The sequence below is a fragment of the Balaenoptera acutorostrata genome, chromosome 4 (assembly GCF_949987535.1).
Source record: "Balaenoptera acutorostrata chromosome 4, mBalAcu1.1, whole genome shotgun sequence".
Lineage (NCBI taxonomy): Eukaryota > Metazoa > Chordata > Mammalia > Artiodactyla > Balaenopteridae > Balaenoptera > Balaenoptera acutorostrata.
Genome location: NC_080067.1, coordinates 20,172,722 through 20,294,617, shown reverse-complemented (window position 1 = coordinate 20,294,617; position 121,896 = coordinate 20,172,722). Strand labels below are relative to the sequence as shown.

The 121,896-nt window shown below is 49.9% G+C and overlaps 1 protein-coding gene across 1 annotated transcript; it reads left to right on the top strand.

Annotated features, from left to right (window-relative positions):
* The first annotated feature begins 17,395 nt into the window (after positions 1-17,395).
* Positions 17,396-95,297, top strand: SLCO2A1 (solute carrier organic anion transporter family member 2A1). Its single transcript, XM_057545935.1, has 14 exons — positions 17,396-17,826; positions 53,345-53,482; positions 60,293-60,455; positions 75,611-75,838; positions 76,620-76,718; positions 78,659-78,795; positions 80,625-80,703; positions 81,214-81,378; positions 82,412-82,601; positions 84,224-84,389; positions 86,699-86,862; positions 90,165-90,229; positions 92,725-92,848; positions 93,682-95,297. Exons 1-14 carry the CDS (start codon positions 17,731-17,733, stop codon positions 93,800-93,802), a joined length of 1,935 nt encoding a protein of 644 aa, XP_057401918.1. The 5' UTR covers positions 17,396-17,730; the 3' UTR covers positions 93,803-95,297.
* The last annotated feature ends 26,599 nt before the right edge of the window (positions 95,298-121,896 follow it).

Sequence of the window (121,896 nt, the reverse complement as noted above, 5' to 3'; positions counted from 1 at the left end):
TGTTGAAACCTAAACCCCAAGGTGATGGTATTTGGAGGTAGGGCCTTTAGGAGGCGATGAGGTCATGAGGGTGGAGTCCTCAAGAATGGGATTAGTGCCCTTATAAAAAGGATCCCAGAGAGCTCCCTTGCCCCTTCCACCTGTGAGGACACAGCGAGAAGATGCTGTCCATGAACCAGGAATCTGCTGATGCCTTGATCTTGGATTTCCAGACTCCAGAAGTATGAGAAGTAAATTTCTGTTGCTTATAAGCCACCTAGGCTATGGTGTTTTGTTACAGCAGCTTGAACACATTTTTAGAAAGGAAGAAGGCAGCATAACAAGAGCCCTCAGCTCAACATTGCACTCAGGCGCGAAAGACACCATGAGCATCCCCGTGACTGATTCCCACGTGAGCTCAGAGCTGGATGTTATCCAGGTTAGTGATACCACTGTATGCATCTGTAAGTTAAATAGTAAATAAGGTTTCTCTATTCTTCATCTTCAATAATACATCTTCTTAATAATACTTGTGGATTGGAGATATGCAAATGGAATCAACATTTACTGAAAAATATCCAATATTTGAAAACTTAGCTAAGCGTATTAATTTTTCCTGTAAGGTATCACACTTTAGGCTGATGTGTTTACTCATATGCTTGTGAAACACTTTGGGATGATTGCTCTAAAAGACGATGTTTGCAACACACTCTGCCCCGCATCACAGCACAGGGTTCTGGGGAGGTGCCCATGCCCCGGTCAGCCCTGGGAGGGGTCAAGGACTGGGTTCCTGTCCGCTCCCCAGCTTCGAGGGGGTGGTAGCCACATTTCCCTCGACATCAGTCTGGGCTGAAATCGCTGGCAGGTTGACTCCTATTTCTTCTCGTCATGGTTTCCCTGAAGATGCCAGGTCACGAACTGCATCAGATGTTGACAGAAGGAGTGGGAGAGAGAGGAGCTGCATTGCCTTTTGTTTGTGGAGGCAAAGGGCCAGGATGGGAGGGCGGCAGACCCCGGCCTCGGCTGACTGATGAACGGACTTCCTGCTCCCTCTTCTCCAGGGGCTCTGCTCCAACAAGTCAGGCATCCAAGCCCAGAGAGGGAAACCTGGGTCTCTGACTTTGGGCCACATGGCCCAGCTGGGCAGTGCTGCCCAACCCCATCCAGCATGAGCCCTGCCTACCTGGCTGGCCTCGGGGGACAACAGTCAACTGCTGGAGCAGTACACGGGGAGTCTTCTGAGGCTGGGGGCCTGGGGCAACACTGCCCAAAGAAAGGACCACTTTCAGTGGGGGGTACTTGACATGAGTTTAGCTACACAACTTTAGCATTTTTGTAAATGGTTATGAATTTTTTTCTAATTCGTTCAGAACTAGAAAAATATGACACCAAATTCACCAATAACCATTTATGATACCATGACATGCTGTAGAGTGATTTCTTTAACCTCTGCCACATGGTCACATTGCATGGCCATTTTGATTAGGATGGCTTTGTCTGCCCAGTAAGACTCTGACTTCTTTACAGGGGAGGGCTATGCCTGCATTGGTGAGGTTCTGTCATTGAGAGCCCGATCAACAAGAGAAACTGGGCATGAAAAGAAGCAGAGCTGGGTGCAATCTTCCCAACTCTTGTCTCCAAAAAGCAAGTTTATTTTACAAGTTGGCGACAAAATCAATTCTTTAAAAACATCTTTCATTTGCCTTTCATTGACCCCTGGCTCACATCCCTGGCTCTTCTTTGTTCTTTAGTCCTCTTTTGAGGCCCCAGATCTCCTGAGGCCTGGGAACAAGGGGCATCATGTCACGAGGAATCTACAAGGGGAGGGATGCCAGCACAGTCACCAGGGGATACCTGCCTTTAAAAAGGGAAGGATTAAAAGAAATAGGAAATGCAAGAGATTTCTGTGCATTAATTTTGTATCCTGCTACTCTTACCAAATTCATTGATTAGCTCTAGTAGTTTTCTGGTAGCATCTTTAGGATTATCTATGTACAGTATCATGTCATCTGCAAACAGTGACAGTTTTACTTCTTCTTTTCTGATTTGGATTCCTTTTATTTCTTTTTCTTCTCTGATTGCTGTGGCTAAAACTTCCAAAACTATGTTGAATAATAGTGGTGAGAGTGGACAACGTTGTCTTGTTCCTGATCTTAGAGGAAATGTTTTCAGTTTTTCACCATTGAGAATGATGTTGGCTGTGGGTTTGTCATATATGGCCTTTATTATGTTGAGGTAAGTTCCCTCTATGCCTTCTTCCTGGAGGGTTTTTATCATAAATCGGTGTTGAATTTTTTGAAAGCTTTTTCTGCATCTATTGAGATGATCAAAATTAATGCACAGAAATCTCTTGCATTCCTATACACTAGTGATGAAAAATCTGAAAGAGAAATTAAGGAAACACTCCCATTTACCACTGCAACAAAAAGAATAAAATACCTAGGAATAAACCTACCTAAGGAGACAAAAGACCTGTATGTAGAAAACTATAAGACACTGATGAAAGAAATTAAAGATGATACAAACAGATGGACAGATATACCATGTTCTTGGATTGGAAGAATCAACATTGTGAAAATGACTATACAACCCAAAGCAATCTACAGATTCAATGTAATCCCTATCAAACTACCAATGGCATTTTTCACAGAACTAGAACAAAAATTTCACAATTTGTATGGAAACACAAAAGACCCCCAATAACCAAAGCAATCTTGAGAAAGAAAAACGGAGCTGGAGGAATCAGGCTCCTGGACTTCAGACTATACTACAAAGCTACAGTAATCAAGACAGTATGGTACTGGCACAAAAACAGAAATATAGATCAATGGAACAGTCTAGAAAGCCCAGAGATAAACCCATGCACATATGGTCACTTTAATTTTGATAAAGAAGGGAAGAATATACAATGGAGAAAAGACAGGCTCTTCAATAAGTGGTGCTGGGAAAACTAGACAGCTACATGTAAAAGTATGAAATTAGAACACTCCCTAACACCATACACAAAAATAAACTCAAAATGGATTAAAGAGCTAAATCTAAGGCCAAACACTATAAAACTCTTAGAGGAAAACATAGACAGAACACTCTATGACACAAAACACAGCAAGATCCTTTTTGACTCACCTCCTAGAGAAACGGAAATAAAAACAAAAATAAACAAGTGGGAACTAATGAAATTTAAAAGCTTTTGCACAGCAAAGGAAAACATAAACAAGACGAAAAGACCACCCTCAGAATGGGAGGAAATATTTGCAGACAAAGCAACTGACAAAAGATTAATCTCCAAAAGTTACAAGCAGCTCATGCAGCTCAATATCAAAAGAAGAAATAACCCAATCCAAAAATGGGCAGAAGACCTAAATAGACATTTCTCCACAGAAGATATACGGATTGCCAACAAGCACATGAAAAGATGCTCAACCTCAATAATCATTAGAGAAATGCAAATCAAAACTACAATGAGGTATTACCTCACAGCAGTCAAAATGGCCTTCATCAAAAAATCTACAAACAATAAGTGCTGGAGAGGGTGTGGAGAAAAGGGAACCCTCTTGCACTGTTGGTGGGAACGTAAATTGATACAGCCACTAAGCAGAACAGTATGGAGGTTCCTTAAAAAACTAAAAATAGAACTACCATATGACCCAGCAATCCCACTACTGGGCATATATCCTGAGAAAACCATAATTCAAAAAGAGTCATGTACCACAATGTTCATTGCAGCTCTATTTACAATAGCCAGGACATGGAAGCAACCTAAGTGTCCATCGACAGATGAATGGATAAAGAAGATGTGGCACATATACACAATGGAATATTACTCAGCCATAAAAAGAAACGAAATGGAGTTATTTGTAGTGAGGTGGATGGACCCAGAGTCTGTCATACAGAGTGAAGTAAGTCAGAAAGAGAAAAACAAATACCGTATGCTAACACATATATATGGAATCTAAAAAAAGAAAAGGTTCTGAAGGACCTAGGGGCAGCAACCTGAATAAAGATGCAGACGTAGAGAATGGACTTGAGGACACAGGGAGGGGGAAGGGTAAGCTGGGAAGAAGTGAGAGAGTGGCATGGACATATATACACCACCAAATGTAAAATGGATAGCTAGTGGGAAGCAGCCGCATGGCTAGTGGGAAATTAGATCGGTGCTTTGTGAGCACCTAGAGGGGTGGGATAGGGAGAGTGGGAGGGAGATGCAAGAGGGAGGAAATATGGGGATATATGTATATGTATAACTGATTCAATTTGTTATAAAGCAGAAACTAACACACCATTGTAAAGTAATTACACTCCAATAAAGATGTTAAAAAAAAAAAAAGAAACAGGAAAAACTCAGTTTAGTTGAGAGTAGCCGGGATCACGTCAGATCTCTTGGAATGGACAGATTATACTGGAGTGAACGCATTCATTCACTCAACAAATATTTATCGAGCATCTCTTGAGTGCCAGGCAAGGATCCAGGCACTACTCCACGGGCTGTATTCAAGTGTGGCTGTTTTGAATGACTGAGTCAGATCTGGGTCATGGTAAGGAAGTGAGTACCATGTTATTACAGTGTTTACCAAAGAAAGCGTCACTCTTAGGCTTCATGCAAAGAAACTCAACCCCTGCCTCAGCGGCTTCGTGCATTCATGAGCACGAGCATGCCAGCCCTCCTTGCTGTGCAGATACCATCAGCCCGCCAGTCCACGCCGGCTGTGGGAAACAGGGCAGACCCTTGGCAGGGGCTCACAGTGAAGGCTGCTGGGGCAGAGAGGAAGGAGCCGGGCAGCTCTGAGGCTCAGCCCCTGGGGAGCGAGCTCCAACAGCAGGAATAAGTTCACTCTGTTTCCTCTTCAGGGGGGCATCTGCCCTGCGTGGAGGGTCCTCTGACCCTCAGCCCAGAAGCGGGTGCTGGGGAGGGAGCTCATGGCCTTAGAGGAAACTGAGTAATAGTTCTGAATGCAATTATTAGATACCTTTTTTCAGGTCTTTGAGGAAGCATAGCTTTGTGTGCCTTTAAACCACAAAGAATGTGGCATAGAGAAAATGCAGCGGTAAGAAAGGAAGGTCTGAGTCTAACCCGGGAGCAGGCAGAGCACCCTCGGATGGCCATCACTGCCCCTTACCTCCACCTTTAGCACCATTAATGACCATTAATACCTATTTCCTGCTCTCCAGCCACAGCGACGATGACCAAGAATAAGTTGGAAAATGAGCCAAGAGAAGAGTCAGTCCAGCCCAAGGTCAAGGGCCTCACTGTTGTAAGCCGAGCCCAAGTGGAGCCAGAACCTTCTCCCAGTCTGGGTGGCAGGGCCCCACTTTGCAATGAGCCTGCTTTATTCACCGAGGGGCTCAGGACAAGGCACTTTCCTCCAAAGTGGTGCTTCTCAAAGCGTGGTCTGTGGACCAGCCACAGCAGCAGCACCCAGGAACTTGTAAGAAATGCAAATTCTTGGCCTCTCAGAAGCTCCCATGGGTGTTTGAGGGCTACGTACCATGAGGGTGCTGGGAGGGAACCTGAGGAGCAGCCGGAGTCGGGGCAGGGGAAGCAGGAGGGGGCGGTGTACAGACTAAGCCGGGAGAAAGCTTCCATGAGCACGTGTTCACGGCTGCGGAGAGCCTGCCAGGAGAAGAACCCAGGCGTCCAGGGAATAAGTTAACAAGATCCCTGGTGATCCTGTCATGAGCAGTCCACTGTGATGGTGAAATCCCCAGGCCAGTGTGCAGTGAGTTGAGCCATCAGTGGTAGGTGAGAAAAACAGAGACAATCTCAGGAAGCTGGACCGTAAAAGAGGACAAAAAAACAGGACAGTGGCAAGTGGAAGCCAAGGGGTGAGTGGTTCCTCTGTTATTAATGTGGGGAAACATGGAAACAGAAGCAAGTCTGCTGAAAGAAGGGGTTCAGAAATGAGAGAGAGTTGAAGCTGCAGTGGGGAGGGAGGAAATCTGAGGGAGCAAATTACTGCCTAGGAAAGCAGAAGGGGATGGACCCAGGGCACAGCCTGAGGGTTGGCCACTCTTGGTCAAGAAGAGGGACAGCCCTTGCCGGAAATTCTCTGGCTTCTGGACTGGAAGGAAGTGGAAGTAGGTGGGAACAGATAAATGGGAGGATTGAAGGCATTAAAGCACCGTGTGACTGGACTCTGAAATGCGAGCCGGGTGCAGAGTGATGAGCCGGAGTAGAATGTGGGTGTTCCGGGGGTGGAGCAGCTCCCAGGGGAGCGAGGCCCCCCGCGTGTGGCTGCAGGTGACCCCTGTGCTGGGAGGAGGTCAAGGACTGAGGGTGTGGGGTGGGGTGGCGGGCTGGGGGTCAGTTCATGTGGATATCCATGCTGCCCAGGGGGCAGTGATGTGGAGGCCGAGAGGAAAAGCTCTGAGTCAGAGTCACGGCCTTGGAAAATGAGGAGAGGGGCCTGGGGAAGGTTGGGAGACAGAAATGAGGAGGGGCTGAGGGGGCCTGGGCTGGAAGTCCAAGCCTCGCAAGAGGCAGGGCTCACAGAGCAGAGGCTTGGAAGTGGCCTCTGGGGCCCAGGGGAAAGCCTCCAGCCAGCCCCACAGCCACTGCCTGGGCCTGGGTGTTGGAGGGTGAGCAGCTCTGCCCAGGAGGGCACAGGGAGGTGGCAGCCAGTTCCTCGAGATGCAGGTGGAGGGAGCAGAGAGGCAGAGGCTGAGGAGGTGGAGGATGGGGACCACAGACCCAGGGTTCAAGGTGGGTTGGGCTGGAAGGGGCAGGACGGTGGGAGCAGTTGGGTCTGGTAGGAAGCATGGAGGGTCTAGGGGTGGAGGAGGCAGAGGATCTGCCTCCAAAGACCTTGAGTTCAGGGCCATGTCCCAGGCCAGGGGAGGAGCCTAGCTGCTGGACTGGGTGAACACAAACTGAAACACAGAGGCCCAGAGGCGGGCAGGGCCAGCCGATGCTCTGTAGGCTCCGAGCCAAAGTCCCACTCCCTGAGTTAGGCCGGACACATCCCCATGGGGCTGTGGCTGGTCATGTTCTCGTGTTGCCTTTGATGCCCTCTTGTCTCACTCTGCCTGGGTACAGCCCATCCCAATGCAGCTCCCACCTTCTCCACAAGCCTTTCCTGATCATCCCAATGTACAGTTTCATGTATATAAACATATAAACAAGATTATATGCCAATCAAAGATGTGTCACGTATGTTTTATAGGGATGTCACTATATCAGTATATCATGTATATTATAAATGCTTAAAAATAGAAATGAAAAATTATTAGACAGAAAGCAGCTATAATAGAAGTTGTGGTGTATTCAGACCGCTGCCCAAAGGATGATCCTGTAACCCCACCAGGCTGCACACGCTCTCCTTTGGGGCGGCTGGGCTGCATTATGAGCTGCTGGGGTATGCAGTTGTCTCAGATTTCCTACGAGTCTCCTTTGTGAATAAAAATTGTGTCATGGGCATAGTGGATGCTCAGCAAATATTTGTGAAAGGGACAAATAAACAAGTGACCCAGGAAGCTTTTAGAATAGAGGCCACGTCACAGCACGGCCAGTGGTGTGGACTTTGGAATCAGACGGGTTGCAGTTCAAGTTCCAGCTCTGCCCCTCACCAGCCCTGGGGCTGAGGGCAAAGTTTTAGGCTCCCTGAACTTCGGTTTACCCCCCCCCACCCCCCCCAGTGAAAGGGGGACAATGCCCGGAGCTCCCCGCAGGCTGCTGTGGGCTGGAGTGCACCATGAAGGGGGCCCCCGCCTAGCAGCGGTGTGACATGAGCCCTCCGAGTAGCCAAGCTCTCAAAGGAGGGAAGAGGAAGCATGTGAATTTCGGCCGTGTTCAGTGACTGGAACTTGAGCACCAGGGGAGAGTGGTCAAGGCAGGGCTGGACCAGGAGTATCTTCCCCGACGCCCTTCCAGACAAGGGATCGGTTTGGTTTCAATTCTGAAAATGGTACGTATGGAAAATTGCTGTGTGACCAAGTGATTCCTTCTTTCTTTTGTTTTTTATAAAGCTTATATTTGCTTCACTGTAAAGTAAATTTATCATAGAAATGAGAGAGATGTAGAAAAAATGAGTTAAAAACTCACATTTCCACCATGGAAAGATCATCTTTATTTACATTTTGCTGTATTTTCTTTTAGCCTTAAAAAAATTCTATGCACCAGCTTTTTGAAAAACATAATTGCAAGTATTATATATGTGTGTGTGTGTGTGTGTGTGTGTGTGTATAATCTACAAATGTTTGTCCTATTTTTAATTTGATATCATGACATAGCGTTTTCCTCATTACTGCAGATTCTTCATGAGCATGATTTTAGTGACCGTGTACACCCACGGAGCTGTTTCTCCACATGTTTTCGGAGCCTCTGCAGCTCGGCCATCTCCCCAGGTGCTGGGCAGTCCGGCTTCCACCCTTGTGTCTTCAACCTCCAGGGCCCGACTCCAGCACGGCATTAGGGCTCCTTGACACATGAGACCCAGCAGAAGGACGAGGTCCGTGTTCAGAAGACCCAGGTACCAGGCCACGCTCACCTCTTGCCTTCATTCTCGTTCTTTGAAAGCAGGGTAGTAACAACCAGACCTGCCTCGCAAGGCAGCTTCCAGGATAAGTGAGATCCTAGCTCTGAGGCTGCTCTGTGAATTGCCTGGTGTTGTCCAAACCTTGGTTTATCGGATTCATTAGCACTTTTTACATGCCAGCAACCGGAAATCCAGCTCCACACAACTTAAATTGGCTCACAGAATCGCAACGTCCAGATGCTGAGGTCCAGCAGGACCCAGAGCCTGAAGGACACAGTCCCAAGCCTCAGTGACCTCTGTCCCACATTTCTGCTCCTTCAATGGTCGCATCCTGGGACAGATTCTCCCAGAATGCCCCAGACCCCTCCCTGAGGGAGGCACCCCCCCTGCTGGCAGCCCCAGGAGAGAGCATGCGGTCCTGACTGCTCCAGTAGAGGGCCAGGCCCCATGCCCTCTGCCCCAGCGGGGTCCGCCCACCGAACCTCATAACCTGAGAGTGGGGAGGGGGTACCCCAAAGGAAGGTCGGGTGCTTCCACCAGAAGTGGCACAGATCTGGGGAGGGGCCAGCCGGAGAGGCCCACTTCTCTGGCCATCATTCCTACTACTGTGGCCAGAGGGAGGTTCTCAGAGCAGGAGTCCCCACCACACCCCAGTGTGAGGGAGCTGTGGACTCCCCAGCCTTGGGTTCGAATCCTGCCCCGTCACCCGCCTCCACCTCCTCCCCAGCTGGCTGCGCACGGAAGCAGTCAACATTCTCTTCCCGAATTCCCAGCAAAGGGGCCACACCCCCAGGCGATCCCTCCTGGTGACCCATGAACAGGGAGGAGGCCTGACTCCCAGTGACCTCATCAGGTGACTCAGCGCACGGGGAACAGGGCCCAGGGTGTGTTAGGGACCCCAGCCCAGGTGAAGGGCCCCACGGAGCTTTAGAGGCCCCAAGGGTACCGCTGAGAACGCAGAGCTGATGCGTCCTGGAAGAGCGGGGGCGGGCAGAGGGCAGAGCAGCAGAGTGGGTAACCGTCAGAGGAAGCACTGGTGCCGTCAGGTCAGGTCCGGGAGCTGGGAAGGCCAAGCTCTGCCCAGCTGGGAAGTGAGGCCTGTGTGATAAGCATGTCCCCACGAGCTGCCCCGCCCGCATGGGGAGGAGCGGGCGCTACTGACAGCTGGGCTCCTGCTCTGTCTGCCGGGGGGCATCCCGCCGTCTGCGCTCATGTTTGTACTCGGTCCCTGCCCCAAAGCCTCACAATCCACCTGATATGGGGTCAGTCCAAACAGCGCCGGAGGGTGTGTGCACAGCCAGGCGGGGCCCGCTCCCTCTCCTCGAGGGGGACAGAAGCAGGCCTCAGAATACCCTTGGGAGCTGTGGGGGGTGGGAGGGAAGGAAACAGGGAGCTGGAGGCCTTGCCGGTGAGGAGGCCCCAGACCCGGACAAACACAGGAGGAGGAGATATGGGTGAAGAAGCAAGACTGACAAAAAAGCAAATTCCTTCCAGAAGCGAGGTGGGACCAGTGGGAGCGCGAGGCCAGACCTCGACCCAGAGCCCGACAGACAGGGAGCAGAGCGGGATCCAGGTGCCCCAGAGGGACGTCATCCAGGCCAAATGGGAACTTTAGGAAATGGAAAAGGTGCGCAGCACGTGCCCTTGTCGGGGCTTCCGTGGGGTGACCCTGCTGTGGACAGGTGTGAAGATTCAAGGGGAGGGCAGGGTGAGGAAAGGAGGGGCACCTCTGAGCAGGAAACACGTGTGTGTGTGTGTGTGTGTGTGTGCGCGCGCGCGTGCACTGCAGCCACGACAGAGCCCAGGCCTTGGGCTCCCAGGCGAGGGTGTGGAATTCCAGGGCTGGGACTGGGACGCCTGGCCTCTTCCAGTGCACACAGAGGGGACACCTCGGGGAGGAGAGAGGAGAGGGGTCCTGGGAGGAGGCCTAATCCTGCAGTTCCCCTCCTGGACCCCCAACTCCATCCCCAACATTAGGGGAGGAAGGGCCTCCAGTTAAGCTTCCTTAGGGATGGGCAGGCTTGGGCCCCCCATGCCTTCAAGCACCTCTGGCCTGGGGTGACAGGTGACAGCCCTCCCCAGGCTCAGCTTCCACAGAGGGGGCTGGATTAAGTGTCTCCCGCGCTCCATTGAGCAGAAGCCTCTGGGGAGACGTTTCTGGAGAAAGGAGGCCTCCGAAGGAGAAAGCAGGCAACAACTGAGGAGGGATCAGGGCCTAGGAGGGAGCACTGCTGGCTTAGGAGAAAACAACAACGGTAACAATGGTGACCACCACGGAGCCGCTCACTCCCCACGCAGCTCGGAGAGGCGAGCGCTGCACAGACAGGCTGAGCAACTTGTCTTAGGTGATACAGCCAGTAAGCTGACAGGGCTGGGAGAACAAGAGGTCCCTCTTTGGACCATGGAGCCCAATGCCTTGACTATACAGGTGAGGAGTCAGCTCTCTCCGGGAAGAAGCCCACACAAGGTGCCTACAGTTCCTTCTCCAGAGCTGGGGACGGGGGACAGAGGGTCGGATCAAGGCAGCCATACTGCCTGGCATCTGTGGATCAGCCCTGAGTTGGCTCTCTGAGTTCCAAGGCTTTGTCTGGGCTACTGGAGACAAGAAAGACCCCAGGAGGTTCCCAGGGCCTGGGTGGACTTTACAGTAGCAAGTCAGGCCATTCCCCTGGGGTGCTGGCTTTCCTCTACAGGGGCCAGGAGGGGTGTCCCTGGTGAGGAGACAAGACCTAAGCGGTAGAAATGCAGCAGGAGGAATGATTTTTAATATCACAGAGGAAAATATCTAGAGGTGTTTGAACTACACTGCTGGCCAGCAGTCCAAAGGCAAAGAGCTTTCTGCAAAAAGTTATCCATCAAGTCCCTGTGTGTAAAAGACAAAAGTTAGAGACACCCCCAACATTCAACAGCAGCGGAGGGCTTAAATAGCTCCTGGTTGCCCACTCAGCCATTCAAAGAGATGGTGACAAGCCCCTCTCAACATGGAAAAATGCTTATTGTAAAAAGTAAGAGCTAAATGCTATACTGTGATTTTTCTAAGTACAAACATGCTTATTGGAAAGAAACGGGAAAAATAGAAACCTGAGTAAAGTTTTAACAGTGGTGTGGGATGATGGGTGGAGTAGAGTTCAAACACAGTTAAATTATTTTTGAAAGACTATAATATAAAGATTAACAAACAGTTCAAAAACAAGCGTCATGGCAAAGAGACAAAGCATTGGTTTTCTGGTTACTTGGTAACATCCAAACGACAGGATCCACGGGCCCCAGGCCCTCAAAGGGCCAAGGACACCGTAGATGCTCGCGGCTGACAGTGTGTGGCATGACCCCAGCAGGATCAGGAAGTCGAGGTGCAGTCCAAGCCCTGCAGGGAGGCAGGCTGGTGATCACGCAGGAGGACGGGCTATGATAACACTGCTTGGGGACAACCTGAACCCGGGTGGATGGAGCACAGAGGATGGGGCCCGGCTGGACTCCTCGCTCACAGGGAGGGGTGCAGGGCCAGCCCTGTTGTGGTCTCTCTTTTTTCTGCGCCTGCTGCGTCTCCTGCCATAGCAGTGAGCGACCTGCACTGGGTGAGACCTAGAGCTGGAACAGGACACCAAGGCTTTGAGAAGCCCTTCCTGGAAGAAAGCAAACATCCCATCTGTGTGCCCCACCCCGAGCGAGCACTGGTGTACCCCAGGTAACATGCGACGCAGCTGGGGTCCCAGGAGCGGGACCCTGCCCCCTCCTCTCTTTGCTGCATTTTCTCATGGGGAGGGGGGAGCTAAGTCAACCCCAGGAGGGGCCCGGTGGCCGAGAGAATGGCGTGCAGCAGGTGCTGCAGGAGGGAAGGTGCCAGGTAGAGGGGAGAGGAATGGAGGGCCCTCAGAGCTGGATCTAGAAGGGTCCCGGAGGCCCCGGGCTGTGCTCAGACCCCCACTCAGGGAGAGCACTCTGGGCTGGGTGTGCTGCTGGCAGCGGAGGTTCTGAGGGGGCAGGGATGGGTGAGGCCCAAGGTGGCTTCAGACCCCTGAAGGTCCATCCGGTGGGGGGCTACACTTGTCCTGCCCGAACGCTGCGAGCGGGGGCCCCTAGGAGCTGGGACTCTACACCGAGAGGCCGGGGTTTGAATCCTGGCTCTGCCACCTCCTAGCTCTGTGGCCTTGAGCAAGTTATTTTAACCTCTCTGTGCCTCAGTTTCTCCAAATATAAAATGGCACTAATAAAAGTAATCCCTCTTATTGGGCTGTTTTGAGGATTAAATGAATCAGCATTGCACCAGCATGGGGCAAGGACTGTCAACACTGCATGTTTGTCCAATAAAAATATAAACTAGTGGCCAGGGCGGCTCACAGGGGACCGGGCCTCCCCACCAGTGACACTGACAAAGTGGTGGAGCACTCGGCTGCAGAGGTGCCCTCCACCTTGGTGGCGGGGTAGTCGTTGGGCCCCCCTCACCCCCCCAACTTGGCGCACAAGGAGCTAGGTGGGCAGAGTTAATGAAAGATCGTAGTTGAGTCCAAATTGTCAACAGACCTCCATTAGTGGCTACAGGAGTATTGGGTGTGGCTCGAGGACTGATAAACACACCAAGGGGCCCCTGGCCAGCCTCCAGTGATGACAAGGCTGACGAGGGAGGCCTCCAGGGGACAGAAGGGAGGGGCCTGGAATGCAGGCAGTAGGGGGTTGACAGAGACAGCGAGGGCTTGGAGGCCTCAGGAGCAATGAGGGCTTTCCCAGTCACTAGGTCTTTTTGGACTTTATTTCAGCTCAATTCCATTAAATAAACATTTTAAAGCAACGGGATATGCTCAGCCAAATGGGGGATGCAAAGAGAATGAACACAGAACCTTTGTCTCAAGGACCTCACAGCTGACTTGGAGGAAGAGAACACCATCAATCCCACCACCCACCAGGCACCGGCAGCTCCCACACCAGCACCAGGAACTCTCGGCACCACCTCACACACTTATAACAGCCCCAGGGTGGGCACAGAGAAGCTGAGAGGTTAAGCAGGTCAACTAAGGTAGCGCAGCTTGTGAAGGGTAGTGGTATCTATGTCTGACTTTGGGGTCTGTGCCCTCAGCAACACATGTATTGTCTCCACTGGAACCTGTGAAAATAAAGGCAGGAACACATGGTATGTGTTAGGGAAGAGCCCCGAGCCTCAGTTTATTCATCTGTGAAATGGGCATAATGACCTCTAGTTTCCTGAGTGACAGGGGATACTGTATGTGACAGGTTCTACTGTTTTTATGGGGGCCCAGAATAGGCAGGAACAGGTGCTGCCCTTGAAGGGTAGAAACCAAGTGCTATGAGGCAGGCAGCAGGGCAGGAGGAACAGCATGAGCAAAAGCCTGGAGGAGGGACATGTAACTGTTCCAGTTTCAAGCGGAGAGGAAGCAGGAGGTTTCAGGGCTGAGATGAGAAGCTGCTCAGCTCCTTTATCTTTCTTCTTCCCTCTGCACCCCTGGGGCAAGTTCTGCTGGCCTCCGTTTGCACTTTCTCCCTTCCAGCTCCTCCTCAGCCCACGTAGTCTGGCTTCTGCTCATATCACGCACCGGAAACACTCTTGCCAAGGTCCTCGGTGCCAGCCTATAGCCAGCCCGATGGCCATCCTTGGGTCTTATCTTCCCTCCTCACCGTCCTAGGCATGCTCCTGACCTCCTCCTCGAAACACTACCCCGGGGCTATATCAACATGTAGACATGCACTCTTGGGTTTACTTCCCTCCATGCTGGACTCTTCCCCTCTGTCTCCTTTGCTGGCTCCATCCCCTGCGCGACCTGGATGTTGCTGTGGCTGGTCCTGGACCTATTTCTCCAACACATTCTCACCAGGAGACTCATCCTTTCTTGAGGCTTACCCACTGCCTCCATGCGGATGTCCAGGCCACAATCTCTAGCTCAGCGTCCGCCCTGAGCACTGGACCCCTGTACCAATCTGCCTGCTGGACACCTTGCCTGCGTGTGCTCCAGGCAGTCTGAACTCAAAATGAACCTAGAAGGACTCATCGCATTCCCCCAATTGCTGCTGCCCCTTCTGGTCCCCTCTGCCAGTAGTTGGTGTCACTGATGCAGGTTGCCCAAGTCAGACCCTGGGAGTCATCCCCGCAGAGCTCCTGAGATGCCTTCTAGACTGCCCCACTGCACTCTGACCCCACTGCCAGAGAGGCCCATGTAAAATGCCAAACAGCCCACGTCATCCCCTGTTCAGAAAGCCTTTAAAGGCTCTCCATTATGTTGGGGATAAGACCTACACTTCACTGCATGCCACTCTTGTCCCAACCTCTTCACTGCACACCTTCCCACTGTCCCCAGGTCTCATGCTCCAGCCAGACTCAAATCATGGAGCAGATTTACCTTCCTTCACCTTAATCCTCCCAATCCTGACAGTCCCTAGGGCTCAGCTTGAAAGTCATCTCCTCCAGGAAACCTTCCTGCTGCCCCAGGATGAGTTAGGACCCCTCTTCTGTGTTCCCATAGCAGATGTGCACAACTACTCTTTTCCTATGTCACACTGATGCTTTCTCTTCTCACTCCCACCCTGAGTTCATAGAGTTCGCAAGGAACTGTCCTTGTGCTTTGTTTTTCTAGTGCTGAGAAGTATTTGCTGAAATCAAAGGATCTGGGAAGAGTCTTAGAAACAGACCTTGGGGGTGTTCTTTGAGGGAAATGGGTTACCCTATGTGTAGACACTGAAAGGAAGCAGCTAGAGTATTAACTACAATTCTTAGCCGCCTTCTAATGGGTGACCACGTGACCCAGTTTGGGCCAACAAGGCTTAAGGAAATGTAGCTGAGTGTGCACAGGAGAGATTTGCTTCCCTGATGTGCTCACGGCCCCTTCCTGTTTTCTGTCTTCCACTTCCTCCCTGGAATTAGGAGAGGAGGCTGGCGGTGTAGCAGCCATCTTGTGACGATGAGCCAGCCATAAGTACGGGAGTCACACACTAAGGAATCTTGAAGGGACCTAGGTCATGACCCCTGGACTACCTACTAGTGGCTTCTTATTATGAAAGACAAATAAATCTCATTGAGGCCCCAACTTCAGCTGGGTCTCCATTACATTTAGCTGCACTCCCCCATAGAAAAGGCAGTTGATGGCAGATAACCATCTGTGGGCATTTCTGAATAGACCTTTCCTTTAAAGATGATGCTAGTCGTGACAGTGGGCAGAGGCGAGATTAATGGATCAGGACAAGGTGAGGGTTGGAGAGGCTGACCCTGCCTAGGATTCTGTCAGAGGACCACGGCAAGGACTCACTCAAGGTTTGAGGAAGAGGCTCCAGTCATGGCGGCCCTAATGTGACCATGACCTTGGCCTGGGACTCTCTGGTCTCTGCTTGGTTTCACTGTTGAAATGAGGCTGCTGGAATAGATAGCTTTTCAAAGGGCATAGTGCTGCAAGTCTGGGCTTTGGAGTCAGGAAAGCAGGGTTCAGGTTCCAGCTTCATCGCTTACTAGGTGTATGACTTCCAGTCACTCTTTTTGGTTGACCTCATCATCATCTGTAAAATCCAGATTGTGACAGTGCTGATAACTGTTGGGCTAATGCTGGGGTTCTGGGGCATCGTGCCTGGGGGTACCAGCAGAATGCCTGGCGCAATCCACCATGGCTGCTACAGCCCAGCGCCCAGCACACATTGAATGCTCTGTGGGGAAGGCCATTCTTGTGTTGCAAGTTCTCTAGGACGGCTTACTGGTGACCAGAGTTTCATGCCTACTCTGGATCTGGGGCTGCTGCAGGGCTCTGGAAAGCCTCTCTGATGCCCCTCGATCTGTGGGTGAGTAAAGTGGCCCAAGGCCACCCACTGTCCAATGGCTTTTCCTCTCCAGCACTGTGTGTTGTTGTGTCCAGGGTCCTAGGCCACAGGTAGAAAGGAGAAGCCCCTGGACATCGGACAGCCCAGACCAGGCCCAGAAAGGCATCAGGCCTTGGGTAGAAGTAAGAAACCTACATGGTCCGTCTGTCCTGTGGCCCCTGTCTTAGCCGAATCTTCCTGGGAGTTGAGGGGCATCTTTTCCTGGGAATAGCTGGGAGTGGGGATGTGAGGGTGGGGGCTTGAAGAGGTTGGTTCTGCAGAGGACTACAGGAATTAGGGAGTTAGTTAGAAAAATACCCCTAGAACTGGATTCCTTACTGCAGCTGCTTTGGGCAGACCCTTCTTACCCTTCTCGTGAAAGTGTCACCTTCTTTCTCTTTTCTGCACTACCTCTCCTGGTGGAAAAGATCTTGGGGAAAAAAAAGTAAGCGTCTGTTCTATTCCAGCCCTGAAAAGGAGATCAGTGGGTGCATCCCATTTGTCCACGACCCGCCCCCCCTCCCCTCAACACTCCAGGCCAGGCGCAGCCATGCTGACACTCGACAGCACCTCCAGTTTACCTTGGCTCCCGTCCAGAGAGTCCAGCCCCAGCCCGGGGCGGCCCCCACCTCTCCACCTTTGTTACCAGGCCCCTCTGCAGCGCAAAGAGCAGTTTAAATATAAATCAGTCCTGGACGCAAACAGAGCCTCGGCAAGTTTCAGAGCCATCACCGGAACTGAGAGCCCAGGTTTTCGGCGAGTGCAAACAAGCAGAGACCGACTCCGTAAACCTCCCTGAGCGCGTCGGGAGGGGCGCGGAGGCTCCGCTTCCCTTCACAAGCGTCGGCGCCTCTCCGACCCCCCTGGCTCCCGCTGGCCCCCCGGCGACCCTCGCTCCTCCGCCAGTCTCCTCCGGCCCCCGCAGCCCTGCCGATCCCTTCTCGGGGCCCCTGCAGCCTGCGGGCCCGCGGCATTCACCCCGCTCCGTCAGCGCCCCGGGCGCCCCCCCACGCCGCAGCCTCCCGCCCCCTCCCTCAGACCTCCCCCTCCCGGGGCCCGCCACCTCCCGCCCCCTCCCGCCCCCTCCCGCCCCCACCCTCCAGCGGGCGGGACCTTCTCCCGGGGCGATCGAGCCTCGCGGGTTCCTGCAGGGCTGCGGGCGCGGAGACAACACCGGCCGGAACGAGGTCAAGCGCAGCCGGCCACCGCGTCACACCTGTCTGAGGGGGCGGCGGCGGGGCGGGGGCTCGCAGCGCCTTTGACACCCGAGGGAAAGAGGGAGGAGGGAGCGCGCGTTTCATCATCGGCGGCGGCGGCGGCCACTTATAAAACTTCTGGGCGCGCACCCTCGCGCTCAGTCTCCTCCGGCCGCGCCGCGTGCCTCCTCCGGCCACCAACGCCGCACCCGCCACCCGCCGGCCGCCCGCCGCAGCCCAGGCTTCCCGGCCCCGCTCGCCCGGCCTCCCACCCCGGGCCCCGCGCTGCAGCCACCATGGGGCTCCTACCCGAGCCCGGCGCGCGCCAGGGCAGCGGCGCCTCTGCGGGCCGAGCCGGCCGCTGTCCCCGCTCTATCTTCAGCAACGTTAAGGTGAGCGGAGAACCCGGGACGTCCTGGCCTGAGCCGCGCCGGGCGCACCTTCGGCGGGGTCCCGGCGTCGGTGCTGCGGGCGCTCGGGAGGCGCTGGGGGGGCGGGCTCCCTCCCTCGCCGTCTATCCGTCGGTGTCGCGCTCCGGGACGCATCCCCGCGGGCCCCGCGCCGCCGGCGAGGGGGCACCTGGCCAGGGAAACGCGTGCTGGGCGTGTGTGCGTGTGTGCATGTGTTTGCGCGAGTATGTGCTCGCGCGCGTGCTCACACGTCCTCGTCAGGGTAGGAAACAGGGCGATGAGAGTACTTGCTATTGGGCCAACTCTATTCAGATAGTCCTGGCACTAGCCGAGGGAATTGTTCTGTTCTTTGAAAAAGAACATCTCCGGGGCACCTTTTTGGGCTCCTGTGGGCAGTTACTTCGTTAAGGAAGTGGGCTTGGAGTTGCCCGTGTCTTGCGCCTGGTAGGGGACAGTCTGGGGTCCCTCTGAGATGAAGATCAGAGCCCATCTCATCCTGGGTGGCTGGCAGAAGGGCTGTTCTCTGCTAGGCTTTCGTCTTCCCCAAGGGCGGCAGCGCGTGAGCTCTGCTACCTGAACGGGCTGCTGCCTGCAATGCTGAGAATTCCCCCGAGGCTGGCAACCAACACTGCAGCTCTTGGACCAGCTTTCCTGGTCCGGAACTGGCCCCAGGAAAGCAGAGGCTTTTGCAGTCTATTCCGTAAAGTCTAGGCAGGTGCCTGGCAAGTTATGGGGAGTAGGTGAAGGGGTGTAGGCAGTAGTGTGGTGAGGACGCTTTCCCCCCCAGGGGGTCAGGAATGCTTTCCACCCCCTCACAGGTCCAAGAGGACTGGAATGGTTGAATCCACACTCGGGCTTTTTTGCCTCTTCTGGCACGGCAGAAGCAACTGAGGAATGCATCTCCTGTGGTGAGGATGTGGGAGGTTGTAAAGCCCAGGTCTCGGCTCCTTGGGGTCAGGGTGGGAATTATGGTGCAGAGAGGTTGTTTCCGGCAATCACACAATCAGATGGGGCTAGGTAATGCCTCCAGTGGCGCAATTAAGGGGAACCCAGAACATACAAATGGAGGATGGGGGTCTCTGTGGGCCAGTTATGTGTGTCCAATAGAAAAGGATCTGGAGGTCACAGTGGAGCCCATCTATGTACTTACTCATATTGTTAGCAGTAGAGCTGGGCTCCCCACTCCAGCTTCTGCTCTTTCCCCACACCACACTAAATAAAGGTTGAATTGATTCCATGGTTGGACATAAATAAGACATAGAATTATTTTGAGATAGTTTAAAATAATCCTCAAATCTCCTCACCTTTGGCCAGACCCTGATGAGAACACTGTGTGTGGTTTTGATTCCATCATTTAAAAGAATTTAGAGAAGTTTCAGCAGAGAATTGTGGAAAATTTGGGGTTGATAAATTAGGAATTGGGAGGAAAGGGCAGGGGCAACGGTTGGGTGGTCTGAAAAGAGAGGGGCCCAGGAGGGAGCCAGGGTGGGGGCAACTCTCTCTGTTTTCACCATTCTTAGGGTTGGGAGCAGGAGGGACAGCTGACAGCGAGGGTAACCCCAAACGAGATTGATCCATTTAGACCCGCCATGAGTCCCTAAAATAAATGAGTTTATGGCAGCAGTTTCTTTGAAGATCTATAAAAATAAGATAATTTATCACATGCTGATGATTTAGCCACACGTGCCTGAGGCCTGGACCCAGGCCAACTGGCCTCTGGAAGGCTCATACCAGTTAAGAGTCTTTCTGAACTCTAAAAACCAGATTCCTTTAATCATTGCCTCCGTTGATCCACAGTAATTCTAAGACCAGAGTTAGGAGCAACTTCCACTTAGCCTCACTTACCCGCCTGAAACCAGGTAGGAGATTGGATATCTCAAGGCAAATCTGGGGGCTGGAATTCCATTAGTTAAACTCCCTGAATTCGTTTCTTCCAGCGGGTAGGGCTGGCTTCTGGGGGCTTTGCTATTTGATGAGAGATTTCCTTCTCCCAATGAGAGGTTTGGTGGCTGCCATGCACCCTCCCAGGGGGGTATGGACTGCACATGTCGTGACATGGGAGGAACACAGGACACCCAACCTGAGGACCCATCATTTTTCTAGGTTCCTCATTGTTGGGACAGACTAACCAATAGGCTTTATGACATTCCTGCAAAACGCCACATACCATATGGTTTAGGGAAAGGGGATGAAGCCAGGGGACTCAGATCCAAGCCCCATGCCATCCCCTTACTAACTAGGTAACACAGGGAAGCACTCCTGAGCCTCGGAGTCCTCATGTGAAAAAAAACTGGGTAATATGTACAATTCCCTCCTCCCGGAGGCAGGGTGGAGGAGGCCTTCGTAAGGATTACGTGGAATGAGGCAGAGGAAATGGCTTTGTAAACCATACTGGGCTTTCTGGGATTGGCATCACTGTGAGCTCAGTTCTCGCCTCAACAAACAAGACTGTGAATTCAAACGTCATTTAAGGATCGATTATTCCACCAGTTACGACTCATTCTATGAGACATAGTTAATAGTTAAGAAAAACTACAGTTAATAATAATATCCAAAAATAGCAATAGTAGCAAACAACAACAGATCTGTCTGAATTTACTGGGAACTATGGAAATATCTTACCCATATGCAGTCCTCATTACAGCTCTGGCAACGGGATGCTGTTACTGTCCCCATTAATGATGAGGAAAACAAGGCTTAGTGAGGCTGGTCCTTTGGGCTTGGATACATAGCCAGAAAGGGTGGAGTGTAGAGGAACCAGGAACGTGAGCCTCCAAGTCAGAACCCCTAACCCCTGAGCGCCCGGCCCTCTCTGTCGCACGGCACTGGTCAGCTCAGCGTTAGCGCGTGGAGATTCCTCAGATGTGCTTGTTCCGAGCGGTCAGGGCTTTCTCCAGGCCCTGGTGACACACACATCCCAGCCGTGACCAGGGGCCACTGCCATGGCTGCAGCACAGATCCGCGTAAGCGCTAACAGGCTCAGACCCTTTCATTCCTCCTGATCTCGTCGCAAGAGCCTGGTGACTCTCAGGCTCAGGGTGAGTTTTTGGTACTTCCTTCTGCAGGAGTCAATACAATCGTATTTAATCTAGAGACAGTCTCAATTGCCTCTGGGTTACAGCATTCTTAAGAACTAGAGGACCTGCTCGCCAGTCGTTGTCAGAGGGAGCAGTTCGGCATCCAGAACTCCAAAGCTCTAAATTAAAAACAGGTTCATTCAACAATTACGGGGCAGGGGTGGGGGAGTTAGTGGGGAGCCTTTTGGCTAACTTATCCTGGCAGCCTCAAAGAGATCTGTTTCTTCTGAAAATGAAACTTTTGGGGCCAAACTGAGGTTGTCTTATAGAAGGAGTGGTCAATTGGTAATTGCTGCCCAAATTTTGGGAACTTAAACGCACCCAGGGCCCCAGTGTAGGGAAATAATGGATATCCAGTCAGTGGGGACGGAAGGCTGGGGAAGAACAGTGGGAAGAAAGGGATAGACAAATCCCACAGCTTGGCCTGGGTGGCTCTGGTGGCCTGTGACCTGTGACCTGGGAAGGAGGCCCCCAGATGAGGGAGAGGTGCTTTGTCCTGGACTGTGTCCATAACGTCCTGAGGCCTCTGACCCCCAATCATGGGGCAGCAGCTTGGGCTTAACTTCTCAGTTTCCAGAGGAAAGTGCTATAGCCCAGCAACCTGCAATCCATGCTTGGGGAGACACTCTGAAGAGAATCCCCTGGGCCAAAGAATTCCTTCATCAACCTGGTGGATTAAGATATGCTCCTCCTTCCCCAGGGTGTATTTCTCTGACATTGGGGACAGCATATATTATGATCTCCAGGGTGTCTGTCCCCTGAGAGGCCCACCTTGCCCTGCTTGTGTGTGTGTGTGTGTTGGGGAGGCAGTTTTGGGGGATGGTTTGGGGGGTGGGGAGGGAGAACTATGGGAATGGGTGGGGTGGGGGTCAAAGGTCACTTAGACCCTTTCCTCCTGTAACTACGCTCAAAGCCCTTCCTAGCTTTCCTCGTGTCTCCTGGTGATGAATTCGTGACCTGTGCTGCCACAGAACAAGTGGAAGAGGGATTTATTTTGAAATAATTATAGATTCATAGGAAAAACAGTGCTGAGAGGTCCTGTGTTTACCCAGTTCCTCCCAAGGATTTCACCTTACATAATTACAGTGTAATACCAAAAGCAGGAAATTGACATTGCCATGATGTGTGAGTATAGTTCCAGGCCATTCGATCGTGTGTACAGATTCAGGGAGCCACCACCCCACTGCTTCAAGACAGAACTATCCCATCTCCACAAAGGTCTCCTTCCGACTCCTATCCCTGATATGTTCTCTAGCGCTGTAATTTTGTCATTTTGAGAACATTATATAAATGGAGTCATGCAATATGTGGGTGACCTTTTGAGACTGGCTTTTTTCATTAAGCATAATGCTCTTGAGATTGACCCAAGCTGTTCCATGTATCAATAGTTTGTTCCTTTTTATTGCTGAGTACTATTCCATGGCATGGATGTATCGTGATTTGTCCAGCCATTCACCTATTGAAGGACCTTTGGGTTGTTTCCTGTTTGGGGCTATTACAAATAAAACTACTATGAACAATCATGTATAGGTTTTTGTGTGGACATAAACTCTCATTTCTCTGGGGTAAATGCCCAGGAGTGCATTTGCTAGGTCATATGGTAGTTGCACGTTGATTTTTAAAAGAAACTGCCAAACTGTTTTCCAGAGTGGCCATAACATTTTACATTTGCCCCAGCAAGGTATGAGAAATTCAGTTTCTCTACATCCTGGCCAGCATTTGGTGTTGTTACTGCTTTTTATTTTAGCTATCCTTTTTTTTTTTTTTTAAAAGAATTCCACCCCTACAGAAAGGCACTGCCCCTGGTGAAAATAAACCAGAGGACCCCATTTTTATGCAACAATAGAATGTAAACACCGGCAGGAACCTCCTCCAGATGAAGAAATGGGCCCAGGAGGGGAGGTGACCTATGCAAGGTCAGAGGGAACTGGAAGTAGAGTATTTTAACTATTCGAATTGGTGTGTAGTGAGATCTCATCATGGTCTTAATTTGCATTTCCCTAATGGCTGGTGATGTTGAACATCTTTTCATGTGCTCATTTGCCATGTGTATATGCTCTTCACTGAAATATCTGTTCATATATTTTGTCCATTTTTCTTTTCCTTTCTTTCTTTCTTTCTCTCTCTCTCTCTCTCTCTCTTTCTTTCTTCCTTCCTTTCTTTATTATTTTTGGCTGCGTTGGGTCTTTGTTGCTACGCTCAGGCTTTCTCTAGTTGCGGTGAGCTGGGGCTATTCTTTGTTGCGGTGCTCAGGCTTCTCCTTGCGATGGCTTCTCGTTGTGGAGTATGGGCTTTAGGCGCACAGGCTTCAGTAGTTGTGGCATGTGGGCTCAGTTGTTGTGGCTCACGAGCTTAGTTGCTCCATGGCATGTGGGTTCTTCCCGGACCAGGGATCGAACCCATGTCCCCTGCACTGGCAGGCGGATTCTTAACCACTGCGCCACCAGGGAAGTCCCTCCATTTTCTAATTGGATTTTTAAATTGTTGTTTTGAGAGTTCTTTATATAGGTGAGATGCAAGTCCTTTGTTGGGCATGTGGTTTGCAAATATTTTCTCCCAGTCTATAGCTTATGTTTTCATCCTCTTAACAGAATCTTTCACAGAGAAAAAGGTCTTGATTGTGATAAAGTCCAATTTATCAATTTTTAATTTTCTCTATCCTGTTTTTAGTGTCATGTCTAAAAACTCTTCACCAAATCCTAACTCCTGAAGGAGAAATCCTCTGTTTTCTTCTAAAAGTATTATAATTTTACATTTAAATCTATGATCCATTTTGAGTTAATTTTTGTAGAGATGTGAGGTTTAGGTCAAGGTTCACTGCTTTGCCTGTGGTTATGCAATTGTTCCTGCACCATTTGTTGACAAGACTCTCCTTTCTCTATTGAATTGCCTTTGTATCTTTGTTGAAGATCAGTTGGCCATACTTGTGTGGGTCCATTCTGGGTTTTCTATCATGCTTCATTGATGTATGTGTATATCTCTCTGCCAATACCACAATGTCTTGATTACTGCAGCTAAACAGCAAGTCTTGATATCAGGTAAAACTTGATTTTCATTCTGCAATGGAATGATTACCAAACCTTATAACCCATTCGGTTTCTCTTCTACTTTGCCTTTTAGGAAGATTTAAGGACAGATTTAAAGCTTGCTTTTAGTAGGTGGATGGGATCTTACATATTTACATGTTTCCAGCTTTTCTTCTGGCCTTAGCTGAATGGTTGTCTTTTCCCTTGAATTTGATTTTTCAGTCTATGCTCTTAAGCTTTTTCTATTCGTAATGACAGCCCTGCTGGGAGGTATCAGCATCTCCATTTCATACTTGAAATCGAGGCACATCCAAGACCACGTATCCAGTCAATGGCAAAGCAGGAATTCCCACCAGGGTCATCTCACTCCCAGCCCCTTTCTTCCCACGGCCCCAGAATGCCTCTCACTTCTGGATTCTTTCATCCGTGAACCTTGGGGCCTGAGCTCAGTGATCTCTGAGGTCCTTTCAGGTTCTCAGATTCCCATCTCATGCTAAGTTGCTGATTGAGATGAGACCAGGAGCAGGGCCAGCTGGGTCTGAGCTTTGCCAGGAGACCTGCTCTGAAACCTGGCAGAAGAGGAGGGTGCGGCTGGCCGGGTTGTCTGCGATCAATCCCTGCTCTCTTGGTTTCGTGGACCTTGATTCCCTGGGATGGATTAAGTGTGATCGGGGTGAAGGATGAACCCAAGGCCAGGAGTCTCAGACTACACTGTGCACTGGATGGAGGGGATGATCCTATCCAGTGAGCAGCCCTCTCCCAGAGCTGTCTTCCCAGCCTCGTTGCCTTGTTGGGTGGAGACGCCGTGGAGGCTGTGGCTTGGGGAGAGGGCACCAGCCAGCCCAGTAACTTGTCCCAGGACTTGTGACCTGTGGGACACTCAGTCCGGTCAGCATTGGCACTGACCCCTACAGGGCTGACCGCTGCCTCTATAAATATGGGCAAACGAACCCTTTCCTTATCATTTAGTGTGCACCAAGTCCTGTAGGAACCTGAGAGTCCTGATGACAAGTTTTATTTTGTTTACCCAAACATCAGCCATACCCATTTATGTTCTGAAGGGTGCTCCATCCAACACCCTTGAGAGATGCTGGCCTAGAGCACAGAAGGCCTCAGTTAAAATGCAGAGGGCACCAGGGAGGGTATAGCAAGCTAGTGGTTGTCAATCTGCCCACCAAGATGCCCTGAGTTCTAGAAGGGAGTGACCGGTCTCCACAATGGAGCAGGACAAGGGGATGAAGGGTGGTGTCTGGAAATGTGGTTTAACTAATCATGAATATTACATTTCTGTAGTATTTTATGTTTCATCCTAGAATCAAGTGTATTTTATATTTTCCTCCGCAATATATCTACATGCTTCCAAATAATATGTTGTATTTCCCCCCAAATCCTGGAGTAAGACTGATGCTCCAGGAAGCTATGCCATGTCTAGCTCACGTCTCCCAGCTGTGACCCCAGCTGGAGTTTGGGAAACAGCACAGCAGGCCTCAAGTCAGAATTAGTTTTTCTAACCCAGCCAGCTTGTTGGGCACAGAGGGAACCTAGGAAATGTAAGTGGGACAGGTGTGGGGTGTGAGTAGCAGACAGTTCCTGGGCTGAGCCCATGGGACACCCCAGGAGAGGAGCCGGCTAGAGAACGCGGTGAGGCCCCTGCTGGCCTGGGGAAAGGGGACAGTGGCAGAGGGGAGGGGGAGGACGGCAGGCTGCCAGAGCCACACTTGTCCTGCCCGACTGGCTGCCAGAGAGATTTCAGGATGGAATTAAACCGACCACATTCTCAGTCTGTTTTACATGTCCTTCCTGCCTGTGCTCCAGGCCCTTCTGAAATTGTGCTGCTTTGCCTTTAATTCACAGTGCATTTGAGGGAAGTGGTGGGGAGCTGAGTGTGGATGCCGGAGCCTGGGCCTCACTCACTCATGAGCCTTTACTGCGTGTTTACAGTGGGAGGCTCTTCCCCAGGCTTCGCTGTTTGCACTCAGCTCACGAAGAGACCCCCACGTTTCCAAGAAACAATGGCCTGTAAGGCCCTGCTTCTCAATGTGACCCACTGCCTCCATCTGCCCAGGACCGAGGGGGTTCCTGGGACACAGGACTTTCAGTTTTAAAACTGAAACTGTCTGGGCAGATTGGGATAAGTTGGTCACCCCACTGCCATTTTACAAGAATGGACTTCCACCCACTGACTGTGGGGCAGGGGAGGTGCCCATGGAGAGCCAGGGATGGTGCCCAGCAATGGAAATAAGCCTCAAGGACTCATGACAGGAAGGAACTGGAGGCTTCCAAGGAGAAACCAAGCGGCAGGGCCCACTTATGACTCTTGTTTGTACATGGAAGTCCTCCCGCCTGGCCCTGTTGTGATTTGTGCAGCATTTTTAACCTCTTACTGTATAGAATCCATACAAGTAATGATAAAACTGAGCTATAGAAACATGGTGCCCCTCACTTACAGAATTACTGAATTTCAGAATTGTGTATCCCCCAGAGTGAAGCTAGCAGAGCCCCCTCTTCCTGGCCACTCTCCTCATTGTTTCTGGTAGAAAGCAGTCTCCCCTCTCCCACAAGTCCCTCTAACTAGGTTGAAACAGAAAGCCACGTGTCCTGGGCTACCCTCCTCTAGAAGCCGGGCCAGGCTCTGAAGGTGGGTGTTGCTGAGGGGCACGTGCGGCCCTCCGACTCTTGTTGTCCCAGATCACAAAGGTTTCCTCGCTGGTTCTGGTTATCGCTCACGAGGGGACCTCAGGCTTTAGGGAGGCTGGTGGGCCCGGGGTTTCCTGGAACCAGCAGAGACCTTCCCACGATGGGGACCCTCCCAGTTTGTTATGCTCTCAGGAGCCCAAGGCCTGCTCCCGCCCCAGCTCTCACACTGTACCTTCTTACCCCCGTCTTTCTCTCTTCTCACCCCAGCTCTCGCTTCTCCCTGACTTGGGAGCTTTCATGGAGAGTCCAGCAAGAGCCCTGGACAGGTCACTGGGTCCACCCTCCGCCCTCCAGCTGGGCGACATCTCTCTGGAGCAAGTAGACAAGGGGTTCACTGGGACCAGAGTCCCTGACTTGATCATCAGGGGGCCTGACAGAGACCCTTACGGAGGGCATCCGGCCTAATGCAGTGGGAACGTTCCTGTGGACCCCCGCCTGTGCCCCAGGCTGTAACACCCACATCCCACCCACGCAGACTGGCCAAGCCCAAGCGAGGTAGGACCGGCCTTGTCTAGCAGACTGTCTCCAGCCCTGGACCTTGTCACTGACTTGGAAAGTGAGCCTCAGGGCCTTGTGGCTTCCGCTTCATTTCTACACTGCCCTAGCTGTCAGGAGGCTGCCCTCCTGGGCTCGCTGCCGCGCCAGACTCCTCCGTCTGTGTCCCGGGAAAGCGCAGGCCCACTGAGTCATCATGTGAATTTAATACATAAACACGTACAGTTAACAAGGAGTGGGGACAGGCGTTAGTCAAGCCTGTATTGGCTCACCTTAAAGTCACAAATATTTAGAATTCCCACCCTCAGCACCAACACATTTTTAGCCGCAATTATGATTTTCTGAGCTATCATCACAAAGACGGACACGTTTTATTAGGCCACATCTGTGTGATAAAGCATAAGGGGACGTGTGGATATTTAGTTGTGAACGCAAATGCTTTGTTGGGGGGCACCCATGTGTGCCACAGTTAGTGAAATAACAAGGGCAGGTCCTTTCAGAAACGCTCTCTGTGCCGCGAGGTGCATGTTGTCCACATTGTGTAGTGGAGGAAGGTGGCAGGCAGCCTGTGGAAACTGCCACCTCACACAGTGACAGAGCTGCAATTCGGGCACTCTGTCTTAAGACCCTGTCCTCTGTGGCTGCTCTCCATTTCCCACCACAAACCCCAACCAGCCGAGCCACGACTCTGCTACTTCCGTCCCCATACTGACAGACACAGCAGGGCTGCTTATTCCTATTTATTGTTTTATTTTCCTGAACCAAATCTGACACTGGTGGCCCGGAACGTCCTTCTTCCTCAGTCTTCCTCTCTTGTGGCACGTTGTCTCACCCACAGCACACAAGCGTTGAGACCAGGGACCCGGCGTGGGGTGGGGACAGAGACCAAGTGGCTTAGAAACCCTTCCTGAACAAATAAATGGAAACCCAGTCTGCTGAACAACGTCATGTAACTCATCTGTTCCGAAACTTGTAATGAGGAAAACGACTCGCATAGCTAGTTATTGGCAAGGCAATAAATAAATCATGGGACATCCATCTATGAGATATTTACAAGACACGTTTTAAAGTTTTATCGCGAACAGTTTCAACTTGAGGGAAGGGTTCGTTCTATAATGTTAAGTAGAGGCGGCAGGATGGACAACTGTATGAAGAGATGATCCAGATTTTTAAAAGTCACGAGACTTAAAGAGGGTATACCTAAACAGAGATAGTGCTCTGAATGGGATCCTATAAATCGCTTTTTCTTCTTTGTGACGTTCTATGTTTTCCATATTTCTACAATAAACATGTCCTGCATTTATAATTAGAAAAAACTACCAATTAAAAGCCCTGAAGTCTGCGGTGACCCCCCGGACACCCACCTTTGCCTGGTGCCGCGAGATCTGTCGTCGTGGTCTATGAAATGAGACGTAAGGTGGGAGGAGACTGGTCTCCAGGTCCCTGAGGATGCACCAGAGATGCGGCCAGGAGGGCAGCCAGGGGACGGGGTTGTCTGTAAGGACCATTCCTGTGCCCATCACTGTTGTCACTGCGTTTTTACATCTATTGTTTCATTTGAGTCTTATGGCTCCTCAGTGATGGAGGTGAAGTCAGATAACAATGCTTTAACGCTTAAAGAGAGGCAAAACTATGGAGCATTTTCTTTTCTGGGAAGATTGAGAAGTGTTTCTGTCCAGGAAGGCCACTCTGCTCTTCTGTTGCCCCACTCCCAAGGACTGGCTCAGAGCTTGGGAATCCAGCCCTAAGGGTTGGCCAGACATCTTAGGGGAGTGAGTGTACCTGATCAGCTCCGTGCCATGTAGGAAGAATGGGCCTCAGGGGGAGGTGGTGAGGGCAGAGTCTGGGACAGGATCTGCTAAGGGCTGTCTGGGGTCTGGTCCTGAGCCTGGAGTTTTATACTTGGGAGGATGTGGTGACATGCCTGGGTTGGCTTTCACACAGTCATTTTGGTGAGCCTTGAGTCAGTTGGTGACCCACTGTTTGCAAGGCAGGACTCTGCTGATGTCATGAACAGCAGGGGTTTCAGAACTCGGAGGCTAGGAATGGTGTAAGGACAGCTTCCTGAGATGCATTCATTTGTTCATTTATTCATGCAACACGTAATTATTGATCACCTACCATCAACCATTGGAGGTACAGTGATGAACAAAACAGAGTGGGCCATGCCCTCATGAGAGATGTAAACAGTGGGCAGATGCACAAATAGATGCAAAATGATAAGATGTGTCAAATAAGAGGGGAAAGAACTGGGTTTTGTGAGGGAGGAGAAGGTAGAAACAGAACTGCGTTCTGCTCAATACATCTGGGACCACAGACTCTGAACTCTAACATGCCACCTTCTTGCTTCTGCTATTTAGCCTCTGCATGGGGAATGCAACCATGAATCAGGCAAGGTCCCTGTCTTCCAAAGGCTCTGGTTAGTTGGGATAAGATGGGTCGTAAAGAACTATAGTGAATTGTGGTTTTCATCCATATGACAGGTTTACAAAACATGGGACCCTCCCACTACAAATACCTAGAGTTGCTGCATAAAATAGAACACCATCAAATATTTAAATGCGGAGCTGAACTTGGAAGAAAGAAAGTGAAATCTTCAGGGGCAAGAAATGATGAATGAGTTGGACACCCAAACAATGACTGTACCAGCAGGGGTTGAGGGGAAGCTGTGTGTAAAGAAACCCTCAAGAAACTCCTGTTGCAGATTGGGTATTAGTAATCATACAGGCACTGAAGATGACATGGGGAGCCGGCACGAAGACTCATTCCTGAAACTGGGTCCCTTGCTGAGAAAGGAACCCATAAAACTTTGCCCACCACCCTGTTAGAGGTAAGAGGTATATCTCTAACAGGACCTCTGGGTAAAATAATTCTGCTGAGAAATCAAAACACCAAGTCCATGCCACATGGACTTGGAAGCAGAATGTATACTAACCACACGGTATGGGAATCTCTAAGCAAATATATTAGGATAAGAAATTCATTCTGGGCTGGTGACAATTCTTTGCCATCTGGTAGACACAAGAGCAAAACCACTCTGGAGGGATACTTCTACAGTCCAGACCAACTGGAATCCCCAAGAGAAGACAATGGCCGTGGAAGAGGAGCTTACGATAAACAGTTATACAGGAAATGACCCATCATAAGCCACAGGCAGTACATATATTCAGTGAGGAAGATTAGCACCTCAAGATTTTAAGATAATGGAACATTTTGAAAGAGACTATAAAAATACATTGAAATGTTTAAAGAAGTGTAAGAAGAAATTGAAAACACCAGGAAAGAACAAACGCTGTGAAAAAGGAACAGGCAGATTTGAGAAACAAATGGGAATTCTATACATACAGAAAGTAAAAATTCAGCTAATGGTTAAATAGCAGATTAGGTACAATGATTGGTTAATTAACAGATTAGATAATTTCCCAATTTGGAGTCCTTAACTTAATGACATCTGCACTAAATAATAATTAGTAAGTGGAAGATAGGGTTGAAGAAGTCACCTGAATGCAGCACAGAGGAATAAAGAAGTAGAAACTGTGACACTTCACAGAGGAGAAACCTGGCAAGCACTGCCTTGGCCAAGTGACCAAGGTTAGCATTATCAGTGATAAGTCATCTTGAAAATATGTACCCTTTAACTAATGTGGTGAGAAGGGCGGTTTACCTCTGTGGCCTTCCTCCCCCAAAAAACATAACCCAAGTCTAACCATGAGAAAATCATGGACGAACCCAAACTGGGGAGCATTCTACAAAATACCTGACCAGTACTTCTCCAAACAAGGAATGTCTGAATGTCTGAGAACTGTCACAGCTAAGAGGAGCCTAAGGAGACCTGATAACCAAATGCGGTATGGTGTCCTGGATGGAATCCTGGGACAGAAAAAGAGAAAAGCTAATGAGATTTGAATAAAGTATAGTTTCGTGAGTAAAAAAACAAAACAAAAACAAAAGAAGTGGAAACTGTAAAAGGCAAGTTAAAAGACATGAAAACAGTAAAAATAAAGTCCAATATAAGTCTGAAATGAGTCCACAAGAAGAGAAAAGAATGAATAGGTGATAGTCAATACTGAAAAAATGACAGAGAATTTCCAGAATTAATAAGACATATGGTACCTCAAAATAAAAAAGCACAGTAAGTTCTGCCAGGAATTTACAAAAAAGTACACCTATACATATCATACTGGAACTGCAGAATAGTAAAGACAGAAAAACTTTAAGAGCTACTAGAGCAACATTATAGATTATGCATAAGACTCAATAATTAGACCAATAACAGTCTTCTCAAAATAAATAGATCTACTAGAAAATAATGGAATATGTTTCAATATGCTGAAAGAAAATTACCACCAAATTCAAATGTTATAACTAAATGATAATTCAAGAGGACAAATAGAGATTTTCAAACAGAGGCAGAGAACTTACTAATCGTGAGTCCTACTAAAATAAACTACGAAAGGATGAAATTCATAAAGCAAGAAATCAAACACAGAAAAAGATGATACAGAATGGTAGTAATTATTGATTGTGAATAGACAAAAATAATAATGATTTATGGAGGGCAGAAATGATGGAAGTAGAATAAGACATACCAATAATATGAAGAATTGGCAGGGAAATTTGGAGTTAAAATCTTAAGTCCTTGGCTTGCTTGGGAGGAGAGTGGAATAATTAATTAACTTTAGTCTTTCTTAAGTCAAACATTAAGTTAAAATGTATGGGTAATTATTCAGTGTAAAGACATTGAATGCATACCTTCCAAAGCAGAAGACTGTAAAAAGTAGAAACCTAATCAACCAAAAGAGGGCTGGAAAAGAGGAGAATAAAAGGCAAACAAAAACCAACAAACAAAAAACATTATGGTAAATAGGAGCACAATAAAATGAGGTGGACATAAATCTAGGTTTATCAGAAAATGGAGTACTTTCACCATTTCAAAGCTAGAGACAGACTGCCTAAAAGAGAGAGAGAGAGAGAGAGAATCTAGTTTCATGCTCTTTAAAAGAAAATGTTGAAAATCAAAGGACAAAAGGAGATATATCAGGAGAATACCAACTAAAGAAGGAAGATTTATCTACTTTAATAACAGAAAATAGTGTTTCAGGCAAAAAGAATGATGGATTGTGAGATGTCTGCAATGTCTAAAACTGACTAGGATATGTGGAACCTAGAAAAATGGTACAGATGAACCAGTTTTCAGGGCAGAAATAGAGACACAGCGGTAGAGAACAAATGTATGGACACCAAGGGGGGAAAGTGGCGGGGCGGGGGTGTGGTGGGATGAACTGGGAGATTGGGATTGACATATATACACTAATATGTATAAAATAGATAACTAATAAGAACCTGCTGTATAAAAAATAGATAAAATAAAATTCAAAAAAAATAAAATTAAATTAAACTGACTAGGGACTAATATCTAGACTATACAAAGATCTCCTGCTAACCAAGAAAAAGACACGAAACACAATAGAAAAATGTGTGAAGGATTTGGGCAGGTGGCCTGGAGTGCCAGCTGACTCCATCTCCTCTCTCCTCTTCTCTTAATTCCCCTCGTCATTGTCTTCCATTGTAAACCTCTATCCTCTTCATGGCTGAGTCATGGTCAGCAACCAGCTTACCTGCTGCCCTTCATTTAGTTCCAACCTGAAAAACTACTGGGGCAGGACTCTCATTGGTTCAGCTGGGTCACGTGCCCTGAGGCAAGGTGGGGTCTCTGGGGGCTTCTCATAGTTGAATAGGTACCCTTTTCTAAATAAGGGGGAGCGCTGTTCTCAGGAGGGGGCCTGAACAGACAAGACTGTTGAGACTTCCTGTGGAAAGTTGGAGAACAGACCCCAGGAGACGTCAAAAAAGGGGAGGTGTGGTTCTGCCGAGGGAAAAGAAGCGGCCTGAGTGAGGGCATTGAAGCGGGGGAAGATGGGGAAGGTTGATATGAACCAGGGATTGTATTAGTGTACTACTGCTGTTGTAACAAATCACCATAAGCCTAGTGGCTTAAAACAACATGGATTTACTCTCCTACAGTTCGGGCAGACAGAAGACCTAAAATCAAGGTGTTGGTAGGGCTGTGTTCCTTCTGAAGGTTTTGGTGAAGAATCTGTTTCCTTGCCTTTCCTAGTTTCTAGAGGCCACCAACATTCCTCGCCTTTTGGCCCCTTCCTGCATCCTCAAAGTCGGGAGTTCAGCATCTTGAAATCTCTCCTTTTCATCTTTTTTTCTGACTCTGACCCTCCTGCCTCCCTCTTATAAGGACCCCTGTGATTACACTGGACTCTTTCAGATAATCCAGGATAACCTCCCTATGCTAAGAATCTTAGTTCAATCATATCAGCCAAGTTCTTCTTGCCATGTAAGGCAACGTATTCACAGGTTCTGATATCAGTACACAGGCATTGGGGAGGCCATTATTTTCTCTACTGTAGGGTTTAATCAAACCAGAGCCAATAGAAGATACAAACACACACACATGTATGTGTGTGTGTGTGTGTGTGTGTGTATGTGTGTATATATATATATATATATATATATATATATATGCATTAAGAGATTAATTTCAAGGAATTGGCTTATACAGTTGTGGGGGCTGAATAAGCAAATACAAAATTCACAGGGCAGGCAGTCAGGAAAGGATGATCACAGGCATTGGGCCAAAGCTCTTATTCAGGGGAATCAATCCCTCTCTCTCTCTCTCTTTCTCTCTCTCTCTCTCTTTTTCTCTCCACCCTGCTTTTAAGGCCTTCTGATTAATTGAATCAGGCCTACCCAGATTATCAGATTATCTAAAATAATCTTCCTTAAAATTATATATTTTAATTACAGCTGCAAACTCCCTTCATAGCCAACACCTAGATTAGTGTTTGATTGAATAACTGGGGACTGTAGCATGGCCAAATTGACAAGTCAAAAGCACTGTCACAGGTCAAAGGGCAGTGACATTCAGGACAAGTATGGGATAGAATGTCCCGCAGGAAGGAGAGGTGAGCACCCCTGGGCAATAGACCTGCAGAAGGAGGGGCGTGGGGGGGGACCAGAGGGGCTTTGCTGACGTCACTGATGGGAGGAAGCTGTGCTTAGGGGCGAGCTTCCACAAGGAGGCTTGCAATGGGGCATTCCATCCTCTTCTTCCCACAGTTTGAAAATTCCACGATCGGGCTGTGCTTCCCTCCCCTACTCAGAGCAGATGCCCAGCATATCACCAGCGTCTCAATGACCCTTCCTACGCTGCCCACCAGTATTTGTTCTGTGACCTGCTGCTGAGGTCACAGCCCCCTGGGCTGCAGACATGAATCTCCCGCAGTGTTGGAAAGGTGGGTGAGCTCACGTCTGCTCCTCCCAGGGCTGCGGCTGGTAGGCGTCCAGTATTTGCTCAGCTAATCTTTCCCTATCTAAAGATGCTTATTGATGATTTCATTCAGGAGTCTTGAAACCTGCCAGGAGAGAGTCCAGCCAAACAGACCAGGTGTGGAAGATGAAATCACATTCCCTTGTACTTGCTGTCAAGAGCTCCACGCGAGGCAGTTCAAAGGAGTTGAGAGGTGGATGGAAGTTCCTAGTCAGAGCTAATTGTGGGGCGCTCTCAGCCCACATGACAGCGTGGACAGGGCCTCACTGTGCCCAGATGGGCAGATGGCCAAGGGGAGGGCAGAGACATCAAGGGTGTGTCTCAGTTTTACCCGCATTCCTTTGTAAAGGGTTTACACAGACGTTGGGCCTTGTCTCCAGGAAAGAAGTGCCCAGAAGTAAGGATTTGGGTTAGAGTTTGGGGGACCTACTCGAGTCTGAGGCAGTGGTTCCCAAAGTGTGGTCCCTGTACCAGCAGCCTCAGCGTCACATGCGAGCTGGTTAGAAATGTGAATTCTTGTGCCCTACCCCAGATCTACTGAATCCAAAGCTGGAGGTGGGACACGCTGCTTTAACAAACCCTCTAGGCGACTCTGATGCACCCTAAAGGTCGAGAATCTCTGCTCTAAGGCAAGGCACATATCAGAGCACTGATTCACAGGCAGAGGGCACTGAGGTGGCTGTGATATTCTTGTCCCCAAGGTATTCGTTGAAGTGATTGATGGGAAGTAATCGTATTAAACTGAAATGGTCCCCAGGGAGCATGAGTCTCTCGTGTGGAGAGGAACTGATGGGAGGAACTTAGGGGAGCATTCTAGACAGGCCAGTGACGGCCTCCCAGAGCTCCCTGTGGAGAGAGGAAGGGGGGTGGGGTGGAGCAGAGCCTTCTCGGCCTTGAGGAGCACGGCGGCCACACGCTGGACTTCAGAGAATCTCCAGGGGAGCTCAGGGCACACAGGCATGCTGTGCTAGGCTGAGTTCCATTTTGCTCTCTTTTTTCCCACAGGTAGTTTGGAAATGGCAAATGTTCTCGGAGGCCGAGGTCAGGGGCATTGTAACTAATGATATTTATAGCTTAAAGCTTACTGTAGGTAAACAGGGAATTTGAGGAATTGGTTTGCTTTCCCCTTGCTCCCACTCCTGCCCTCATTTCCTGTGTTTAGACTGGCCATTTCACGGCACAGAGAAGACCTTGACAGCCTAACGACCCCTCCCTGCAACAGTGGAGATCCCTGTGGCCCACTCCCCTGCTCGCTCCCTGGGGCCCTGGGCAGCGGGGGGGGGGGGGGGGGGTGGGGGGGTGGGAGGGAGCAACGGAAGGTGTGGGTACCAGGAAAGGATGTTCAGTTGCTTTCATCTAAACGTGGCTTTGTGATGGGAAAGAGGCTAGCATGCCTCACTTGGCCCCCTGCCTTGACCTTTCCGTGTAACAGTTTCCTTTCCTCTCTCAGGCCAAACCTGGGACCTGAGAAAACTTTTCCAAGAAAGGCTTTGGGCATTTTCTGTAGTGCTGACTGAAATCCTCTCCTGTCAGCTGAGGGCTGGATCCCACCCAGTTTCTTCTACCTTCCCCTCTCCAGGCCCCGCAACTGTTTCTCCCTCTTCCCTGCTCCTTGCTGATCTGAAGAGTGGAGTGGGAAGGAAGGCAGACATGGTGGAGGGCAACGGGAACACCTTGGGAGGCACATAGGGAAGTCCAGGAGGTGAGGCCATGGAAGGAGCAGCCCTCAGCCCAGAAAAGTCCAGAAATAAGTTGAAGTGATGGAGAGAGTAGAGCTGGAATAGAGGCTCCTTGGGACAAAGATGTCCCAGGCCACTGTGCTGGCCGGGGGTGACTACAGAAGACCAAGTAGATGCCCTGACCACCCTCATCCTGATGCAGCCTTCAGTGACAAAGCTGCCCACCCCTGGAGAAGGGGACCAGATGGGCAGACTTCTACCCATTTAAAGACTAGGCAAAAGACTGGACTTGGACCAAATCATATTAGAAATCAAATAGCCTCTGTCAGGCGCCAGATCCTTTATCTTTCAAGTCAGAATTCACGTGTCCCAGAGAGCCTCATCAAAAGCCCCTTTGTCCTCCTGATTCTTCTGCAAATTTAGCAAGTGAAGTTCTGTTAGGAGATATCCTTGGGGCTCCTTGCAGGCAACCTGTCCATCTTACAGACGGTGACTTGCAGCTGTGTGAAGTCTAACAAGGCATGAGGCTCTGACCTCTGGGAGAAGGAGCAAAAGGTAACAGAGATAATAGGACAAGACATCTTCCCACAACTGCGGTCTTGCTCAAAGAGTGCCAACATAAAGCCCTAGGGGGATTTATTTCAAGACCCCAAATAGTAGCTACTGAGTCACCATTTTAATGTAGTGATTAGTCCTTGGATTCTGTTTGGTCCTGAGGGGATCTTCTGCTTTCTTCTTGGGGTGTGGGGTTAAAGAGCTGTCAGAAGTGAGGGCATCTTTCCCTAGAGGTACCTGCCGGCTAGCCTGAAACCAGGGATGGCTCCCTGGATGTCCACTTGGGTCTTCCCCTGCCCCACAGCCCACCTCTGCCTCCCACCATTCACCCTGCTCCGCATTGTCTTTTGAGCTCCTTGCTTCCCTTTCCTTGGTCTTCAGATGCCCACTCACCATCCCCCACTTCTCCTTAGTCATCAGGTCATGACCTTCTCCCCTGATGATGTCCCTGCTGACTGCCACCCCCTGACCAGAGGCTTCTTCGACCTTGTCCCAAGATCTTTCATTGGCCTCCCTGCCTCTACTCTGTTACAGCTTAACCTTTCTAAAAATGTTTAACATGCATTATCCCTGCTCAGAAGTCGTCGGTGATGGCCAGAGAGAGAGAAAATTCTGTGGCTCCTCTCGGGTACCAATCGTCTTACTTGACTTGGTTTTCTGCTCTCACTTAGCCAGAACTTCCTCAGACGAACCAGATCATTTCCTGACCCCTAATCACGCTTGTGTTTTTCTACTCTTCATTTTGCCTCCTGGGCCTGGGACGGCCCCTTTTTTCCATTCCACTTTCTGATGTTCTCCTCGTCCTCAAAGACCTAAGTCCAACCTCACTTTCTCCAGGGACCTCTCCCTCACCCTCGTGTGTCCTGAGCCCCTTTGGCATCTGCCATATTGCCTTGAGAGTAGTTGCCACTACTGTGTACACATACCCTATCTTATTAACAAACTGCCCCAGAGGAATCTAGCCCTGCTTGGTCTCCCCTGGAATATGCTTGGCCCGTAATGATATTCAATAAATACTTGCTTACCACATTACTTCAAATGTTCCTTCTGGGCAAAATTAGCAGTAATGTACCCCCTGTCCCGCACACACACACACACAGCCCCCAATAAGATCTGTCAAAGCTGGCAGGCCACGGGAACTGTAAACTGTGCTTGCACCTTTGCCAGAGGGAGGTGCTATTTCCGTCTTCAGAGGGAGACACAGCCTCCAGTGAAGGATGTCTTGACTTGTGCATGTTTTGTAGTAAATGAGGGTCTTCGGGAGCGGATGCCCGCATCACTGCTCTGGAATCACGAGTGTGATGGCGTCGGAGAGAGGGGTCCACAGGTCCCTGTGGGGGTATGTGTCAGCAGCGGAGTAGCCTAAATAAGGGACCGGGAAGGCTTCCTGGGGAAGCGATGTTCAAACAGCGCTTGACAGGGGAGTCAGTTAGGCCAGCAAGGAGGCAAGGGAAGGGGCAGGAGAATGTTCTAGGCATAGGGCAGCATGCACAAGGAGTTGTAACCTGGATGAAGAGGGCTGAGTTCAAGTTCAGTGTGACGGGGCTGCACAGCCCTGCAAGGCGAGGAGGCCTCTTTCAGGTACACATGTTGCGGGCTCAGGTTTAGAGCAAGTGTGGAAAAGTCAATCAATCTGGAGTTCTGTCTTTCACAAGGTCTAAAAAAAATGGTGGGTAGACATTCTCTGGCCTGTGGAGAAATGCCTGCAGACTGACTCTGCTACCTGGGAGAATTTGCCATCAGCCGAGAAGGCAGAGCACCCTACAGGACAGCTTCGAAGGGAAGGGAGGAAGCAGTCTCAGCTTGTGGAGAGAAGGAAGGCCCCTCCACTCCACACGGGCTTCCTGTAACTACTTGGCTCCCACAGAGGAGAGGTCTGTGTTGGGGGAAAATCCTCATGGAACGTGAGCAGTCAGGCCCCCCCAGGTGTGGATAGAAGGCAGAAGAGCCTGGGAATGAGAGGGGGGCACCCAGGGCAGGGGAGTGGAGCCCAGAGGCAATCAAATCAAGGGTAGGAGAGAGTGAGGCAGGAAATGGGTGACCAGCGCAGGAGGCTTCGGCTGTCTTGGTGTTTGTCCACAGAAGACAATGATGAGTAATAGCGGACTTAAGAAAATAGCTGGGTGAATTTGGAGGGACTCGAACAATTGAAAAATAAGGCAACCTGCTTCCTCAGTCAGCTGGAGAGCAGGTGAGCGCAGACTCTCTCCGAAGCTGGAGGAGGAAGGGTGGTGGGGCCGGGAGAGGTGAGCCAGGTTTCTAGTAGGGTCAGCTGGGGACATCTGGGCCAGAGGGACAGGATTCTGTCACTGAACTGAGGGAAGAGGACCAAGGGAGTTGCAGGTGTGCCTCTAGTGACTGCCAGAAATCCTTGGCTTTTAGCCACATCACTCCATTCTGGGCCTCCAGTGTCCTGTGTCTCTGTTCCCAAACTTGCTCTTCTTATAAGGACACCCGTCTTTGGATTAAGGCCCAGCCTAATCCAGTATGACCTCACCGTAACTTGATTATATCTGCAAAGGCCCTATTTCCAATTAATATCATATTCACAGGTACCAGGGGTTAGGCCTTTGACATATCTTTTTGGAGGACCCAGTTCAGCCCGTAATACCCAACAAAGAGGCTGGGGACAGCACAGGTGACAGGGAATGTCCTTAGCAGAGGCAGAGGAAGTAGGGTGGAGAGAGAGGTGAGATCAGTCGTGAGGATCATAACGGAGATGCTGGGTGACCACCTGGGGGTTGGAGGGGAGAGGGGCTTGTGAGAGGGTGAAGTGGAGGCCCACAGGGCATCGTGGCGACAGATATTCTGGTTTCCTTGCCAGAGTCATCTACAGGAGGTGCAGCCCTTTGGGTCAACATCCTTGGTATTTTGACTGTCACCGGTCAGTGGGGAGCCGGGACCACCAGGTTCCACGCCCCTCCAGGGATCTCCCGGAGGGCAGGTGGTGGGATCTGGATTTGTGCTCAGCACTTAGGGAGAACACGTCATCCTCTTGAGGCATCTGATGGGATAGAGAGGTTTGAATGTTGGACAAAGTCTTTTCCTCCTGCCACCCTTCCACTTGCCGCCAGAAAAGCAGAGGGACGGCATGCCCACGAAGTGTAGGGATTGTCCTGTGTAGGGACCATCTGCTGGGAACATCTTATCCTGGCTGCCGGGGGCCTCTCCTCTTGGCACGGAGTTTTCAGGGAGCTGCCTTGGCTTTTGCAGTGATGGGGGTGGGGGTGGGTCTATGGAAGGAAGCAGGCATCTGTGAGAACAGCCGTGGTTATGAATGTTGGGTCCCCGGCAGGCAGAGGAATGCCGGGATGATCAGGCTGGGGTATGGGAATGCTTCCGCGCAGGAGAGCGTCGCTGCCACTGACAGCCAATCGCAGGGGAGTCCCCGCCTCTGCGAGCGCAGGCGGCGGCGGGACACACCTTCTGCGTCCGTGCGGCTCTGGAATGCCACAGCCTCGGGAGGCGCTCTGACACCAGAGCAGCTAGCGAGAGGGCCAGTGGGACGAGGAGCAGTCCCAGCGTCGTGGCGTCCACGCACGCCTGTGCCTTGGCCTCTCTTGGTGGGCGGCGGGCCCACTCTCGTCTCAGGCGTCTTCTGTCTTTGACTCTGTTACAGGTTCTCGAAGCTGGGTTCTCAGACCTCCACAATGGCTTTGCTGGGGCTGGGCGTGCTGTGGTTTATCAGGAACTCGGCAGCCTCTGAGGGGGTGGGCACAGGCTGCCGGGCAGCGCTTCCCTGGGCGAGGGCTCCTTTCTTGTCCCAGCGGGGCACCCACTGTTCCCGATGGAACCTCAGACTCCCCGCCGGGCAGCCTTGGGGGGACACCCAGACACAACCTCCCTCACTGCTCAGTATGTCTCCAGTCTCTTTCCTCCTAAAAAACCTGGCAGGGCCAAGAGGTGAACACAAGTCCAGGGGTTCATTTCTCCAGATGGAGATGTTTGGGAGCTCTGATGTGCATCTGGCTCTGGGTGTCACCCTGATGACGGTGAAAGAATTTACAAGGGTTTGCTAAGTAATTGATTTACCTCCTTGGGAGATAAATGGGCACAGTAGCAGGGGGAAAAAAAGAAAAAAGACCTATTTCTTCAAGGAATTCATGATCCACATTGATAATTTTACATCCACTTACTTATGGCTTACAGGTGTCTATGTAACCGGTGGTGTCATTCCCTGAAATTCATTCTTTCCCGTTGATTTGTTCATCGCCAGATATTTGCTGAGTGGACTGCCTCTTCCTCATAAAGTAGCAGCAGTGCTTCTGTGGTCATTTTCCTCCTCCGCCCAGCTGGCTGGCAACAGCTATGCTCTGTGTGCCAGGATTGCCACAGGGCACCAAACACTTAAGGTGGTTGTAACTGCAGTCTGGGCTCAGGGCCATGAAGTAACAATGGAGAATGTGTAACAGGAGGGACAGTCTTTGCCATCATATAGATAGGTGAGTAGAAGCTGAGCAAGGGAGGGGGTGGGAATGAAGAGCCCCTCCCTCCATAGAGAGAATGGGCCCCACCACCAAAGGCTCTAAGGCAACACATCATCTCACATGGGCCATGAGTTTTCCAACCAGCTACAAATTTCAACTGTCTGTTACCCCAGACCGAATGTAGGTAGCTTAGTACCCGAGGAGAGACCATGGTGGTGGGAAACTCAGCGAGGCCGGAGGTGGATGGGAGCTGGAACAGGGAGGGCCCTGTAGGCTGGGGTGCTCTGTTTGATTTTGATCTGAGCTGGTGGGAACCCATTGGAGGGTTTTTTCACAGTGTCATGACAGGCTCTGGTCTCCATCTTCAGAAGATCACACTGACACACTATATGATCGTATTTCTGTAAAATACAAAACTGACAAACTAACCTGTGCTGCTAGAGGCCAGGAGAGTCGCTACCCCGGGGGGGTTGGGGGGTGACCGAGAGGGCACTAGAGGACGTCTGGGAAGCCGGAAATGTTCTGTTTCTCTGTCTGAGTGCTGGTCCCTCACGTGTCCTTGGCATGTGACATTTTTATCAAGCTGTACCCTTGTGACTTGTGCCTTTTTTTGGTGAATGTTATACTTAAATAAAGTTTCTTAAAAGATCACTCTGGCTGCTGGTTAAAGAATAGATTGGAAGCAGGAAAGAGTGGGCTTGGGGAAAGGGTAGGAACCTGTGGTAGTGGCCAGATGGTGTCTGGACGGCAGGTGGCAGTGGAGGTGGAGATGCGGCGTGGGCTGGAGCCTTGGTTTGGAGGTCGAAGCACCAGGGCGAGAACTGGAACCCAGAGGAGGCAGCGCCGGCTAACGATACTCGATAGTCGTTTGGGGCGTGAATTTCAGATACTGATGATTGGGAGTAAAGTTGAACTGCGTGGGAAGCAGGGGGTTGAGGTGGGAGGTCCACATGGAGACTCCAGCACAGCGCCGAGGATGACCTCTGGGGTGGACGAGTAGGACCCCCAGGGTGAGTGTGTGCAGAGAGATGGGCAAGGGGGCTGAGGACAGAACCTCGGGTGAGGCGGCAGGAAAGAGCTCCCACAAGAATTTCTAAGGAGAAACACTTGAGAGCCTGCAAGAGCTCGGGGGTGGTGATGACATCACAGATGGTGAGGGGCAACAGGAGTGTCAGATGCTGCAGGACTTGGGTAAAGCCGTCATTGGAGAGCCCACTGGATTTGGCAGTTAGGTAACCGGCAATCTTGGTGAAAACAATGTCAGTGATGCCTTTTTTGCCCAAACTCTCATGCGCTTGGGCTGCTGGGTGGAGCAGAACGAGGGCATGACGTGGCTTCAGTCCGTTGCTACAATTTACCAACTGTGTGACATGAGAACTTTGTAAGCTTCCCTGAATCTCAGTTTCCTCATCTATAAACCAACAGAATCATATTTGCCTCTCAGGGTGGTATGAGGATTCACTTAATGCAGGAGATATTTATTGAACATTTGTTACGTGCCAGATAAGCAGCCAGATGCAGAAGATACAGGGTGACCAACAAACAGGAAGACAGAAATTAATCATTAAACAAACAAGATGAGTGAGGAAAATAGCCCCTCAATGCTTCCCTGTGGCCATGAGCCAGGCTTCTTGGGCAGTGGGGGTCCCTCCTTCCTGGCTGGCTTCCCAGGGATCAGCTCCCAGGGTCCTGGGCTCTTCTGATACCACATCCCCACACCCCACTTTCTCTCTCTGAAAAACTAAATTCCCCTTCCTTGAGGGCAGGAAGGGAAGAGCTTAATCTGCAAACCCTTCAGGGAGGTGAGAAAAAATATTAACATCCCATCCTGTTACACAAAGAATAGGAAGAATATAAAATAGGTGAAGTTTCTATATTAATACAGTTTGAATGTTCTTTTCCTGCCATGAATGGATTCAAAGCAGTTTCCCTAATGACTCCTTACTTCACCTAACAAACTGATCTTGTGCCAACTTCCAGAGAAGACAAATGGCACTTGTTTTCTGTGAAGGAAAGCTTTTCCGACTTAAAAAAAAAAAATGTGACTTTGGAAATTTCTGAAGAAGAATTTGGACACATATTTACATAAATGTCAATGATAATTTTGTTTCAAAGTTTCTATTTTTATGGGAAACTTTGAGCACCATGCTTCTAGCTAATCTGATAAATTCATCTAGTCTCATGCGCTTATGTTTCATCTCTTCCAGAATTTTTTTTTCATCTATGATTTCTAAAGCCCACACTGCAGGTCCTGGTCACCTCAGGCGGTCTCTCGCCCTTTGCTCTTTCATCTTCCCTCACAAATGCCACCAGGTCAACCCAGCCATCTGCCTTCTTCATCCCTGGGGCTGAGCTTCAGACACGCACCACCGGGAGAAACAGAGCAAAACAACCACAGCCAAAAGTGTGTGAGGATTACTGGTGTTAGGAGCTAGGAAGCTCGTCCGCCTTGCTTTTCCGTGGCCGTGTCGCTTCCAACAAGGCTGCTGCCGTGGAAATCCATGAGTTTCTTTACATATAGTGCTCATCTTTATACCTCCAAGGGCCCTTAGGACTCGGTCTTATCAAAGGCCTTTCCTAGCTCACAATAACAACAAAAACCACAGAATTATGCGGATTGGGACTTCCATTGTCCAGTTAAATTTTCTCTTACCTAGAGGCCTTCAGGTGAGATTTTTTTCTAAGCTGAGTGGACTAATCTAAAAAATGGCCAAAAGATCCCGGTCTAACCCAATTCCTTGGCGACCTGGCTCCTAGAGGTACTTGGCCAGCCCCACCCCACCCCCCAGGAGTATGAACGGTGGGATAGGCCACTTCAGCACCGTGGTCCTCTGGGCCTGTTGTGGTTTCTGGTGGCCTCCTGGCCTCCACTGAGCCTCCAGTCCTCCCTGGAGCAGCTCCCACAGACCTCAGAGGAGAACCCGCCGGACAGGAAGGTCACGGTGTGGACAGTAGAGGCTGGCTCGGGGGCCCCGGAAAGAACACTTGCACTGAGCAGAGGTACTGTCGGGGCCCTGGCTCAGCTGGCCTCCCTTCCCAGGCAGGATCCTGGTCCCAGCTCTCCAGCCTGGCCACTGCCCTCTTAGGGAACAAGGAAGCTGTGAGGAAAATCTGTGTTTTTCTGTGATTGTTCTGATTTTTATACTTCCAAGGGTCCCCAGGACTGTGTCTTATCAAAGCCTTTTTCTAGTTCATGATAACACGAATGATACTAAAGATACCTTCTATTCCTGCTACTGTGACTACCACCACCTTGGACCCTAGGCTAGCTATTTTGAATCTCTGAACTTTATCGTTTTTCCAGCATTCTTGCTACACAGGAACATACTTGATTTCTTGAATCACTTCTTGAAAGAGACATTCCCCTTTGGGGCCACTGGGCCATGGTTCGAATCCAAACTCACACCCTGCTGAAGGCACAGGAGGGGTGAGTAGGCCGAAGGCCTTTACTCCAGGACACACCTTTGCTTTGCTTCCTTCTTCTTTTGGCAGGATGGGGGAAGGAGCCCCTCTCCCCTCCAGCTCTGAGGGGCCTCAGAGGAGCCAACCCACAGACCCTCCTCCCCTTTCAGATGCTGCCTCTCTGAGATCATTGGGAAACAGCCGGGAATCACCGTTTCTGAGTTTCCTTCTCTGTCCCCATTGCATTAGAGCCTCTTGAGCCCTGAGCCTCACCTCCCAGGTCTTACCCATTTGGTGAACTTCCAACCAGGACTGAGCATGGGATATGAGAATAGAGACACTAAAAACATAGAAATATTTAGGTGGGGATGGGGAGACACCCCAAGCAAGCACCACTCTCCAGCCTTCTGTTGGAGACACGCCAACCATTTTGGAAGATTCTAGTCAAATCATGAGGTGTCAGGATGCATGAGTGTCCTGGGGGTGGGGGAGGGAAGGTTGTGGAGAAGGGCCTGGCTACACTTTTTGGTTTGACCACTTAGTCCACTGACAAGTACATACTTCTTTCTTTTCCCATTGAAAAAGTGGGGACAGAATTATTAATTTGTGTACTGGACTCCTCATCAGGAGGTAGATTGGGTTCATAATTCAAGATGGAAGGCTCATCACGTTTGTCTCCCCTCATCTCCAACACTCTCATTAGGATAAGAGCAATGAATTCAAAAATGGTAAAGACCAGTAACAGAAAAAAGAAAGGGAGAGGGATTATGAGTGGATGAAACGGTCCAATGGCTTCAGCAAGATGTAAGTGTTGATGGATGGAACAGAGCGGGGAAGGGCGGACTCTTAAGTGCGTGGGTGGGGCCGGCAGTGGGGAAGCCCGTGGACCTGGGACTCGGCACAGCCATGGGGAGCAGCGCATTCAGAGTGGGCAGGCGTGGCAGAAGGCAGAGACGACACGTGAAGCTGAACCCGAGGGGCTAGTACCGAGCAGCCCTTTACCCCAGGGAAAGCACAGGCGGCCTTCTCTCCATGAACCAAGGGACAGTCAGGTGGTGCGGGTGCATCCCCAGGGCAGAAGCCCTCTCCTGGCTCCCAGCTTGCTTGCCACACAGTGAAGCGATTCAATAAGGATGCAAATACTGATAGAACTATTAAAAGTTGGGGGAAATAGGGAGAGGGGTGGAACCTGAATAAGTGAGCTAAATGCTCTTCTATCATGACACAGTCAAAAGTGATAAATCAAGAAATTGCAGAACAAGCATATTATTTTGAGATGTGTGGATGTAATCAACAGAAACACGAAAACTAGAGGTGATTGATTGTCCCTGCACTGCAGTACTGGCGGTGGGTTTGAGTTGGGCTCAGGGCTGGCCTTGTCATTCTAAGCCCTTCCATACTACTTAATTTTTTTAAACATGCGCATGTGATACATTGATTCAAAATAAAAGAAAAATATGAAAAAGTGAAAATAAGTGTAAGTGGATTTATGATTGTAGGAGGGATTCCAGCTGACCGTGAAAAAGAGCTTCTGAAAGCCAGTGTGGCTCAAAGCCAGCTGGGTTATCACCATGGCTGGGCAGCTCTGGTGCTGCCCAAGAGACATGTGAACCTCCAGCTGTTCCTGCCTCTGGGCTGCAGTCCACTCCAGCCCAGAGAGGAGGAACCGCATGGACTCTGGGGCCAGATTTTGACCGTGGAAGCTGGAGGAGCTAAAGCAAGCGGCACTTTGGAGTCTCGGCGCTCACTCAGGAGGACTGCAAGCGGCCCTCAGCGCTCCTCTGAGCCCTCCCTGCACTGCTGGGCAGGGTGAGATGAAGGTTTCCCTGAGCTCTTCTCTTTCATCTCTCTCTTCTTCCCTCCCATTTCTTCCTTCCTTCCGCCCTCCCTCCTCTCCCTTCCTCCCTCCCCTCCTTCCTTCCTTCCAAAGAATAGTTCCAGTTAGACTGCTGACATCTGCCGTTTATGGATCAGAGCATTGTTCCAAACTGGGGGGTCACAGCCGATGTCCCAGTCCAGCCCCATCTCCTGCTCCTGAATGGCTTTCTTCCCACTCCTGGGCTCCCTAAGTGTATTAAACTATCTCAGAGACATCACATCCTAGCGGACCTAAGGCACCAGCTGAATTTTCTAGAGTTTTGCCTTTATCAGGATGCGTGTGGATGAAATCAGAGTTTGTTGACAGCAGAGCCAGTGGTTAAACAGGTAATAACCCTGTGGGGTCCACATTTCAGAACTTCTCCCAGTGTCCCTGTAACTCTTAATTAGCTGCCTCAGATCATAGTTCTTATGTCTAGTTTGGAAAAGAGGGTCATGAACGTGTAGAGCAGAGGAAACCACGGCTAGGCAGGACTTTGATCCTTTCTGAATCATCCTGTGCTGTGAGGGTTTCACTCTTTGTCCTAATGGTTTATCCTTATGGTCTGATTACTTACTTATTTACTTACTTAGAGCTCTGAAGCTTGGCTGGGGCCTGGGGCCGCACTCTGGACCTTCACTTGGCATCTCAGCATCTTTTCATCCTTTCTTAGCTCTCTGGCAAAGGTGGTAAAAAGAGTCCTCATTGTTAAAGAAAGATCTTCATGACCACTCCAATCTCCCTGCTTCCTTCCTCGTCAAACTTCCTCTTCATGTTTGTTAAGATTGGAAAAAGAATAGAGCTGTGAACATGAACAGTTAGAAGTTTTAGAGCTTCCCGCCCGCCACACCCTACAAGAATGTTGTTCCCCCTGCATTAACTTTCCCTTCGAGCTTTCTTCTACAAGATGTGCCTAAAGACATGTATAGTTTTAACACACACATACACACACAGGAAAACCTAGATGTTTACATTAGCACACACACACATAGATATTTACATGGGTTTTGATGGTTTCAAAGTGAACCCCTTAAATAAACAGATCTATTCCAATGACATTGCCCATGCTTATAGTATTTTTTAAAAACTGTTTGTGGAATTCCCTTCAAAGGCTCAGAGCGTTATTTTGAATACCTTTCTGGTTGCAGATTTTTTTTTTTTTTTTTTAATTTACCATCTTAACCATTTTTTTTCAAATTTTTATTTATTCATTTATTTATTCATTCATTTATGGCTGTGTTGGGTCTTCGTTTCTGTGCGAGGGCTTTCTCTAGTTGTGGCAAGTGGGGGCCACTCTTCATCACGGTGCGCGGGCCTCTCACTGTAGCGGCCTCTCTCGTTGCGGAGCACAGGCTCCAGACGCGCAGGCTCAGTAATTGTGGCTCACGGGCGTAGTTGCTCCGCGGCATGTGGGATCTTCCCAGACCAGGGCTCGAACCCGTGTCCCCTGCATTGGCAGGCAGATTCCCAACCACTGCGCCACCAGGGAAGCCCTGGTTGCAGATCTTTTTAAAAAGATCCTTAAATCAACTTTATTCAGGTATGGTTTACATATAATAAAGTGCACAGATTTTAAATGATTGATGAGTTTTGACAAATGCATACACCTGTGTAAATACCACCACAATCAAAATATAAAATATTTCTACCACCCCAGAAAGTCTCTTCAAACATAAATGCAAATCTTTAACTTTTTAATTTGAGTTTAGAAATATCCAAAAATGATTTCGAGCTGAGCCAAGTGAGTAAGTGGGGCAGCTGAGCTGACTAATGATGTTTTGTACCTTGTAAACTCTGTGGCTTGTAGACTGATTAAAAGCAATGCTGAAGGGGAAATTTATGATTGAGGACAGATCATTGGAACAAATCTGCAGCTGCCCGAATGGCTACTCTGATGGATACATATTCTGGAAGAGGGTTCTTCATCAGTTAGACTATTTAAAGACATATTCATTCACTTGACAGTGAATGAGCCCCATTTAAGGACTAGGCATTGTTCCAGACAACGGGGATATGGCATCTGAAAAACACGCATCATTTTTCCTCTGCGAAGTCTGCATTTTGGTGGGGGCAGATGTCCATAAGTGAGAAGTCAAAGGCATGATGTAAGTTTAGGAAGCAATAAATGCTATGAAAAAGGAAAAAAGTAGAGTGAGGAGACAGAAAATGCTGGTGTGCTATTTTTAGAAAGATAATACAGCCCATGTAATATATCTTTATTTTCTTTTCCTTTTGTGAAGAAATCTCAAGACCCAGATTCTACCATAAGCTACTTTCAAAAGGGACATGGAATCTTGCCCTAAGCTATAGTCTGCAGAATGCTAGAATCTGTTTTATATATATACAGGGGGTTACATGGCTAAAGAAGCTATGGCGAAAGTTGGGTAAAACAAAGCTAAGACGGTCTTTACTGAAGGTTTTCTTAGAGCCTTTAATACGCTAATGTGAATTGTAAATATTCGCAAGGGAGGATTATAGCATGCAAAGTTTTCCACACTTTTTTCTCCTTTCCAATCCTTTCAACTTGAAGCATCTCAAGCAAGTGGTGATCTGCCTAAGACACTGTGGGAAATTCTATCCTAGAGTTTTCATGCCACAGGAGACATGAAAGCAACAGAAAGGTTCAATTATTTGGGCAAGAGGAGGGAGTGGAGGAAGCCTGGGCTTATTACATATCCCTCCAGAATGTGGAGCACTCTCTGTGGGCCAGGCAGGGCGCCAGGCCTTTAAACACAGACTATCTCGTGCAAGCCTCACAAGGCAGCGGGAACAGGTATTATCACAGCTTCCGTTTACTAGTGCGGAAACTGCTGTCAGAAGGTCAAATACGTGGCCAAAGGTCTTTCCATTCCTTACAGTCAGGATGTGAACTTCGGCTTGTTTGACTCCCAAACCCAAACTATCAAATTCCACAACACTATGTTGTCTAAATGGTGGTGGCAGGGGGTGGGTTGCAACCCAATGAGCGCACCTTCCCTTCTCCCACCAATCCACCTGCTTATCCTCATAAGCCCCGTGTTCTCGCGGGGGCTGGAGTTCTACGTCCATGCATGGTGTCCTGCATGGTGTCGAGTGTTCGCTGCTCCATGTCATGCTGGCCATGGAGCGGGTACTTGGTAAGTTTGAGCAGCCTGGGTCCTGTCCACATAAGCTCAGTAGGTGGGACCAGATGGCTGTGACCCTGAGCGGCTCAGGCCAGAAAGCTCTGCTGGAACCACCCATCCACTTCTTTCTCTTTACCTGGCATCTTCTGCCGGGGCACCCATAAGGCACCCCGACCTGACAGCACTGCAGTGGCTGAAAGCTGGCGGTGCGGTTGGCTCTTTGGGGGAGTGTGTGGGATGAGGAAGGCACCCGCTGGCTCTAGGTGGAGCCTTCCACTTCATATCTGAAGGGATTTTTGTATTTACGGGAAAAAGCAAAGGCTTATCTTTCAGGAAAAGATCTGAGACAGATTTTTTTCCCCACTATCTTCACCTTCCTCTCGTGAGACTGCTAGGAAACTGAGTAGAGATTAGTCACTCCTGTTAATTCATTACTAATTTGGTTAGAGGGAGACCAGTCTTTTCTGAGCTTTATGCTCAGAACCTCGGGTGTTCCAAACCTGAACTCAATGTCCACCCTCTCCATCTACACTCCTCCTCGTGGGCCCCCATCTCACACACAGTCTTGCCCTGTTCCTGGCCCTCAGGCTGGAAACACTGCCCCTTTTCTTCCACCTGGGATCAGTGACAGCTTTGTCAACTCAACCTCTGCAGGAGCCTCTGATCAGCCCCTGCCCACCTCCCCACTGCCCTGGACATTGGTTCAGCCCTCACTGTCTCTCCCCCAGGCTGTTATGACAGCCCTCATCCTCTGCTGGATGTCGCCCTAAATGCCAGCCATGTGCCAAGGCATCAAGATACCTCTTCGCAGAAGTCAGCATCAGGTGCTGGGATTTTCAGAAGCTACCTTGAACTAGACACATGCCTGAGCCCCGTGCTGGGCAAGGGGGCCACCGAAGGGTTATCCAGACAAAGGCGGGGAAGATGATTTTGTGCAGATTGTGAGCAAAGATGCAGACAATGGGTGTGTGCTGTGGGGTAGTGTGACCTTGATGAAGTTTGAAGGACAAGGTGTTCTAGCTCTAGTGCTGCATAACAAAGCAGCCTTAAATTTAGTGCTTAAAACAGTGGCAACATTTAGTTTGCTCACGGATCTGCCATCTGTAGAAGGTTTGGTGGGGATAGCTCACTTTTGCTCCACTTGGCATTGAAGGCTGGAATCCTCTGAAGGCTCTCTCAGTAACATGTCTGGCCGCTGATGCTGGCTGCAGGCTGAAACTTTAACTGGAATTGTTGGCTGGAACACCACCATGTGGACCCCCCGTGAGTAGGGAAGACGGGGCTTCCTTATAGTGTGATGTCTGGGGTCTAAGGGTCCCAAGAGAGAAAGAGCTGGGGGATTCACTATCAGCTTTCGGGACTTGGCCCCGGGAGTCACAGAGCATCACTTCTTCCTTCTCTTCCTTAGAAGCAAATACCTAAGATTGGCCCATATTGAAAGGGAGGGAACACAGAGCCCACTTCTTGATGAACGAATGTCATTGTCCCATTGTTAGAGGTGTATGTGGGACAGGAGATATTAGTGTAGCCGTCTTTGTGAAACATGATCTGCCACGGCAGGGTGTAGAGCCAAAGAGGCAGACAGGGTCTAGGACCTGTAGCATCTTGGATACCACACCATGAGCATTGGTTTTTATCTTGTAGGAAGTGGGGAGCCAGTGAGAGGTATTAATTTGGGAGTAATCTGCTCACATTGGTGTTTGATAAAGCTCTTTCTGGAGTGGTGGGATGGAAGGTTTGAGGGGACGGACAGGAGATCTATGAGAGGCTGTTGAAGGAATCTAGGGGAGAGGGCCTGAGGCGAGGCGTAATCTGGAGATGAAGTGCCGGTCAAATACAAGAGACGCCAAGGTGAAATCACAGGGCTTAGCAGTGGCACCAAATGCCAGGGGGTGAGGAACAGGCATCCAGGAGGATTCCCGGTTTCTGGCTTAGGGAACTGAGTGAAGGTGATGGGGAATGAATGAAAAACTGGAGAGGTTTGTGGGGGAGGACCCTGAGCCCTATTTGGGAAGCGATTAGTCTGAGGGGTCTGAGAATGTCCACGTGGACACGCCCAGCACACAGTGAGATGGACTTGAGTGTAAAAGCTCTGGGGGAAGTTCTGGAGGAGGGTCTGAGATGTGGGCACCACAAATGGGGTTTCCAATGAATGTGTGCAGAAAGGGTGCTGTGTGCAGAGAAGGGGACTACAGACAGAGTCTGGGGGGGCATTAGCCTTTAGGGGACGGTCAGAAGAAGAGGAGCTGGCAAAGCATCCAAGACCAAATTGCCTCTGTCCTGGATGTGGCAGGCACTGTGGGCTTAGTGCCAGGCACTTGAGATGCCTGCCGTGGACCGGTTCTGGGCCTGCCTCTCACACAGTGGAGCAGCCATGGCCAGTTCCCGCCCTCGCAGGCCCTTGGTTTCCCCAACTCTGGGGCGCTAGGATTCCCCCTCTCTCCCTCTCTGGACTTCTGTTTCCCCATTTGTAAGAGAGACTAGATCATTTTCCAGGGTACCTTTATCACAGAATATGAAGAATTCTAGTATATGAAATGAAGCAGAGCAGAGCCTCCTTAGGGGGGCAGGGGTGGAGGGCTGCCCCCGACTCCAGGTGGACCCGCTTCCTTCTGCCACTGATGAGGAGTGAGGAGGCCCCGCGGGCTCCGGGGTCGGGGGGGGCAGCAGTTCGGACAGGTGTCTGCTTTCGTGGCGTGATGACCTCCTTAGATTTGGATGCATGGGCAGGCAGCTAGGGCTGCACCCTGGCCTCACAAAGGCCCTGCCTTGACAGGTAGGAGAGGGGAAGTCAGCTCTGATCCCACAGCCTGGAGCGGGGCCCCTGTGGAGGGGCTGGCTTGGCTTTACAAGGAAACGGAAATGAAGGTGGAGCCCCAGTTGCTCTCCTGAGATGCCAGCCCTCCAGTTAAGGGAAGAGCTTTGGCAGACTGCGAGATATAATGGTACCCCACCCTTCCCTGGAGGAAGAGTGAATCTCCAGAAGGGGCAGTTCCAGGGAGCTCAGGATGTGGGGCTCTGGGCTCTGAGCTCTGAGCCTGCTCTCAGCCCGACAGCCGAGGACCCAGGAGAGCTCGGCCTGCAGCCGACTCCAGACACCACAAGCCCTCTCCACCCTCCCCATCAACCACACTTACTTGTCACGTTTACTCATACCCACAGGACAAGGCATATGGGGCAGGGTGGGATGGCTTCCCCAGGCCCTCATCATCCACTCAGGAGAGGAGCCAGCACAATCGCAAATACCCCCTATAAGAGGTGGTAACAAGCTTGGCTAGTGCTTCCATTCAAATGGGCTAGTGTGAAAGCCCATCCCGGAGCCTCACTGGGGTATGAGAGGTGGGCCTGGGAGGATGGGTGTTGATGGAGGGAGGGGAATGGAGGGCAGGTCAAGAGGAGCAGGAGCAGTGTGACCCCTGGCTTGTTTGTGCCCCTGGGAGTGACATGAATGTGGCCCTCAGCCCTCACAGGACACAGGAGGGAGGGCAGAGCTGTCAGAGAACAATTCCAGGTGCTGAATGCCCTGGGCCATGGCTGATGAGTTAGGCCTTTCCCTCAGGGATGCTTCTCCAACCCTGTGGTTTTCCTGCCATTGATGATAATGTGACAAGAATGGCAGGAATGATGGGAATGGTTCACATGTGTTGACTAAGGCTATGGGTGAAACTGGTCTGAGGATGATGACATTTCACCCTAGGACCACCTGATGGAGAAAGTGTTCCCAACTAACAGGGGAGCGGGGCCAGGCTGCTGGGCCTCTGTGCCCCAGAATGGAGGGCCAAGGTGGGCGGTCAGGGCTCACCGTGCAGAGGCCTCACCGTCCAGGTCTCCTCCCCAGGTGTTCGTGCTGTGTCATGGCCTGCTGCAGCTCTGCCAGCTCCTGTACAGCGCCTACTTCAAGAGCAGCCTCACCACCATTGAGAAGCGCTTTGGCCTCTCCAGTTCTTCCTCAGGTCTCATTTCCAGCTTGAATGAGGTAAGCATTCAGATTCCACTTGGGCACCACCTTGATCACGGGATCCGGGAGGGGGCTCGGGAGGAGCAGAAGAACGGGGCGGGGGGTGCGGGGTTGGACCCGTGGGGGATGGAGACAGCCAGCTACATTTCCCAAGGCTGCCCTGCACCAGGCACTGAGCTGAGAGCCTCTGGAGGCACCTGACCTCCTCACAGCAGCCCTGCGAGCAGGTGCTCTGCTCCTCCCCGCTGACAGCTGAGGGCACCAGGGCTCAGGAAGGGCAGCGGCTTGTGCCAGGTGTGCAGGGCTGCTGCCTCCAAACGCTGTGCCTCTAATTGAGTTCTGTGACCACCCACGAGGTTACGTGGCCTCTGCTCATCCCCAGTGCAGGGGAAGCCGAGCCCCAGGCACGCAGCTAGGGAAGCAGCCCCAGGCTGGCAGCTCCTGTCTTAGGAGGGCAACAGGAGCCAGAGCTGCTCGGTGGCCCTGGCTCCCAGGCAAGGTCAGAGGTCTGTGACCTCCCAGCCGCATGGAGTTTACACTGTCCCTCACTGACGGCACGTCAAAGTTAGAGGAAGATAGGGTGGGCCAAGAGGCTAGGGTGAGGGGTCAGAGGGCGGGGTCAGCTAGGAGTCACTGGAAGCCAGGGAGAAAGGGGCAGGGGAGGCAGCAAGCCCCTGCATCGTGGCTGCAGCATCGTCGGCCCCAGGTGAGGAGATGGGCCCTGGGCCTGGCTCCTGTCTTTTCTTTCCACAAGGCCCACTGTTCTGGGATGGAGGCCATGGCCTCCCCCTCCCAGGAGCCCAGACGCAATTAGATCTTCCCTTGACATAGTGAAATTCAGGCCAACAGCCGACCCAGTAGAGTCTGGGCTCCCCAGACAGCTTCTGGGATGGGCTGAAAAGAAGGTGGGAAGCGTTACAACGTCCCCCAACCCCCACCTTCCAGTCTCCCCATCCCACAACCTGCTCCCTGCTGGAAACGCCCCTTTACCCTTGACTCCTGCGCCCTCCACGGCCCACACGGCAGTGCCCCTCAGGAGCCCACCCCGCCACGCCTGTGCCAGATCCCTCTGCAGTCCTCGGAGGAGGGCTCTCTTCACAGTCACGTCTTCCAGACAGGAAGCTTGCGGCAGAAAGCCTACCCCCATCCCAGTGGCCGCACATGTGTGTTGTGCGGCCAGGATGGGAGCCCAGGTCTGTCTGACGGTCGCCACGCACTCCTCCTCCCCATGGACTGTTCCTCCACCCTGTGACGTGCACGTACTTGCACACGTACAGCCCTGAGGCCCATCAGTCATGCCCGCTGGCCTCATGGGCCTCAAACCCCCTCCTCTGAACCCCCAGGCCCACGTGGATGCCTTCACTGCTTTCTGGATGTGTGTCTGTGTCCGTGTGTTTTAATGTGTGTGTGTATACACGTGCATACGTATGCCTCTGTCGACCTGATTGTGCATCTGTGTCTAGAGCTTCCTGGTGATGCCCAGTGACGGGGGTCTTCCCCTCCATGTAGGCTGTGCTCTCCTACAGGACAGGGACCTGGCACCCCTCACACAGAATGCACCCTTCTACATGTTGGCCTGTGACTTTGATAATGCTTCTGGCACATGTTGTCTTCACTCACGAAGGACACAAGAAAATCAAATCTCTGACATTTGTGTCATCACAGTCCTATCCCGTGACCCTGGCAGACATCACTAATCAACTGCAGTCTTCTTTTCTGCTGAGTCCAGACTCTGAATCCTTCTCAACACAGTGTTCTAGGCACCTCTACTAATCAATATCAGAGCTGGCGTGTAGGTTAATCCTCTCTTCCACCATGGCTCGGATGATAGTTGAATCTATGATCTTCGATGGTTAAATTTTCATTCTTATTTTTCCCATGCTTGGAACAAAGATGTGGGCCCAGGAACAACTGGATTTTTCAAGGGGCAGGGAGTAGCTAGCTGGGACGTGTGGCAGAGTCTGCGACAGGAGGCTGATTAGGCAAATAAGGGGCAAAATATTTCACCAGGTTATAGTTCAATAAAAAATGAAAATAATTCACCCATTAAATTTTCTCTTTTCTAAACTTAGATGAGCTCTTCAACAATCAGGTTTTAGAACATGCCTATGGGCATGGTTTGAGGCAAATACCATAAGAAAGTTAATTCCTTGAACCTAACAATCTTGTGTGTGTGCTTAGTGGGAAAATGTGTGTTTGTGTGTATATCTGTTTCTCTGTGTGTCTCAGTATTTGTGTGTGTCTGTGTGTACGACCATGTGTGTGTATCTGTGATCTGAGACTGTGTGTGTATCCGTGTGTCTGTCTGTCTGTATTTGTGTATCTGTGTGCGTCTGTGTGTGTAATTGTGTGTGTATGTGTGTGTCTGTGTATCTGTGTGTGTTGAGGGGGAGTGGATGGGTGATTGTGTGGAGAAGAAGAGGAACTCAGCCAAAGGGCTTTTCTACAATCCCGTTGATTCTGACCGAAGCGTTTAGAAACAGACTGAGTAAGAAAGTAAGAGTCTTACCGGAAGAGCAGAGAGCAGCCAAATCAGAGGGGGCTTCATGTTCAAGCTTGAGGCTCCCAGCTTTTGGGGTGGGCAGTAAGGGACTGGCCTGGCTTCTTGAGCAGAGCCAGGCCCGGGTGCACAGTCTCGTGAAGACGAACCCTCTGGAAGAGGTGCCTGGTAGACACTTGAGGTGGGGGACAGTGTATCCCGAAGTCAGATGGCTGGGCGGCTGTCACAGCCAGGCCTGAGAGGCTAGGGGAGAAGAGGACCCCGGCAATGCTGCAAAGGAAGAAAAGGCAGGATTTGGCAGCTGCTTGAGCGCAGGATTGAAGGCACCGCAGACCGCAAGGTGGCTGCTATCAGAAGCCTGAGGGGTGTGAGAAAAGAACCAGGCCTGGTGGAGGGGAAGGTGAGCCCATCTGGACGCCTGGAGTGTGCAGCCAGCTTCCAGGGGACGGGAGCCTTCACGCTGCAGCCAGTCTCGCTGGGGTCCAGAGGGTGAGCAGAAGGGGAGACCAGGGCTGGGTGTAACAGGCCAGCGGCAGGAGGAGGGCTTGGCTGGCACGGAAGATGTTGGGCATCCAGCCCGGTGAAGCAGCGGCTTCCCTGGCCCACCCACTGCCAGGGCTGAGCAGACGCAGTCAGCCACCCTTAATGCCCCCCCGTCAGTTTGCCCTGGGCCCCTTTGGTTTGAGGCATGGGCAGGGATGTGTTACAAATGGGCTGTGTGATAACCTTCAGATGCTCTAACACGAAGTCCACAGAGCTGTTTTAGGGGCCAGTTCCGGGCCGAGGGGCTGAGGCCTGGGCTGCAGAGGCCCTGTTCTCCTCAGCTAGAACAGCTTCTTCTTTTTTTTTTAATATTAGGGAAAATAAATTTTTTCAAAGGAAAGCCACAGCTGAAGGAAGATTTGGGAACCAAGGTCTTAAGCCAGCATCAGCCATAACAGCTGTAGAGGCCCAGCTTCCCTCCTAGAAGCCAGCCCAGGCCCTGGGGGGAGCGCAGGAAGGGCCGCTCCAGGTGGGCGGGGCGGGGCATCCCCCAATCCTTCCTCCCTGGGTCCCTTTGGGGCCCTCTCCCGTCCCTCTCCCAGACCTTTTCAAGTCAGCCTCAGTTAGCTTAGCTGATATGGTCTGACATTTACAATCATTTCATGCAAAATGATGGGGAAACAAAAAGGGAATGAAATCTAGGAAGCATAAGAATAAAGCTTTGTTTCCAGGTGCTTGTTTCAGAATGTCCTAGAACCACGTCTTTCCCGATCAGACTAGGCTGCCTCCTCACCCACCTTCACATCCTCTTTCTCCGTGTGTCATAAACCATTCTTACTCTTGGCCACACAGAAGGGGCCTCCTGGGCAATCGTGTCCTCTTCTTGAAAAAAACCTACCATTTACACCAGCTATGTGTCAGACACCATTCTAGGTGCTGCGGAGACAGGGATGAACAGACAGACAAAAATCTCTGCTCATGTATCATTCTAATGATAAATATGACATTTATTTATAGAAATAAATAAAACATGGTGGATCAGAGTAAATGCTATGAAGAAAAATAAAATCGCGGAGAGACATGGTGGTTGCATTTTAAATAACTCTTTATTCTTTAAATTATATTTAAATTATAAATATATTTAAATATATTATAATTTATTCTGTTAATTTTTACAAATATAAGTTATATTTAAATAACTCCTTTTTAATTAAGATATTATTGATATTTAACTTTATATTTGTTTTCCAGGTGTATGACATAATGGTTCGAGATACGTATATATTGCAAAACCATCACCACAATGTCTAGCTAACAACCAGTACCTCACATAGTTCAAGTTTTTTTCTTGTGATGAGAACTTGCAAGATCTACTCTCTTAGCAACTTTCAAATATACAGTACAGGGTTATTAACTATAGTCGCCATGCTGTACGTGACATCCCAGGACCTGTTTATTTTATAACTGGAAGTGTGTACTTTTGACGCCCTTCACCCATTTCACCCACCCCACCCCCTTCTTTTTCAGAGAAGGCCTTAATGAGAAGGTTCAACCTGAGCAGAGATCTAAAGTAGGGCTCTTTGAGAAGGGAGCCCCCCGCAGACGTGTAAGATGAAGAAGCAGCCAGTGCCAAGGCCCCGTGTTCACAGAGCAGCAGGAGGCAGAGTGGCTGGGGTGGAGGAAGGGAGGGGGACGGGAGGGGAGCAGGGCAAGCAGTGATGGGGAAGGGGCAGGCTCCTCAGGGCTTCGGGGGCTCTGGGAACGACTTTGTTTTTGTTACCATATCGGATTTGGGCAGAGGGAACACGGTCTGACATTTCAGCAGGACCACTCTGGCCGCTAGGAGGAGAATAGAGGGCTCTGAGGCAAGAGTGGCAGTGGGTAGAAGGCAAAGCTCAGACAGGGTGCTATGGTGGCTGAGCCCAGGTGGTAGTGGTGGAGGTGGTGAGAAGTGGTTGGCTTCTGAGGGGCCATTGAAGGCCCGGCCAATGGGATTTGCTGATGGTTGGATGTCGGCGTGAAAGGGCAGTCGAGGACCATGCGCAGACGTTTTGCTTGAGCCGCTCATAGGATGAGATGCCGTCTACTGAGAGGAGGAGGACCGGGGAGGGCGGCACCAGGTTTTGGGTGGAAGATGAGGAATGAGCTCTGGGACGTGCAGGGCCTGTGGGAATCAGAAGCGCATACAGAACAAGGAAAGCCGTGGGACTGGCTGAGCTCCCCAAGACAAGAGCAGAGGTATGGGGACTGAGCTCTGGGAGTTGAGAGATCAGGGAGGCGAAGAGGAACCAGCCAAGAAGACTGAGAAGGAGCAACCAGGGGCAGCAAACTAGGAGAACATGGTGTCACGGAAACTTAGTGAAAGGAGTGTTTCAGGAAGGCAGAAACGGTCAACTGAATCAAATGGTGCTGAGAGATCAAGTGAGAAGAGAACTGAGAATTGGCCAGCGGACTTGGCAGTGAGGAGGTCATTGACAATCTTGGCAAGAGCCACATACCAAGACTCTGGTCCCTATTTCCTGAGACAGGGACACCTGCTTTAACAGCCGGAAGGAGACTGTGGTGTGGACAGGGCAGGGGCTATGAGTGCTGACACCCAGGGCTCGTCTGGTTCAGGTGAACTTACCTTCTGGGGCAGAGGACCATCTCTTTGGATGGAGTCGAGGTCAGAAGATCTGCCAGCACCCCTGTTACCATTTAAGACCCTGCTCCCCAAGCTGGGGCCTTCGGTTCCCCTCTTTGGCTCTGGGTGGGGCTCAGAGAGCACGCTTTCCAGGGAGCACCAGGAACATGAGTTACTGGTGTTTCCACCTGGGAAGGGACTTAGGGCGCCCTAGTCCTCATCCTTCATTCACAGAGGTGGAAGCCAACCCAGGGAGGGCCAGAGCCGATTAGGAGCAGAGCTGCTGGGGCAGAAACTCACTTCTCCAAGGGGCAGTAGACCACTGTAGTTAAGATGGGGCACTTTAAACTCAGGCAGTCCTTGTTTGAGCCACCTCCTGACCTCATGGACATGGCAAGTTACTTAATGTTCTGAGCCCCAATCGTGTCGTCTGCAAAAATGAGACTTGTTGCATGATGAAACGAGATAGTGAAGGTTGCTTGGTGGTTATTCTGACTATGAAGTCAGAGTCCTTAGGGAGTTTAGTTAGGGAACATGTACTGTTCCTAGGAGCCAGCCAGAATAGGAAGCTTTCTTGAATTTGGCCCCAAAAGCTTTGGTCCTAATGGTTGAGCTTCCCGTGGTCTCTAGATACTTCTCTTGGTCTGGTCTAGAAGGCTGAGGCTGGGAAGGGTTTCTGACAACAGGGGAAAGCTGACACCGCGTGCTTGGCCCTCCCGGCAAAGCTGCCACCACAGCTCTGCTTGGGCCCTTGGGTGACACCAGGCAGCTTCTTTTTTTTTTTTTTTTTTTTTTTTTTTTTATAGCTACTTTATTTATTTATTTCTTTATTTTTGGCTGTGTTGGGTCTTCGGTTCGTGCGAGGGCTTTCTCTGGCTACGGCAAGTGGGGGCCACTCTTCATCGCGGTGCGGGGACCGCTCTTCATCGCGGTGCGCGGGCCTCTCACCATCGCGGCCCCTCCCGTTGCGGGGCACAGGCTCCAGACGCGCAGGCTCAGTAGTTGTGGCTCACGGGCCCAGCCGCTCCGTGGCACGTGGGATCCTCCCAGACCAGGGCTCGAACCCGCGTCCCCTGCATTAGCAGGCAGACTCCCAACCACTGCGCCACCAGGGAAGCCCCCAGGCAGCTTCTTGCCTCTCTGCTCTGACAGTCAGGTCCACTCTGTGGGTGGGTGAGAACAGAGCCTCTGGTCTCACTTGGCTCCTCTGCTCTCTCTGCAGATCAGCAACGCCATCCTCATCATCTTTGTCAGCTACTTTGGCAGCCGGGTGCACCGTCCGCGGCTGATCGGCATGGGGGGTCTCCTCCTGGCTTCGGGTGCCTTTGTCCTCACCCTCCCACACTTCCTCTCAGAACCTTACCAATACACCGTGACCAGCATGGGTAAGTGGCCTCCCACTCTTGCTTCAAGGGGATGAGGGTACATGATTCTGTAGGTTCTGACTTTCAGATACGCTCTGGGGAGAAAAGCCGAGGAAACTTTCTGGTGGGAGAGGACAGCATAGCCCAGAGTGGTATCCATTGCCCCAGAAGCACCCCAACCAACTTTGTGAGATACCCACTCAATCCACCTGTGCTTTTGGTGGGATCCTGGGATGTTTGGATGCCGACCATCCTCTCCCATCTTCCATGTTATTGACTATATTTTAGCTCTGCCTGTCTTTACCCTCCTCCCAGTGGTCATTATTAATATAGTTGTTATTTATAAATATTTCAGTACTTATTTATATTTACCCACAAGTTTACTGGTTTCTTTGCTCACCATTGCTTCTTGCATTTCACCCACCCTTGTTGATTTAACTTCCTTTTTCCTGAAGTACATCCTTTAACATTATTTTCAAATAGTTTTTCAAATCTGTCTGCCCCACTTTCATGGTTTCTTGGTATTTCCTTATGATTTCTATTTTCATTTTAGTTTCTTCAACTATTTTAGATGTATTTATTTTATAGTCCTTTTTGGATTGTTTTATTAGTGCAAATTTTGAGATTGCTAATCCTCCCACATTCTGTGTCTGCTTGCTCTTGTTTATGGTGGAGTGTTTCCTTTATGTTCTGTAATATTTGATGGTGCGGTCATTGGCAGTAGGATTTTTTTTTCCCCTGTGGAAATTTTGTGCGGTCTGGGTAGGAAATAGCCCCGAGGGTGGTTTTGTATTTGCATTTACTTGGCACCCTGGGAACATCACTGCTTTGGAGCTAATTTTATGATAATGTATTGGCGTGGGATCAATTTGCACTTGTTTTAAGGGATATGGTATGTGGCAGTGGTTTTGTGAGGAGCAGCAAGTGAGAGGCCCAGTCCCTAAATGCTTATTCTCGGTCTGCTGTATTGGAGTTGAAGATGTCTGAGGATAGACGGGCCACCTGGGAATGCGCTGAGGGGATAACTGATTCCTGTTTGCTTAAATACCAGGCTTGTTTTTAGTCATATATGCAGATCGGGTCTGAGAGAGGAGTCACTTAGAATGCCAAACGGGAATGCTTTATAGGCTGTGAGACCTACAGTGGGGAGGTGGGTGGCTGGAATGGAAAAAGAATGGAGCAGGAACAGCGATGTGTAATGATGAAATGTTTGTTGGGTTGGGAATCTTTTCCCCACCTCCCTGGTAATCACCAGTGAACTGATCACTGGTGACTACCATAAATTCACTGTGGCCTTGGATCTATTTGGACTCTTTAAGCCTGAGTCTTGCTTCAAGTAGGCCCAGGAGGAAGACAGACCCAAGCTTAGGGGTCTAAGCTCTTTCTCCCCCTCGGTCTAGACAAGGGGTCTGAGGCCAGCTCTGAAGGAGAGTCAGGAGTCGCTGGCCACGTCAGAGAGCCATGTGCCAAGCCTGCTCCAGACACGTGGTCCCTGCCCTTCCCCGTCCGCATGAAGACTGGGCTAATGAAATCAGCAAGGGAACCTGGGGTGCTGGGGCCAGGCTTCGGGGAGGGCATCCTGCCAGGCACCGCACACCATGGCCTGCTTAGCCCGGGGGCTGGCTCCCCCAGCCTGGACCGAATACCAAGGGCATTTGCATCACACAGAGCAGCCACCACAGAGAGCGGCCGGAGACCTGCGGGCCTCTGAAAGCAATCACTCTGCTCCTTGTTAGGGATGGGCGGGCGTCTTGGGTCCTTTCCACCACCGTCCTCCCTGCTCTGAGGCAAACTCTCTGCCTCAGTGCTCTTAGCCCACCTCCACTGAGAGAGGAAAGACGGGGACTCTGAGAGGGACCACAGCTTGCCTGTCAGCCTGCAGGGAGGAATCGCTGTCCAGGAGGGTGAGCTTCCTTGCTTTTTTGTTTGTGTAAATTCTATTTGCAACAATAGGACACAGTCTCCTTCCTGCTGGCTGGGATCAGAGCAGCAGCTGCAAGTGCTCAGGGCTGGGCTACCTTCAGGGCATCTTCCCAGTGCCAGTACAGCGGGGGCATGTGCTGTGTTAATATGTGCAAACAAAAATATTCATAAGATCTCACTTCATGGGAAAAGTTTGAAATACGACTCTTCCTTCAAATGTATTCCTATGGGAACTTCAGTTTTAAATTATGCAGGGCCATCAGGCACACACAAATTTCACTAAACGCACCACCCTGAATGATGTCATGAATCTGGACGGTCCGGGGTCTGAAGCTGGGCTTTGAAACCCCCTAACAGCATGGCCTTGGGCCACTTCCTCCGCAGCTGAGTCTCAGTTCCTACCTGTATAAAATGGACCCTCCCTCGCAGGGCTGCGAGGGCTGAAGGATGCATGCTCTGAATTTAGCCAAGGGGCTGGCACATGTATTAACCATTAAGCAGTGGCTTTTATAACAAGCGGTGCTGGGGACAGTACGTGTAATATGCTGGGTAAGTAGGGTCCCAAATGAGGAAGCGCCTGCTTCCTCCGGAGAGTCTGACAGCTCACAGCCAATGGGCTGGGCGTCCTGTGGGCACTTGAAGGCAGCTTCTCCCTGGTCCTCACCGTACAGCTGTCCTCTGCTATAGCCGGAGCGGGGCCCCTCCCTTGGCAGAGTCCTTGATGCACCTTTATATGTGAGGCCATAGGATTTCTCTTGGTTGAAGCTTAGGCTGCTGTTCTGCTCTGTTCCCAGACCCTTAAGTTGGAACCACCTGGTATGCTGGGTAGAGAGAGCATAGACATTCAAATCCCAGCTCAGCCATTTAGGTGCTAAGTCTGCTTAGGCAAGCTGCTGTTCATCTTTCTGAACCTCAGTTTCTTCATCTGTAAAATGGGAACAATAATATCTCCACTTTCAGTGTGTTCTGAGGGCAAAATTAAAACTACATAGTATAGATAAAGTGCTTGGCCCGTGTTAGCTGTTCAGCACATTTCTCTTTGCCTGCCCTTGATGTGGTATTTGAAATCTCTTCCTCATGAGCAATGACCCCCAGACCTATTATCATGTGTTGACTGCTGACTCTTTCCCCTTGGAGCAAAGCTGCTCCAGAAATGAACATGGGAAATGGAAAGTAACTCTGTGTTTCAGGGAAAAAAATTAAAGAGGAGCTGAACATTGTGGGAATCACAGAGACCTTTAACAGCTCATGGCTAATTTTAAAAAGGCCATGCAGACATTTATGAATGTTTAGATTTGCTAAATGTCAGTGGGGTCCGGAAATATGCCTGGCGCCTTTAGAGAAAAGCCTAGCCACCAAGCCAAAGCCTCTAAGACCACTTCTGGAAGGCTCAGAGAGGTTTGGATAGGTGGGAAACAGGCCAACCCGAGACCAGTTCTCCTGGGAGACAAGAGAAGGGTCTTCGGAAACAAGTGTCTGGTAGGAGTAGGTGTAACCTGTGAGAGGTCCTGAGCCAAGTCTAGAGGGAAGTCGGCCCCACCCAGACAATGGATGCACACAGGAGGGGCTTCCTGTGGGAGGAGCAGGGCGGGGGGGAGTTGTATTTTTGGAGCAGTCAAAAAAAGAAAGGGAAGAGTGGCTTTCTAGTCCTCTGCTCATGAAGTTGCCAGTCCCTCACGCACGCTGGTTCATCAGAGGCGTCCCTGGGCAGGAGGGTGGTGGGCAGGCCCCGGGACGGGAGCCTCGGGCTCCTGAGTGACTGCGCCCCTTCCTCGGCGGAGGACACGCCGGCCTGGAGCAGAACCCCAGTGCCACGCAGGGTCCTTCCACTGGGGGAGCCGCTCAGGGCCCCTGAGCTCAGGGCAGTTCAGGGGGGAGCACCCGGCCGTGGTGCCGGAACTGTGGGGGAAGGGAGTGTGTCTGCGGGGTAAGCGTGAGTGTGTGAGGGAGGCGTTCCTCTGTGAGGAGGCGGCCCGCAGTGGAGGGAGGGGTGGAAGGTGTGGGGTCTGCGTGGGTGTGGAGGTGGAGGCGGGGACGGACGAGGGGGGCAGCAGGGCCGCTGTTAGGGTGGAGGTGCCTAGGGAGGCGGGGGGAGCACGCGTGTGCTGGGGCGGAGAGTGGGTGGACGGTCGGAGCGGGAGGTGCACAGCCCGGCCAGCTGGATCTGTTTAACCTGAAAAGTGGGGGAAAGCAGCAGTGGGGGCGAGTCACAAAACACATGGGTGTTATCAAGTCAACTAAGAGGAAAACAGCCCTGAACGGATGAGCACAGCTAAGCTAACGAGACCTGATGTGGAACACATTTTCAACGCACAGTATAGGAAAGAAGAGAAACGCGTGTGGAGAAATGACAGAAGTCACCAGGCCGCTGTGTTGCGTGTCAGGGGGAAGGCCGGAGAAGGAGCTGGGGCCGCGGAGAACGGGCATCTCCAAGGCACGGCCCCAGCGGCTGACCTGAGAGCGTTTGCCTCCGTCAGGCTCTCTTAACGTCTGTTTCGTGGGCGAGTCACGACCTCCCCGGCTGGCCTGGAGGCGGGATCCCTTGTTCTTCTCCAGCCCTGGCCCCAGGAGAGAGCTGAGTGTGACTCCCCTCCCCTGTAGGCTTGTTCCTCACTTCCCTTGCTCAGGAGTGAGGCTGGGGGCTGCAGGCCTGCTCCGTGTCTGGTGCGGAGGGGAGGGACGCCTAGGGGCCAGGCTGCGTCCTGCGTCCTGCTCCTCTGGGGAGAGCGGCGTCCTGGGGACCCCTGGCGGACTGTGTGTCTTGGGCCCACCCAAGGCAGCGGGGAGGGTCTCCTGGGGACAGTCAGCAGCCAGGGTGGAAAAGGAAGGCTGGTTACAATTCCAGTGGCTATGGTTGCCCCAGGAAAACTGTCAGGGAGTCGGGGATAGCCCCACAGAAGCAGGGTACCAGCCCCTGTTCCCTGGGGCACTGTGGTTTGAAGAAGCCATTGATGCCTCCTGCCCGAGGCCTTGGGCCCCCAAGGACCCCCAGAGGACACAGGGAGCAGCTTCTGCTCTTCTTGCCACACTCGAGGCTGCTGTGCCCAGACACCTCCTGTGGCCCAAAGGCTTGACTAGGGAACCAGCAGGCACATTCGGGCAGCGAGCGACCCACACCACGAGGCAGGAAACCAGCAGAAGCAGTTTCTTTCTCTCAGGAACAAAAGGACTTTTGAGGATTCAGAGCTTGGATGGGCCACCGTCAGGGGATGTGAGGCTCAGAGACCTCAAGGGGGAGACGGCAAAGAGAAGTCAGGTATTTGGAGGCGGGGAGGTCATGGAAGTGGAGCCCCGTGGTGGGATGCGTGCCCTTGTGGAAGAGGCCAGGGAGCTGTCTGGCTGTCTTTCGGCCCCGTGAGGGTGCAGCGGGAAGCCAGCAGTCTGGCTCTCACCAGAACCCCACCATTCTGGCACCCCGATTTTGGACGTCCTGCCTCCAGAACTCTGAGAAGTAATCCCGCTGTGTGTAAGCCTTCCCAGGCTATGATTCTTTGGTACGGCAGCCGCAGCTGACTCCAGAAGACTCAGTCCCTTTGGCTGGAGCCCCTCCTTGTAGCCTGGGATCTCATCTTGAATTTTCAGCCTTTGGACTGTCTTATTTGCCATTGCCACCGGTTTCGCACCATTCACGTCCTTCACAAATCTGTCAGCTGTTCTCAGCTGTCCCCAGGTCCGGGGCAGTGGTGCTGCGTGGTGCTTCCCAGGTCACACTGGCCCATCTGCGCCTCCACTGGGCACGCTTTGAGCAGCTCTCCCTGGAGGACTCAGCCACGTGTCCACCTCTGGTCTGGATATCTGTCAGGATATCATGACAGGCTTTGTCAAAAGGCTTCCTCCACTCAAGTAACACCGTGTTATGGCTTCCTGCCAGTCTGGGAGCCCCATTAACAAAGGAAATGAGCTTGGTTTGGCATGACTGGCTCTTGATGAACTCATGTTGGCTCAGCTAATCCCTTTTTTTTTTTTCCCCCTTCAAATTGCTCCTCATCAGCCTGTTAATAAATCTGTGAACAATAAGTTCTGCTTCACTCCCAACTGGGGGTGCAAATTAAGCGCACATTCTCTTTGAATCGGGTGTGTCTTGCTTCCCTCCTATCCACTAAGAAACAGTGTTGATGATGAGCTGAGCTGGGTGATGCCTCTTTCCGAGGCCTGGTGGCGGTTCCTCGGGCGGGCGCGTGTGCGGGGCGGGGGTAGGGTGGGGCTGGGGCAAGCCCCTTGCCAGCAGCGTGGTGCCCAGCCTGTCACACTGCGCACAGTGGACCTGCCCTCTCATGCCCAGCTCACTGGTCCCATGACCTCCTCAATACAAGTAGGCATTTCCCCATGACCCCTCTAGTGCCAGGGTGGCGGTGCGGAAGGGGCGTCCAGCCTCAGTCTCCGTCTCGGAAACTCAGTCTTGAGAGCAGAGCAGGGGAACCCTCTTCTTCCACTCACCTAAGCTCACTCTTTTCCTGCATGGATGTGAATCCTTGCAAGCAACCCACTTGCCCTCAACCCCTCTATTACATCCATCCGTTGCTAGTGACCAGCGCTGATCTTACTTGTCTCTAAGTTTCTGGATCCAGTCCCCAAGTCCTTAAAAACCTGGGCAATAATGCCTGTCTCCAGGGTTCTGCCATCTCCCTCATCTGTTTAAATTTCTCCGTTTCTGGCCTATTTGGATGAATATGGATCTTACTGTGTGATCACTGTATCCCAGGTTATGACATTGTTATTCATTTTCATCTGAATAAGAATGTTACAAGGTAGCTTTGATTATCTGTATCTGTTTTGGAGATGAAGAGACTAAGATTCTGAGAGTTCCCTGACCAGTAAGCAGCAGAACCAAGATTTGAACCCGGTCTGCCTGACTTCAAAATATGAATTCCTTGCACTGCTCCACCATGTGACCCAGGCTGTCAACCCCCAGCTAGTGCAGAAGAATATGTTCTCCTGGTTTCCCAAAATAAAAGTTAGAATGCACATGCCCATAGAAATCATTTTCTAAGTGGAGGCTTAGTCTAGTTGGAAGAGAACACATGTTATCACAGGAGCATGATGGACTGACAAGGCTTTGTGAACTCCATGGGGACCCAATCACTTCTGATATGCAAACAAGTCACTTTATAAATGACTTTGAGATCTCAATCATGAGTAAGTTCGGGACAGCCTGTTCCAGGCCTGCCGGTGGGCGTTGCCAGAGTTTCGGGAAGAACTGTTGAATGGCCGAATTTAAGAGGATGAGGAAATAGGTCTTTCAGAGTGGAACATTCTGAATGAGGTTCCAGGAGTTTGCTGATAGCTTGAGGCTTGGCATTTTAGCCATGCTTCCAGAAAACTCTCCGGAAGCACTGCTGCTTTTCTCTGTTGTTCTCTTATGGGTTGCTTCTGAGGTTTGGGTCTTGCTAACCTCCTCCTCATTTGGCCCTACTCACTCGCAAACGGTGCCCCCTTCCGAGCAGGGAGGTAACGGGTGGCTCTCAAGGTGCTGCCCTCTTGTTTCCTGGCACAGTTCTCTCTTTCCTCTACCAGACGACAGGAAGGACTACTCAAAGGAAAGCCCACTCGCCACAGCCTTCCTACGTTGCTCAACCCTTCTAGGGTCCTGTCTTGGCCCCAGCGCTGGGTCTTTGTGCAGAGACCTCTTATTAGACCCTTGACAGCCCGCTGGCCTCAGCCTGGCCGCACCTGGAACGTGTGTCCTTGAACAATGGAGAGGCCAGACCTTAGTCTGCCCAGCTCCACCCGTCTCCGTGGGTCCCATTCCAGGGAGGTAGCCCTTCCTGCCACCGCGTTCCCACTTTCCAAACCCACGGAGGGGTTCAGAAATTAGAGCTGAAATTCTGCGTACGTAAATTGTGGGATGAGTCAGAGGGTTGACTGGTGTGCATCTGGGCTGGTGGTGGGGAAGCTGGAGGAGGGGAGAGGTCCCGACTTGTTTCTAGTTAGCCCTGTGAAAACTGGCACGGCTAGACCTCTGGTGTCTTGTGGGAAGAATGTGCTCTGATAAACTTGAGCCTTCCAGAAGTGGGCCTCAGGGAAGATGAGAAACAGACTGACAGCCAGTTGGGACATACCCCCTCCCTCCCTTACCCAGGCCTCGCAAGGCAGAGGCGGGTGGCCCCTGAGTCCGTGGTGGCTGGAAGAAGCAGGCGTTTCTCTGACCATATCACAGGATCTGATGGTGGGCAGGTGGGAGGAGGAGGGCGGTGAGCTTCTGTAAGTCCAAGGAGAGGACTGGGTGTGGGACGTTTGCTGGAACGCCTGAGGAACGGGGAGGGGTTGCTCTCTCTTCTTCACGTGGCCCGAGCTCTTCTGCTCCAGGGAGGAGAGGGGTGGGGTGGGCTGCAGAAAGCTGAGCCCCACAGCTCTGCCAGTGGGTCCTGATACAGGTCTTTTCACTCCATCACTGTCTTCTTCTTTTTAAGAGAAGAGCCTAATGTTCTAAACTCTAGAAGACTCTGTCCTCACCAGAGTGAGCTGGTCACGACCATCACCGCAGGGAGGCCCAGGCGTGAGTTCCTGGAAAGCTCAGACCTTGTCTCTGACAAACACCTTCACCACAACACAACATGTCAGGGAGCAGCGGGTCCTACTCACCGCCGCACCCCGCCTCCAGGACGGAGAGCAAGCTGCTGCTTCCCAGGTGGAGGAACTGATCTTTCCCTTTTGCTTGTGTCACAGCCTGGTCTGGGGTGGATTTGGCCCCATTTAGGGCAGGCATAAGGAAAAGAGAGTTTGTTGGGAGATCTTGAATCAATTTGGAATGTAGAGTAGCCCAAGAGGATCTCAGTAGACTTGGATTTAATTTGGGGCCAATTGATTATCTTTTAAAGTACACATTTTAAAAAATTTATTTATTTTGATTTATTTATTTTTGGCCACGTTGGGTCTTCGTTGCTGCACGCGGGCTTTCTCTAGTTGTGGCAAGTGGGGAGCTAGTCTTCATTGTGGCGCGCGGGCTTCTCATTGCGGTGGCTTCTCTTGTTGGGGAGCATGGGCTCTAGGCGTGCGGGCTTCAGCAGTTGTGGCACGCGGTCTCAGTAGTTGTGGCTCGCGGGCTCTAGAGCACAGGTTCAGTAGTTGTGGCACGTGGGCTCAGTAGTTGTGGCTCACGGGGTCTAGAGCACAGGCTCAGTAGTTGTGGCACGTGGGCTCAGTAGTTGTGGCTCGCAGGGTCTAGAGCAAGGCTCAGTAGTTGTGGCACATGGGCTCAGTAGTTGTGGCTCACGGGGTCTAGAGCACAGGCTCAGTAGTTGTGGCACGTGGGCTCAGTAGTTGTGGCTCGTGGGCTCTAGAGTGCAGGCTCAGTAGTTGTGGCGCACGGGCTTAGTTGCTCCGCGGCACGTGGGATCTTCCCGGACCAGGGCTGAAACCCGTGTCCCCTGCATTGGCAGGCGGATTCTTAACCACTGCGCCACCAGGGAAGTCCCCAAATACACATTTTTAATAAAGGCAGTTAGTTTCTGACATGTAATCTGACGTTCTAAAAGTTAATGATAACAGTTAAAAGATCCCCAGAGAATTTTGCCTCCTGGACACTTCATTAGGTGAAATTTCATGAGGATTTTTGTGGCATCGGGGCACCGTGCAACATGCCCTGTAAAGACTTAATAAGCCAGTCAACATTTTTACAATCTTTGATGACCGCTAAATGGCACACAAAAAATGATTTCGCCAGCAACAATGTTCTAATAAATGTGACTTTAGTAAAATTATAAGAATCAGCAAAATCAAGAACTGGAACTCTGAAAAGAAAGACTTATTCTCTGGCCCTTTGTTTCTGAGGCTCCTGCTTCCCTACAGCCAGCCTGGCCTTGTGTACCTGGCACACCCGCTGGGGGCTGAGCACCCCCGTGCTCGCAGCCGTGGAGTGGACCAGCGCTGCCTGCCTGCCTCTCAGGCAACACGCAGCCTCACCTCTTTTACCACCCAAGTAGCTCTTGGCTGGGTCAGTTCCGCTCTTTACACACGGGCCTTGAAAACTGGCTAATCCCTCCAGTGTGTTAGATGTACTGCCCCCCGCCTGATCGTCACCCTCTGGGTTCTCCTTAGGATGTAATCCAGGCCCCTTTGCGGGACACGGCAGCCCTCCAGGAGCAGCTGGGCCTCGCCCTGGCGGTGTCTGCATACTGACCCCGCTGAACCTCTGAGCTCTCCCCTCCTCACCACGGCTCTTCTGTCTCCTCCTGCTGATCCTTCTCAGCTCAGAGGCTATTGTCTCTGAGAATCCTCCCCAAACCCTCTCCCCAACAGCACTGGGCTTGGTGCCTCCCCACGTGCTCTCTGGTACACGCTGTGGATACCAGGCTGTATTTTTTATTGTGGTAAAATATATATCACATAAAATTTGCCATTTAAACGTGTCCAATTCAGGGCATTAAGTACTTTCACACTGTTGTACAGCCGTTGTCACCATCCATCTCCAGAGCTTTTTCATCTTTCCCAATGGAAACTGTGCCGCTTAAACACTAACTCCCTCTTCCCCCTTCCCCCAGCCCCTGCCTGGCGACCACCATTCTGCTTTCTGTCTCTATGAATTTGTCTATTCTAGGTTCCTCATATAAATGGAATCATGCAATGGTTGTACTTTTGTGTCTGACTTGTTTCAGTTAGCATAATATCTTCAAGGTTCATTCATTTTGTATGTAGCATGTGTATTAAGCCTTCCTTTTTAAGGCTCAATAATATTCCATTGCATGTGTATATCACATTATGTTTATCCATTCATCTGATGGACATTTGGGTTGTTTCCACCTTTTGGCTATTGTGAATACTCTGGCTATGAACACCAGTGTACAAATATCTGTTCAAGTCCCGGCTTTGAATTCTTTTGGGTAAATACCCAGGAGTGTACATGCTGGATAATATGGTAGTTCTATGTTTAATTTTTTTTGAAGAACTTCCATGCCGTTTTCCACAGTGGCTGCACTATTTTACATTCTTACCAGCAACGCACAAGGGTTCTAATTTCTCTACATCTTACCCAACGCTTGTTTTCTGTTTTTTGAAGGGTATGAAATGGTATCTCACTGTGGTTTTGATTTGACCAATATTTTGGCAATGTTGCGGTTGCTTCTTTGATGATGTGTGTACCACAGCAGACAGAAGGCTTTGGAAGGTGTGTCCAGGTGTCTTTTCAGGTCTTAGCATCCCAGCTTTTCCCTGTGAGGCAGGCATCGTCCATGGGAGCTGACGGGCCTGGGTGTAGTCCTTCAGTGGCTGCACTGGGAGCAGGGGCCAATTCTTTGCACCACTTTCCCAGTGCGGTCGTTTGCCTTTGGGTGATCTTTACACCACCCTTGCACTTAAGGGAGACCTGGCCCTGCCACCCCATAGCCGACAAGACAACGTGTGACAGGGAGCTGCTGTCACACCTAGACAGAGACAGGCAGCTCAGCCAAGCACATTTGCAAGTGACAGTAGCCCACAGTTTTAGGGAACTCCAAACTTTGCTTATTTCCTCTTATAAAATCTACTCGAAATTTGTTTGAATCTTCTGAAAAGAAATGCCCATTTGAGAACTTGCCCATTTGAGCAGCTTTTTAATTTACGAGCCCTTTAGATGTGTGTCACCTCAGTCAAAGTTGGTGGAGGGAGGTGAGCAGGGCATGCGGCCAACTGTTTAGTGACCGCACAGCCGCACCTGGCCAGTTGGTAGCACGGGTCGGAGGGTGGCCAGGGCCAGGCAGCCGGCTCCGCCCTCATTCCTGAACCTGCCCATATGGTCTTGAGAAGGGTAGTGGGGTCTTTTTCTAAAGACTAGCACAGCCCACAGCGTGTAAATGCTCACCCGCTGGGGTGTCCGTGTGGCTGCCGCACTGAGGGCACGGAGTGAGCTGTGAGCCTGGCCCTCCGGCTACCGCCCACCCTCTGCAGTGCATGGCCCCTTCCCCGGAATCCTCTGAGGGCTTTCAAAGTCAAGGTCACTGACGTGAGGAATCAGATCCAGGACTAGAACCCAGGTCCCAGGCTCCCAGCCCAGCCGCTCCAACGTCTATGGGCCTTGCCTGCCCACAGCCACCTGGGCCTCCCCCTGGGGACGGGCGTGAGTGTGCCAGCACCACAGCCCCGTCTCTGAATGTTGGGCACGGGGCAGTGTTGGTGGGAGGGTTCCTGAGTGTGGTGAGGAGTGGGCTCTTCCTCAGCAGGAACATTTCACAGCTTTGTGCTTCCAGACCAAAGTGACGATCCTGAGAATCAGGCCCTCGCAGCATCACTGAGGCACACCAGCCTTCCTACAAAAGGGCAGGCACAGCCATCAGCCATGCTGACTGACCAGCGGGTCCAGTTTTTCATGCCTGCTCCCCTTTCTGGATCCATAGCCTTCTAGCCCTTTAATGACCCATAGGGACTCTCCCTATCCAGCCACCTTATGGTCTCTGCCTAAAGGGAAACTGAGGTTCAGAGAGGTTCAGAAACTTGCTCAAGATCACACAGCTACCTAGGGCTAAAACCAATTTTTCTTTCTTTAAAAAAAAATGCCTTTATTGAGATATGATTGACATATAAAAAGCTGTACATAGTAATGTATAAAACTTAATGAATTTGAGGATGAGTATACCCATGAAACCATCACCACCATCAAAGCCACAGACATATCCATCACGTCCCAAAGTTTCCTCCTGCCCCTTTATTATTGTGTGTGTGTGTGTGTGTGTGTGTGTGTGTGTGTAAGAACACTTAAGTTCTACCCTCTTAGTAAATTTTGAGTATACAGTGCAGTATTGTTATCTATAGGCGCTATGCTGTCTAGTAGATCTCCAGAACTTATCTGACATAACTGAAACTTTATACCCTTGACCGTCACCTCCCCATTTCCCCCTCCCCCAAGCCCCTGGCGATCACCATTCTACTCTCTGCTTCTTTGTGTTTGACTGTTTTAGATTCCACATATAAGTGAGATCATACAGTATTTGTCTTTCTGTGTCTGTCTTATTTCACCAAAGCCAATTTCTTGACTCTTTATACCATGTGTTTGTTTCGTCTCTTTGTCTCGGATTTCAGCAAAACTCCCAGCAGCCAGCCCCTTTCCAGGATACCTCTACCTGAGAGGAAGTTCCCAGCCACTTACAGAGGTCAGAGGGCTCATGTGTTTGAATGTAACTAGGGATGGGTAGAGGAATCTCCCCAGGCCTGGCTCCTCCATCCCTGCAAAATGTGTGTTGTGTCTTTTCAAAGCTGCCATTTCAGATTTGATTTCATTAAGGACTTTGAGTCAGGCACACATGGGTTCAAATACCAGCTCTGCCCCAGAGCAACCACTTATGTGGGCCAATAACCCCTGTGAGCAGGACAAAATGTACGTCACAGCCTTGGCAGTGTCTGCCTGTGCAGTAAATAGAAGCTTAAAAATTCTGGCGCTGGAACTTGGATCTCTACAGTAAAGCGTGTAAAAGTCAGAGAAAGGCCCAATACACAAGCAAGGAGAGGCGTCAGGGAAGGTGGGGTGGGCAGAGAGACTCGGCCCTAGTGTGGTGGGCCTGCCTTTTGCAGGCCTAGGGCAATGGCTGTGGAACAAAGAAATAAGAAGCGGGAGAGACATTGTTAAATTTTGGCTGTATATTTTTATGAAAAAAATATTTTTAATTTAAAAGCTTTTACTGTTGCTTTATTTCAAAAGTATCTTGTGTTCATTATAGAAAAATTAGAAAGTACACTGAGGCAAGCACACACACACACAAAGATCACCACAATCCCATCACCCTGAGAGAACCATGGTCTTCCAGAGTTTTTCTCTGCATATTCCATTAGGCTGCATACATTTTATAAATTAAGGATCATATTCTTCTCCAAACTACTAGTTATTTTTTGAATCTACAAGATGTTACAGCTGTCTTTGCCTGTCAGTAAGGCTACCTCCCCACTCTAATTCTAAGAGGCGCCTCTTATTTACCCATGTGGTTAGACCACTCTCTATCCGAACCCTGAATTGAAAGGTGGGACGATGGGTGTGGAGTGGGAGGGGGAAGGTACCGAGGGACACTCACAAAAGTCTGGGGCTGGCCGTTGGCCTGGGTGCACACAGCTCCCCTGCACACAGCTGGGGTCAGGTCTGGATGACCTTGACCAGACAGGCGTCTTGGCCCCCTTTGCCAAGGGGCCCCCTGATCGATGGGGGAGCCCCCTAGGCCAGTGGTGTTTAAACATGTCCTACACAGGCACTAGTGTAGAGGACAGGAGATGCTGGGGCCAGGCTGGACAAGCATGTGTGTCTGCGAGAGGTGAGGGGACGATGAGGGCAGACCCCTCCCCAGCCCCACCGTCCAGAGGAGCCCTGAGCTCAACAGCACTGGGCAGAGTCCAGTGTGGTGGACAGATCTCGTCGATGGCCCTCGCTTTTCCTCTCTGTGGGACTCTGAGGCCCAACCAGCTCAGAGCTCTGCCGTCTCTGGGAGGACCACAAATGAGAGTGGAATGGAACTCCAGGGAGCGGGATCAGGGACGTTAGCAGTTTCCATTGGCTTCTACAAGGCTGGGAAAGAAGGCATCTCATGGAAAGGAGCCCTCAGGAGCCCTCAAGGCCTCAGGGAGCTGACAGCGCTCTTTGTTTCGTGTGGGCCAAATTGGAAACAGTGGCATGGGAGTGGCCGTCCAGCCTGGCCAGGTCCCCAGAGCCACAGGCGCTGGTGCCCACAGGCCACACTGCGGCCTCTGGGGCCCTCACAGAAGGTGCAGCCTCGCCCCCCATCTGTAACAGGAGGGTTTAAACCAGACGGTCTCAAAGTCCCTTCAGCTTCCCAGGTGCTTGATCCTTGGGAGCTGCCACGTTGGGTAAGCACGTTCAATGCCTTGGACAACAGGTCTCTCTGGCGTGACCCAATGCCGGGTTCATCCAGGAGTGAGGGCTCTGGGAGTCATGACCCCTGGCGAGCATCCCAGGCTGGGGGTGACACCATCTTCTGTGGGACAGAATGACCTCTGTCCTGCTGAAGTGAACCACACCTTGGGGGCCCGAGCCTGAGGCTGCGCACAGGGGCACTGAAGGCCGACAAGCCTGGGTTCCTCTTTCCCAGGGAGGAAGGTACTGATCCCTCCATGCCCAGCCCCCGACCTGTACCCAGAGAGGAGAAGGAATGGATCCCCAGGAGATGAGGATGGCTCTCACACCTGACAAGGGCCACGCCGCCTCAGGGCACCCTCTCCCCTCCTCTCACGTTTGTTTCTAGAGCCGCTCCCAGAAGGCCTGGGAGAAAGGCCGGGTCTGGAGGCCAGCTGATGCGGCCAGGACTCCAGGGTGGGGGTGACCGGCGCCCCCTGTCTCATTGCAGGGAACAGCAGCCGCCTCCATACTGAGCTCTGTCAGAAACACTGGCAGGGCCTGCCCCCCAGCAAGTGCCACAGCAGCACCCAGGACTCTCGGAAGGAGACCAGCAGCATGTGGGGTCTGATGGTGGTGGCCCAGCTGCTGGCAGGCATCGGCACGGTGCCCATCCAGCCGTTCGGGATCTCCTACGTGGACGACTTCTCGGAGCCCAACAACTCGCCCCTGTACATCTGTGAGTCGGGCTTGAAGAGGGCTGCGGGATGGGGGCGGATCCTGACGTGGCCCAGCCAATGCGTACAGCTGTCTGGGGATCTGACACACCTGGTTTGAGTCCCGGCCCAGGCCCCAGCTCCTCACCTGCAGGATGGGGCCCACAGTCTCTGTGCATCGGGGACGTGGGAGTACCTGAGGTGATGTATGTGAGCCCTTGGTCCCAGGGCAGGCACTGGGCAGCTCCTCGACCAGCAGTAGCTACTGCGTCTGTCGAGTCTGGGCACAGGCTGGCCACACGTGTTCTCTGAGCCATCCACTTAGGGAAAAGTTTGGCCTCAAAGAAGCATATGCAAAGCAGATAGCACATGACCATCTGACTGACCAAGTCCTTCCCTTAGAACAAGCCACACTGAGCATCCTCAGGGCCCACGGCCCAGACCAGACAGACCACACCCACAGGCTCTGTGGCCCACAAGCTCCCCCAGGGCTGCCACTGCCACACTGTACCTGCAAGGAGATTTGCCCACCAACACGCACCTGGGCCAGCATCTCTAAAAGGCCGCTTCTCTCCGGGCAAGCGGATCTCTCTGGCATCTGGCTGGAGGAGAAACAGCTTGGTTCCGCACATCTCAGGATCCTGAGTGGCTCCAGCCGTGCCTATAGTAAATGCCACAGGTGTGGACTTGTCAGGGCCAGGGGACAGATGGGGTGATGTCTCAGGAACCCCTCAGCAAGCGAAAGAGCCCGGGGCTGCCACCCTCTCTATCCCTCTCAGCCTCCTTTCCTCCTCCCCTTTCCAGCCATCTTATTTGCCATCTCTGTATTCGGACCGGCTTTCGGGTACCTGCTGGGCTCGGTCATGCTGCAGATCTTCGTGGACTACGGCAGGGTGGACACAGGTGAGTGTGTGCCAGGACCACAACCCCCAGCCAATCAGGACAAGGATGAAGCTTGAACTTTAAATGCTCACAGCCCCCTCGCCACCCACTCCCTCCCTCCCTCCCTCCTGCAGTCAGCAGACAGCGTGGGCCTCCTCTCTCCAGGGCCCGGGGTGGGGGTGGGCAAGGGGGATGCGCTGCTGAAGAAAACACACTTTCTGCCCTAAGAAATCACACTTTCTGCAGCGGGAAACCTTGAGACCTAGGGCAGGGCCTCAGGTGTTGCCACCACAGCTGCCTGTCTTGGTGGTGGTATTAAAAAGAGCTCTATGATTCTTTGATTCTAAGATGGTTTTGATTGTTTAAGAAAATATTGATAAGAGCTCTTTTGGGGAAAAGAAGAAGCACTACATAGAATACACACATGGATTATGACTCCCATCCAGAGGGGTGTAACATTGTGTTTAACCATGTGGGCACAGGTAGCAGAGAACCTGTGTCTAATCCTGGTTCCACCTCCTCTGCTGGCTGAGTGATCTTGGGCAAGTATCTTCATCCCTTCTGTGCCTCAGTTTCCTCATCTGTAAAATGGGGCTAATGATAGTGAAATAGAGATGTTGCAGTGTTTAGAACATGCCTGATATATATTGAGCTTGACAGGAGTGAGCTCTTTAAAAAGTGATCTGGATGAAGCCACTGTGTATCTTAGGATGAGAAAGTACAATCCATAGACAGGAGCACACGTACTGAGTTAACCGTTCAGGGAGCCGACCCCAGGATGGACCCTGCAAGGGCATATGGCTATTGTAAGGTTGCCTTACACACCCCAGCCTCCCACAAGGCAGGGAAGGCTGCCACTGTCACAGGGGGACAGACAAAGTGCTTTGACAGTTCCAAGGCAGAAAAAGTGCTCCTCCATGAGGTGATGAGGGAGGGCCTCCCAGGGAGGTGAGGTCTGCATCCCATGTGGGTGGAATTACACAGGTGGTGATGGGAGAGGCCTTCCCAGTGGAGGAAACCATCCGGACAGAGCCAAGGGGGGCAATGCGTGGGGCGTGTGTGGGTGATATGTAAGTTCCCACAGGCCAGATGTGGCTGGAAGGCAGGTCCAAGCCAGACCTTCAGGAATAACACCCCCCCCACCCCCCAGTGCCCAGCACCCAGATCAGAACCTGCCTGTCCCACAAAGAATGTGGGCAGGCCTTAGCCCAGTCCTGCTGCCAGAGCCCGTAGACTCCTGTCCCTGGGCCTGTCTGACCACAATGTCGGCTGCTCAGGGTCATCCACCTGTACTTCAAATGAAAGGGCAAAGCTAGCGGAGCTGTCTGCTCAGGGTCAAGCCATCTTTGCCCTTCACTGGCACTTCCTGAGTTGGGTCCTGGCTCTTCGTTGCCCAAAGAGACTAGCAACTGAGCTCCCAGGGCACCAGGGACAGTGCCCAGGACAGAGTTGGGCTGAGGGCTGTTCTGCTATCTTCTCCCTCCCTCCGTGCCCATGTAGTTTCTTTACAAAGAGAAGCACAGTGGCAGACCCTTAGACGTGGATGGCAGACTACAAAGAAGAAAGCATCTCCTTCAGAGGCCTGGTAGCCTACTCTGTTGGTGGTTGTTTTTTTTGAGCACCTAAGGATTATGAGGCCTCCTTTCTTAGGGATCAATAAAGTTGGGAGGCAGTAGCATCCAGTGATTAAGAGTGCAGGTTTGGAAACCACGAATACATGCATGGGTTTGAAAACTGACCAATGAAATGGCGCTTGCAGGCCAAAGTTAACCTCACTGATCCGCCCAGTGGCCTCCGTTCTCTGAGAAGACCAGAGTGGCCTGGAGAGAGAATGCCGTCTGGACGAAGATGCTAGCTCACAGCTTACCTCTTCTCCATCATGGGAAGAAAGTTCCCCCGATCAGTATGGTGAGATCATGCATTCATCCAACAAACACTTGTGTCCTTTGTTTTCTCTTCAGCTGCAGTTAACTTGAGCCCCGGAGACCCCCGATGGATAGGAGCCTGGTGGCTGGGCCTGCTCATTTCCTCAGCCTGCCTAGTTGTTACCTCTTTCCCCTTTTTTTTCTTTCCTCGAGCAATGCCCAGAGGAATGGAGGTAAGCGTCTGAGAACCCACAATTCTACCGATTATAAGAGTTTCATAAAAGTAGGCAGAGGTAGAAAATAAACAAAGCTGAGAAGTTGCAGCAAGTTAAGTAAATTCTGGGTGAAATCTAAACAAGTTTCATGATACAGGACCTCTGAGAGACTTTGAGAGGTGAGAGTGTTTGTGAATTTCCAAAAGATGGTATCTCATTAGTGTTCCCTTTACCCTGTTAGCATCTCAGAGATTAGGAGGGCTCCAGGGAATGTAGTCTGGGGAAACACTGAGTTCATCTAAAGTGGGATAAAGAATTAAGAGCCAATAAAAGCTGAATATGTGCCCTGGAGCAGTTGACTTTTGCATGTAATAGGGCCGGTCATGTCTAATCCTAAAGGACTGAGTAAGAAGGGGATTCCTCGTGCTGCAGAGCGTGAGGGTGGGCTGCGAGTGGAGCACACTTTGAGCCAACTGCCCTGCCCTGCATCTTCCAGTCATATCTGTTGGGGAAAGAAACCAGGGAAGGATGAGAATGGAAAATGGGGGGAGAAGTCTGGGTGGGGGCCTTGACCTTAGGCTGAAGGGTCTAAAACTTGTTCTGATCCCATGAAATTCTGAGTGACTGGTACCCACTCAGGTGACAACATGGCAGCTGGGTCAAGGTTGAGGTTGGAGAGTTGGGAAGGAATGAAGGCTGGAGATCTGATGAGGCCAGTGTAGAGATGGGGGATGCAGCTGAGGACAGAGGCCATTGCTGCCGGACAGCTGAGGCAAGGGCAGGGGGAGATGTCTTCGGAGGGGGTGCCGAGAAGGACTCAACAGTGAGCTGAGAGGGCCAAAAATTTGTGCCAAGGTTCAGAGCCAGAGGCAGAGCTGGACGTCTGGCAATGATGTGTGTGAGATCTAGGCCCAGCTTGAGGGAGGGGCGAGGGTAGAGGGGCCTCCGCTTGTCTTGAGGAAGAATTTCAGAGGTTGGCAGCACATCGGGGTGGTTTTGGGGGGAGGCAAACCTGAATCCAGCTCTGCTACTTGTCAACTAGCTGAGGGATCCTAGGCAAGTTTCCTTGCTCCTAAGTCTCCTCTGCTTTAAAATACTGGCGATAGAGTCCCTATCTTGGGAGGAGGTTGTGAGGAACGGGACGTTGCATGCAGAGTGCTGGGTGCGGTGCCCACCATGGAGAAAGCACTAAATGAATGGGAGCTCCTAGGCCTGCTGATGAGTCCCCTGGGGGATCCTAATGGTGTCAGAGCTCAGGGGCCTTGCGTCTGTGTGGTGGTTCAGAGCTGGGGGCCTCAGGCTGCAGCTAACAAGTTCGGAAGCAGAAGGCGAGTTCACTGAGGAGGTTTGCCCAGGAAGTGCAGGCTAAGAGCCAGGTCAGAGCCTTGAACAGGACCCAGCTTTGGGCCCAGAAGAAAGAAGGGACTCCATAGAGGAGATTGAAAGAGAGAGCTGGAGAACAGAGGTCATTCTAGACCAGAGCATCCCAGAAGCCCGCAGCCCCTGGAATCTGAGGACAGGGAAGAAGTGTAGCCATGACAGACAGACAAGGGGTGAGATCCACTCGGATGCCTTTTGGCATCAGCCAACAGTTAGATACGAAATAATATGCCCAGGTATGAAATAATATCTTGGGAGGCCCTGGCATGGACGTGTCCTGGTCGGTGGCCAAGCACCGGTCTCACTGACATGCAGGGGGTGATGGCTTTGGACGCCCTCCCACACACATGCGGGGCGGCTGACCACTGCCCAGCCCTGAGCCACTAAGACCAGAAGGATCAAGGGCCCAGGGAAGGTGGCTGCAGGGCACCTGGATCATTAACCCTCACCCCCTTCGCCACCTTCAGAGGACGCCCACCATAGCGGATGAGGCAAGGAAGATGGAAGAGGCCAAGTCAAGAAGCTCCCTGGTGGATTTCATTAAACGTAACTGAGTGACCCGGCAGCCCTGGGAGGGCTGGCTTGGGGTGGGGGCGGCCCGGGGTAGCCCAGCCCATGTGGCGTTAGGTGTGGTGAGGGGCACCTAGAGCAGGTGGTCTAAAACTGGCCAACCCCTCCCGAGGGGCTCTGCCAGGGGCCCTGGTGACTGCTGCTGTGCAGATGGCAGGAGACCCAAACTCAGACAGAGGCAGCGCCACCCGCACCGCCTGGCCCACGCTCTCCTCTCCCCTCCCCGCCCATGGGTGCAGCCATCATGTACAGTCACCCTCCGCCTGACTCCTTCCAGGCCTGTCCTCCTTTCATTCAGCCCATGTGCGTGTTGAGTGGAGTCCGAGTGGCTGTGTGCCCCCAACAGGCCACTGAACGGCTCAGGGCCTGGATTCTGCCCTGAGGAAGAGAGAGGAGCTGCCTGGGGGGGAGGAAGGGCAGTGGCCAGGGTCACGGACCCCGTGACCACTGCCCGGAGGCCCGGCCCTGACAGCAGTCTGTTGGCAGGGTTCCCCCGCATCTTCCTGAGGCTCCTGATGAACCCGCTCTTCATGCTGGTGGTCCTGGCCCAGTGCACCTTCTCCTCCGTCATTGCCGGCCTCTCCACCTTCCTCAACAAGTTCCTGGAGAAGCAGTACGGCGCCTCCGCGGCCTACGCCAACTTCCTCATCGGTGAGTCTCCTGGGTGCCGCCGCGGCTGGGCCCTCCCGCCACCCTCCCAGGGCCGGGAGCCCCCAGACCGGACACAGGCAGGAGCCAGAGGGTTCTTGCCCGAGAGAAAGAATTTTAAGGACATTCTTCCAGGTTGGCAATCTAGACCGCTCTTGGCAGATTTCTTAGGCCCCTATCATTCCAGACAGGAGTGGGCGGAGGCTGGGGGATGACTTCCTCCCCGACAGAGGGGCTGAAAGCCTGACTGCCTCCCAAAGGCCCTGACATCATCAGGGGCGACAAAGGAAAGAGAGAGGATTGAACTGGGGGCTGGGCAAGATGCCTCTGGGTTTTTTCCTTCTTCTCCAATGACTTGAAGACATTCACCTGGATAAGGAGTATGGGGTCCAGTGATTCTCCGTCCCCGCTGCACTTTAGGCTCCCCTGGAGAGCTTTAAGACACACAGGACGCCCAGGCCCCACCCTCGATCAATGAAAGCAGAATGTCCAGCATCCAGCATCGGTGTTTTTTCCAGCTGAGGGTGAGAAACACTGATGTGGTCCTACCAAGTACCCAAGGGAATTATGGGGCCCAATTCACAGGTGAGCTTGACCATGTGGAAGTGGCAAGGTGGTCAGGGCGTGACCCCTGACCTCCTGTGTGGCTCTTGGCTGTGACTTCACGCCTCTAGCCTTTGGCCTCTGACTAGCACATCAGGCAGGGGGCACCACCAGTGCCTTGCTAACCCCATGTGGTCATAGTTCAAGGACGGGCCAGGTAATGAAAGGCACTTAATAAGTGCGCATTCAACCCACATCCCTCTGGCTGCAAGGGCCCCACTTCTTTCTTTATTCTTGGCACAGGCAGGGCAGTCTGCCATGTCAAGATAACTCTGCAGTAAATGCTCAATTAATGTCGTTTATTACTATTGCAATTAATCATATTGAATGTCGCTTCAGGAAGCCATGCCCCCTTCTCTGTGGTCCAGCTCAGTGTGCGGCCCACACACACTGTGAGGCCTGTGCACCCAGACCAGCTTCTCTCCATCTGTAGGTGCTGTGAACCTCCCTGCTGCGGCCTTGGGGATGCTGTTTGGAGGAATCCTCATGAAGCGTTTTGTTTTCTCTCTGCAAACCATTCCCCGTGTGGCTGCCACCATCATCACCATCTCCATGATCCTCTGTGCCCCTCTGTTCTTCATGGGCTGCTCCACCCCAGTCGTGGCAGAGGTCAACCCCCGCAGGTAGTGGGAATGAGGCTGGGGCCAGAGCCTGTCAGTGGCTGCCACACGTCTTCCTTTCTGCTTCTTCAACTGTCCTCTCTCCTTTTCCCTTGTTGATCTAATCTCTTATGTGGCAACTGAGAAAATCAGATCTTGAATAGTGTGCTCAATTATGAGAAGAAATCAGAGGGTCCTAGTGGGCCACCAGCAATCAGGGTTAGGGTTCTGTTTTTTAAGAAGCACCAAAAACTAATTAGTTTGGTTTCAGGATGAATCTGTAGTGCTGTGAGCCTCAGGAACCAGGAAATAGCTACCTTTAGCATCCACTCTGTACCGGCTAAAATTACAGAGTCTTATTGAGCGTAGATGAAAGATGAGAGAAAGAAAGAAAGATGAGAGACGGAGACCTGCAAAGATCTGGGAAAGAACAAGGAAAGTGATGGCAGACTTGAAAAATTAGGGCAGGTGAGGAAGAGGGCAGGTAAAGTATACCTGTCGGTTTGCATAAAGCAACATGGTTTTAAGTTCTAAGTCTGGCTTCATGTTCAGAAAGGGCTTTGAGGCCCATGAGGGAGTGTGCTGAGCAAGGAGCAGTTACTTTTTTCCTGGGAGCCACCTTTCAACAGCTCTTCTTTAAGATTTTGCCCGGTGAGGTTGCAATACTTGGAGATGCCATACTTTTCAGCCTTGGTGTTTTCTCTTTCTCTTTGAAAGAAACTCTCCTGTCTCTGGTGGATATGAGGGAAGGGAGTGTCACTCAGGATGTCACTCACCCCCCACCCCCTGGTTTGTACTGGTCTTCTGGCTGTGGATCGAGAGAGATCGAGAAGGTTTTTACTTGGAGTTTAGCACGGGGCTTTGTCATCAGACCAGGTCCTAGTTCTGGCACTGTTCTTTACTGGTTGGGGAAAGTTACTTAACTTATCTAATCTTCAGGTTCCTCATCCACAAAAGGAGCACCACTAATTCCAGACTTACTGCGATGGCGGCGCATGAAAAGCCCTCGGGCACAGTGCCTGGAGCATGAGAGATGCCCATTAACTAGGATTAGTATAATTACTTTAGCAAAGCTCTGAACTGTGGTTTATCAGCCCCAGTCTGGACCCTCCCCTAAGAAGAGCAGGAAGATCAGATATGGTAAGACTGGTGAGATCAGCCAGTGAAATCCCTTGGTTGAAGCTCAGGGGAATGGAGTGACCTGGGTGCTGGTTACATGGACCCAGGGACGGGAGCCATCTAGACCCTGGATTGCCTCAAGGGGCCTCAGCCCGAGCTCAGACGAAAGAGAAGGGAAGGGAAACTATTGCCTGCGACTTTCCCATAGCATCTGCCATCTCTCTCATCAGAGTCCTGACTGGTAGGCTGTCTCGACCCCTTCTGAAGTGGGGGATTTGCCAACCAAGCATTTCCAACGACTAGTAGTTTGGGCTCCTACTAGCAGAAGAAGTAGAGGTGCCACGAGCACCGGCCAAATTCACTGTTGGCTCCAATAGACATAATTCAGATCCCTGGGTGGCACTGGCCCAAGACAAACAGAGACGCACAGGCACACTAACCAGGCGGGGAGCTCACGCTGGGCTGGAGTGGAGAGGTTTTCCTTTGGTCTTGCTTTGTTTGATTCCCATTTCCTGTTTTGCTGGCAGCACATCAAGTTCTATACATCCACAGCCTCCCGCCTGCCGCAGGGACTGCTCGTGCCCAGATTCCGCCTTCCACCCGGTCTGTGGAGACGATGGGGTTGAGTACCTCTCCCCTTGCCATGCTGGCTGCAGTGAAATCAACGTCAGCTCTATAGTCTCCAAGCAACCGGTAAGGGCCGGAGGGGCCCCGGGCCACTGCCGAGTGTGTGCCCCTGCAGCCGGCTCCTCCACTCGGGATGGGCAGGGCCCCACCCCACTCATTCCCAGCATCCTGGCCTCTGGGCCACACCCACCCTCTCTCCACCTCCCCTTCCCTAGGGTCATGACCAGATGCCTACAGCCTAAAGTCAATTAAAGATGGGCCGATGTCCAACAAATTCACATTCCTGAGGCCTAACAATGCTCAGAGCAGAAACAAGCCAGAGCACTCCTTCAGCTGAGGCCTGCCAGTCTCACCCTGACGGATCCTAACGGGCCTGTCTGCGTCCTGGCAGTGTTGCAAAGCCACATGGACTGGCCCAGATAAATCGAGGGCAGAGGGCCTCTGTAATGTGCACCTGGAAGCTTAGAGCCGGAAGTAGTGATAGAGGGCATTTGGTTCAATCCCTCTCGACACTCAGCTATGGCCACACAACTGGCTTGAAGTCTGCAGCTATTTAGGGGCAGATCTGAGACTAGAACTCAGGGTGCTGCCTCAGCCTGGGGCATGTCTGTGCAAGGCCAGGTATCTCCCAGCCACAGCCTCCCACTCAGGTAGCCCACACTCACCAGGCTAACTTGGTGAGGTCCTGGCCAGCCCTCAGAGCACTACAGCTCCCAGCCTCCCAGGATCAGACAGCAGCAAACCAGGTCCAGTCGTCTGTGTGTTTATTCAGCATATACTTAGTGAACAACAGACACAGCCACGGGTGCTGAGTAGTCAGTGGGGAACCCATCAGCCCAGGTCCCTGCCCTCATGAGTTTGTATTCTACCAAATAAATGCACAAGGGAGTTTTAGAAAGTAACCCATGCCATGAAGAGACTTAACGGGACAGAGAATGCCTGGGGGCCTCCCTGAGGAGGTGACATTAGAACTGAACCACCAGAAGAAGAAAACGCTATGAAGACCTGGGAGTGAAGCAAACAGAATGCAACTGCAAGGCCCCAGGGCATGAGTGAGCTGGCACAGGAGAAAAGAGAGAAGGCCAGGGCTGCCACGGATTGAGGAGAAGTGTCACACCCTGCTCGGCCAGGGAGCAGGCAGGGGTCAGGTTAGGATTTGGATGTTCTTTTTCCTAAGAGCGCTGGGAAGTCTTTGCAGTTCCCCTGAGGATGCCCTAAGGAGAGGATGCATCTTATTCCTTTAAGCCTGTGTGGAGGGCACAGGCAAGGCTAGACCCATTTACCCTCCTCCCCTGAGAGGACAGGACAAGGCTGCTTCCACAGCCAGCTCTGCGGGCAGAGGAGCATGGTTCTCAGGCAGCAGGAGGACAAAGAACTTGGACAAGATGCTCTCTCAGTTGCTTTCTAGTCGGAGGAGCCTGTGGTGGCTTCTGTGGTTTTCTTATCTTTGTTTACTTACCTCTGACTCATCTATTTCCAGAAATAATCTTGACAGGTTTCCAATAACAGCACAAGCACATCAAGACCAAAATCCATTAGCATAATATCAAGAAAAAATAGCAAATTATAAGGAAAAGTATCTATGTTTAAAAAAATCCAGACTGAGGGAGGTAGCAGCAACACTGCATATAACTTAATTGTGAGCTTCCTAGTAGCCAAAGTAAAAAGGGTACATAGTTCCAATGCCTAGTAGAAGGAAGCATACCAGCTCATTAGTTCTAATCTTGACCCTATAACTACTTTGACACTTACAGTAATTGGACCATAGGCTGGTCTATCAGACAATGTGAGAGAAAAGGTGAAGGCCACCTGACAGGCAGTGGCCACCAAGGAGAGCTGTACAACAGTGTTGAGCCGTATGGATTCACAGACTTGAGACAGAGACCTTTGCAGACAGGAGGAATTCCTCTCAGGCAGAAAGTACAGTAGATTCCTCTGCGTTCCCACTGCTATCTCCTCCTATTTTTATCTTCCTTTAACGTCCCTGCAGTAAACACACAAACAGCAAAAACAGCAACCCACAAAACCACTGCTGCTCCAGAGGAGGGCCCTCCCAGGCCCCGGTCCCCACTGGGTGGGCCGTGCCTGGCAGTGGAATCCTACATATCCCGACGCGGGTGTAACTGCGGGAAGAGCCCAGCCCACGCTGGACAACTGGTTTTGGTGAAGATGGTTTCTGTTGCCCAAATAGTGGTCAGAGGCAGGATCCATGGGGCACCTGAAACCCCCACCTGGTCTCCTGTCCAACCTCTGCATCCAGCATCACCAGCTCCCCAGGGAGGGCAGAGGAGCGAGAGCTGGAGCAGGCGTTTAAAGTATGCGGAGTCGAAATAATAACAGCAGGTTTCCCCCATTCCCCTCCCTCTCCTTCCAAGACCTACTTGAACTGCAGCTGCGTGAGAGGAGGATCCGCTTCAGCAAAGACGGGCCCATGCCCCATCCCCTGCGCCCACTTCCTGCTCCCGGCCATCTTCCTCATCTCCTTTGTGGCGCTCATAGCCTGCATCTCCCACAACCCTCTCTACATGATGGTGCTGCGGTGAGTGCGCCTCTCCGTCCCCACGCTTCCCTCACTTCGTGCCCAGCTGCCCCCTTCTCAGCTCTCCTGCCTTTCGTGCCCCTCAGAGTCCTTGGACGTTCTTGGGGTGATTCAGGGAGATAATGCTGGTGCGCCAGTGGCGGAGGCTTCTGTGCCAGGCCTGTTGGGAGTCCCTACCTGCAGCCTCACTCCGTGTCTCACGGGGTCCCTGTGCCTCCATCCCGCACAGGGACCTGACGGCTGAGCCACGTGACCAAGCCAGGCTGCCTGACCGCACGCCTGTAGATTCACTTATCTTCAAGTCCTAAAAGAACTGAGAGGACGGAGGAGAATTCAGTTGGATACATAAAATCGGGGAAGGAAAATGAGGAAAGTTCCAGAGACAGAATGAGGGCCACGGAAAGGATGGAAATGAGAAAAGCGCAGTGTGCTAGGAGCCAGGTCAGAGGGGAAGGGCCAGCCAGGTGGGAGGGGAGGACAGAGGTATCCTGTTACAGCAGCACTGAGGTGCCCCTGAGGTGTGGACAGGGAATGACCTCCCTTCACCTCACCCTCGGCGAAGGAGAAAGTAAGGTTTCAACCAAGCGGGCATAATTCACCCCCTGCCTGCCTCCCTCGTGTCCTCATCCGTCTGGCAAGCAGAGAGGGAAAAACACAGGATCTGGAAGCCCGGGGCCAGGGTCAAAGGCCCACTTCTGCCATGTACTAGCTGAAAGTCCTTGGGTGTTGCCCACCTCACCAAGTCTCAGTTTCCTCGCGGATGAAAGGGGGTTAATGATATTGACCTCGAAGGATTGGTGTCAGGGTTATATGGTAAATTGCTTTGTAGATACAAGGTGCTCTGCATATTGGTTAATGATTACTATTAACCAAATTATTCTTATTGCTATTACTGTTATCAGCTAGCTAGGTGGCAATGACCTAGTTTCCCCAAAAGACTAGGAGATGAGGAAGGGTCTGGGATTTTACCTTATTTACAAGTTAGCTTGCAAACTACCAAGCTCCTGTTTCTGTTACTCTTCCACAAGGATGCTGGCAGAGGCTGGGAGACTCCTGGGTCAAAGCCAAAGGACTTGGCTGCTCACAGCACAGCAAGCAGTGTGAACCTCATGTTGCCTCATTTATCCATGCCCGCCCAGGTCCTGCTGGGTGACGTGGAGGGGCTCAGGTGTATGTTTCACCTGCAGTGGGTGTAGGTCCCAGCTAAGGAACACTGAGCTTGGGAGAGCCACTGCTTATATAGACCAAGCCTGCTGCTGGTCTAGAAGATTTTACCTCATGCCTCAAGGTTGCTCGTTGCAGCCACAACCCTGGGAAATGGCCCACGAAGCGAACAGTCAGGACCTCGCCTTCTTAGCATTCGCCGCAAGACTGTGTAGGGATGCCTCCCAACGTCACCCTCTCCTCCGCTGCTCCCGATCCGTGCATTCCAAGTACCCGTGCTTTCACCCGAGGCCCCTGAGTGGGCTTCCCTTCTTGCACCCCAAGTCAGATGGACCATGGTGGACCCAGTGATCCTGAGAAAGGGGTGTGGGTGGCCATGACGAGGAGAGGGAATAGGAAAAGGAAGTCCATGAGCAGCGGAGAAGGGCATCCCTGTTAGATCACCTCCCACAGGACTGTCAAGCCCCAGGGATGGGGAAGTAGTGGAGGCAAAGCACCATTTCAACCACAGGGTGGGCTTTTCTAGAAAATCTCTGGTCAGGGGCTGGAGTGAAATTGGAGAAGAGGCCCCAGTATCCCAAAATGATTTAAAGATAAATCCCACTGGGGAAGATGAAAGAATGGATGCTGTGAGGTATGGAGAAGGTGAGGCTTAAAGATGGCATTGTGGGTGACCCAAACCTTATTTGTGTCAGTCGTGGCCTCCAGCCAGGCATGGAAACACAGGCTGGGAGTGAAGGTTTGCCGAAAATGTATCAGGAAAGAGAGGTCAGAGAGCCAGGGTTAATCCGGGGCTGAAGGGGCAGAGAGTACAAGGAACTCAAAATCTCTATCAGAAGCCAAATTGGGGTTCCCAAGTCCCATTTAGCTGAGAATCCAAGGGAGTCTGCCCAGGGATAAGGACCGAGACACGGAAGCATCTATTATGGGTTGGACCACTGAAGGGATCTATGGGCAATAAAGGGAGTGTCCATGTGATTGAGATTTGAGGCACTTCCCACTTGGGGGATCCTAGTGGGTGCCTCCCCGCTGCTTCACCCCAGTGGGTATTCTGAGAAGCTGAAAGAAGGTCCCTTTCCAGTTTGCTAGCAGAACTATGGAGGTAAAACAAGAGATGTTTGCGGAGATCTGGGGATTACTTCCGAGTTCCCTCCCTTGCTGGCCCCTCAGCCCCCGAATGCTTTCCCCCAGCCAGCTCCCACTCAGGAGTGTGTGCACTCAGGGCACAGGGAAGCCTGGTGGCCCAGCTGGCCCGCCCCTGGCTCCCCACCTCGTGGAAGGGCGTGTCCTCCCTCTGCTCCACGCCCAGCAGGGATGGCAGGGCCTGGCAGGACCTCCCACAGACAGCCTCCCTCCTCTCTCGCTGAACCTCCTTCCTCAGCCAAGCACTTTTCTCCTCTTGAGGGAAGAAGGGTGGGGGCAGGACTGGCTGCATAATTTGCAGGACCCAGTGCAAAATGGAAATGCAAGGCTCCTGGTTCCAAAATTATTAAGAATTTCAAGCCAGCCACAGCAGAGCACGAAAGCAAACACGGGACCTTTCTGAGGGTGGGGCCCTGTGAGGCCACACAGGGCGCATGCCCACGAAGCCGGCGCAAAGTAGAGGATTCTTTTAGTTGCACGCAGGAGCCGAAAGCCCAGGGGCACTAATTACACTTTGTATCAGGTCTGTCTTCTATTGCTGTAAACACCACAGGAGCTGTTCAGACCTGCAGCCATAAACACAGCCTTCAGTATCCTCTCCGCTCCCAGATGCTCTGCCCTTTGCTTCTTGAAGGGGGCTCTGGGCAGCCCAGAAAATCACAGAGACCAGTGGTTCTCAAACCTGAGTGTGCACAGAATCTCTTGGAGGGCTTCTTACAACACAGATCGCTGGGCCCCATCCCCAGAGTGTCTGACTCTTCTTCTGAGGCAAGGCCTGAGAATCTGCCTTTCTAGTAAGTTCCCAGGGTGATGCTGCTGGTCCAGTGACCATGCTTTGAGGACCACTGAGAGGGGCAACAGGAGCTCGGGGCCCAGGTGAACCCAGTCAGGCCACGTGAGGGCAGGTTCCAATGTGCCCTGAGGCTGGCTGCCCCAGTGGAGGGAAGGCACAGCCCTGAGTCCTCCCACGGCTGATTTCCTGTTTGCCTTTTCAGCGTGGTGAACCAGGAGGAAAAGTCATTTGCCATCGGAGTACAGTTCTTGCTGATGCGTCTGCTGGGTGAGTGTCAGAGATGCCCCCTTCCTCGTGGCCCTAGATGAAGGGGACTCAGAGGGCTGTGGGGTGCAGGGTGGGGACAGGGAAAGCCCCGTCTCATCTCTGTCGTAAAGAGAAGCTGTACACAGTCAACACAACAGTAAATGCCAAATCCCATATGGGCGGTTTCCCCATCACTTGAGGTTAGGAAAGATTCCATCTATGGCATTAACACCAAATGAAATTACGTAAGAAAAAGGAAAAGTGGGTGCAGCTGAGAATGCCTAATAGAACATTGAAGGCAGGTATTTTTTCATCTCTCTCCAAGAATTCTCTGTAGAAACAAAACCTCGTGCTCCTGTCCCAACCAGAACAGCAGCGGAGCCCAGCCCTGGCTTCCTTTCCATTTGACAAAATCCACTCCTCCTACCTCTATTCGGCAAAGTGGGGCCCTCTGCCGGCCAACCCTGCCTGCTCTCGAGCAGCCCAGAACCCAGGAGGAAGGGAACTGCACCCAGAGATCAGGACTGGCTACAGGAGGACGAGCTGCCTGCAGGCATCAGGGAACACCCAGCTTGCCCTGCAGGTCCTTTCCCAGACTGCTCACGCTGGACTGTCCCTTCTGGACACCTCCAGGCACGAGATAAACACAGGGCACTAATATGGAGACCCTTGCAGTGAAGATACACTAAGTAGAGGGACCGATTCCAGGACGGATTTACACTGAGTAAAGGGACCAGATAAAAGGACAGATTTATTGAAGACCCGGGGGCATGCACTGCAGCGGGGAATACGGTGACTGCAGTGGAGGGACTTCATTTGTGATCAAGGTGCACTTTCTGACCTTAAACGCTGAAATCCCTGCAGAGCCCATGGTGCATTATTAACCGGGAGTCTGATCTGCACTTCACCCCGTAGCAGCTTCCATGATCACGCTGGGGTGTGTGGGTGATGTCTCTCCGGGCCTGCTGAGCAGGGGGCCCTCTCCGACCAAATCTGGGTGAGGTGTGGGATGATGAGGAGTGAACCAGTTTTTTCGGTGGGATTTCTCAGTCTCTGGCCACTTGCTCCTCTCGCCCCAGAAGCCCCCCTTCAGACTCTGCTCCTGTGGCCTATATTACAAGCACAAAGGACACAGGACACTGGGATCTATCCTGTCCTGGTGGCAGAGGTATGGTCGTCACCACAGTGCCTTTCCATTTATAATTTATCATTTATAACTTGCTCTGAAACCTCCACTGGGAAGGAAACCTTACATTCCGCCCAGCCCAACAGCAGCCAGGATGGGCTCTGGAGAGCCCTGCCCTGCTTCTTCCAGCCACCGTGAAAACAGCCCCTCTCCTGAGGCTCAAAGCACCTGCTGCCTTTGTTTTTTCATTTGAGCTCAGATAATTCAATGTGGCCACCACAGATAGAAAACACAGGCTGGAGGGATCCATTCATCACTGAGAAGGCAATTCCACCCTGGGTAGAAACAAGGACTTGGCAAGTTTCAAATTACCCACTGGGACTTGGTTGAAAATTTTTCTGGACTTTATTTCTATTCAGGGAACATCATTCAGGAAGGTCAGTCCTTGTGTCCAGTTTCCATCCCCTGTTCACCTGGAGGTTTGGGAGCCAGCAGGTCTGAATAGAGAGGCTGGTTCTTGAAGGTTCCCACCTCTGGGCAGAGCCACAAGCAGAAGACTGCATTTTTCTTTCCTCCAGAAGCAGCTTCCCACAGGGCCCAAAACAGAGTCTGAGAGGCAGTTCAGAGTGGTTCTGAGAATGGGGTGGCCTGGCCCAGATGTGGATCCAGCCAAGCCCTTCCCCAGTCCAGTGACTGCCTAGAACTGTAGCTAAGGATGCGGGGCTCATCCGAATATTCAGCAGCCGTAGGGCGTGGACCCTGCTGGACCAGTTCTCACCACTCAGCTGTGGGGAAGTTCAGGGGGCCTGGGAGGTTCTGAGCAGCCAGGGTGTTGGGGGTCTGCTGGGGGTGTTGTCTAAGCCAGCAGGGCAGCTTCGTGTAGTGGAAGAATGTGGGATCTGAACCTCCAAAAACTAGGGTGCAAAGTCCAGCCCTAACCCCACTTGCCTATGCAAAGGTGAGCCAGCCAAGCCTGCCTTCCCTCCCGTTAAAATGAGGACACCCACCCACCTCTGGAATGCTGTGAGGACCCGAGGAGTTGGTGTCCTCAAGAGCCTCCTGCCACCCAGTGGAGCCTAGCAATCCCAAGTGTGGGAACTATGGTATCTGTCTGAGCAGGCCCACGGTGACATCTGTGACTCACTCTGCCCTGGAAGGATGGCTCAGGCCCCTTTTCTCTTCTAAGCCTCTGGTGAAAGAGTAATTCAGGCTTCACGGAAAGCTCTTCTGCTTTCCAAAGTCACTGTGGTTCCCAGGGTGGGGCAGAGCCGTGCTCATGCCCGTGAGCCGTGCAGGGGCACTTGGGGGCTCGCTCCCCACCCTGCCGGGCGCCTCTGCTGGCAGCTGCACGTGACCTGAGCTCTCTGAACTCTCTTCCCACTGACGCCAGCCTGGCTGCCATCTCCAGCCCTCTACGGCCTCACCATCGACTACTCCTGCATCCGCTGGGGCGCGCAGTGCTCTGGACGGCGAGGGGCCTGCATCTACTATGACAACGACGCTCTCCGAGACAGGTGAGGGCCCGCACGACGTGCCAGGCCCCAGGCCCAAGCAGAGGCCGTCATCTGCTCCGGTGGCAACTGTGAGGCTCTCAGGCCTCCGAGGGAGAGGGCAGGAGGGGAGCTGCCTTGGGCAGGGAGCGGGGCCACCGGTGACCGGCATTTCAGGGCTCGCAGAGAGCCGTCCAAGACTCAGGGGCTGCTCTGATGTGTCCCCCCTTCTGCGGTCCCCACTGGCCCTCGGCGGGCGGGAGCAGCAGCAGAAAGAGGTTTTTCAAAGGGAGAGGCCGCGGCTGTGGGATGATGATGCCAGGCCAGCCTCCCACTGCTCAGAAAGAGGTGGCCCATCACGGCTCCTGGCAGAGGCCAAGGGCAGGCGGCACCCAGCTGCAGCACCACTGAGTTCGGCACCTCTTCCAGCCACCTCACCTGCTGCCTCATCCCACAGACAGAAACAGCAGGGAGAGTGGGCTTCAGGGGGCAGGACGGGATCTGGAAATGGCGTGGGAGTGGCATAGAAGGCCTGGAGAGGGGCAGACCAAGAGGGCAGTGGGAAGTTGCCCCCTCCTGGCTGTGCTGGGCAGCAGGACCCTCCAGGCGGCTGGGTCTGCAGTGTTTCTCTGGCCCTCCAGGGGGCGCCAGGGCAGGGACGAAGAGCACTGGACTGGAAGTCCCACATCTACTCCCTGGGAGGCTTGTGGTCTTGGGGATAAAAGGAATGAGGAGAGTGGCCCCACCTGGGTGGGCCCGGATCCTTTCCTGAGTGGTGAGGACACATGGCCCGGGCCACTGGGATGCTGGCCACAGAGCCTCCACACCCCTCACGGGTCCTGTCTCCTGCCCCCCAGGTACCTGGGCCTGCAGGTGGGCTACAAGGCTCTGGGCATGCTGCTGCTCCTCTACGTCAGCTGGCGGGTGAAGAAAAGCGAGGAGTACAACGTGCAGGAGAAGGCCGCCAGCCTCATCTGACAGGCGACCTCGCCGCCGCCCTGCTCCCGAGAGCGGCCCCTGCCCCACACCTGCCCACATTTACTAACGTTAACACGGCATCTCCTTTTCGTTTCTTAAATAAGAAAGAAAACCCCACCACCATTTGCCTTCCCTGTCCCCTCCTCCCAGAGCACCCCAGGGTCCCTTGGGGCCGCTGTGCACCTGGGCGGGGGGGGCACAGAGCTGGAGGGCTGGGTCTTCCCTGGCCCCTTGGGAGGGGCCCCCAGAGGCCCAGGCTCATCCTGCGCAGTAGGGATGCTCACTGAGGCAGCTCTGCCCCCCCAGCCCCGTAGTGGGTGGTTTCCCAGGCCGAGAGACCTCTGGGTATCTGCCCAGAGGAAGACGGGAGGGCTGAGCTCTTACTGGCCAGAACCAGGCTAGTGGAGGGGGAGGCTGGCTGCAGCCCCCTCTGCGTCCGGGTTCAGCCCCAGCACAGAACCCAGGAGGGGCCGGCTCCCTTCCCCTCAGATCCTTGCTTCCTGCCCCGAGAGGCCACTTTGGAAGCTGCCCCGTTGGGAAGTACGGCCAGCTGGTCCCCTCTCAGTTGCCCACACTCAGGCGCCAGAGCTGGGACTGACACCCAAGGATGGGCCATCCAAATGCCGTTCACGTTAACTCTAGGCCCTTCCGTACACGGGTCTGTGCATGTTTCTCTCTGTCTTTCTGGGGGTATATCTCGAACTAAGAATGCCACGCTGTGGTGAAGACCCGCGGCCGGCTGTGGATAGTCGTGATGCCCAGGCCCCACTCCACGGTGTGAGGACAGGGCTCGTCATCTCAGAGTGGCGGGAAGAACCCCTCCCCCACAAGCCTCCCCAGGCGCAGAGGAGGTGGCTTCACACGGGCTCCCTCGTCTGGACTTGAGCCTGTGTGTCGCGGAGTAAAGAGAGGCCGTCGGGGACGTCCGCAAAACAGGTGATGAAGCCCAGGGAATGTCAAAAGCTGCCAGGCTGCTCGGCCATCTGCAGCCCACAAAGTAGAGGCCCGAGAGGTTGACTCTCCTGGTCCTGAACACGCTCATCAGCATTTTCTCAGCCTCTTCTCACCGCCTCCAGAGGGGTGGGCACCTTCTCCGGACTTGGGCCGAGAGGCGCTGCTGCTGTGGGTGCAGATTCAGAGTCAGAAGCCAGCAAGGGAGGCCTTTCATCCACAAGTACTTTATTTATTGGAGACTGGCTTTGTGCAAGGTGGCGCTGGTGCATGGTTCTCCCTGAGCTTCCCCGCCCTCCATCTACATTAAGGCCTCCTCCCAGAGTGGGCTCACTGGGCAGGGCTGGGGCTGCACAAGCAAGAACCCAGAGATTGTCAACAAGACCTTGACCGTCCACGCCCCATCGGACTGAGCCCGCTCCTGGCCTTTACCAAACAGGGAGCTGACTCGCCGTGTCCTCTGGAGCAGCTGGACGTTGGTCGTGGCCACATGCAGATCTCTTGAGTGCCACTGCTCTTGGAAGACCCTTCCAGAAGCCACCTCCAGAAAGGCCTCATATGGTGGAATGTCAACAGCCACACTGCCATGGGACCGAAGTCTTTGTGAAAGCCACTGTCACAGACAGCCTGATTCCAAAGCCACCAGCTCTATTTCCACAGATCTCACTCTGGAAGGGAGGCTCCATGCAGCCTCAGGGGCCAGTTTTGGACCTTAAATGGTCCTGCTTGGAAAATGATTCCCTGCCACTAACCCTGGTCCTTCTCGCTGCCATTTAACCAAATTCTGAAGGCACTACCTTCAGCTGAGCTCATGAAAAATGAATGCCAACCTTCAGATTCTGGAAGATGGTTGCCCTCCCAAGCCTTTTTTCTATTATGATATTGCTATTAATATATTATAATTCTGCTGTTGATATAATTTGGTCATGAATTTGTACTGTCATGTGTATCTGCTAGAGAGCAGAAAGAACCTATACCTTCTGGCCAGAGGAGTTGCCCCTGCCCCAACCCTTGGGGGCCCAAGGCCATGGGGATGGGAGGTGATGCCACTCTAACCCATCGTCCTGGTACACAGCAGCAGCAGGTGCCTCTTGTCCCTTCAGTGAAGCTCTGCAGGTGACTGTCAAGACCCCACAGTGCTCGGCTCTCAGGAGCCCTGATCCCTGCCCTTGAGTTTATATGCAGAAGTGGGGTTGGACACGGACAGCTAAGTCCATGACACCAAAGAGAACTAATATCATAATCATCACCGATCACTTGGTCACAGCCAGTACGACTGGCCCACAGCAAACCTGCCAGCTGGGACTATAATGGTGTCACCTTCATTTCACTTCTGGTGCAAAGCTTAACAGGCTTCCTTGAGTGTTGGACTCTCATAGAGTGTGTTGTTAAAATGCAGATTCCCAGCCCTCTCCACCCAGCCCCAGAGGCCCTTTATATGGGGTTGAAGGGGGCCTGGGAGCAGTATTTTTAACTGGCCCCTCGTGTGAGGCTGGTGCGGATTGTTGTCAGACCCTGGGTGGTGGGTCATCAGAGCCTCAAGGATGCCCACTTACGCTTAGACCACTGAGAGACGGACCCACACTGGGCCTGTGGTCAGCTCAAAGGTGATGGGAGGAGGAAAAGGCTCCAATCAGGGGCTAGTGGACATAGAAAACAATGCAAGAGCCCACATTTATATTGGGTTCTACCAGTCCTACCTAAGAGTGGAACTCTCCCTCTACAAGCTTGAGAGTGCAAAATATGTCACTGTCATTTCTTCATATTGGTTGTGTCTGACTTCAGGCCCTCATGTTTCTGACTGGCTGGAAATTCAACCTCAACCAGCCTTGAGTTTGGCTCTCAGAGCCATCTGTACGTCCTTGCGTCCTGCCACTGTGGGTCTTTGGTCCCTTCCCAGTCTGAGGCCCCCTAGAAGCCCTGCTTCTTCCCTGAGCCTGGAAACCCTGAAGAGACCAGATCCCAAGACTAGGGTCCTGTGTACCCCCAATGATGCTCCCCGTCCCCACATCCAGTCCTAGGAAGCCTGCCCCTCTGCTCCACTCCCTCTCCCAGCCCCTCAGGGGCTGAACGAAAAAGCCAGGAAAGGAAGCGTATGCAGGAACCTTTTTTATCCCATCCTTCCTTGAGCCTTCTTGGCACAGGAGAGGGAAAATGCAGTGAGAATTAAATGCCGTATCTCATAAATTATCCTTTGGCCCACAGCCCTTTGGGGTGATCCTTACCATAGCCCCATGTTGGAGGCCAGACTGGTCTTAAGGCTCCATCTGAAGATGAGGAATCTGAAACCAAGGAAGTGACCATGTAGTCAACTTTATGTAAATAATAACAGGCTGTACAGCCCTCTCTGTCTGCTCCAGCTCCCCTACTGAGTCAGTTTGTTCCCTCGGAAGTTCACTAGCCCATGGGATGGAGGTGGGGGAATCTACTGAGGGCCAAGCATGGTAGGTAACGGAGGTGGAGAGAACCAGGTAACATTTCACTTACCCACCTTCTATTCAAGTAATAAGAACGTTACAACTGTTCATTAACCAGGGCCGCGTCAGCCCTATAGCACCAGGAGTTAAAGGAGAGTCACGGAGAAAAGAGACAAAGAGGAAAAGGCTTTCAAGAGAAAAGGCCTTGAGAGAGCTGCACACAGACAGACCTTCAAGGAGACACGCCCACCTGGTGACGGGTTAGCAGAGTCTCGCTTAGGAAACAAAGCCACGTTGTGATTTTCTCCAACTGCGTTCAAAGATGAAGAGATACAGTTAATCTGGGGGCTGAATCCAGTCACTATCAAATTAATATTAAAATATTATATTACAGATTCCCAGAGAGATGGACAGGGGCTGTGTGTGTGTGTGTGTGTGTGTGTGCGTGTGTGTGTGTGAGAGAGAGAGAGAGTGACAGAGAGCAAGAAAGAGAGAAAGAAAATATAACAAAAACAAAAACTCTGTGAATCCAAGAAAGAAATACTGTCTTTTACAACCACAAGAACTAAATACCTGGGAGAAATGTCCATCTCCTGCCAACAGCACAGAATTCATTACAACCTTTAATCAGAGATTAAATATGTAAACAGGTGGTGGGCAAGCCCTTTGCAAATTGCAAGTGAGAGAAAGTTTTTCTCCCAATATACACCCTGCCCACTCACCCACTCATCCGCTCTCCACCCCACCCCTGCAGTGTCATTGCCATGCCACACAGGGGTCACCACAGCTTGCTGAAGCCCCTGATCCCAGGCACCTGCTACAGCTTGATGACAATAACAGTAACTAAAATGTGCACAGATCTTTACAGTTCACAAAGCCATCCATTCATTTAACAAACTCCTCTAACTGGAAACTCAGTCAGGATACGCTTCGCTGCACTGGGTAACAAACTTCACCAATCTGTCACGTGACACAACAGGAGTTTACGTCTTAGTCCACTGTGGGTCTGGGTGACTCTCAGGGCAGTGGCCTCCAAGCGGTGGCTCAGTACCTCCATTTCATAACACACTGCCATGATGGATGAGGCAGGGCCAGGCAGTCCTCGAAGGTCTTGCACTGGTAAGTAAGCGTTTTGGCCCAGAAGTAACATGCTTCTCCTCTGCTCCCAGCCCCTTGGCCAGAACTAGTCGGTGTCCCTGCTTAACTGCCACAGGGATGGGGAAAGATAATCCTTCTGTGAGCTCAGAAGAGACAGAAGAGACAGAAAGCAGATATGGACAAGCGCTACGCTCCTCCACCACTGGGGCGAGCCTGGATGGACGTAGGTGCTCACTGAGACACTTAAGTCAAGTGCATCAGGTGTTGGGGGAGGGGGTACAGCAAAAAGAAGTTTTCCAAAGGAGGCAGCATCAGTACTGGGTCCGCAAAGGTGAGGAGATGATTTCCAGGCAAAGCTGAGCCCGTAGGCAGTCTGCCGAGGAACGGGGAGGTGGGCAGGAAGGTTGGCTCAGAGGAAGCAGATAGAGTATTGGCAGAGGGAGATGTGGGGTCAGGGAAGGGTTCTCCTGAGATGGGAGAAACTTTCTGGGGCAAATGGCCAAAGGAACGGGGAGGCTGAGGAGCCAGAGAGAAGGGCCCTGAGGAGGAAGAGGGGGTGAGCCAATCCTCTGTGGAGGAATCTCACCCAGAGCTTCCACCAGCCCTGAAAGGCCAGTACAACTAGTTCTATCCTACAAATGGAGAAAACGAGGCCCTCCCAGTTGTGACTTGTGTCTTCATTTATTCACTTAGTACCTGATGTAGATGAGGACAAAAGATGATACACACATGATCCCTAACCTCCAAGGTCACATAATTAGAAGCAAGAATTAGGTACAAGTGCTGAGAGCTCATTCGGCTGAGAGATCAGAGTAGGGGCTTGATCCATCCTTGCAGGATGGGCTGGATTTCAAGAGACCCCAAGGTGCAGGAAAAGACATTCCAGGCAGAGATCAGGAAGCAGGAAAACCTGTGGGAGTTCTGAGAACTCACTGGACACAGGGTTTATGAAGGAGAGCAGGGGTCATCTCTGGAGAAGCAGTCGTGTCTGGGCTTAGCGGTTCCTGGAGGGTTTTGAGGGCGGCCAGGAGTGGTGGGGCCCCCTGGTCCTGGCTCCTGAGTCAGTGCCCACCTCTTCCCACTTGGGCCTGGAAGGAGGGCCTCAGAGCCCCAGCCAACCCATCCCAGGAAAGTCCTTCTAGCTCAGGTCCCCTCCAGGACTCTGTCTACACTGGGAAGGGGCTCCTGAGTGGGCCCTGCCGTCCCTCGGGGAGCGGTCCTCTCGGTACCCCCAGCCCACACCAGCACACCTGGCATGCTCCCAGGGAGCCCCCACGTCTTGTGCTTGGAGGAACCACCCATTTGCGTCCTCCCTCTTGTCCAGAGCTCCAAGGCTGCCCCAGCCCAGGGTGGGGTGGAAGCTACTCTATCCCCTCTATTCCCCTCCCACCTCCTCTCTCTCCCAACTTGAGCCTGTTGGAACCCCAGACTTGGAGCTGGGAGTCAGAAACTCTGAGTCTCAGGGCAGAACGGGGCAGGTAATTTAAAGGGGCATCCATCCAGGCCTTCAGTGTGTTGCTACCCGCTTCTCCTTGCTCTGTGGTCCATCAGCGTGCATCCCCTTCTACAGACACCAGCTCCATAAACTTGACCTCAGAGATCCCAGACGAGGCCCAACATTTGTTTAAGCCTCGGCCCTCATTACACCTCACTACCACCAGCTTACGGAAGAGGAAGCAGCGGGTTCGGATGAGTTCTCCCTTGGGTCCCCCACTGCGAAAGACCGAGGCAGCTTTCACACTATTCCCATCTGGCTCCTTGACGCCAGCCTCCTCTCCATTTACACCGAGATTCCAGAAGGGCTCCTGCAGCCCAGCGTTTCAATAGATCAGGTGTGTTGAGCGCCCAGACTCTGTCCTAAGAGCTTCACATACGTTTGCACCTTTAATCGTCACCACAAGCCCAGTGAGATGCAATTATCCTGCCGTTTCCCATGAGGAACCTGAGGCACAGTGGACTGTGGTCCGGGGCCCTTTTCTCTCATTTCCACCGAAGGCGGCGCGGGGCAGGCGCTGGTGTCTGCAGAGCCGCGCCTCGGGGGCGCAATGGGAGCCAGGCCGAGGGGCAGGCGGCCACCAGGGGGCGCCGCCCGCCGCGCCGGGCCCGGAGGTGAGACGCCGGGCACCACGCCCCGCCCGCCGGAGGGGCGCGGGGGAGACCGGCTCTGCGTCCCCGCCGCGCGCGTCCGGGGGCCCCCCGCCGCCCAGCCCCGCGCGCCTCCCGCAGCCCAGCGTCCCCGCCCCGGCGCCCTGGGGCCCGCCGGGCTCCTCTCGCCCACCCCACTTCCGCATCCTGGCCACCCCGGGACCGCCCGGGGTCTCAGTCCTCCGGCGCCTGCCCTTGGCGTGTCCTTGAGAAGATTTCCCTCCCCCGCCGCGCGATAAAGCGCCATTTAGTCTGTTTATCTGTATTTTCAGTACGAAAGTGCAGTAAACACATTCAAGAATGAGGAAGGTAGAGAAAAGGGTGCCAGGAAGCACCGAGAGGGCCCGCAGGCACACGTCTTCCCCCACGCTCTCCGACGTGTCGTGGGCAGGGCGGTCACCCCAGCCCGCCTTGTGGGGTCACAGCCTCCCCGCAGCGCCGCCGCCTGGGAACCATCGTTCTGTGGCTGCAGGGCGCTCAGGTATCCTCCCATCCCTCCTTAACTCCTTCTCGGAGCACCTCCTGGGGTCTGGCCCTGAGACAGAAGCGGGCACCAGAGAGAAAGCTATGTCCGATTCAGGCCCTGTCCATCTCGGGGAGTGTCCAATTGCCCATCCTGTCTCAGGCTCGGGCATCAGGCAAGTGCCGGGCACCAGGCTTGTGGCGATGAACAAGACAAATAGAAGCCGTTCCCCGGTGGAAGACAGACGTAATCAAGAAGGCACACAAATTGTGTGGTTGAGATTGGCTAATAATTCCAGTTGCAATAGTGCCATGGAGGAGAAGTGCAGACAGATGCCTGCATCGGAATGCAGGGCGAAGGGGGGTATGTGGTGGTATCACAAAGGTGAGAGAGGCCAGTTCCCTAGTGGATTAGGGATCAGGAGTAGGGGAGGTGAACTCCAGCTGAATCTTGAAGGATGGGAGCAAGTTTGTGGAGCAGGGGCCTTAGAATGAAGGTGTTCTGGGCGGGGGGAACTACAGGCTTAGAGACTCACAGGGGAGAAGCTTGTGGTATGTTTGCCTGGAGGGGGGTGGGGGTGGGTAGCATAGTTACAAGTTGCTGGAGGCCGAGTGTAGCCGGGAAGCAGGCTCTAGAGGGAAGGTGTACCACGTACCGTCTCCACCTCCTTTAGTAACTGGATGCTGCCTGTGGGTAATGGGAAGCCACCGACACGCTTTTAAGAGGCAAGATGCAACCAGATTTCTGGGTTTAAAAGGCCGCTGGGGCTGCATTGTACTTGGGAAAGGGAACCCGGCTGGCAAAGGTAGGTTCTCAGGAAGGAGGCCTCCTTCCTGTCTTGGTGGCTGCTGGGGGCACTGCTGCTAGAGAAGGTCAGAGCTGAGATGCCCCAGCAGGTCCAGAGCCGAGGGCGGGACCAGTGAGCAGCAGGATCCTCCCAGGGGCCCCCAGGCTCCTGGTGGCCAGGCTGAGCTGCCCAGAGTGTGAGGGTTTGCGTGAGACCTGCTGGAGCGGGTCCCTGCACCAGAATGTGCCTTGTTAAAAAACAGATGTTGGGAACTGGCTGTCTCTGGGCCCAACACATGGGGTCTAATTGGCCCGCTTGACATTTATGTTTTTAAATTAGCTGCAATCATTGGGAGAGTTTGAATCTCAGGGGTTTTTTCTTGGAAAAACCCTGGGCCAGTACTCAAGTCCTACAACAAGGGACTGGAGCTGAGTAGAGACCACCCTTTCAGGTGGTCCCTGTATTCTTAGGGTTGCTGAGGTCCCCACATCACATGCTTAGCCCCTGTGGGTATATAAATTTTCACACATACCTACACCCCTAAAGCTTCAAGCTAAGCCACCAGAAATCCGGGTGAATGTTGGAAAGGGTCAGTCCAGAAGCAAAGGACTGTGTTTGAGAAATAACCGCCAGATAGATGACTGCCTGCTAGAAGCTGTGAGAGACAGTGGTGACTGCAGGTGGCTGATTTGGGCCTGCTGGAGAATGAAGTCCAAGCAGAACTCCCATCTTTCTCCCCAGACCTCCTTTCACTGACTTTCCCATCTCACTTAACAGCACTCTAGCCTCCTAGTGATTAGACCAAAACCTCGGAGACAATAGAAAATAAGCTTTAAAAAAAAAAAAAATCAACTTTATTGACATATAATTTGCATACAACAAAAAGCACTAATTTTAAGCCTAATTACTGTTCAGTGAGTTTTGAATCCAGATATAGAATGTTTCCATGACCTCCAGAAAATTTTCTGATACCCCTTTGCAGTCAGTACTACACTTACCTCCCTACCCCATCCTCTCACCTCATTCAACCACCACTGATATGCTTTATTTCTACAGATAACTTTACTTGTTCTAGAATTTCATATAGATGAGATCACACAATATATAGTCTTTAGTGTCAGGCTTCTTTTGCTTAGATTCATTCATGTGGTTGTGGATACGTACAAGTTCATTCATTTTTGTTGCTGGTTAGTATTCCATTGGATGAGTATAACATAATTTATCCATTCACCTGGGCATTTAGGTTGTTTACAATTTTTTTTTACTACTATGAATAAAACTGCTATGAACATTTATGCACACATCTTTTTATGGATCTATGTTTTCATTTCCCTTGGGGAAAAACCTAGGAGTAAAAATTTGTAGATCAAGGGGTATGTGTATGTGTAACTTCATAAGAAACTGCCTGTTTCCAAAGTTGAAATAGAAGTGGAAGACCTCAGTAATGATCACTTATGTAGAGTACAAGTAGCACTAACTATTAAAAAGATTGATAAATTGAACTACATGAAAATTAAATACTTCTTTTCAGCAAAAACACCATTAAAAGAATGACACAGCAAGCCACAGAGAAGAAAAAGAGATTTCCAACTTATATAATAAGTAAAACACTTGTATCCAGAATCTGTACATAAAATTCCTATACATGTAAACAAGAAAAACATACACCCAACAGAGAAATGGGCAAAGTACTTGTATACTTACTTCCCAAAAGAGGATATCCAAATGCCAACAAATATACTAAAATGTACTTAATATCATTAGTCATTCAGGAGATAAAAATTAAAACTACAAAATGATTCTACTATATCCCCACCAGAATGGCCACAGTTAAAAAGACCAGTGATACTAAGTGTTGGCAAGAATAGGAATGCTCATACGTGGCTGGTGGGGGTGTAAATTGGTGTAATCATTTTGAAAGCATTTTGGCATTTTCTACTGAAGCTGAACACATTGCATATCATCTGACCCAGAAATCCCACTCCTATGCATATACCCACAGAAATACACTGCTTGTGTGCAAGAGACACCGGCAAGATGTTTCATAACAACATCATTCATAATAGCCCCACCTGGAAACTGCACCATACACATACACGAGCACATACATATACAATACATACAGCAATGGATATAGTAAACACAGCATCATGGATGGATCTTACAAACATTTCGTTGAGTGAAAAGCTGAAACCCAATAGAATTCATACCCCGGGCTTCCAGAACCACTCAAATGAAACTGCATGTTGTAAGTCAGAAAAGTGGTTACGTTTGGGAAGAAAGGAAGGCTTAGTAACTGGGAAGGGCATGAGGACGCCTGCTGTGATTGTAGCAATGTTCTACTTCTTGAACTACTGGTGGGTACATTGTTTTGTGATAATTCATTGAACCATACAGTTATGCTTTATGTGCTTCTGTGTATCATAGTTCACAGTATAAAGAGTCAAAATGACATGCATGCATCTCTTTTGGGCACCGTTGTAATTGCACCATTGCCCCAGGGATGAAACACAGAATCGTCCTTAAAGTAAAACTCACACCTAAGATTTGATTTTACAAGGTTTTATTTAATTAAGGGTTTTGAGTAAATTTTAGATTAAAATCAACACTTGTGATTTTATTATAAAGTAACATGTTACTCTCTTTTTAAATAAATGGTCTTTGTATTGAAGTGCCTCAAATAGAAAGCATTTCCAATTGTAAAAGTTTCACCAATTTACCTTTATATTTATGATTTTTTAAAATGAGGGCCAATATTATCATGTTATAAGGCACCACCTGCCCTGCAACTTATTTTAGACAGAGATGGCTTCAAGCCAAAAGTCTGATTTGTTTTAACTTAGTAGAATAAAGAAGTGACTTTTTTATTCCCCACTTCCTCAGTCTGCACTGTCTGACAGGGGAAAAAACATTATGTGACAAAAAACAGGATTATCAGTTTTAACATTCAGCATAAATTATAATAAATTTTAATATTTATTGTTCAAAATTCATCTGGATCTTAAAATGTTCTAATTAATAGCTTTTTACCCCAAAATATCTGCATACATTTGTTCTGTCTTGTCAGAGCACAATATTAACTTTTTAAATGGGAGCTTAATTGTTAATACATAGTTTAATTTTATACTCACAAGCTACCTATTTCAAGAACAAAGTTTTTGAGATAGCCTCATCCACCAGAGGGCAGACAGCAGAAGCAAGAAGAACTACAATCCTGCAGCCTGTGGGAAAAAAACCACATTCACAGAAAGATAGACAAGATGAAAAGGCAGAGGGCTATGTACCAGATGAAGGAACAAGATAAAATCCCAGAAAAACAACTAAATGAAATGGAGATACACAATCTTCCAGAAAAAGAATTCAGAATAATGATAGTGAAGATGATCCAGGACTTCAGAAAAAAGAATGGAGGCAAAGATAGAGAAGATGCAAGAAATGTTTTACAAAGATCTAGAAGAATTAAAGAACAAACAAACAGAGATGAACAACACAATAACTGAAATGAAAAATACACTAGAAGGAATCAATAGCAGAATAACTGAGGCAGAAGAATGGATAAGTGACCTGGAAGACAGAATGGTGGAATTCACTGCTGCGGAACAGAATAAAGAAAAAAAGAATGAAAAGAAATGAAGACAGCCTAAGAGACCTCTGGGACAACATTAAATGCAACAACATTCACATTATAGGGGTCCCAGAAGGAGAACAGAGAGAAGAAGGACCCAAGAAAATATTTGAAGAGATTATAGTCGAAAACATCTCTAAAATGCGAAAGGAAATAGCCACCCAAGTCCAGGAAGCACAGAGAGTCACATACAGGATAAACCCAAGGGGAAACACGCCGAGACACATAGTAATCAAATTGGCAAAAATTAAAGACAAAGAAAAATTATTGAAAGCAGCAAGGGAAAAATGACAAATAACATAGAAGGGAACACCCATAAGGTTAACAGCTGATTTCTCAGCAAAAACTCTACAAGCCAGAAGGGAGTGGCATGATATACTTAAAGTGATGAAAGGGAAGAACCTACAACCAAGATTACTCTACCCAACAAGGATCTCATTCAGATTCGATGGAGAAATCAAAAGCTTTACAGACAAGCAAAAGCTAAGAGAATTCAGCACCACCAAACCAGCTCTACAACAAATGCTAAAGGAACTTCTCTAAGTGGGAAACACAAGAGAAGAAAAGGACCTACAAAAACAAACCCAAAGCAATTAAGAAAATGATAACAGGAACATACATATCAATAATTACCTTAAACGTGAATGGATTAAATGCTCCAAACAAAAGACACAGGCTTCCTGAATGGATACAAAAACAAGACCCATATATATGCTGTCTACAAGAGACCCACTTCAGACCTAGGGACACATACAGACTGAAAGTGAGGGGATGGAAAAAGATATTCCATGGAAATGGAAATCAAAAGAGAGATGGAATAGCAATACTCATATCAGATAAAATAGACTTTAAAATAAAGAATGTTACAAGAGACAAGGAAGGACACTGTGTAATGATCAAGGGATCAATCCAAAAAGAAGATATAACAATTATAAATATATATGCACCCAACATAGGAGCACCTCAATACATAAGGCAACTGCTAACAGCTATAAAAGAGGAAATCGACAGTAACACAATAATAGTGGGGGACTTTAACACCTCACTTACACCAATGGACAGATCATCAAAACAGAAAATTAATAAGGAAACACAAGCTTTAAATGACACAATAGATCAGATAGATCTCATTGATATATATAGGACATTCCATACAAAAACAGCAGATTACACTTTCTTCTCAAGTGCGCATCTCCAGGATAGATCACATCTTGGGTCACAAATCAAGCCTCAGTAAATTTAAGAAAATTGAAATCATATCGAGCATCTTTTCTGACCACAACACTATGAAATTAGAAATCAATTACAGGGAAAAACAATGTAAGAAACACAAACACATGGAGGCTAAACAATATGTTACTAAATAACCAAGATATCACTGAAGAAATCAAAGAGGAAATCAAAAAATACCTAGAGACACATGACAATGAAAACACGACGATCCAAAACCTATGGGGTGTAGCAAAAGCAGTTATAAGAGAGAAGTTTACAGCTATATAAGCCTACCTCAAGAAACAAGAAAAACCTCAAATAAACAATCTAACGTTACACCTAAAGGAACTAGAGAAAGAAGAACAAACAAAACCCAAAGTTAGCAGAAGGAAAGAAATCATAAACATCAGAGCAGAAATAAATGACATAGAAACAAAGAAAACAATAGCAAAGATCAATAAAACTAAAAGCTGGTTCTTTGAGAAGATAAAATTGATAAGCCATTAGCCAGAATCATCAAGAAAAAGAGGGAGAGGACTCAAATCAATAAAATTAGAAATGAAAAAGGAGAAGTTACAACAGACACCGGAGAAATACAAAGCATCCTAAGAGACTACTACAAGCAACTCTATGCCAATAAAATGGACGACCTGGAAGAAATGGACAAATTCTTAGAAAGGTATAACCTTCCAAGACTGAACCAGGAAGAAACAGAAAATATGAACAGACCAATCACAAGCACTGAAATTGAAACTGTGATTAAAAATCTTCTAACAAGCAAAAGTCCAGGACCAGATGGCTTCACAGGTGAATTCTATCAAACATTTAGAGAAGAGCTAACAGCCATCCTTCTCAGACTCTTCCAAAAACATTGCAGAGGAAGGAAAACTCCCAAACTCATTCTATGAGGCCACCATCACCCTGACACCAAAACCAGACAAAGATACTACAATAAAAAGAAAATTACAGACCAATATCACTGATGAATATAGATGCAAAAATCCTCAACAAAATAGTAGCAAACAGAATCCAGCAACACATTAAAAGCATCATACAACATGATCAAGTGGGATTTATCCCAGGGATGCAAGGATTCTTCAATATACGTAAATCAATCAATGTGATACACCATATTAACATATTGAAGAAGAAAAACCATGTGATCATCTCAATAGATGCAGAAAAAGCTTTTGACAAAATTTAACACCCATTTATGATAAAAACTCTCCAGAAAGTGGGCATAGAGGGAACCTACTTGAACATAATAAAGGCCATATATGACAAACCCACAGGAAACATCATTCTCAATGGTGAAAAACTGAAAGCATTTCATCTAAGATCAGGAACAAGACGAGGATGTCCACTCTCACCACTACTATTCAACATAGTTTTGGAAGTCCTAGCCACGGCAATCAGAGAAAGAAAAGAAATAAAAGGAATACAAATTGCAAAGAAGAAGTAAAACTGTCACTGTTTGCAGATGACATGATACTATACATAGAGAATCCTAAAGATGCCACCAGAAATCTACTAGAGCTAATCAATGAATTTGGTAAAGTTGCAGGATACAAAATTAATGCACAGAAATCTCTTGCATTCCTATACACTAAGGATGAAAAATCTGAAAGAGAAATTAAGGAAACACTCCCATTTACCACTGCAACAAAAAGAATAAAATACCTAGAAATAAACCTACCTAGGGAGACAAAAGACCTGTATGCAGAAAACTACAAGACACTGATGAAAGAAATTAAAGTTGATACCAACAGATGGAGAGATATACCATGTTCTTGGATTGGAAGAATCAACATTGTGAAAATGACTATACTATCCAAAGTAATCTACAGATTCAATGCAATCCCTATCAAATTACCAATGGCATTTTTTACAGAACTAGAACAAAAAAATCTTAAAATTTGTATGGAGACACAAAAGACCCCGAATAGCCAAAACAGTCTTGAGGGGAAAAAAAAGGAGCTGGAGGAATCAAACTCTGTGACTTCAGACTATACTACAAAGCTACAGTAATCAAGACAATATGGTACTGGCACAAATACAGAAATATAGATCAATGGAACAGGAAAGAAAGCCCAGAGATAAACCCACGCACCTATGGTCAACTAATCTATGACAAAGGAGACTAGGATATACAATGGAGAAAAGACAGTCTCTTCAATAAATGGTGCTGGGAAAACTGGACAGCTACATGTCAAAGAATGAAATTAGAACACTCCCTAACACCATACACAAAAATAAACTCAAAATGGATTAGAGACCTAAATGTACATCCGGACACTATAAAACTCTTAGAGGAAAACATAGGAAGAACACTCTTTGACATAAATCACAGCAAGATCTTTTCTTTTTTGACCCACCTCCTAGAGTAATGAAAATAAAAATTAAAAAATACAAATGGGACCTAATTAAACTTAAAGGCTTTTGCACAACAAAGGAAACCATAAACAAAAGGAAAAGACAACCCCCAGAATGGGAGAAAATATTTGCAAATGAATCAACGGACAAAGGATTAATCTCCAAAATATATAAACAGCTCATGAGACTCAATATTAGAAAAACAAACAACCCAATCCAAAAATGGGCAGAAGACCTAAATAGACATTTCTCCAAAGAAGACATACAGATGGCCAAGAAGTACATGAAAAGCTGCTCAACATCACTAATTATTAGAGAAATGCAAGTCAAAACTACAATGAGGTATCACCTCACACCAGTTAGAATGGGCATCATCAGAAAATCTACAAGCAACAAATGTTGGAGAGGGTGTGGAGAAAAGGGAACCCTCTTGCACTGTTGGTGGGAATGTAAATTGATACAGCCACTATGGAGAACAGTATGGAGGTTCCTTAAAGAACTAAAAATAGAATTACCATATGACCCAGCAATCCCACTACTGGACATATACCCAGAGAAAACCATAATTCAAAAAGACACATGCACCCCAGTGTTCATTGCAGTGCTATTTACAATAGCCAGGTCATGGAAGCAACCTAAATGCCCATCAACAGACGAATGGATAAAGAAGAAGTGGTACATATATACAATGGAATATTACTCAACCATAAAAAGGAACGAAATTGGGTCATTTGTAGAGATGTGAGTGGATCTAGAGACTATCATACAGAGTGAAGTAAGTCAGAAAGAGAAGAACAAATATCATATATTAACACATGTATGTGGAACCTAGAAAATGGTACAGATGAACCGGTTTGCGGAGCAGAAATTGAGACACAGATGTAGAGAACAACCGTATGGCCACCAAGGGGGGAGAGGGGCCGGGTGTGGGGGGATTGGTGTGATGAATTGAGAGATTGGGATTGACATATGGACACTAATATGTATAAAATGGATAACTAATAAGAAAATAAATAAGTAAACATTTTAAAAAATTCAAATATTAAAAAAAAAAGAACAAAGCTTTCATTTTTTTATAAAGTCCAGTCCTCTATCCATGAATTTTCTTCACTCATTTAATATGCTTACACACATTTTAGAATTTAAAAATCACGCTCTTTCACTGGACTTTGTGTGAGATTGCAAAGATGGGCCCCCTCAGGCCACAGGGACACATGGAGGGCAGGGGGACGGAACAAAACGTTCATGGCAATGAGTCAGGAATCTACAAATCACTGTACTGTCTATCTGAATACCACTGAATCTTATTCCACGTCTTTGGATGGATAACCTCATATGACCATGATTCTTTTTTTAAGAAATTTATTTATTTTTGGCTGCCTTGGGTCTTCGTTGCTGCATGCGGGCTTTCTCCAGTTACCACGAGCGGGGGCTACTCTTCGTTGCGCTGCACGGGCTTCTCATTGTTGCGGAGCACAGGCTCTAGGCACAGGGCCTCAGTAGTTGTGGCTCACAGGCTCTAGAGTGCAGGCCCAGTAGTGTGGCACACGGGCTTAGGTTCTCCATGGCATGTGAGATCTTCCCAGACCAGGGATCAAACCCGTGTCCCCTGCATTGGCAGGCAGCTTCTTAACCACTGCACTGCCAAGGAAGTCCATGAGCATGATTCTTATGTGTTGATTGGGAATCTGTGGAGACACACCCTCCTATCTCCTCCCACCTCACTGCACTGGGATGTTCGTGGGGCACATAATTCACACTTTAAAAAGGAACAGAGCTATAATCATGGTGCAACCAGAGAGCACAAGGAGACCCTCTCAACCTGCACAGTACTGCCAGGAATTCGACAAGTTTGTGGATTTCTTGGGGTGCAAAGCAGAGGGCAGAGATCCAGAGAGAGGCTACATATCCTGACACACACACACAGAAAGCATCCCCTTTTAGTTCTGGCTCACAAATTGTGGACCCCATTGTTTCAACGTGAATGATGCTGCCCCAGAATACCCCAAGGGCGGTTAGGGAAAGGAAAGAGACACATGTGGTCAGAACTGACTCCTGTGGAAACAAGCCCTAGTGCGGTCATTTCTGGATCAATACACCCCTTTCTGCCTTCCTGTCCTTACCCAGGGTTCCAAAGAGCAAACACTCAGACCACCAGCGTGGGTGTCTTCTCTGACTGAAGCTTTATCCTCTCCCTGCAGAGAGGCCTCAGGCAGAGAAGCCGTTGGGCGCCAGGGGAGCACTGAGGAGAGCCGGGCCTCTGCCTTGGTCTGGGGCAGAGATGGAAACCTCCCAGGTCCGGGTTTCACAATTCAGATCAGAGTAAATTCACACATTCACAGCTTTCAGATGGAAACCTTAATTTATACAGTGTGAAGAGTAAAACTTTGCTAGCTGTTTCTCAATCTTATGACTTGTGGTAGGCTAAAAGATGGCTCCAAACATACCTCCTCGCCCTAATCCCCGGAGCCTGTGACGCTTACTTTGTATGGCAAAGACTTTGCAGCTGTAATTTAGGATTTTAACATGGGTAGATAATTCTGGATTACCTGGGTGGACCCTAATACAATCACAAGTGTCCTTCTAAGAGAGAGGAGGAGGAAGATTACACACAGAAGAGGAGAAGGCAATGGACCACGGAGGCAGAAACTGGGCTGCAGAGGCCACAAGACAAGGGATGCTGGCAGCCACCAGAAGCTGGAAGAGGCAAGGAACAGATTCTCCCCTACAGCCTCCGGAGGGACCGCTGCCCTACCGAAGTCTTAATTTCAGCCCAGTGATCCTAGTTCTGGACTCTAGATTTGTCAGAATAAATTTCTCTTATTCTCTGTTGGTTAGAATGAATTCTGACCAAATTTGTGGTCATTTGTTACAGCAGCCGAAGGAAGTTAGTACACCACGTCTCAGGCAGAACCCTAAATTTTTAAAGAAAACTTCCTCTTGTCAGTTTCTAAAATTTTGGTTTTCAACCCAGTTGGCTGGGAGGCAGGCAGGCATTTCCTTTCTATATATGACTTAGTGGTCACAAAGCATAATCAGCCTGCTCTTAGCCTTGAGCTGGCAGGGGGTTTGCTGTGCATCCTGCCCCCGACTCCCCACGACTCCATGACTGTCATAAAAGAGACTCTATGTTTTATTTAAAAGTGAATATGCATATATTTTTTAGAAAAGAAAGCTTAACCATTAAATTTCTTATTCTCCAGAGACTCTACTTAGTTTATATGCTCTCAGATTAGTTATAACAGGGTCAGAGGGCACACAGTCAAGGATTACTTTTCAAGGGTTGTGAGCAAATTTCTTTTCCTACCACAAATACAGTTTGCAGTAATTTTTTATAACAAGTATCTTAATAACAACACTTTTCTCTAACAAGCGTACAAAATAAAGCGAGTATGGCAGTTTCTATGTCCTGAGATTAAGGGTTGCATTCCAGAGAGAATTAACAATAAGCCTAGAGCTAGAAGGTTACAGAGCACACCTACAAATAAATTACTTCAGGTAATGATGAAAATATCTGAATAAGCAGAGAATTAATTTTTTTAAAATTTTCTCTTACATATGAGGTAAAACCAGTATGAGTTTTGTAGAAAGAATGCATACTTATTATAAATTATTCAAGCACTGTGTAGAGGTTAAAGAAATTCAAATGCCACTACTCATAAATAATTAGTATTTACATTAGGAGGGTATCATTCTAGTCATCGTTTCATGTATGTGTTCCAGAAAAGCTAAATAGATATACTGAAATATTTTATCACTTCTCGGTTTTTTGGCTAAGATCAAGTGTATATATATTGAAATATTTTGATAAATATGTGATTTTTAATATGTTATATGTAATGTTATTGTATTTCAGTTCATTTGTAGTTAAAACCTGAAAAAAATGAAAAGGTACATGAAACAATGATAAAATTTCAAATAAATATTCATTCGCTTCAAGAGAGTTTTGTAAAAGTAAAAGATCCTTCTATAATTACAAAAAGAGAGTTTGGAGGGAAAAAACACATTGATATGAGGGTAATCATTTTTACTTTCCATACTTCAATGTAGGCATTATCATTTGACTCCCTGATATGAAAGATGAGAACACCAGATCCAGAGCCTTCCTTCCCCTCCCTCACATCGTCACATATTGTGATATTAATATGTTTACATAAATTGTATTTATATTTTAGTTTGTAACTGCAATTTGTAAAATGTTTTGTATTACTACTATTTCATAGTTAAATGTTTCCAAATCTTAACACAGCTTCTCCGCTCCTGAAATCTTCATTTTGATTTACAGACATTTTACTTCAAGTAAGACCTTAACCCCTCTCTGATATTTATTTCTTGAATGTTTTTATCCTTGGAAGTATTTATTTTCAATAATACTTCCCCTTAAATTTTTCAGTTATGGCTTACTTTTTCTTGAATATTTAAAATTTTCCCAAGGCTTACAGAAATTAAAGGATTTTACCCTATGTCACACAACTAGGATGCAAAGTCACGATGAAAACACAGGCCTGATTTCTAAGTTCACCCTTTTGTCATCCATCCATTATCCACTGCCCTCATCCACTTACACACTCGCTCATTATTCATCATTCCCACCTATGTAGCTCTGACTCTATCCATCTGTTATCCCCATCCATCCATCAAACATCCACCTACCTACTTTGTCATCCCTCCGTTCACACACATGATGCAGACTTACATGCATGTATATGTAGCCATTTATCTACCCCCTATTTTGTCTGTCAGTCCACCCACCACCCTTCCATTCATCTGTCTCTCCATTTACCTACATTCATTTACTCCAATATCCACCCATGTACATAGATCCATACATAATTACACCCGCTCTTCCAGACAGTCTTCTATTCAGCTATTCACCCACAAAGCCACCCATTCAAAAATTAGTCCATTCCATCTCCCATGGATCCTTTTATCCTTTCTATTAATTCATCTACTCATCCAGCCAGTTTTTCAATTTATCCAATCACTAATAACTCTGAAATCTAGACCTTCCAATAAATGAGTGGTATTCCTCTAAGATTCTCTTGTGATCTCATTCCATTTCCCATCATCAAGAGAAGACCACATACATATATACAATGGAATATTACTCAGCCATAAAAAGGAACGAAATTGGGTCATTTGTAGAGACGTGGATGGACCTAGAGACTGTCATACAGAGTGAAGTAAGTCAGAAAGAGAAAAACAAATGTCGTATATTAATGCATATATGTGGAATCTAGAAAAAATGGTACAGGTGAACCGGTTTGCAAGGCAGAAATAGAGACAGATGTAGAGAACAAACATATGGACACCAAAGGGGGAAAGCGGGGGCGGGGGGTGGTGGTGGGATGAATTGGGAGATTGGGATTGACATATGTACATTAATACGTACAAAATAGATAATAAGAACCTGCTGTATAAAAAAAAAGAAAAAAAATTGAACAACAACAAAAAAAGAGAGAAGACCACAGCATTCCATGAGAGCAATAAGGAGGTCTGTGAGCTCACACCCTAATCATCTCTCAGCCATATGAAAATTCTTACAACAGAGACTGTGGATCTTATGGCTCTAAGCATGGAGCCCTCTGTTAACAATCTCCCCAATAACTGAAACTTCTGATCTTCTCACAATAACCAATCCCCTCTTTATTGAAAAGCAAAGATGACAGCCGCAGACCATGAGGCAGAAATTTTGCCCATATTTGGATTGCTTTAGACCTCCTCCAACATTGGCCTGATATTTTTGTTGTGGGCAAACCTTTCAAAAAACCACCCACTGATCAGCTCTCTGGCCATCCAGCCAGTATTGAACGTGACCTGCCAATTTACACATAGTTTTAACATCTACTCCCACCCCACCCTATGTAGGTTAAGCAACCTGGAAGCCTCACTTCAATGGACCGCAATAAGAACTTGATGGGAGAGAAGCTCAGTTTCTCACTCAGATGCATGATTCATAGCTAGAATGACTGGATAAAGGCGATTTATGAAAAACACACATCACAACAAATCAAAAGGAAATAGCGTAGAAATAAAAATAAATTTTACAGACCCTCTTGCAGAGTAATTTGCAAAGTAGAGATAAGGAAACTCTAATCAAACCTAAAGTTGAAAAAGAAAAGGAGAAAGAGGAAGAAGGAGGAAAAAGAAGAGAATGTTAATTATGATGATAAGGAATTCAAGGAAGAGAAAGGGAGGTACAAAATAGTGAACTAGCCCTGTCTTCTGGTTGCCTCCCCCAAAAAATCAATGACAGAGAAATTACAGAAGTGAGATGGAGAAACTAATATAAACACTGTGACTAACCCCTGGGAGACTAAGCTGGGTGACTAATGTGAAACGTTAGTAGCAGTCTGAGGCGGGGGTGGCAGGTACACAGGTGGGAAGAAAGGGTGGTGGAGAGATGTTATGTTCTGTTTGTTCCTTGCTGCTGTATTTCCCGGAGGATGGCTGGAGCCTCTGTCACGGGAGAAAAGGAATGAGTGGCAGCAGCTTGGCTGCTCAGGGTGCCAGGCTCATAGCAGAGCCACGCCCATCTGGGATTCTGATGGAGCACATGCAGGCTGCCCAGATGCCCAGACATCTGCTCTTCCATCCCAGTCTCCTCCAGACCCTCATGGATGGCACATGATGGTTTCAAGGACAGTAGGTGATCCCACTCATGAGACCGTTCTAAAGATTTTGTCTTCTATCAGTGCTGCTTTTTTCAAAGAATCTAGGAGTCCCTGACTAGAGAGATTTCTCTGTGACACAAAAGCAAGAAGGAGGTTGAGTAGCAGTTCTGGAGCACCCAGGGCTCTCCATCTTAGGGTCACCGGGAGCGACAAAAACAGACCTTCATCGTATCCCTTACTCATTATCTGATTGGACAGCTGATAACCACAAGGGACACGGGAGTTCACACGACAAAACCAGGAGAGACTTGAGGATTAAAACCACTATAAAAGATACACAACAAACTGGACACAATGTATACAGATCAACTGTGTAAAATAAGTATAGCAAATGTAGCAAATATATTCAAAGGTATAAGGGAGAATATCTGTAAAAGGAAGAAGGAACAAGAAGCAATTTTTTTCAAACCCCATGCCTCTTCTGATAGAAGATTAGGTGATTCATTCCGGACACCAAGAAAAACTAGGCACAGTTTTTAAAAATATATTTGAAGATATTGGAGAGAGAACAAAGTAGCAAAGATGTAGTGGGCCTAGATTTTGGAGAAAATGGGAATCCAGGAAGGTGTGCCCAACATCTGGACTACTTCTGGCCCAGAAGCATTTACTAATTCTGGACAAGTCAGCCGAGGGTCTGGGAGGTGTACTAGTCAGGCTCAAAGGAATGGGGTAGATAGCTGGAGTTTAGGACTCACTGAAGAAGAGAGACTCATGTTGGCATGAGAACCCAAAGAAGTGCAGCCTAGTCGTCAGTGTGGACTGCAAGGAGACCAGCCCTCACAGAGACGTCAGTCCAGCTCCGAAGCATTTCAGTTTCTGAAACCAGATTAAGTGAATACCATTTGCTAGGATTCCCTAGTGCCTGGCATAAACAAATGTAAATCCTCCTTAAAGAAAGATAACACCTTCCTAGGCATCAAGGAAAAGCAAATTAAAGTCACTGTGGGAAATCACTACCTATCCACCAGAATGTCTAAAATTAAAAGACTGACAATATTAAGTGTAAGCAAGGATGTGAAACACTGGAACTCTCATATATCACTGCTGCTTGGTACAACTCCTTTGGAAAGCTGCAAGTATACACTAAATCTGAAAATAGACATACTCTACGATTTAGCAATTCCACACTTAGGTATATGCCCAGAAGAAATATACACGTATATCTGGCACATATATTCATCAAAAAACACATCTAAGAATTTCCATAACAGCAATATTTGTATTAACCAAGCACTGGAAACAACTGAAATGTCCCTCTACAATAGATGGATAAATAAACTGATATATTCACACCATGGAACACTATACAACCTCAAAAATGGATCAACAACTACTACATGCAACACCATGGGTGACTCTTACAAACCCAATATTTAATGAAAGAAGCCAGAGATGCAAGAGTACATATTGTTTGGGACTTCCCTGGTGGTCCAGTGGGTAAGACTCCACGCTCCCAATGGAGGGGGCCCAGGTTTAATCCCTGCTCAGGGAGCTAGATCCCACTTGCATGCCACAACTAAGAGTCCACATGCTACAACTAAAGATCCCACATGCTGCAACTAAGACCCAGCGCAGCCAAAACAAATAAATAAATAATAAATAAATATTTTAAAAAGAGTACATATTGTTTGACTCCACTTATACAAAGTTTAAATATGGGCAAAACCAGTCTTTGCTGAAATATCTGAATAGTTCTTTCCTTTGTGGGAACAGAGCAATGCCTGGGAAGAGGCATGACGGAGACTTCTGGGATGCTGGCAATATTCCTCTTCTTTTTTTTTTTTAATTGAAGTATAGTTAATTTACAATGTTATGTCAGTTTGAAGTGTACAGCAAAGTGATTCAGTTATACATATATATATAAAATATTCCTATTCTTGATCTGAGTGTTGGTTAGATAGATATGTTCACTCTGCAAAAATTCATTAAGCTGTACACTTGTGAATTGTTGACTTTTAGGCATGCATGATATATTTCAATAAAAGTTTACATTAAAATATGTAGGTAGAAAGGTGGAGCAAACATACTTTTCCCTATTCCTCCTGCTAAATACAATTGAATACTCTAGATACTATGTACAAAACAAACATAAGAAAACTCTAAAAGGTGGAGAAAAGAAGGCAGACCTGCTTTGGACCTTAGGGCCTGAGGAATGACATGGTGATGAGTTCCCTGGGTTTTCCTTTTACCTCTTATGTCCTGGACTTGGAGCTGAAGAAGCTAGTGACTAAAAAACACCACTGAGCACAGACAAAAATAAAGCCCCAACCAAAGCTTGCTCTCTCTAGTCAATGGAGCAGGAAAGGGACAGCTTAGTAAGACAGAAAACTTTTAGTCAAACACTGCAGAAAAACTGTGAGGTCCCCCCACTGCCACCTACCTACCCCAGCAAAGTCCAAGCGGTGAGTATAGACTTCTACCATCTCTAAGCTAGATCGAGGTGCCCCAATCCTTCAGCTGGGATGGGGGCATCAGAGAAGGCCAAGATGGGAGCTGGGCCTGTTGTCTCCACTGGGCAGTACGGGGTGGGGGGAGGTAGGCAGTGACTCCCACCTGCAGTGTCAGCGAAGACCATGTGGGGAGTCCGGATGTTCACCCCCTCCCCGACAGTAACAAGGCCCACCTGATCTTTGACAAACGGCTGAAAATAATCCACTAGAGGAAGAACAATGTTGCTGAAGCAGCTGGACATCCATAGACCAAAAAAACCCAAAATCAGCCTCCAACCTAAGTCTCATAGCTCATACAAATTTAACTCAAAGTGAATCATGAACTGAAATGTAAAACATAAACCTATTTTTAACCTTTTAGGGAAAAACATAGAAAATTTTTGAGACTTAGGGCTTAGTCATGACAGCAAAAGCACAATTCTTAAAAGAAAAAAATCAATAAGGTGGGCTTCATCAAAATTGAAAACTTTTACTCTGCAAAAAACCCTGTTAAGAGGATGAAAACACAAGCTGCAGACTGGGAGAAAAATATTTGCAGACCACATATCTGACAGAGGACTAATATCTAGAATATATAGAGAACTCTCAAAATGCAACAGTAAAACAGCAAACAATCCAATTAAAAAATGAACAAAAGCCATGAACAGATATTTCAGACGATATACAGATAGCAAATAAGCACATGAAAAGATGTTCAACATTATTAGCCATTAGAGAAAAGCAGATTAAAACCACAGTGAGGTATCTCTACACACTTCACAGAATGGCTCAAAAAGTAGTGACAAAACCATATGCTGGTGAGGATGTGGAGAGACCGGATCCCTCATACGATGTTGGTAGGAATGTAAAGTGGTACCAACTGGCAAAGAGTTCGGCTATTCCTTTTAAAAAAAAAAAACTAAACATGCAGCTACCATATGACCCAGCAATTGCACTCCTTGGTATGTATCCCAGAGAAATAAAAACTTATGTTCACACAAAAACCTGTACATGAAAACAAACAAACAAACAAACCTGTACATGAATGTTCATAGCAGCTCTATTTGTAATGGCCCCAAACTGGAAATAACCCAGATGCCCTTCCAGGGGTGAATGGTAAACAAACTGTGGTAATCCCTACTATGGAATACTGGTCAGCAGTAAAAGGGAGCCAACTATTGATACACAAAACCTGGGTGAATCGCCACAGAATCATGCCAGGTGAAAAACACCAATCCCTAAAGGTTACATACTGTATGATTTCATTTATATAACATTCTTAAAATGACAAAATTGTTGAGACAAAGAACAGTTAAGCGGTTGCCAGAGATTAGGAAAGGGGTGGGGCAGGAGGAAGAGGGTGTTCCTATAAAAGGACGGCATGAGGGACCCTTGTGGGGATGGAAATGTTCTGCACCTATCGATATCTTGGTTGTGATATGGTACTATAGTTTGTTTTTGTTTTTGTTTTTTTGGCTGTGTTGGGTCTTCGTTGCTGTGCACGGGCTTTCTCTAGTTGCGGCGAGCGGGGGCTACTTTTCGTTGTGCTGTGCGGGCTTATTGCGGTGGCTTCTTTTGTTGCGGAGCATGGGCTCTAGGCACGCAGGCTTCAGCAGTTGTGGCTCGTGGGCTCTAGAGCACAGGCTCAGTAGTTGTGGCGCACGGGCTTAGTTGCTCCGCGGCATGTGGGATCTTCCCGGACCAGGGCTCGAACCTGTGTTTTCTGCGTTGGCAGGCAGATTCTTAACCACCGTGCCACCAGGGAAGTCCGGTACTATAGTTTTGCAAGATGTTACCACTGAGGGAATCTGGATAAATGATGCACAGGATCTGTCTTATTTCTTACAACTGCTTGTAAATCTATAATGATCTCAAAATAAAAAGTTTAATTAAAAACGCGTATAATAATATGTATAAATGAATCACTTTGCTATGCACCTGAAATACTGTAAATCAACTATACTTCAAATTTTTTAAAAGTTTTTAAAAAGTGCATACAATAGCAAAGAGCTGAGAACAGTCAAGACTCTCTTGAAGAAAATGAAAACTATAAGTGAAGGTGTAGAGCTATATGAGCTGAGGACTATTTTTGGAAAACAGTTTGGCATAAGATTAAACATATACTTAATTCTATACCTCAGTTTATTTACTCAATACACAGCTTGCAAAAACTTCTCACAGGTGTATCAGGAGGCACATAAAGAATGTTCACAACAGCATTATTTGTAGTAGCAGAAGGAAAACTGGGTGCATTTTCCAGTGTTAATTTCCTGGTTTTACTAATGTACTATGGCTCTGTAAGATGTTATCATTGTGAATCTAAAAGTATTTCACATTTTTAAACTGGACACATTTTACTGAAAATGATTTTTAAATTGGAGCAAACAATGGAATACAAAATCGCAGTGAAAATGAAAGGACTGCTGTTATACGCATCAACAGATGAATCTTAGGAACATGACGTAAGAAAAATGTAAGTCATAGGAGAAAAACACGTCATTTGATACCTTAGGTAAGTTCAAAAGATGCAAACAAAAGGAGGTATTGTTAAAGGACACATCAAAATGTGATAAACTCAAAGAAAAGCCAGCTGGGGTTCTGGATTTCCGCATTGGGGAGGGAGGGGGCGGCAGGGGTGCAGTGGAGGGAAACAACAGAGGCTTCAAAATATTGTAATGTTTGCTCCAGCTGGGTGGAGGGTAAATGGGCATTCCTAATGACAGGTTTTCTTTGCAACTTATGTATACATCGTTAGCCTCAATAGGAAGCTTTACATAATTTTCAAAAATGGAACACAAGGATGCCATGTGGAAGAAACTTGTTCCAGTGGGATTGCCAAACTGAGTGTCACGGTGGCCACATTTCACATTTTGTTTTCCCCACCTGGAGAAAGCCTGTTTGCTCTAGGGCAGGTTAAGGACAAGACCCCAAATAAGGAGAGATGAGCAATGACAAAACGTGGGGAAGGAGAGGGATGTGGACCCAACTCTGATCCCATAGCCCGATGACCACATTCTGTGAGCAATGCCACTGTCTGCTCCCGCTACCTGAGCCAGCCCACGTCGCTGCATCTAAGTAGCTGGAGTCGGGGTTTTGTCATTTGAACTGGAAGAATTGGACAGAGTCCCACAAGGCATCCTGGCCCACAGTCAGCTGGGGCTGGTAAGCACGTAAGCTGACTCAGAGGCTTAGAGGTGCCCAGAGGGGCCCGTGTCCCACCCCTCCCTCCCCTACGGCCCCACTGCCTCACGTATGGACCAGATGGTCAGGGAAGGCACAGGACTTGCCCAGGCTTACCTAAAAGATGGTACTATTTCTGTCGCACTTTGTCTTGCCACAGACGATTTCCTCAGGATGTGACAAGAGTGTGTGGGAAGACAGCACCAGATGTTATGAAAAGGTGTGGGTGGGAGGAAGGGTGCCCCGTTGGGTGCCTCCCCTGCCCCTCCCATGGAGGGACCACTCATAGAGACAGGAAGGGCTGTGGCTTGCGAGGCTTGTCTCCTTCTAGGGCATCCTTCAGCCCCATGCTGGATGCAGCCTCCTGAGGGAGCAAAACCCCAGAGCAGAAGTGGGGTGGGAGTTTGAAAGGTGGCCCTGTGCCTGATGCCAGGCATCATAGGGGAGATATCCCAGGGTGATGCCCTACCATCTATGGGGCTCCAAACCAAAGGCCATTCTGAGGAGTGGAACAGTTGTTTGTTTGTTTTTTTCCCAGTGGGAAAAGTATGAATTTTTTATTTTTTAAACTTATTTTTATTTAGAACATTTTTTATTGAATGAAAGATTCTTTAAATCCTACAGTGCTTTACAATTTTCAGAAGTTTCACACATATGATTTCATATAATCCCATAATAACCTTTTTTTTTTCTCCTACCCCTATATTGCCCCTTCCCCGTCCCTCTCCCCACTGGTAACC

What these genes read in the sequence shown, in the direction of transcription:
- SLCO2A1 (XM_057545935.1), top strand. Translation starts at nt 17,731, where the DNA reads ATGGGGCTCCTACCCGAGCCCGGCGCGCGCCAGGGCAGCGGCGCCTCT. An exon ending in CTATCTTCAGCAACGTTAAG is followed by an intron (nt 17,827 to 53,344) that starts GTGAGCGGAGAA and finishes TCTCCTCCCCAG; the next exon opens with GTGTTCGTGCTGTGTCATGG. An exon ending in CTACGGCAGGGTGGACACAG is followed by an intron (nt 76,719 to 78,658) that starts GTGAGTGTGTGC and finishes TTTTCTCTTCAG; the next exon opens with CTGCAGTTAACTTGAGCCCC.